The 144179-nt window shown below is 32.7% G+C and overlaps 10 protein-coding genes and 1 pseudogene across 14 annotated transcripts; 4 read left to right on the forward strand and 7 right to left on the reverse strand.

The window, feature by feature from the left end:
• Positions 1–11607: 11607 nt before the first annotated feature.
• On the reverse strand, positions 11608–18207 carry LOC114411417. 2 transcript variants are annotated; one of them, XM_028375110.1, is made up of 4 exons: positions 17967–18206; positions 16748–17335; positions 12777–12823; positions 11608–12671 (listed from the first exon to the last, which is right to left on the reverse strand). In XM_028375110.1, exons 2-4 carry the CDS (start codon positions 17067–17069, stop codon positions 11925–11927), a joined length of 1116 nt encoding a protein of 371 aa, XP_028230911.1. In that variant the 5' UTR covers positions 17070–17335; positions 17967–18206; the 3' UTR covers positions 11608–11924. The 2 variants fall into 2 exon arrangements, with proteins under 2 accessions (XP_028230911.1, XP_028230916.1); XM_028375115.1 differs by lacking the exon at positions 12777–12823 and having other exon boundaries at positions 17967–18207.
• A 10482-nt stretch (positions 18208–28689) lies between these two features.
• On the reverse strand, positions 28690–30012 carry LOC114417468. The gene is made up of 2 exons (XM_028386235.1): positions 29635–30012; positions 28690–29538 (listed from the first exon to the last, which is right to left on the reverse strand). Exons 1-2 carry the CDS (start codon positions 30010–30012, stop codon positions 28690–28692), a joined length of 1227 nt encoding a protein of 408 aa, XP_028242036.1.
• Positions 30013–35479: 5467 nt separating this feature from the next.
• On the reverse strand, positions 35480–41083 carry LOC114366814. Its single transcript, XM_028326898.1, has 5 exons — positions 41075–41083; positions 40361–40456; positions 40017–40246; positions 37748–37833; positions 35480–35577 (listed from the first exon to the last, which is right to left on the reverse strand). The coding sequence occupies exons 1-5, from the start codon at positions 41081–41083 to the stop codon at positions 35480–35482; spliced, it is 519 nt and encodes a 172-aa protein (XP_028182699.1).
• A 656-nt stretch (positions 41084–41739) lies between these two features.
• LOC114411434 lies at positions 41740–44530 on the reverse strand. Its single transcript, XM_028375125.1, has 7 exons — positions 44418–44530; positions 44033–44196; positions 43208–43270; positions 43030–43077; positions 42855–42908; positions 42291–42351; positions 41740–42207 (listed from the first exon to the last, which is right to left on the reverse strand). Exons 2-7 carry the CDS (start codon positions 44186–44188, stop codon positions 42107–42109), a joined length of 483 nt encoding a protein of 160 aa, XP_028230926.1. The 5' UTR covers positions 44189–44196; positions 44418–44530; the 3' UTR covers positions 41740–42106.
• A 3843-nt stretch (positions 44531–48373) lies between these two features.
• On the forward strand, positions 48374–48835 carry LOC114375306. Its single transcript, XM_028336619.1, has one exon. The coding sequence runs from the start codon at positions 48374–48376 to the stop codon at positions 48833–48835; it is 462 nt and encodes a 153-aa protein (XP_028192420.1).
• A 23647-nt stretch (positions 48836–72482) lies between these two features.
• LOC114411457 (CASP-like protein 7) lies at positions 72483–74651 on the forward strand. Its single transcript, XM_028375135.1, has 3 exons — positions 72483–72850; positions 73350–73473; positions 74235–74651. The coding sequence occupies exons 1-3, from the start codon at positions 72630–72632 to the stop codon at positions 74448–74450; spliced, it is 561 nt and encodes a 186-aa protein (XP_028230936.1). The 5' UTR covers positions 72483–72629; the 3' UTR covers positions 74451–74651.
• LOC114411446 (photosynthetic NDH subunit of lumenal location 2, chloroplastic) lies at positions 74628–76676 on the reverse strand. The gene is made up of 2 exons (XM_028375129.1): positions 76005–76676; positions 74628–74945 (listed from the first exon to the last, which is right to left on the reverse strand). The coding sequence occupies exons 1-2, from the start codon at positions 76641–76643 to the stop codon at positions 74847–74849; spliced, it is 738 nt and encodes a 245-aa protein (XP_028230930.1). The 5' UTR covers positions 76644–76676; the 3' UTR covers positions 74628–74846.
• Positions 76677–84224: 7548 nt separating this feature from the next.
• Positions 84225–86744, reverse strand: LOC114411468. The gene is made up of 3 exons (XM_028375142.1): positions 86190–86744; positions 85371–85562; positions 84225–84936 (listed from the first exon to the last, which is right to left on the reverse strand). Exons 1-3 carry the CDS (start codon positions 86364–86366, stop codon positions 84712–84714), a joined length of 594 nt encoding a protein of 197 aa, XP_028230943.1. The 5' UTR covers positions 86367–86744; the 3' UTR covers positions 84225–84711.
• An 8279-nt stretch (positions 86745–95023) lies between these two features.
• LOC114383487 lies at positions 95024–102142 on the forward strand (annotated as a pseudogene).
• Positions 102143–107174: 5032 nt separating this feature from the next.
• On the reverse strand, positions 107175–108877 carry LOC114411481 (NAC domain-containing protein 2-like). Of its 2 annotated transcripts, none has more exons than XM_028375149.1 (3): positions 108544–108877; positions 108040–108320; positions 107175–107793 (listed from the first exon to the last, which is right to left on the reverse strand). In XM_028375149.1, the coding sequence occupies exons 1-3, from the start codon at positions 108707–108709 to the stop codon at positions 107401–107403; spliced, it is 840 nt and encodes a 279-aa protein (XP_028230950.1). In that variant the 5' UTR covers positions 108710–108877; the 3' UTR covers positions 107175–107400. The 2 variants fall into 2 exon arrangements, with proteins under 2 accessions (XP_028230950.1, XP_028230954.1); XM_028375153.1 differs by having other exon boundaries at positions 107470–107770.
• Positions 108878–131077: 22200 nt separating this feature from the next.
• LOC114411497 (protein SHORT ROOT IN SALT MEDIUM 1-like) lies at positions 131078–141398 on the forward strand. 3 transcript variants are annotated; one of them, XM_028375169.1, is made up of 22 exons: positions 131078–131276; positions 131375–131465; positions 131789–131983; positions 132418–132711; positions 132874–132977; positions 133223–133809; positions 133852–133918; positions 134030–134075; positions 134755–134847; positions 135042–135097; positions 135533–135650; positions 137202–137413; positions 137496–137559; positions 137912–138085; positions 138258–138288; positions 138391–139673; positions 139759–139833; positions 139945–140019; positions 140118–140669; positions 140778–140819; positions 140884–140946; positions 141068–141398. In XM_028375169.1, the coding sequence occupies exons 2-22, from the start codon at positions 131400–131402 to the stop codon at positions 141155–141157; spliced, it is 4287 nt and encodes a 1428-aa protein (XP_028230970.1). In that variant the 5' UTR covers positions 131078–131276; positions 131375–131399; the 3' UTR covers positions 141158–141398. The 3 variants fall into 3 exon arrangements, with proteins under 3 accessions (XP_028230970.1, XP_028230965.1, XP_028230961.1); XM_028375164.1 differs by having other exon boundaries at positions 131078–131290; positions 133223–133918; XM_028375160.1 differs by having other exon boundaries at positions 133223–133918.
• Positions 141399–144179: the final 2781 nt, after the last annotated feature.

Below are 144179 nucleotides of genomic sequence, written 5' to 3' on the forward strand. Positions count from 1 at the left end.
AATCATAAAATGTTAAGATTAACGAAAAAAAATATTTGACATTTTTAAATGGTCAAGTAATTATTAAATAACTTTTAATCCCATCTATTTTGTATGGTTGTATGATTCAAATTTACTTTTTTTTTATCCTCTCATGTTCTCATCAAACACTTATCTCACTTGATACAATCTATGTTCCCATGTATAACTCTTTCTCAAATAAATTTTATACCTTTTGTTTGTACATATTTCTTTGGGGAAAAAATAGACAATATTCCACGATGATTGCATTGAATTGTTTTAATTAAAATCAAATTTTTAATTATTTAATCAATCTATCGACATATAAACTTTTTTTAAACAATTTTAATAGTAATGCAAGAGAGTGTTGTGTTACTTAATTATGTTTGTTCGAGTCTAAGTTCATGTAACCAAATCAAAGTTCAATCCACTTAATAGCGATGTAGTATTTGGTTAACAGCTGGTACACTTTTCAAAGCATCCAAACATTAACAGAAAAATAACGATGAGTTGACATTGATGTTGAAAACAAAGGTAGACACAAATACACACTAAATTGGCGAAATTCTATTATTTCCAAATTTTAACTATTGTTTTTTATCGGCAAATAATGTTATTTTTTTATTAAATATGTCAGTAGAAGGATTTATTTAAATTGTAATTTTTTTCTCTTTATCCTTAAGCATTTTTCTGAATCACTGGATCAATTTTATATTTTTAAATTCCAATCATGTATAGAAAATGTGACAGCCACTTCAGGAGTAGGTTTTTTTTTTTTTTTTTTACTGTTAGCAACATACTACTTTTAACATACTTTTTTTATTAGTTAAAATTTGTTAAAAATTATAAAATTATGAATAAAACTCATTAAAGCTGAAAAGTCTAAAAAAAATTGTAATTTTCAATAATTTTAACTAATAAAAAAGTATAGGAAAAATGCTAGAATATGTTACTATCATTTCTTTTTCTCTTTTAGTGAAAATATGTAACAATCAATCTAACGATGCACATTGCCAAAAGGGCATGCGCAGATAACATTACATTTTAGGTCATTATCGGTCAATAGTCTTCCACGATCAGAAACAATTGAACGGAAAATACAAAAATCGGTAACTGATAATTAACTGAGTAGAAAGGAAGGCAGCCTCACCTTAAGGACATTTTTATTAAATGTCAAAAGAGAATATTACTGCGAAGAAAAAGAAAATATAATATTATATTTATTATCTTCGTCCTTAAATATAACACTTTTTTTTCAAATTCATTTATCTTATTTTTATGTTGTCTTTTTATTAATTTTTTTTATTAAAATAGCCTTATTACTTTATAATAAATATATTTTCTCTCTTATAAGGATTGAAAGAAAAAAATAACACAGGTTAACTAATTAGATAAAAAAAATAATTAAGTAAAAAAAGAAACATGATGAGTCAGAATAATTTTAAGGATAATTTTTAAAAAAATAATATAAAATGTTAACAAATTTAATATTATTAATTAAATTAATTAACTTTGTGTGAATTAGTGAAAATAACCATATTCATTTACAAGTTTATCTTCCACTAGTATTAATAATAAATAAATGTTTTTGTTTCTACGCTTAGCAGCTTGAAATGTTTGATGCACATGGCATTAATTTTCTATTCTAGTAGTTTTTTTCCAAGTGGCAAATTGTTACTGACTCTAATTAATTAAGATCCGGAATCTATACGTCACCATATTCAAGCGCGACGACATTAACCCACATGAGTGGATAAATGTTGCTAATTAAAGAGAGAGATATAGGAAAACACCCTTTTCATGGTTAATTGGATACAGCTTTGAACCACAATAAGAACGGTATCATTAATGATCAAAAGGACCACATAGTGGAGGCAGGGATGCACGAGAAACTAGCTAGTTGAAAATATGAGACCTATAAGCACTAGCTGAATCCCACTTCCTTTCATAATCTCATGAGTAGTATTACAAAAAAGCTAAATGCTAGCCTCTTGATCAAGGAATTAGAAGCAATTTTTTCTTTATTAAAAATTGTTATTGATGTATTATTTTAGGATTCTCAATTTATTTGAATGTAATTTTAATAAGAAAAACTTATTAATTTCTTAACTAGTATCTTTGTGATGTACTATTAGTTAGCAATTAAGACTCTAACACAAAATAAATTTTTTGCATTTTGTAGTCTAAACTTCAAGGAATCACCACACCCATATGCCTATGGGAGATGGTTGGTTATACAATTTATAGGTAGGGAAAAATAACAAAGTAATTGTCATTGAACAAGTACCACAAGTAGACACAAACTTGTTTAAGGGCACGATGTGGTGTGGTGGGTTTGGATATACAAACCCTCTTTACAACTTAAAAGCAACTAATGATCATCTTCACATGGACCTCACATACTCTCCATGTATTTAATATAAGCACACTACATCAGACCGAGTTAGTTTTTCAAGCTGCACTCATTATTGTTGCTTTGTATCCTATGGGATAGGATTAGAGATTTTACTCATTTACACCCAGGCAGGATGGGAGTGGGAAGTGTCTCACCTGTTCCTGTCTTTGTCTCTTCATTTTACTAGATATTTTAGTCTTTAATTGAGTCATGATACATTGTATGATCAACATCACATTAATCCAAATGGAAATAAACTTTGATCACTTAGGATATGTTTAAATATAGGAGAATAGAGTGAAAAATGAGTAGAATGAACAGTAAATGATGTAGAACTTACATTTTTACCTTCTACTTTAATTTAAAATTTTCATCTTAATTTATTTATATTTTTTTTCTATTCTTGGGAACGGATCCTTAACTAAAATTTCGGATTCAAACCTTAAAGAAAAAGTGAACGGATATTTCTCACATAGTAGCAAAGAAAAAAGACTTTTAATTTTGTGATCCATATAATTGACTTAATATTGTGGATAGGGTTTTTTTTGTTGTTGTTACTCATTTCCTATTTTGTGTGTGTTTTTAATGGTTCAACCACCATTTAATTTGGTTCAGGATTAAAACTAATTAAACTTTGCTGTGTCAGTGGAATTAGCAAATCATCCCAATTAACAAACATCACACGAAGGTGGTGAAGCTTAAAGCAATTGGATACTTCAATCATCCACGTTTAGATAAGGTAAAAAAAATAAAACACATTTGGTGAAATGTGATGCAAGAGACACGTTCATTCTCACAATCCTCTAATGTTATATCCCTTTTACGTTCCCCCCCGCCCCCCCCCCCCCCCCCCCCCCCCTACTTATCTTAGAATCAAGTGCTAACAAGAGACACAAAGTCATTACTCATTAGAAAAACTGAAACATGAAGAACTTCAAGAGGAGTGTCTCTATCTCAGTATTATACCAATTTGCCACTTTAATTTTTTGTACGGTTTCGATTTCATGCTGTAGCAACTTGATGGAAAATGACACTGACTAGAACATAGCAGGTGGGAATGGGAATTCTTCTCACAATCAACACTAATAGCAATGTGTGGCCTTGATTGGACATAGCATATACACTAGGCAATTCAAGAACCCTATTTATGCATCACGTTTGTGTATACAATGTGCAATTGTCTAGAGCTAAGTGGACAGAAGCACATGAGAAAGCAAGAATTAAGAATGGTCCCTTTAAGTAGTTATTGAAAATTGAAAACTCTTGAAATTTGAATGGCTTGGGAAACTAGGCCATGGGGTCCTATTGCTACTAGGTTCGGGGGAATGCCAGGATACTGTGGTACACTAGTTGGTCCATGTGAGTGCTATGGGGTTGATAGCTACACATGTCATTAACCATTTTGGTGTAACATATTGGATGAGTAACCTTAAGCACAAGACCCATTTATGAAAAATAGAGAAGTAATGACTCCACCTTTTGCTCACTTTGTTTTGTGTTTGGACATCTCTCTTGCTAGGTAATCATAAAATTTAACCTTATGTTAAATAATGTGTATGAACTTGCTTAAGCCCCACGTTGTGTTGTTGAGTGAGATCTTTCTTCTGCATTGATGTACCATCTTCATCTGTGGCTAAGGACCTTAGTTACTATGGATGCATGAGTTATGTCCAGGAAGTACATTAGATATTTTGTGGTTTTTGTCTTTCTTATACTGTTAGATGCAAATATGCAGTCATGTGGTGTACCTTAGTGGCCTGTTTTTCTTTTATGCCAGGGTGACAATCATTCTTTGAAAGTAAAGAAATATGTGAAGTATAAAAGAAGAATGTACTTATGACTGATTTAATTAAAGTATCTTTTAAATTTTACTCACTTTAAATTAAAAAAAAAAACACTTTACATATCTTACTTTTTAGAGTTTAAACACTTCTTTTGGAGTTGATTTATAGGAATTGATTCTTTGGAGTGAACAATGGTCAAATAAGTAATCTCAATAATTAATGAGAAAATTAACAAGTGATATTCTAACGCATTCATGATTTATTATGCATATGCACGTAATATCCAATCATTAGCTTCGTTAGCATAATTGAAATTATTTACTTTACCTTTTAAAGTGTATTATTGTGACATTAGAAGAGTAGAATTTCATGATATATCAGTTAAATATAAATTCAATTCTTTTTCGTTAGTAAATTCTAATTCAGTTCTTAATAGTTGATAAGTAAGATTTACTTTATTTTTAAATTATAAGGTGGGTTGGATGAATAAGAGAGAAAAGAAAAGAAAAAAAAATCATGAGTTATATCTTTTCTACTAACAAAAACTAATATTCTAACATATTATCATTTGCTAATAAAAAAACAGATTTATTTTGTCTTGGTGGTAGCCTGGTAGGATAACTTATCTGCCTCCTATTTGTTTTTTTATATATAAAAAAAACTAGCAGCAAATTGATAATACTTTTTGTACTGTACAAAGTCATGCACAAATTATATTGTAATGTTCTCACTGAAACAAATTAGTTGAGCATTGTTAAAAAAGCAAAAAAAAAAAAAAACTATAAACTATTACTCTAGAAATTTTTTTGAAGAAAACCCCATTGAGAATTATCTTTTTCTTTTTGTTTCTGAGAAGATAAAGAAATTATTTTCTTATGATCTGAGTTTCTGAATGTAAATTTCAGCCGATAATGTAGGCCAGCGTAGTCCTTGTGCGTTCCACAAAGTTTTCCAGACACAAAATTTTATGCCACAAGATTAACTTTCGTCACAAAAAATTTAGGCCACAAGATTATTTTTCTTTTTGGAAGCGCGCTTTCAGACTCCAAGACGGAGTGAGCCAGAGTTGGGTATGGGCCATAACCCATTCAAATGTGGGTTTTTCTGCCTGCACCTAACCAATCTCAAATACACCATTCATTTTTTCTTTAATTCCAATTATTACCCTTTTGTAATTCTTCTTCTTCTTCCTTCCTTCCGTTTTCAGATTCTTCTTACACCATTCAGTTTCTTCTTCTTACTTCATTGAGCTCCTCCTTCCGTTGGCTCATGGTGGTTTTATTATCCGCATTGTGGTGGTGGTTTGTTACCTACATTGACTTCGTCATTGTCATGGTGGGTGTTACGGTGGCAACGACGGTTTGGAAAAAGTTTTTTACATCTGTGAAATATTAATTCGTATGGACCATATGCAAATACCACCACCCAACACCATCGTTGACAACAGTATGCAGGGAAGATGGTGCAAATGGAGAAAAAGAGGACACAAAGGTGTAAAACGTGCCTCCATTCTCGAATTGTGAATTTGTGACACACTAATTATTTTATCCTTCAAGAAAAACATTTCTGGAAGGTTACTAACATGCTTTCAAAAAAACTTCTTTGTAAGAATACTAACATGTTCTGGAAGCATGTTAGTATTCTTACAGAGAGGTTGTTCTAAAAGTATGTTAGTAACCTTTTGGGAACATTGTTTTGGAAGCATATTAGTAACCTTCCAAAAAGATTGTTTCGGAAGGATAAAGGAAATAGTGTGTTGCGGATTTGCAATACTAGAATGGAGGTACATTTTACACCTCTTGGTCTTCTTTTGCTCATTCTGTGCCATTTCTCTTAATAGAGTTGTCGTGATGGTGTTGGGTGGTGGTATTTGCATGGAGCAGGGGTGTTGGGTGGGGGTGGGACGCAGATGTATTGGGTGGTTGGGTAGTTTTTGTGTCTGTTTAGGTGTTTTAGGAGGTGCAGGAAACAAAGAAGAAGGTACTGGAAGTGAAAGCCATGGTTTGAGCAACCACATGGATGACTGGGTTCTGCTATAATTTGAGCCCACAACTTTAACGTTTATGTTAAAACTCAACCAAAAAATTAATTTTTGATCAAATTAATTTCAAACCGTTGAAAATTTAAGACGTGTCCAAATTTATTCCATGTTAGCCAAAAAAGAAAAAAGAATTGCAATCTCAAATACCCCTGTAAGCTAATCTTAATGAACTAATTTTATCTTATTTTAATGATTTTTTATTTGAAATTTTATTTTCAATAATGACTCTTTTATTTTCGATTGCAAGTTATATTTAATTTCAATTTGGTATGATAAAGACTGGCACTGGCCCTGAGGGTCATTCGGAGGTCTAACGACACTAGACACACAACTAAAAGGGATCCAAATTTTTTTAAAAAAAATTATAGTTTTGTAATAATTTTTGTATATTACTTTTAAAAATAAATTGAACTTACTATTTATTTTATGTCTCCCTTTTTATTCAAATTAAAATGTAACATATGATTAAAAAATGTTATTCATTTAATTAAATTTCCTAACGTGTTAGGATCCTAAATTCAAATTAAATTTCCTAACGTGTTATAATCATAAATTTATATTGATTGAATTTTTAATTCTATGATATATCAATATATTGAATAAATATAAACAAAAATTAAAATTATAAAGAAAATAAAACTAAATGTAGTATTTTTACAAAAAAATAAATTCTTGTAAGCTTTAATATGAAATAATATTTTGTTAATGACAGATGATAAAGATGGTGCTAGAATTATTTTTTTGGACCAAATATAAAAAATAAATTAAATCATATATATATAATTAGTATAATATCATCACTTTTAACACATTCTTATCTTTTGTGAGGTCGACGATCAACAGAGTTATATTCGTCTTCGGATTTATCCTTTATTATGTCTAGCTTATATATAAATATTTATATGTATATAATGTTTTTTAGAGACGTAAATTGAATAAAAGACAATAACATAAGAAAAAATTAAATAAAAAATATAATATATTTTTTTTAGATTTATTAAAATTATGTTATTTGTTTAGTAAAATAAAATATTTTTTTTTCTGATATTACATGTCTTTTTTTAAATACTTAAATATAAGAGGGTCACATTTTAATTTGAATAAAAAGGAAAACATAAATTATAGGCTAAATTGTAATTTTGGTTCTTCTATAATTTAAAATCCATGATTTTAGTCTCCTTATTTCTAAATCAAGACATTTTAGTTCCTTATTTTTTTAGAATAAGCAATTTTGGTCCTTCCAGTAAATCATCCAAACTCAAATGTTGACTTTGATTTGGCGCATTGATACTAACATGATGTTTATATAAACTATTGACATGACACTTATATGACAAGTGATTAAATAAAGTCTTGGTAACAATAGAACTCATGATCTTTTATTTAAATATTAGATAATATATCACCAAGATACTACCTTTATTTATTTAACTTTATAAACACTATTTATATGTATAATTAGTAAAAAATTATTAATTTTTTGAGTTTTAAAAATTTACAAACTAAAAAATATTTAATATTTAATTTTATTTTTCAGGAAACTTAAATGTTAATATTTCTTTTTAACTATAAAGAATTATTCAGTAAATAATTTTTTTAGTGCCAATTATATAAATTAAAAAAAAAATACATAAATTAATATATAAATTATTTTATGTATTTTATCAAAATTATAAAAAATTTATTTTTATATATAAATAATACAAATTTTTATTTTAATTATAAAAATTAATAAATTTTTAATTTTTTAGATATCTAAATATTGTTTTAAATTTACATAATTTGTAGAAATTACATAAGACAATTTTTTTAACTAATCTATGTATTAATTTGTGTAATATTTTAAAAAAGTTATAATAAAATAAAAACTTTATTATATATAATAATTTATTATTTATATTAAAATAAAATTTGTAATAAAAATGAATACAAGTAAAAGTAAATATTAAATTTATTTAAATATTAAATAGCTTATTTTAATTTATAAATTTTAATAATTTAAAAAAAATTAATAACTCTTGACTAATAATACATACAAAATTATTTATAAATTTAATTAAACAAAACAAATATCTTAATAATTTAATATTTCTCTTTAAATAAAATATCATGAATTTAAATCCTCACAAGATGCTTTTTGTTTTTTCCTTACCATATAAGCTCCATGTTAATGTTAATAGTCTACATACGTCACATCAAAATTAAAATGATGAATTGACAATTATATATCCTATTTTTTACCCGTGAACTTTGAAGATAGTCTCGATTTTACCTCAATATATAATCAAATTATTCAAATATGACAAACATAAAACAACTAATAGATATACTTTTGTAGCAATTTTAGAAGGAAAAAAAATCCTAATTAAAAGCCCCAATCAACTAGTACTTGATAAACTAGATAACAATATTCAAACGAAATAAATCCTAAATTGTCTAAAACTAGATGCTTGCATGAGTATGAGTCTCGCGCCATAGGAGGAACTTTTCATGGTCGTGCATTTGGTGGCCTATACCTTACACGATTGTGAAGCCTCATATGGCCACTTAATGCTTGTTGCGATTCAAATACATCTGTACATTCACCACATTTGAATTCCAATATATCAAATTGGATAGGCCTTTTGTGGATTCTTGAATGAGAATTTAAACCTTGTTCACTTTTGAAAAGTCGAGGAGGGTCGCACTTGTCACATATTATATGACTGGTTTGATAACTGGATGATGCAGTCTGCCACAAGTAACAAATGGTGGTTACACATTCATATTACTTTGGCATAAAATTTGAGCATTATAATATGATAGTAATATTGTAAACATAGCATGTGCATATGGGTAACATCAAAGGAACTAAGGCAAAGAGGGACATTATTTTCAATGATGTTAGTTGTGAATGATTTTCAGTACCTTTTGATTCATCTCTCTATGTTTGCTGAGTTAGTTGCTCATTGTAAACAATTCCCTGCATTCACATATGTACTCTAAATTCGGGGTTACATAGTGCAACTATGTATAATTTGTACTCTTGTGATTAGGTGGATGGAACTTCTTGTGACAACTCCTCTATTATACATATTTCTTTGAATTACGAAGCATATACTACCAGGGAACCTAAAGGTATATATATCAGCAAAGATAATAATGCTACTAGATAACCAATTGGAATCCATGTACAAGCCATAAACCATGTTAAAAATCGAAACTTTATTTTTGGGTAATTCTGTTTCTCAAATAAGCTTGTTGATTTTAACGTTAAGGATGAAATGGGAATTGAAAGGAAGACGCATAGCAAACAAACAAACAGATCTTTAATTATATAAGAGTAAAAAATCAAGAATATTTTTGAGTTGCTTCGGTTCCACATTGAGCAGTCTTTGCATAAGAGGGACAAATACAGCAAACTAGAAGCAACAAATAACGCATCACGTACCTTTTTCTGACTTGATCCCGGAGGAGTGCAAAGCAACGTCGGTGGTGCCGGTGCCGGAAGAGTGGAGGTGGCGTCCATAGTTGATGGTTGGAGTTAGAATGTTGGAATTACAACTGGAAAGAACCCAAGTGCAAGTAGAAGAAGAGTCTCAAAAGTCAAAACTCATTAATAAATAAAGCATCATCATTTGATGATCATTGCATTTGGCCTATATATTGTGATAACTCATGCTCATTTAAAGCACTTTCAGTTTTAGAAAGCTTACATTACATATATACGTGACTGCATTACGACACCACCAGTAATAAATAAAACAACTCAACAATTTAAAAGTGACTCCCACCATTAAAGCCTGAGGTTATTTCTTTTTCCCAGATTTATCCCTCACTGTCTCTTCTCTCATTCTCATGCTCATTTAAAATTGTTTGTTATCTAGTTTTAAGAAAGGGTAGTTAAGAAAAAATAATTTATTTTTAAATAAAATTAATACAATAAATGCCGGTACTAATTCATTTTCTTAATGTGTTTTTTTTTTGTTTATATTCGTCTATTCGAAACAAGAGTATAAATTTTATATCAATGTAAATCAAATTTAGAAAAATTGATTATAAGTAATTATCCTATAGGTACTCAATAACTACGTACATTTATTTTTATTGTGCTGTTGCTACTCACAGAACGCAGCATCAGAATTGGTAAAACTCACAGGACAAAGCAGAACTAAATACGCCAGAAATTTATGAACTGATGAGAATCATGAAACTGGCCTAATACAGGCTAAAGGCCCAAGTGGAGAAGGACGAAGGCCCAAGTGGAGAAGGACAAAGCCCCCGAGTGGAGAAGGATGAAGGCCCAAGTGGAGAAGGATGAAGGCCCAGAGGCAGAGACACTATTAAGACTATTAATTGTTGCTGAAGGCCCAAACTAATTTGAAGGCTCAAGTTAAATAAGTTTTTAGTTATAATTTATTTTTATTCTAATTTTGGCCCAAACTGTTTAGAAGGCCCATGTCTATTTTTATCTTTTTGTTCAGCTACACTATAAGTATTGGTTTTGGTTTTGAATAAAAAAAAAACTTATCAGAAGATAAGTCTGGGTAGACGCCACTTCCAATGAAGGAAGATAAGTCTGGGTAGACGCCACAAGGATTACCTTGATAAGTCTGATAATTGGTTCAACAAGGAACCCAGAGAGAAACTCTCACCCAATTTTATCAAATGTCCAAAAGTTTTTTTTTTATTCAAAACCAAAACCAATACTTATAGTGTAGCTGAACAAAAAGATAAAAATAGACATGGGCATTCTAAACAGTGTGGGCCAAAATTAGAATAAAAATAAATTATAACTAAAAACTTATTTAACTTGAGCCTTCAAATTAGTTTGGGCCTTCAGCAACAATTAATAGTCTTAATAGTGTCTCTGCCTCTGGGCCTTCATCCTTCTCCACTTGGGCCTTCATCCTTCTCCACTCGGGGGCTTTGTCCTTCTCCACTTGGGCCTTCGTCCTTCTCCACTTGGGCCTTTAGCCTGTATTAGGCCAGTTTCATGATTCTCATCATGAACTAAATAAGAACTAGAGCCATACACTTTTTGGTAATTTGGTCAGTGAGCTAATTTTTAACTTTTCAAGTATTTAACTCGTGAGCTAGCTCAATTAACTTGAGAGTGAACTGAAGTTCCAATGGAAAAAAAAATATATCCATTTCACGAAAACATTTTCTATTTTAATTTTGCTTTTAGAAACTCGAGAAAATAACAAAATCAGATTCCCAACTTCATTTTTCAAACCAAACGACCACTGTAATTTTGAGCATATATTCCTCTACAAGGCTCAACTTAGTTCATCATACATGCAAATTGCAGTATTAGTTGATATGGAAAATTTAATTAAAATTTTCCCTTGGTTATTTTTCAATCTGAACTCCACCAACAAAAGTAGATGATTTAAAACCCCGACTAAGGATAAAATTTCAAATGCATAAATCAAGCAAAATAAGAACAAGTTCCAAGCGTGAGTTCCGAAACACATACAACAAATCAATCTATACAAAATCTGGAACAAGTTACGAATCAGTGTCATAAAATTTTGCTCAACAAAGTGGGAGAGTCAGCTTCTGCACATCTCTAGGTGTAAGTTACAACTTAGAACTTACCAACATTGGCTATTACCTCCACACACTTGGACCTGCAGTTGCCTTAGAGCAACTAACTGCTTCCCCATCAGCTGAGCTTCCACTAAACAGATGTGAAGAAAATATCCCATTTTTCCTCACTTTACCTGGAAATTCCTTTCAAAGAAGGGTTCTTAATGCGGTTTCGATTAAGCAGCAACATTGTGTTGCCTGGTGGTGCATGCAGAGCCCCTTCAACACAATCACCTACCTGTACACATCCCCAAGGTCTTGACGGTCCATCGTCACGAGATGATTTAAGCCTTGGAAAACCAGTCCTCAATCTCAAATGGCTCCGTTGATCAGGGGAATTTTCCTCCAATTTGACACACACAGGGCAAGGAGGATCACTTTTCCGGGTCTTTGGCGTCGCTTGCTCCAAACACTCAGCATGAAAAGCATGACAACAAGGAAGAACCCCAATTGTAGGCATGTCTCCACTTCTCACAATACGACGGGAGCTCCAAGGTGATCGCTGTGAGAGAAATCTTTCACACAAGCCACATTTAAATCCATCTGACAGAAAATGTGAGCGACCAGGTGTTTCTAATTCAAATGACTCGGTAACGTCAGCAAACTCCTGACTACTGCTGGCACTACTCCAACGCTGGCCATCTCTGAGTGGAGTGGAAGTATCAAACTCTGTAAAATCTGTAACTGCAGGATCAAAGGCATCCCTAGTAGTTGTTAGGTCATTAAAGGACATAGGGTGAATAGGCTTAGACATGAATGAACGAAGATTAGCGAAATTCCTCTCAGAGGATAAATGTGATTTTGTAGTAGACTCTGATTCACTACTTTCCGATTGAGATGAAGTTGAACCCCCACAGTAGTGATTCACAGATGTTCCCTGTGAAAATATTTCATACCCGTTAGCCTATTTCGTAAGACAAACACATGTCAAACAAATGCCTAACAAACACTGTTTTTAGTAGTCCTTAACCAAAAACCTTACCTCCTTATTGGGAGTAAAAGATACCCGGCCCACAGAGGGATGAGAATCTATCAAAAGTACAAATAGGAAGGAGGCGGTTCAATAAGCAGAAGTAACAGAATACAAGTTTATAGTGGTGACAGAATAAAACAAAATTGAGAACAGTTTGATTGTTACAAATATCACAATGATTCATCTGCAACCATCAACCACTACCCCCACCATATACAGAGACACACATTAACAAACAGACAAATTATGATCCAAAGTCAAGGTCCTCAAGGAATCCAATGATATTACGAGAAAAGGAAAATTATTAAATGAGTCTCACTAATTAAAAAATATAAAAGTTAAAGCTATCTCATTTAGAGGCAACATTAGAAGAAATCATGATTTAATTCTGAACTGATGCCAGATTTATCAATGTATGGGCTTCATCTTGTGGTTAAAAGCAGATTGCAACTGTAGATACTACCACATGACTGTCAATTGGAAACGGCACAAAAACATGTTGAGGGGGATTTTTATTGGCGGTTGTTGGGTAGAGGAGTCGAATAGAGTAAGGGAGGAAGTCAAACAGTTCTTTTTGAGAAGTTTGAAGAATCATCATTTGAGAGACCAAGGCTGAATGGTGTAGAATTCAAGACCATTAATCATGAGGCAAATGCAAAATTGGTGGCCAGATTTGAGGAGGATGAGGTATGGGTAGTGGTGTGGGAATGTGGGAGCTCCAAGAGCCCAGGACCTGATGGACTAAATTTTAAGTTCATTAAGGAATTCTGGGACACAATGAAAATGGATGTCTTGCATTTCTTGGACGAATTTCATGCAAATGGACGCTTTCCAAAATGCAGTAATGCATCCTTCTAGGCTTTGATTCCAAAGATACAGGATCCACAAAATATAAACGAGTACATACCTATTTCTTTGATAGGTTGTATCTACAAGGCTGTGGCAAAAATCCTAACTAGAAGACACAAGAAGGTCATGGCTACCATCATTGATGAACGACAAAGTGCCTTTATAGAGGGGAGACATCTCTTGCACAACATGGTGATTGCTAATGAGGCTTTTGATGAAGCAAAAAGGGGAAGGAAAAGTTGTTTAGTCTTCAAAGTTAGCAATGAAAAAGCATACGATTCTGTATGCTGGGATTTCCTCCTCTACATGCTGGGACGGATGGGTTTCTACGAGAAATGGGTGATGTGGATTGATGGGTGTCTGAAGTTTTCTTTTGTCTCAGTCTTGGTGAATGGATGTCCCATTGACGAGTCCTCTCCTCAAAGAGGAATCAGGCAGGGGGACCCATTAGCCCCCTTCTTATTCAACATTGTTGCTAAAGGTCTGACGGGTCTGATGAGGGAGGCACAAAAGAAAAATTTGTTCAAAGGTTTCCTAGTAGGCAGAGATAAGGTGGAAATTAGCATTCTTCAATAGGCTAATGACACGGTATTTTTTGGTGAAGCGACCATGTCCAACGTTAAGGCAATCAAAGTAATGTTAAGGAGCTTTGAGTTGGTGTTGATATTGAAAATAAATTTCGCTAAGAGCAGTTTTGGGGCATTTAGGAGATTAGATCAATGGGTGGAGTCCGCCATGGGATACCTTAATTGTAGACTTTGGTCATTGCCTTTTTCTTACCTGGGAATCCCCATAGGGGCAAACCCAAGGCGTAGTGAGATATGGGATCTGAATATCTCTATGTGTGAGAGAAAACTTTCAAAGTGTAAACAAAGAAACTTATCTTTTGGGGGAAGGGTGACTTTGATAAAGTCAATCCTTAACCCAATACCTATTTTTTTCATTTCCTTTTTCAGGGTCCCTAAGAACGTGGTGGATAAGCTGGTGCGGTTGCAACGATCGTTTCTTTGGGGTGAAGGAGATGATCAAAACAAGTTGACATGGGTGAAGTGGAAGACAATATGTCTCCCTAAAGAGAAAGGTGGTCTAGGGGTGTGGGATCTTGCGTCTTTTAACTGAGCACTACTTGGTAAGTGGCATTGGAACCTATTTCATCATATTGGTGAATTATGGGCAAAGGTTTTGGAGTTGAAGTATGGGGGATGGAGAAACTTAGATGAGGTGAGGAGGAACCACAAGGGATTGATATGGTGGCGGGATTTGTGTTCTGTGCGCGGTTCAGCGGAGGTAGATGGGTGGCTCAATGAAGGTGTGAAGTGGAAAATGGAATGTGAGTCGCGGGTAAAATTTTGGGAAGATAGGTGGAGGGAGGAGGGGTTATCTTTGATGGAGAAGTATCCGAGATTATATTGTATATATCAACAAATACAACATCACACTATTCAACAGATGGGCTTTGAGGTGAGGGAATCGCGGGAATGGAATTTTGTGTGGCGAAGAATGATGTTGGAAGGGGAGATGGAAATTAGCAACTAGCTTTATGGAGGATATTGAGAAGTTCAGGGTTCAGCCTAATCAACAAGACTAGGATGTGAGTGGGTTGTACTCAATGGGAAGTGGATATCATTTGCTTAATGAAGTTGTGGCGAATGAGAATGAAGACAAGGCATTCACACCAATTTGGAAAATGGAAATTCCAAGCAAGGTAGCACACTTTGTTTAGAGGCTGGTTAGGGATAGACTACCAACAAGAGCAAACCTAAGGAGAAGGAATGTGCAGCTAGATGACTACCACTGCCCATTTTGTTTGAGTCATGAGGAGGAAGCGTCCCACATATTTTTGGCTGCCAAAGAATAATGCCTTTATGGTGGGAGAGCCTTGCATGGACAGAGGTTGTAACTGTATTTCCCGCATCACTAAGGAACACTTTCTACAACACTCATACTATAATTCATCAGGAATTGTCCAAAACAGATGGTGGATTTGGTGGGCTACCCTCACATGGTGCATTTGGAAACATAGAAATAGAAATAGAATTGTATTCTCAAATGAGGATTTTAATGGACAAAAATTGATGGAAGATGCAATTTTCTTCTGCTAGTCATGGCTTAGATATTTAGATAAGGATTTTGAGCTGCTGTTCCACTTTTGGTCCAGTAATATTAAATCTGGATTCTTGTATAGGGGAGGGATTAGACCATAGATTCTTTTTGTAATGGGTATTCCAGTGTGCTCAGAGATGTGGGGGTTAGGGTATTCTAATATCTCAAGCATATTCAATACCATAATCTTACATAGACAACATGTACACTGGGATGTACAGATATTAGTACTACTTGTACTGATTATATATATAAATATATATATATATATATATATATATATAAAATACATACATATTTTTGCCAAAAACATGACAAATTGTGAGAGATGCCATGTCAGCCAAAATTAACGTAGTTACTTAGTGCCAAAAACTGATGGGAAAACCATTTTGATCTAACATAGACACTTTAAGAGACCAAAATGAAACATTTTAAATTTAGAGGACCAAAATTATATTCTACCCTATTTTTATATGAAACAATTGTCAACAAGATACAATGCCTTAGTAATTAGAAACAGACAACCTTGATTAATATTTTAAAAACATACATTCCACTTCCATACCGCATTGTTAACCTAAACCCTAAATCATCAGTTTAGAATCTGCAAACTCAAGCCCTTTTTTCATATTTATTTTTAATTTTACGTTTAAATTTCTACTGTCTTCCTGTAACATTATCCAAATGGTTTTTTTATGTCATTTACCATTCCAATTAATTAAAAGCCAATATTTCTCAAACACTGCTGGCTGAAGGCTATCGTAAGAAGGAATAATTACACACTTCACCCTCAACACTACATTGCTGACTTGCAGTCCCCCCTCTATTTGAAAGTCCAGTTTTTCCAAATAGTAAATATGGTGAAAGGAAAATTTGCAAAAAGCTTCATGAAGGAAAAAAAAGAAGATAGAATATGTCCACTACATAGATCTTAGAGAATATATAGCATATCTTGGACAAAAAGTGCTGCAAGTGTTCTATAAATGTTTACAACATACTATTTGAAATATTCATATATAAGGATTTACCTTTCCTAGTCGAAGTTTCATAATTGTCAATACTGATTTCTTGTATTGCAGGAGGCGTCCACTGAGGACCCTGAGAAAGGTCAGATGGACTGCTAAGGAAAATCCCAGTACCATCTGAAGCAGAATAGTGAAGATCATATAGGTGGTTGCCTCTGACCCAACCCCTACTTTCTTTATCGTTTTCCGATGTAGAAGACCCATAGAGTTGAACACCATCATTCACACCATATGACAGACCTTCAGACTGAAATCTGAAATCCCACCTCGTCGGAGGAGGCGAAAAACTTGAATTTGTTCGCCAGTAGGGCTCATTTGGACCCATGGACCAGTCCCTACTGCCAGCATTTGATTCATGTGGCCTTGAAGCCACACAACAAAGCGACCCCGTTTTAGCTATTTTCTCAGAATACACAATAAACCTAATTCTGAATGCCTCCAATCCAACCTATTTTGGACACTAGTCAACTCAGTAATGACACGCACAAGATGAATACTTCCAAAAATAAGTTCCAACTCCTCAAGCTGAATAATTCGACATTCAATAATTTCCACCTTCAACCCACATCTCTAATGGAGACTAAACTCCACCTGCAATAATTGCTCCACCATGAAAAGTCCACAATCAGGAGAAAAAAGGAATGGCATTCACCATCTAAATAAAATAAAGTGAACATTACTATTCCAACCACCAAATAAAAAAAAGTAAAATACAGCAAACAAGTATAGCTACTTTCAGCAATCACCTTAAGCCATAAACATCCAATCAGTTAACAAAATGCAATAAATTCAAAAGGTGATATCTAAATCACAGAAACATCATACTAAGAAAATCACAAAAGCCAAAACCAAGCATAGTGATAATAAAAATCAAATTAGTTAATTAGTTAACAAATTGCAATAAATTCAAAAAGTGACATCTAAATCACAGAAACACAATATTAAAAAAATTGAAATACGGTCACTAAACCCAAACCCAAACATAGTGATAAAAGCCTCACATTCACGCAAAGAGTACCAACTATCATAACTGCACAGAAACCGCATCTAAAAAAAATCAAATGTTACTTTACCAAATTTACAGTAAATGCCACAAAAAAAAAAGCCATAGTTCAATTAATTTATTAAACCAAAAAAAAAGTAAAAAATAGAGGAAAAAGGGAAAATAAAATAGAATACAGCAAATAAAACAAGAAAAAACAGGGGAAAGAGAACCTCGTACCGCACACGTGACAGGAAAGTAAGGGCACGTGCGAGTTCTGTAGTGAGCGAAATTGTGTGTTTTTTTTTCAGTTTGTGGAGGAATTGCGTTGTTGTATTGTGTGATTGCAAGAAGTGAAGAAGAAAGTGAAGTTGTGGAAAGGAAAACCCTAACTAACCAAACGAAACTAAGGAAGAAGAAAGCAAAGTGGTTGAACAGCTGGCACCCGCATCTTCTGTTAGTGTTCTTTCTTCTAAATAAACTGTTTGAACTTTAAACGCGCCGTTTGCACTGGTCTTTTTTCTTTTCTTTTCTTTTCTTTTTTTTAATTAAATTGTTTTTCGTTGCAATCATTCACTTTGTGTATTTTTTTCTTTGATTAATTGGGGACGGTTTTGACGTTTTGTTGTGCTTTTTAATATGATGTCACTTGTTTTTAATGTTTCTCAACACGCCACTCAATAATTTTATATAGAATTATATATTATTCATTATTTCATTACATTATATAGCTCGCTACAATGTATGATCGGTGTTATATCATCCACGGCTAAATATTATTTATGAACATGTTTATGAAAAAAATATAAATATATAAATATTTATTAAAGTTGTAATACTAATTATTTGCAATTAAATTAAATTTTATTTATTTATTTTAACCATAGATGATAAAATATAATATTTTAATTCTTAATAATTGTTCATCATTATGGATATATAGTTGATTATGTACGTAGCAGCGACTAATGAAATTAAGAATTTTTTTGCAATTATAATATTTTAAAAATGACAATACTAATGAAATTAACATTCACTTTAAGGATTAAAATTTAATTTAAAGATATATAGAGAGAGAAAAATTATATATTGATTGTATAAAAAAATTTACCCTCTTAATTTATCATATTATAAGTTTGCTAATTTTTATGATAATTAATTTAAAAGTTATATTAATAATAAATTGAAATTGATGACATGTTGGTGCATGATTATTAATATAAAAAACATATATATATATATATATATATATATATATATATATATATATTTGATTATTAAAAATATTATTATTGATTTCAATTTCATATAACAAAATATTAATTGTCATCTGGTTCTCTTGAATATATAGTTCTACTTATTATAAATGTTATGCAATTAATTAATAGTCTTACGCATGGCCAATAGCTTCTTGATTCATTTTCTAATAAGTTTGTGATTCTTAGAGATTTGTTTTCTATGAACTAGTATTATTTGTAACTTATTATTTTATACTCTTATTAAATTAATGAATTTTAAAAAGTATGGTAAAAGAAAAAGAGAACATTACTAAAACCAATTACTAATTAAGTTTATTGAATTTTTAACTTTATGTAATAAAAAAAAGATCTAAGTTACATGCCAAGATAAAAAAAATAAAAATAAAAATAAAAATTGATGTTCTCTAATTTTATTTTATTTCTTTTGGTTTTCTTATGTCGATTAGTAATGTTTTTTTTTTACATATTTTGTTGTTTTTTTCTTTATTTTTATTGTGCCAAAGAGACATTAAAAAATATGATATTGTTAAATTATTTATAATATAATTTGATATTGGTCTTGGTATGAGAGTAATTATTTAAAACTCATTAATTACAAATTTGATCATTCATTGTCAAGAATGAAAAGTGGTTGATTCTATTTTCTCTTCCATAATTTTGATTAGAACTGTGCCTATACTTTTAATCTACACATTAAAGTGATAATTGATTTACGCTCCACTATCAACTCATAATTTATAAAATTGCTTTATACGTTTCGTTTTTTTTTTTTTTTTGAGTCTTAATTTATACATTCCTCTAATTATATGATAATCATATTATTAAAAATTAATTACAATGGAATTAATTATTCAATAGAATTAGCTGACTAATCAAGTAAATATTATTAAAAATTGACTATATTTATCTTTATAATACGTTCTTTTATACTAATGTATAGATTCATTTTTTGTTATAAATTAATTAAATAAATAAATCATCATTGAATTATTCTAATTATTTAGTCTAACAACTAGTGATTTTAATTGGAATAAATTAACTATAAAATATACTTTAAACAATTAATTATTATTTAATATTATAATTATATCAATTTGATTGCAATCAATTACTCATAACAATCAATATAATTATTACATTTCTATTCTGATGTTAAAAATGTAATGTGACATTTTGTTATTTTTTTAATTATAATTAAATTTATCCCTTAAAATTACTAAAAAATGTCATGTGTATAGATTCTTTTTATAAATCATTTTCGTATGTATATACTATAGATAGATAGACTATAGATATTAAATTGCAAGTACAAAGTGAGTATAAGAAATTGCAAAAGCCTAGAAAATAACAATTAGTGAGCAAATCCACATACACAACTAAATTAAAACTTAAAGAGTTGATTAAAATATTAAATAAATTAATAAGTAAATATCAAAAAAATGAGATAAAATAATCATCATTCCATAATGTATCTCTCTCAAAACTGCAAAAGGTTACTGAAGGCAAATATGAAGCATAGAAACCAATGAGTGAGCAAGCCCTAAAATTCAACAAAATTAAAAAAAGATGAATAAATTGTATCTCCAACAAAGTTTTCCTTATATGCAAATTTAACAATTACATCATAACCCCAATAGTTACTTCTTCATAAAGAAAAAAAAAACAGATCTTCATTCATAATGAAAAAAAAAGAAGGAGAAAATGGTGCAAGACACGATATATGCAGTCATGTGAGAGCAATGTTTTGGAATGAGAAGAATCTCTTCGATTAGTGACATTCTACTAAAAAAAAAACAACCAAAGTATGTTCCTGTTGAGACTTTGGCAAGTGTACCAAATCGCTTAAAACTCGAAAGTCCGAGTATCGTTTCCGCAGGGATTTTATTGCACTTTATTAAATATTTCTCAATTTGTAAGTATGAGTAAAGATAATAAAGACAGAAATAAATGCAGAAATAAGGGGTGGTTACCAAATCAAATAGTTTAAAAGGAAAGACAATTGATAAAGATGCCAAGACCGGACAAACCCAATTGGCCTACGATGCATGTAAATATGATATTCATTACCAATGCTGCACTGGTATTAGTTCTACCCACATCTGTTAATTACTTGCCCCTGATGCCTCACGTTGGCAAACCTATTTTAACTACTTATCTCCCAAATACCTTTGCGAAGATTCAATAATTAAAATGCATTAAGGTTAAGTTCTAGATGTTGCTTAAATGCATGGGCATTGGGTTATCATTCTATGCCTAGCAATGCTAACCCAAGGATTCTTTTCTTAAGATGTTCTGTTAGGTGTTACCCTTCCCCAAGTGTATAACCCTTAAAACTAATGCATGCATTAATTCTTAAATCCTTATTAGGAAATACCCTCTCCCGAGCGAATAAAACCCAAAAGAAATTTAAGAACAAATGCAAGATAACAAGAAAAGAATTAGAACAGAAAAACCTGGAATAAATTCCCTTTACATTGATAATTCTTGAAGCACACCGTACATCGTTGGCTTTTTAGGCCTGTCACGCCCTAGCTAGGGGATTAGCCACTCATGGCCATTGAGGGCTTACAACTGGGGGTGAAAGAAAGAATGGGGATAAAAACCAAGAATATAAAGAAAGAAGGGAGAGCTCAGGCTTGAAGTTCTGAGAACAGTGCTCTGAGACGAGGTGATGATTCCTTGGGACTGGCTCTCTATTTATAGTTGCTGAAGTGGGTTTTTGGGCCTTCATAGTCGCGCTCAGCATGACACCTCGCGCTTAGCGCGTTCAGATCGCGCGCTCAGCGCGCCCTGCAGGCTTAGCCTGTGCTTCTGTTGGATCGTGCGCTGGGCGCCTAGATGGGCTTAGCGCGCGTAACGGTTTCTGCTCCTTCGTGCTTAACGCCACGCTTAGCGCCTGCATTTGGTTGCTCGCTTAGCGCCACTGTTGGACTGGGCCTGCTTTAGAATTCCTTCTTTCTCTTCATTTCTGTTGTCCTTTTTGCTTAATGTAACCTCATTTTTCGTATCTGCAACCAGAAATTCAATTTAATTAATTTTTCAACTTTTAATTATAAATAACTGCTAAATAATTAATTTTAAGCCAAAATTTGACTATTTAACTACTATTAATTCACAATTATTTAGCAGTTATCAAAATCCCCCAAATTAAACTTTGCTTGTCCCCAAGCAAACCAAGAATAAAAATAAATTTTCAAACAAGTTCTGAGTGTTCCAACACTATCAATGGCTTCAGTTCCTCCTTCTTTCAGTGGTCCCTTCCGCATCTGTCAACATCTCAAAATGAAAGCATACAACACAAGAATGGAATTAATCAGTCCTCTGGAATCTTGATCAAATTTGGCTCGCCTTACTTTCCTCACAAGGCTGGTGTTTCCCTCTGCTCACAAGTGTCTGGTTTAGTGTTTGCAATTTTACTAACAACCTGCAAGTAAGACTCCAAAGTTTTGCATTTCATCTTAAGTACAGTTATCTTTAGTTACCTTTAGGTGGATCACTAAGGACTTTATTAGCTTGTATTGGGGCTTGGCTTACAAAAAATCATGATTTTTCTTGGAAATTCAAACTTAGGATTAAGAGAGCAAAAATTTCTAATTCTTCCGAAGCCTTTTTCTTAACCCTTTCATTTTCCCACAGCACTTTTCATTTGTCACCTCTCTTGCTCTTTTGTTTCTGCCCTTTATTACATTCATTTTTTTTTTATAATTGGGCTTCCAGTTTGTGAGAGGTGTCTTACTATGTGTTGTACTACTATCTTAGCTACCTATTTTCCAAAATCCCCCAAATTAAGACCTTTATAACCCATTTTTGCTCTCTTATCATCCTAAAGGGTAGGACTATCATTTTATTGGCTCAAGGGTTAATTCAAAATAATATATAGGCTCAATCATGGGTGCAAGGGGAAAAAAAATGATGTCGGGTTGGCTTTTTGGTTAAGTAGCTAAATATAACAAACATGGCCTTGATCATATCCACCTTAAGTAACTATTCTAACAATCCAAGACTGATGCAAAACCAGGAACTTAAAAACAAGCGTTTTCTCTCACAATTAAGTTCACACACTCACCGGAATTTAAGCAAGTATACGGCGTACCAGTTATGACCTTGTTCCATCAGACTAACCTTCCCACCTTATGCTATTCATGTTCCATTTTCTGGCCTGACTTGTGCTTCCAGAACCAGTGTTTCCAAAGATTAGTGGCATCTCAAGTGTTTGAACCTTCCAGAACAAGCTCAAAAATTATGACTGCTCAAGTTTATCATGCAATTATTACTCAGAAAACACATACTGAAATACTGATATTATTACTACTACTTCTTTTTACCCAAACAGACCACATAAACGAAACATAAGAAAGAAGAAAACACCAAACATAAAAGAAAACAACAAAACATAAAAGGAAACATCAACTGCCTCCACCCAAGTCTGCCCATGGGCCCCAGTCAGCGCTGGCTAAGTCAGCAATGAGGTCTTCATCGACCGCAGGATCCTCAGCGGCTCCAGAAGGCTCTTCCCCCCTGTCAGTGGAGGGCTGGTCTCCTGGCCAGGCAACCTGCTGACGATAAGCCTCTGGAGTGATGAGCGGTGGGTCCATCTGCAGGTGTAAGGATAGCCTATGCATGTTCTCCATGATGAGCTGTTGTCCAACGTGAATGGACCTCAGCATCTGACCATGCATGCCTAGGGATGCTGAGGTGGAGGCAGGTGAAGGTCGCGGTCTCTGAGAAGAAGGTTGAGACGGAGGCTGGGTAGAAAGAGGGGCCTCTGATGCTGATGTCGAAGCTCTGGTGCGTGTGCGGCGAGTCCCTGGAAAGGTGATCGATGGATCAGCGGGGTTCCAGCAGTTCTTCTTCACGTAGGCCAAGTTGATCGCAGGGCTGAGTGACTCAAATATCAGGGTATCAGAAACCACCCCCTGAATGTCACACAGCACTGTAATCAATGCTGGGAACCCGAGCCTCAAGGTGCTGGACTAGGCAATCTGACTGATCTGCTGAGATATAAAGCTGTCCACGTCCATATCCATGCGGCTCACCAAGCCATAGATCAAGCGTGCTCTGTCAAGATTAACATCAGATGTGTGAGAAGTGGGCGCGAGATCATAATAAGAGAGGACACTCCATGTCTGAGCGAGTGTCGTCATGTCCTTCCTCAGCAGCTTCCAGGGGAGACCATCGGCATTAAGAACAAAACGCCCCCCTGGAGTACATAATGTGGCAGCGATGGTGTCAGAATCGGGGTGAGTGCTGAGGTATTTGGTCCCCGTCCTCCAAGATGACTGGGGTGTCGAGGAAGTCGTTAATCGTGTCAGCGTCAAAGTGAACGACCTGTCCTCGCACCCTGCAAAATCTGGGACTGTGGTCCTCTGGATCATATAGGTTCGAATAAAACTCTTTCACCAGAGCCACATCGATCCTCTTCTCTGGTAGTTGAGTCAGCACCTGGTCCCATCTGCACCTCCTGAATTCCTGGAGGAACTCATCAAACATACCAGGCCCAAGTTCAACATTCCTCTTCGGAAGGATGTTCCGAAGCTGAATGTTGTCTTGGTACCTATGCCAAGCGATCTCGGATGTAAAGCGGGAAAAGTCCCAGTTGGACGCTTCCCCTGGTGTGGGCACGTCACGGCGCTTGCGAGAAGTCATCTGAAAAAAAAACAAAAACAACAAAAAACAGACTGCAGTTAGTAGACATGGGGGTGCAGAAAGCAGAAAGAGGGGATGCAGTTATGAAGAAGGGGGGTGCAGAAAGCAAGGCGCGAGGCTGATGGGCCCTGAGGCCCAGCCCCACGTTTGGCGCGCCTGTCTGCTGAAGGAGGCACACGCTTAGCGCCACTAGCACACGCTTAGCGCCACTAGCACGCGCTTAGCGCGTTCGCTGAAGTTGATGAGCGCGCTTAGCGCGACCGTGCTGGCTAAGCGCGTGCTTCGTGGTGGCTCCTGTGTCTTACAGCGGCTTAGCGCGCTCCTCGTTTTGTTCTTCACATTGTTTGTTCCCGCTAAGCCTATGTGCAAGGCTTAGCGTGATGATACCTACAAATGCTACAGCACAACCAGATTCAAATCTTACCTCGTTTTTCCTGTTAATCAGCGTGAAAATCACAAGGGAATGTGAAAGTGAGAAGAGGATGCAGAGAGGAAGTGTGGAAAGTGTAAAAGCGCAGAGAAAAGAAAAAGAAATGAAGTTCTGCACTTAAAAAGCCCCCCTAAAGGCAACTGAGGGGTTGGGGAGTTTCAAAAACTCCCCAGAATTTTTGACGTGCGCGCTTAGCGCGCATGTGGCCACTAAGCGCACCAGGGAAAACGTCCCTTGGTTGCCCTTCAGATTTAAAATTCAAAATTCAAAAACTAACCTGGGCGCTTAGCGCGAGGGGCGCGCGCTAAGCGCATGGCTTCGTGCAGCCCACTTCACTTCTGCTATGGGTACCCCTCCTTTTGCTGACTGCACCTGTTGGGCCTTTGCTTTTCATACCCCCTGTTTGCTGTTTGCACCTGTTGGGCTTTTTTTTTAAATGAAAGAACTACATTTTTACAATAAATGTTGGGTTGCCTCCCAACCAGCGCTTAGTTTATTGTCTTTAGCTAGACAGTAAGCTTTCTCAAGGATCATTCAAATAGATGATGGTCGTCAATCGCTCTAGTTGTCCTCCGTTATACGGCTTTAAGCGCTGGCCATTGACGATCCATTTCTTCTCGAAGTTCTCTTCTCTAGGGTCCACCAATTCCACTGCTCCATGAGGTCTAACTTCTTTTATGATAAACGGCCCTAACCACTTGGACTTCAGCTTACCTGGGAACAACCTTAGCCTTGAGTTAAAGAGCAATACCTGCTGCCCTGGCTGGAATTCTCTCCTCTGCAGCTTCTTATCATGATATGCCTTCGTTTTTTCCTTGTAAATTCTGGACGATTCATAGGCATTCAGTCTCATCTCCTCTAACTCCTAAAGCTGTAATTTCCTCTTTTCCCCGCATGCATTGTTGTCAAAGTTAAGCAACCGGAGAGCCCAATATGCTTTGTGCTCCAGCTCCACTGGTAAATGGCATGACTTCCCATACACTAGCTGAAATGGCGATAAGCCGATGGGGGTCTTGAACGCTGTCCTATAGGCCTAGAGAGTATCATCGAGCTTCAAGGCCCAATCCTTTCTGGATGATGGAATTGTCTTCTCCAGGATTCACTTGAGCTCCCTGTTAGAGATTTCTGCTTGGCCATTCGTCTGAGGATGATAAGGTGTGGCCACCTTATGTCGGACATTATAGTGCTCCAGGACTTTCTTCAACTGATTGTTGCAGAAGTGCGTTCCTCCATCACTAATCAAGGCTCGTGGGACTCCGTAGCGGGAGAAAATGTTCTTCTTTAGAAACTTGATTACTACCCTGGCATCGTCCTTCAGCGTAGCTATAGCCTCCACCCACTTGGAGACATAATCCACTGCTACCAGGATGTAGATATTTCCATATGACGAAGGCAGAGGTCCCATGAAGTCTATGCCCCAACAGTCAAAGATTTCCACTTCCATGATGTTCTGTAAAGGCATCTCATTTCTTCGCGATATCTCCCCTGTTCTCTGGCATCTATCACAACAACGCACAAACTCGTAAGCATCTTTAAAAAGAGAGGGCCAGAAAAAACCTGATTGTAGCACTTTTGCTGCTGTTCTGTCCCCGCTGTGATGTCCGCCGTATGGTGAACTGTGACAGTGCCAAAGAATGCTTCGTGCTTCTTCCTTTGTGACACATCTTCTCAATACATTATCTGCTCCTGCTTTGAACAAATGGGGGTCATCCCACACATAGAAGCGTGCATCGTGTAGAAATTTCTTCCTCTGACTCCAAGTATACTCCTCTGGAATGACTCTCGTGGCTTTGTAGTTTGCCATGTCTACAAACCAAGGTTTGGTGGTAACCTGCAAAAGAAACTCATCAGGAAATTCATCTCTTACCTTTGGCTCTTCCTAGGTGACTTCTTCATTCTTTAACCGAGATAAGTGATCGGCTACCACATTCTCAGATCCTCTCTTATCCTTGATGACGATGTCAAACTCTTGCAATAAGAGGACCCATCTAATCAACCTTGGCTTTGAGTCTGTTTTGGCAAGCAGGTGCTTGATGACAACATGATCTGTAAAAATGGTGACCTTCGATCCTATCAAGTATGACCTGAACTTCTCCAAGGCAAAGACAACAACTAGCATTTCCTTTTCTGTGGTGGCATAATTCAACTGTGCTTCATTTAGGACCCTGCTAGCATAATAGATGGCATGAAATACCTTGTCGTGTCTCTGTCCTAGAACTGCTCCTATGGCATAATCACTGGCATCACACATTAGCTCAAAGTCTTTATTCCAGTCAGGTGCAATCATCACAAGTGCAGTAGTGAGCTTGTCCTTCAGTGTCTGAAATGCTGCTGAACATTCTTCATCAAACTTGAAGGCCACATCTTTATTCAGCAGGTTGCTTAGGGGTCTGGCAATCTTCGAGAAATCCTTGATGAATCTCTTGTAGAATCCTGCATGCCCTAAGAAACTTCTGACACCTTTAATATTCAATGGTGGTGGCAGCTTCTCTATAACGTCTATCTTTGCTTGGTCAACCTCAATCCCTCTAGCTGAGATCTTGTGGCCCAGGACTATGCCCTCTCGAACCATAAAATGACACTTCTCCCAGTTCAACACTAAGTTAGTCTTTACGCACCTCTGAAGTACCATCTCTAGGTTCCTCAAACAACTGTCAAATGAGGGTCCAAAAACCAAGAAGTCATCCATGAATACCTCGATGCTTTTCTCCACCATGTCTGAAAAAATGGCCAGCATGCACCTCTGAAATGTGGCTGGTGCATTACATAACCCGAATGGCATCCTTCTGTAAGCAAAGACGCCAAAAGGGCATGTGAAGGCCGTCTTCTCTTGGTCTCTAGGGTCCACCGCAATCTGATTATATCCCGAGTATCCATCCAAGAAACAATAGTACGTCTGCCCTACAAGTCTCTCCAGCATCTGATCCATGAAAGGTAGAGGGAAGTGGTCCTTTCGGGTGGCCTCATTCAGCTTGCGATAATCGATGCACATTCGCCAACCAGTGACAGTTCGTGTTGGTATCAAGTCGTTCTTCTCATTCCGTACTACTGTCATTCCACCTTTCTTGGGAACCACCTGTACTGGGCTTACCCAAGCGCTATCAGAGATGGGATATATGAGCCCAGCCTCCAAGAGCTTGAGTACCTCCTTTCTGACCTCTTCCTTCATTGTTGGATTTAGCCGCCTCTGGGGTTGTCGGACTGGCTTGTAATCCTTTTCCATCATTATTCTGTGCATGCAATAAGCAGGGCTAATTCCCTTGAGATCCGATATATGCCATCCAATAGCTTCCCTGTGTTTCTTGAGGATATCTACTAACCTGTTTTCTTCCTCTGTTGTGAGTGCATTGCTGATTACTACAGGCTTATCTTCCTCCAAGAACACATACTTTAGATGATCGGGCAATATCTTCAACTCTATCTTCTTCTTCTCGGACGGAACTTTCTCTTCTAGCGTCTCAAATTTGGCTTCTCCCTCAGGAATACTGTCTTGTCGATCCAAGTCTTCCAAGCAAGCCTTCAGATCTTTCTCCTCTTCACTGGTTAGACAGTCCAAAGCATTTACCATTGCTTTCTCCAGTGAAGATTGTGGTATCTCGAGAATACTGGCATCTTCCTTATCAATCTCTTATACTCTGAAACACTTCCAACCTTCATGTGGATACTTCATTGCTTTGAATTGGTCGAAGGTGATCTTCTGATTGTCAATACTCAACTCCAAGTTCCCATTCCCCATATCCACCACACAGTTGGCAGTCAGCATGAATGGTCTGCCTAAGATGAGGGGAATGTATGTGTCTTCTTCGATATCCATTATGACAAAGTCCACCGGAAAAGTAAAGTGGCGTACCTTGACTAGGACATCTTCTACCACCCCGTACGGCCTTGTAATCGAGCGGTCTGCTAGCTGAAGCGTCATCTTGGTAGGATCTATCTTCAGATTCTCAATTCTTTTACACATTGACAAGGGCATCAGATTGATACTTGCTCCTAAGTCAATGAGGGCCTTGTTCACCGTCTCCTTCCCTATGGTGCACGGGATGGTAACACTTCCGTGGTCCTTAAACTTCTTGGGTAGCTTCCTTTGTATTATAGCGCTACAGTTACCCCCTACCACAATGTTCTCATTGTCAATGTACTTCCCCTTCTTGGTGAGGATGTCCTTCATAAATTTGGAGTATAAGGGCATCTGCTGTAAGGCTTCCCCGAATGGCATAGTGATCTCCAGCCCTTTGAATATTTCCAAGAAACGCTTGAAATAACATTCCTTGTTCTTCTTGGTGGGTATCACAGGATGTGGGAGATCTTGTGATAGGGCTGGTGGTTCTTCTTTCCTGGCTTCCCGCGCTTCCTGACTCTTGGTTGTAGGTGGTGATGCCACTTTCTCCTCTTCTTCTATCCTTTCTTCTGGTGTCTCTGTCCTGTCTTCCTCTGACCAGTCTTCTTCTTCAACCTTACCTTCCTCCTGTGCTTTCTTCTGCCCTCAAGTCAGCACGACCTTGCATTCTTCCTTTGGGTTCTTCTCCGTGTTAGCTCCGAAAGTTCTAGTGGGCCGTTTGGCTTTGTCTTGTGCCAATTGGCCCATTTGAACTTCCAGATTTCGAATAGCTGCATCCGTGCTCTTTTGATGGAATCGTGTTTCCTGGATGAATTGCAGCAACAGTTCTTCTATATTGGTGGGCTTTTCTTGCTTAATGGGGCCTGGCTGGGATGCTGGTATGGCGGTTGGTATGATTGTTGATTCCTTTGCTCCTTGTACTGGTTTCCCTGATTCCTCCACCCTGAACCTTGCGTGAAGTTTCTTCCTTGATTGAATCCCGGTGGTCCGTGATTGAATCCTGCTCCCCCTTAGTGGAATCCGGATAAGTTCCCTTGGTTGTAACCCTGGAATCCGCGATTTGGTATGCCCATATAGTTTGCTTCTCGAGAAGTATCCTGTTGGCTTACACATTGTCCAGGCTCATAGGTTCCTCCGCATGTGGGGCATCCTTCTACCTGCAAAATAGAAGAGTGGGAAGAACTTACCGCTTGTAATTGTTGAGGTAATTTGCTGAGGGTTTCGGTAAGGGCTTCTATCTGTCTCGTCAACAGCTTGTTCTGTGCCAATGTCGCGTCCTACGTGCCAAGTTCCAAAAGGCTTCTTTTTGTGGGCACATAGCTACGATCACGAAGGATTGCTTGATCACTGGCCGTCATGTTCTCAATGAGCTTCATCGCTTCTTCGGGAGTCTTCAGTTTGATTTTTCCCCCTGCGGATGCGTCTAGTAGCTGTTTCGATTGAGGCCGCAAGCCATCGATGAATATGTTCAGTTGTACCAGCTCGCTGTATCCGTGTGTCGGTGTCTTTCGTAACAGCCCGTGAAAACGGTCTAGTGCTTCGCTAAGGGACTCATCCGGGAATTGATGGAAAGAAGAAATCTCCATTTTCCCTTCAGCAGTCTTTGACTCTGGGAAGTACTTCTTTAATAACTTTTCCACTACTTCTTCCCAGGTTCTTAAGTTGTTGCCTTTGAAAGAGTGCAACCATCGTTTTGCCTCTCCTGCTAGAGAAAAGGAGAAGAGGTTAAGGCGTACCGCATCTTCTGGGACTCCAACGATTTTTACGGTGTTGCATATTTCTATGTACGAGGCAAGGTGAGCATATGGATCTTCGCTTAGAAGACCATGGAAGAGGTTCCCTTGGATTAGCTGAATAAGGGAATACGGGTAGGAAATATTGGCGGCTTGTACCTCTGGTCTTGCAATGCTCGTGAAGAACTGAGGAGTGGCGGTATTGGAGAAGTCCTCTAGGGTGACTCTTCGTGCCGGTTCCCCGTCCATTTCAGCGTGATGTGGAGAAAAAGGAGGTGAGGTGTAACTGCTTCCTTCTGTGTCTTGTTCCCTTCTTCTTGCAGCGTTGTTTCGCCGACAAGTAGCTTCAATTTCTAAGTTGATAGGGACAACATCTCCATATGCAGTCCTAAGTCGCATAAAAACAAAAAGGCACTACCCGTGCAATTATGAAAGAAAGAAAGAATAGAAGTAAAGAGAAAATACTAATAGAATAAGCCAAGAAAAGAAGAGTTGGGCTTACAAACTGATATAGTATGGTAATTAAGTGCGAAAATAAAATCCCCGGCAACGGCGCCAAAAACTTGTTGAGACTTTGGCAAGTGTACCAAATCGCTATTAAGTAGTAAAACTCGGAAGTCCGAGTATCGTTTCCGCAAGGATTTTATTGCACTTTATTAAATACTTCTCAATTTGTAAGTATGAGTAAAGATAATAAAGACAGAAATAAATGCAGAAATAAGGGGTGGTTACCAAATCAAATACTTTAAAAGGAAAGACAATTAATAAAGATGTCAAGACCGGACAAACCCAATTGGCCTACGATGCATGTAAATATGATATCCATTACCAATGCATTGGTATTAGTTCTACCCACATCTGTTAATTACTTGCCCCTGATGCCTCACGTTGGCAAGCCTATTTTAACTACCTATCTCCCAAATGCATTTGCGAAGATTCAATAATTAAAATGCATTAAGGTTAAGTTCTAGATGTTGCTTAAATGCATGGGCAGTGGGTTATCATTCTATGCCTAGCAATGCTAACCCAATGATTCTTTTCTTAAGATGTTCTGTTAGGTGTTACCCTTTCCCAAGTGTATAACCCCTAAAACTAATGCATGCATTAATTCTTAAATCCTTATTAGGAAATACCCTTTCCCGAGCGAATAAAACCCAAAAGAAATTTAAAAACAAATGCAAGATAACAAGGAAAGAATTAGAACAGAAAAACCTGGAATAAATTCCCTTTGCATTGATAATTCTTGAAGCACACCGTACATCGTTGGCTTTTTAGGCCTGCCAGACCCTAGTTAGGGAATTAGCCACTCATGGGCATTGAGGGCTTACAACTGGGGGTGAAAGAAAGAATGGGGATAAAAACCAAGAATATAAAAAAAGAAGGGAGAGCTCAGGCTTGAAGTGCTGAGAACAGTGCTCTTAGACAAGGTAATGATTCCTTGGGACTGGCTCTCTATTTATAGTTGCTGAAGTGGGCTTTTGGGCCTTCATAGTCGCGCTCAGCGTGACACCTCGCGCACCTCGCGCTTAGCGCGTTCAGATCGCGCGCTCAGCGCGCCCTACAGGCTTAGCCTGTGCTTCTGTTGGATCACGCGCTGGGCGCCTAGCTGGGCTTAGCGCGCGTAACGGTTTCTGCTCCTTCGTGCTTAACGCCACGCTTAGCGCCTGCATTTGGTTGCTCGCTTAGCGCCACTGTTGGGCTGGGCCTGCTTTAAAATTCCTTCTTTCTCTTCATTTCTGTTGCCCTTTTTGCTTAATGTAACCTCATTTTTTGTATCTGCAACCAGAAATTCAATTTAATTAATTTTTTAACTTTTAATTATAAATAACTGCTAAATAATTAATTTTAAGCCAAAATTTGACTATTTAACTACTATTAATTCACAATTATTTAGTAGTTATCAGTTCCACAAGTTAATGAGTTTTATTTTATAGTCAACGTGTAAATCAAAACATATCTCATAAACAATATTTATTTTATTAATTCTATATATAAATGACATGTTATATGATTTCAAAATGGAAACAATATATTTATAGACAAAAAGATTATTAATTACCTTTATAAAAAAAATACACTCAAAATGAATTATAAAATTTAAAATTCAAATGTCCATAGCAAAATTTATCTATTTAAAACATATTAATTGGATCGTCATCCTAAAAGTGTACATTAATTACTATTTTTTTAATAATATTAACATGAAAAGATTTAATTTAAAATAATATTCAGTTTTACAGAATGTGAATTAGAGTGTCTAATATATTTTTAATATGAAAAATAATATATTTCATTCTTAATTTAAGTATAATTAATTTTGAAAATATAGTCATCTAAAAATTTGGTAAATAAAATTTGTTTTTTTCCCTAAAAATTAAGTAATTATAATTGTTGAATGGGAATTGATTTGATCCTTAAAATTCACTACTATTAATATACGTTGTTGACGTATATAAATGGTTGTTAGCTATCACCATAAATAGTGATTGCATAACCTACAATCAATCAATTGTATTAAGTTAATTAATAATTAATATGAAATGAAAATTATTGATTGATTAAATAAAATTAATAATTATTTTATTCTATAACCATACTAATTATAAAGATTTAACAATTAATTTATTAAATAAATCACCATTGATTTATAAATCAATTGTTTGTGCTGAATTGAATTAGTTTAATTAGTCTAACAATTACTTATTTAAATTAGTAGTCATCTATTTAATGATAAATATAATAATAATAATAATAATAATAATAATAATAATAATAATAATAATAATAATAATAATAATGATAAATCTTAATAAGAAATTAATGAATGTTTGAATCAGTTTTTTAATTTAAATTTAAATGAACAAATAATTAATTGTTTATTACTCTAGAGGATGTGGCATGTCAACCTTCCTTTTAAAAAACATTCTTTCATGTATTTACTATAGACTATAGATTATAGGTTTTCCCTTCTAATTTATAGAAATGTTGTATAAAAATGAAATATAACTAACATTTGTTTATTTATAATATGAAAGAAATTTTCAATTTTGTATATTAATACTAAAGTTTGTTTGCGTTAAATATTTACCTGTGAAATGAAAATTCAAGAATTTGTTTACTTTGAAAAAGGTTTTTTTAATTATAAAGTATTATCTTTTTTTAATTATTTATATAAAAATATTGAAAATAATAATAATTTATTTTAATTAATATCTTTCCAAATTTATGAAAATTAAAAATAAAATAAAGTAAGGATGTGTTATGTAGTTATTAATTTCATTTATTTTATTCTAAAAAAAAGTTCATTTCATTTATTTAAATGAAACTTACATATATTATTTTTTAAATAAAAGTTAGGTGATGCCAATATAAACTATGGAGTGACCTCTTGAGTTTTAGCTAAAGCTTTAACTTTACCAAATGGATCTTATGCCTTTTACCATCATGTTTTTACATGTGAGCTACCATTATAGTTAAAGTTAATTGTTTTATTTACTGGTAATAATAAATTAACATAATAGAGGGTCATCAAACACTTAGATTAATTGACGGTTGGACGTGAAATTATTTTCTCTTAATTAGAGGTCTCACGTTTGAGCCTAGGCATATACTTGTGCTAAATACTTAAATGATATACACGTAGTCTTAAAAAAATTCTCATACTCTTTAAAGCCACCTTTTTTTTTTTAATTCTTCACTTTTCACAATATGTAATAAGTTTTATATTAAATATTCAACACAATTAAAAAAATATTTTTTTTATCTTTAGTTTAATGTGGTTTTGAAAAGCAAACACATTTTTACTCCACAATAAGAAATTACATATAAATGTATTGTATTTAACTTAGATGTACAAATTTGACAAAATATTAACACATAATTACCGGTTCATGCTTATAAGAGGAAGTGTTATATTCATTAATGTAACAATGGTGTGTGCCAATATCTTATTGGTTTTATGTCATTAGAGTCTATGCAAAAAAAGTCACTCTTTCAATAGGTTAATTCATGCAAATAATAGGTTAATTCACGCAATCACATGTAGCTCTCAACTACGTTATGGTTAATTAATCGATAGCTTAATTCATGCAAATTCAATTATTAACTATAAGAACTAAAAATGATAAGTTTAAAAGCCATAGAGACAAAATGAGTAATTAAACCTTTAAATAACTAGCATTGCACAATTATAAACTTTACAAACATATGGTAAGGGAACTTTGCAAATGTCAGGACAATGATAGTTGCCCTATAAGATTGCCAAATTTATTCAAGGCATTTTTCTCCCAGTAGATGCTCTAAGCAAAAGGTAAATGGCCTTTTCATGTTTGTTACATTAAACAAGGTAACCAACCAACATTTGGCTTTGTCGTTTTCTATCATTAGTCATAAATATTACACAATTATTCTAACAATTAGCTCATGATGAAATAGAACCTTCAACTAACATACCATATGGAAGGTCCAATGAGTGGATCAAACTATAGCAAAACCCCATTAGTTGGTTAACCATAGAACCTCATAGTAAATACATATTATAGATCTATGGATATATTGTTGAAATTTTAGAGGATCTTTATAAAATGCCAATATAACCACCAGGAACATATTATATTAGATTATCAAGAAGAGTTTTAGGAATACTTGGATCCACAATGATTGATCAAACAAACGCAGCGAAATCTGAATCCGTAGGTGATTTCTGATCTATGTACTCTTCTTAAAATCTATTACGAAATGGATAACCGGCTAACAACGTAACCGGTGCCTTCATGGTTCTTTCTCAACCGGAACCTCTTTATTCCTTAATAGAACCTTCGTAACTCTTCAGATGAGAAGAAAAGAAACTATATGTGACGGCTCGGTATATTGAGAACCATAGTCTTCTTATAGCGTATTAACTTAATAGGGTTCACATTATCCCCTAATGGGTCAACACTGATATCTGCTCATTTAAGTTCATATCCTTTGATTTAGTTGTCTAACGGGTTCACTTACTTTGATTACATAAAATAAAATCCACTAAAGATAAATAGCTAATATAATTGTCTTATAATATTAACCCACATTAATTATTAGAATAGAAAATTCCAAAATATATAGGTATGCAATTATTTGATTATAATGTTATTTGATATAAGTTGGTTTCATTTTTTCTCCTTAATTTCTTCTCCTATAAACACTTAGAAGAAGTTTATCTAAACATGACCTTGGTGATGACACAAATGTACATAGATAGACATTTGTACGTAGCAGAGCTTCACAGTTAGTCATAATTGTGTTGAAACCTGCACTCTAGTGAAGTACCTGAAAATGGCTACAATCATTTCCAAGTAACATAGTTGGCAGGCTAAGAGGATAAAAGATATGCTTTTGATACTACTTGTAAGCTATTCCATATGCATGGGGGTCTATAAATGTAGCACTAGACAAGAATGTTGAGCTCAATACTTGAAAATCCAGGCCTGGATATATCGTTTCTGATTTCCCTAGAAAGGTGGCACCCATCTACAAGTGTCTATCGCAGAGGATCAAGAACTCTTTGCATAAATTTGAGAAAAGTCCCATCTATGTAATGCATGAAAACACAAAAAAAAACCCAAAATTAAGCTATTTACTAAGATTATTGGTTTCAATTTCAACATTGAGTCAGTGAATTTTAAAGTTTTGTTTACACCTTTCGCAGCTACACAATTATTAAATACACATAATGCGCACACACACACAGTTTATTTTTATTACTCAAAATTAATCATTGTTTTGCCCATAGACCTTCATCTATTTTATATTTAGGACTAATTTTGAAAAATAAAAATAAATGAGAGACTAAAAGTGATGACAAAAAAGTAATGGAAGATTGAAAGTAGTTAAAAAAAATTTAAGACTAAAAATTGGAAGCTAAAAAACTTAAGGGATTAAAAACTTAATTAACCCAAGAAAGTACCATCATAAAAGAGTTGTACATATGAAATCTCTCTATATGTATGCATGATAGATAGGTGCAATGTGAAAATTAATATATCAGAAAATTATTAAGTAGACAAGAGCGATGTTCCAATCCCATGGCTGTTTATCGTAATGTCTAATTGTTCTATTTAGTAATTTATGTGGAGATAGTATATGATGAGTATTATATTATGTAATTAAAGTTTCCATAATATTTGTAATTATTATTTGCTTGATATACAAACACTCATGGTTCTTCACCTAATAGCACAAGCTTTTGAGTAGTTGGTTCATGACATGGTATTAGTCTACAACCAAATGCTTCTACAGTTTTGTTCCTTATTGTCCTCATTCTTCGAATAAAAAGTTGAATTTCACCACTAGGTGGGTGACCTTATGCATTGACCAAACTTCAAGCCTAAAGAGCGCTTATGTGATTGAGTGTGTTAATATAAAAAACCAATATGTACCAGCACCCATCACCTAATAGTTTAAGTTTTTGAAATAGTTGGTTCATGACACTATTAATATATTATTTATAAGAAAATGACAATCATATACATACTTTCTTAGTTGTCATCTATTGTGAAATATTTATTTCATTATTTAAATTAATATCTATTTAATTAGAAAGAGATAAACAATCAAATTATAGTTATTTGCATAGCATTAAAAGCTTGTTGTATTTTTTCTATTTTTTCTATATAGTGCTAATGTCTATCTATTATCAGTCGGCATAATTGTCATTTTCAAGGAATGATTATAGTCTAGAGAATGATAAATAAGTGTCTTCAAATGTGAACCAATGCTTATTATGATTCTGATCTCCTTTTTCATGTAAAAGCATCAAAGACTTCTTTCTACTTTTTAATGCTTCGTTACAGAGTTCAACAATAGAAATATCATGTAATACTATAAAATAAGTGCTATGTCCCAACATAGTTTTTATTTTTCAAACAATAAACTGTTTTGGGATGGGAACATACTAAACTGCAACTAAAGTATATAATAATTACTCAACCTAGCTGAGACAAACACAACTAAGTAAACTCATAAACACAACAATGGATTTAGTAAATGTTCCTCTTTGGTTTTAAAGTCCTGTACGCACCAAATCCCAAGAGAAGCAAACATATTTGAACAAAAACAGTCTCTAAAAGTTTCACTACCTTTCGATGTCATATCAACATCTTTGACATAACACAAGACAAGTATTCCAACGACTACATCAACAAAAGCATCACTTAATAGTATAGTAATAACAGTTAATTATGAGTATATTTTAGAATTAAATTATATAGAAATTTATAATTTTTCTCTTCTAATTTTTTCTTTTTGAGCAAATAATTGTTAAATTAACATAATTTAAGTTTTTGTGCAGAGAATATTAAAAGTGATGGATGTATGAAGCTTAGTGAATAAAATAAAGTCTAGAAATGCAGGAATAATTAAGGAAAGAAAGCTAATTGAAGAAAGAATGGCTAATTAAGGAAGAAAGGATAATTAAGAAAAGAATGATTAATTAAAAAAATCAGACTAATTCAGAAGCCTACTAATCTGCACCTATAAAAGAAGAAAAGAGAAAAAGGAGAAGACACACATAAATTACAACAGAATACAATTCCTTATAGAAGACAAAGGTTAGAAGAAGGAGAAACAAGCAGTTAGAGTTATTCCTTCCCTCCATTCCCTTTTTTTAATCTTTTCCCCCTTTACTAAATATTCCCCTCTTGTAATTGTAAAGTCTCCATGACAATGATAGGCTAAATCCCCTTTGTTGGGAACTTGACAATCAACTACTCTTGATGTAATTTGTCTTATTATCTATTTATGAATATTACTAGGGATAGGATGATATTTATTTAACCTATTATACATCTTTATTCTTAATGTAATTTACTATTTTAACTTTGCAAAGAGATTTGAGAGAGAAAATAGATAAATTAGACTCTTTCATGCGGGGGACCAAAGTTAGAGTATATTAGTAGATGCATGTGTAAATTGGAATAATTATAAATAGAGAAAAATCATTAACATTACATCACGGAGTAGCTCTGGTAGGCTAAATTTTCAACATTTTCATCTTCTCAATTTTCTTCTATAATATTATTGAATTTTCTCAACTTTTTTGTCTTTAATTAATTAATTTTAATTTATGTTTAATTCTTTTTCTTGTTTGATTTAATTTTCAGCAATTTATTTTAGTGTTTTCTATTACCTTTTTCCAAATTTTTTTCTTAATTAAATATTCATCTATCTAAGTACAAACAAAATTTTCGTGGATACGATATTCGAACTTTCATTTTAACTTTATTACTTGGGACACATTGGTACACTTGTCAATCCATCAACATATAACGTCCCCAACCTAAACAGAGAGAATTTTAAAATTTGAAGATCAATTAACACAAGCACAATCAGACAACATTAAATTGAACAAAACAACAATCTAGTGAAAGATGGTTCTTCTAAAAGAAACATCACAGTAGAAATGCTTGTTTCAAAAATGAAGAATAACTTCAAAATCTATTGGCAAAATACATGTTCTACTAATTATTATATTGGGCCTGTGATGCACAGATACAATATGCGTAGCCACCACTACAGAGATATATCCATCCTTAAAATATATAGGATACAATATGTGCATGATACATATTTAGATTTGTAAAAAAATCATAAAACATCATAAATATATAATTACAATTCTTCAAATCCAAATTAAGAACATATACTTCTTTAAAATTATAAATCATCGTCATCATAAATTACTGCATAATTCCTACAAACAAGAATAATATCAATCTCATTCCTTTCTTGAGCATCATCCATAAAGAGAATAGCTTCCATTTCTAGTTCATCAAGAGATAAGGCTTCTATATTTCTATCTTGCACTAGGCTTTTGAAATGTCATTATGCTGACATATAATAATGATAAATATGATGTATTGTCAATGATAATACATCATCCACATTTAGCTTTTATCCGATAGGCTACAATCACCACAAGCATTGAAAGCATCTATAAATATAAACATGATGTTTTGTAACCTATAGGTTAAATTACTCAATTGATCACTATACTATTTACGAGTTTCTCAAGTAGGTTCCTAAACTAATTTTTTTTAATTGGGTCCCTACACTAAATAAATAGTGTCCTAGGATTAGTTTATGGTGGTATTAAACAACCAAAAAATGACAATTTATGGCCATTTTAAAAATCCTAGGGATTCAATTAAAAAATAAAAAAATTACTTAATCAAAGAATCAACTAAAAAAATTAGTTTAAAGACCTACTTGAAAATTACCAGATAGTTCAGGGGCCAACTGAATAATTTAGCTTAATTTATACTACTAATTAAAGGTTTTCATTTGAATAACAAGTAATGAGTCATCATTTAGACCATAACTTCTCCATGGCATAGTTTCTATTCCCATATCATACATACAACTTGTATAAACTCAAAACTTGAAGGAGGCAATCCAGCCGACACAGCCGAGGACCGAGCATGCTTTTCTATCTTCTGGTTTGGATCAATGCCAACAACCTCTACATCAGAACCAATGGCATAATAACTGAGGTTGGGACCAGTTCCAATGCCAATCTCCAAGATTCTTAGACCCTTCCCCTTCAAGTTACTGAAGATTTGAGACTTATACATCGCAACCTGACTAGGAAACACCCCAAACTTGAACTCAATGCAATAACAAAAACAAATAACCATCCAAAACAAAATGACTTGAAAAAAAAAATCCATAAAAATGAAGAATGAACAAAAAACCTCAGCTTCATAATCCTTAGCAGCCGAGTTCATAACCGAAGCATAGAACTCCTCGTACCAATCAGGTCTTGGCGGGTGAAACTTTTTAAGCAAAGCCTACAAACACAAAAATAAAAATAAATAAAAAATGAAAATTTCCAAATTATGTCATCAAAAGCATCATTTTTTGGCACGAATTTGAACTCAAAATGCAAGCTTTTCTCTTTTCTGTTATCTGGATCAGTGGCAAAAAAGTAATTAACGTAAATTTTATAAATATTTAATGAATACATTGATAATTTAAAGCCTAATATTCATATTTTTGTTCATTTTGAAAGAAGACTTAGGATAGGTTTGACAAAATTAGTTAAAAAGATAATTAAAAGCTGAAAAGTTAATTGTAAACTAAAAAATTAATTAGTAGTTAAAAGCTGAAAAATCATTGAATACATATTTAAGAACATATATTGAAATAACTGAAAAATATAAAATTACACAAAAGATAAAATAATAATTTTTTTACTTTAAATAGAAAATATTAAAAATGAAATGTAATAAATATTTAAAGACAAAAATTGAATAAATAAATAGAAAATAAAAGCTAATGTTTTAAAAAATATTTCTTGAAATAGTCTCAAAAAATACTAAAAACTACTTTAAAAATTTCGGATAGCAAAGAGTTAAATAAACTTTTCAGTTAAAACAAAAAACTAAAAGTTAATTAAAATGTTTTACCAAATACATTCTTATTTTAGATAATCAACGGTCATCTTAGAATAATGCTATTTCACATTAAAATTGTCAAATATCTCAAATGTAATAGAAACAAATCAAAATACACAATGAATTAAAATAATCCAATTCCATTGCAAATTTTTTTTGGGGGGAAGGGGAGGGTCAGAAGTTAGAACAATTGCTGGATGGGAAAAAATTACGATGAAAATTGACACTTATTTTCAACGTTTAAACAGATTTGACAAAATGTAATTGATGTTATAAAAGAAACATGTGGCAGTCACTTGATCCGACCACACACGAGTTCAAAGTATAGGAGAGGAAATCCATATAAAAGAAAAGTCATATTAATCGAATAAAATTATGAAATACAGATGCAATGCTTTTATAAAATGCAGGTGCAGCTCACTTATTATAACTCATCCAGTAGTTACAACAGCATTGTCTCTTAACTACTTCTGACTACCTATCTCAGTGGCATTTGCAAGTTTGGAACAAGAGTGTGCCCGTGTGTGAAGATGGACTATTAAAAAAACGCAATGAGAAATTGAAGCATAATTGAATAAGTGGGAATTAGAACACAGGCAATAATTAGGGAGGGGGAGGTGTTATACAAATGACACTATTGTCTTTGGTTACCTTGTGAAACAAGCACAGGGAAACGATTTGTAGTTTACTCTTGATTTTATTATAACTTCACTAGACTGTTTTATCAGTTACTCATATGCCTTGACCATAATATTATATACTGATAGTTTACAAACAGATTATTGTCAAGTTTCACACCCAATCTTATTGTAGACGATTATATTTTGAGATGTCAAATGTTACAAATGCCACAATCGTGCCTTCGCAAATGAATGAGAGATCAAGGTCTCATAGTGCAATCTTAGCACGTCATATAATCCCATACTTGCGAAGAGTTATCTAATTCATGGTTACAACTGCTTCAAAACTCCAACTTCTAGTTTTTTTAGCACAAGCAACTCTAGTCACCGTCAAAATGCAAATTATAGGTCAAATCCATTGCTACTAATGGCAGCTTTGGTCCTGAGCAGTATCACTTTTATCACCACCAACTTCTTCAGTAGCACTCTGATGCTCTGCTGATGCATCACTGTTGCAGCCATCAACTGTCAAAACAGAAAGGTATCTCAAAACGTTATTGAACTTTAACACAGATTTGAACATTTTGGAACAAAAAGACTGTATGTACCTTCATTATCATCTGCTGGAGCATAAGCTGAGCGTCTTGAACGAGCGTGCTGTTGTGTTGGCTGATTACCAGTATGGGTAAGATGCCAAGGGGGACAGAAAACAAAAAAGCAATGTCAATGATACGCATGGGAATACATCTATTGCAATGTATCGTTTACCTTAGCCATGTAATGGATCAATGGTTACTTTGGACAAATGTCACAATTATGGTGATGGTTATTCAGCCCAAAATTTTCATTAAGAAACTTCATTGCAAAATACAAGGAAAGGGATTATGGCTTCACTAACTCCCATCAAAGTTAATTGCATCAAGTGCATAGCACATTTGCAGCATTGCAAAGATGTAATCCAAACAACAAACCCAGTCTTCATAATGGTTCTGCAATTTAATCTGGGTAAATTTGGGGGTTTGAACATTGGAAACACACTTAAAAGAGGCATGGATGAAGGGGGTTAAACGAAGGGGAAATTACCTCAGTTATGCAAACCACCCCAATGCAGAAAAATAAACTCACTAATTGTTCATATAAGTAGAGAAGAAAAAATCTGCAATGCATTTCACCTGCAACTTTGGGCGGAGTGCTTCAAGTGGTCCTTTAGGCTTTTGTGCTCCTTGCTGTTTGAAAAATCAAAAAGAAAAGGGCGCGATGTCAGGCATCTAAATAAAATATACTGAAGGTAAGCTAAAAGTTTTCATAATATAATGATAAACTAATGCTTCCAAGGTCAGAAAATACCTTCCCCAAAGCCCAATCAGCAGAGTCAAAGTAAGCACGTTCATGATCCTGCAATAAAAGAATGTTCATGAAGAAAAATCAGTTTCAAAAGAACATTTCACCCAAATGTACAGATGATTGGATGACAGCTGGAAGAGAAACATTGATGAAGCAGGATCGGCTAAGATAAGAAAGTAACCTTCGATATTAGTGGAGGCTTCTTTGGTAACATCCCTCCATACTTTTTCTTAACAGCTGCTTCCTGCAAGAACAAATTTACAGCAAATGATACCAGAACATAATACCATAAGCCCATAATATGGGGTTTATCGCCAAGAATAATAAAAAAAATTGAAATAATTTTAAGAAACCCTCTATCATTAAGGCATAATGTCTTCGAGGGCTTAAAAAGTGATTTAAATAACATCAAAACCTGATTAAAATCTAATATTTTTCCCATATAAATGAAAATATAATGAAATGATACGCAAACTCAAACTCTGATTGCTCTGATAATTTGATGTACATGTAACCTAATGAAAAGATGATGAGGCAAGGATAAGATTGAAGAATACAACTTTATACTTTTCACATCTATGAACATTTACGTGAATCAAAATACACAGCAGCAGGCATACAACTAAGATAAATTTTAGCCTTTTAGGCATTATTATGATATTTTGGCTGCCAAACCCAAATTAAGAAAAAATTGTTTCAAAATTTTTATGTTTTTTAGCATCTCCACACCAATTACCCAACCAACAACATTACGTTCATCCAAGTGAAACTGGATTCGTATTCCTTAAGCAAAGTCTTGGGTTTGAGATGGGAGACAAGATCCCACTAAAGGTGATCAAACATATTCTTCGGTAGAGATTAGTCACCAACAAAGTCATTATTGTGACATGATATCCAAAAATAACCAATTACCCAAAACTAACATTCCAAAACTAAAAACTGATTCTCTCAAATGCTACCTTGTTCTTACAAAATTCATTCCACTGAATAACAAACAAACAATTACCTCCTGCTGGGATGAGGGCATGGGGTTTCCATCGCTTTTATCGTTATCCGAATCTTTCAGATCATCCGCAGATTTTTCACTGTCAACTTCGTTCCTAGGAGAATCATCACCAACCTCCTCTTCCTTCTTCAAATCCTCAACCTTAGCATCTGACATTGCTCCCTCTGCACACCAAATAATTGCAAAATTATCACTGAAGCGAAGCAGCAACAATTTTCGAAAAAACTTAACACAAATTAATACGAAACCTATTGATTTCAATCTTAATTACATGGATCAATAATCACGGTTCCAAATTAGCAACGCATCAAACGAAATCAGCATGAAAAAGTATGAGATTATTGCGAAGAGTGTGCGACGAAAGGAACAAAATATCGTAGCGTACCGTATCGCGAGAAAATTTGGATCTGATGGATGCAGAGAAGAGAAGAGAAGAAGACGTTTAACCGCCAAACTGCAACTCGAATGAAAATACCGATAGCTGCACAAGCATCTCTATTGCGTTCCCACTTTTTATATATATACCTTCATAATTTTCATTAAATATTAAAGTTTTATTTTGGTTAAATTAATTTATTGTTTCTTTAATTTATTATTTAGGTTTAATTTGTTTATTTAATTTTTTTAGAATTTAATTTGATTTTTACTTTTTAAGACACTTTAATTTGTCACAAAACATACATTTAAATGATATGATCATAGAAGGATAATTTAAATTAATTTAAAGGACGGATCAAATTAAATATATTTTAAAAGTTAAAGAGCTACAGTAAAAACTAAATCGAATCAATTTTAAAAATTAAAAAATTAAATTGAATATAAAAAAAAATAATCAAATTGAAATAAAAAAATAGACAACTAATTTAATCTTTTATTTTTTTGAATGTGTAAAATAAAAAAGTAAAATTGTGAAGTGTGAACTAACCACCATTTGTTCTGTGGCTAATTGAAATCAGATCTCTTAGACAGTGTCTTACATTTCAGTTTCGTATATAGAAAATTATAATTGATAAAATTTTAATTAAAGTTTCCAAACGAATATTAGTTTTTTTACACCAAGAATATCATTTCCAAAAATCTATAAATTAATGAAATTATATATCATAAATTTTAATATTTTTAAATATAATTATTATAAAAATTAACATAGTACATATTAATTTCATAATTATATAATAATATAATATTTTTACATTGAATCCAGTATTTGATCTAAATATTACTTTTTGAGCATTAAGTTATCGAAATATAAACATGACTAGTTTTTTTTTTAAAAAAAAAATCTTACAATAAAGGCAATCTGGTAAAAACAGATTTTTTATTATTAATCGAAGTACAAATAATCAAGTTTTTGACAGATACTTGTTTGTACATATATATTCGCAGATTCGAAATGCACACTGTGGTAATAATGTATTCTGATTTATTATTTCACGTATATTAACACTGTCACGAAATGAATAGAATAAATTATTCAACGAATTTTGAATGAGATTCATCGAATTTGAGTTACGCTTAAGAGATGTATTCATATTTAATCTCCGATGGCCTTTCAAATAAATTTAATTATCATATACTGTTTTTTTTTATATATTATCAATTAATCTAAATTGTTCTATGTATAATTTTTGAAATAATTATTATAAGTAACATTTAATGATCGGATAAATTCACTTCAAAAAATATTATATATATATATATATATATATAAAGGAGAAATAAACACGTCGTGTTTAACTGTTTTTTCATATTTTTATTTTAATAAAAAGATAATAAAAGTTAGTGAGTGATTTATGAAGATAATTGCAAGAATAAAATAATGATGTATGAATGTAATTATAAAGATAAAATGGATATAAAAATGTGTACATAATTTTTTTTTTATTTTTTATATACTAGTTGAAAAAAAAGTACTTTGTTCCTTTATTTTTATTTTTTAAAAATAAGAAGAAAAAATAGTTAAAAAAGTAGTAATAGCAATTTTTTATAGAGAAAGTGACAATAATTATATCTATTAAATGATAATTTAGGAATAAAAAATGTATATACTAAAGGAAATAATTGTCTTTATTAATAGATAAAAATTAATGAAAGAAAAGGCTAGGTTAGAATTCTAGATTCAATGTTAATTTTTAGTTTTCTACATACATGCCGGCAACAAAAAGTTTTTCATCGTGACATTAGTCTTTCATTTATTGCCAACAATAATTTTAAGGAATTGGTTGAGTAGTGGGTAAGTGTGAATTGCTGGGGTAAACAATCAGATATTCTGATATTAACTATACTAATTCTTCGGGGCATTTAATTAATGACATTTATAAATCAAGAAAATCTGGTATATATTATAAAAACTCGATCAAAGAACTTAAAAATTCAGAAAAGATGATAAACTTAATGCCCAGTGCAGCGATGGAGAGAATGTGAGGTCCTAATTAATTAATATGGATTACATATTATGTTATAATATTTATATTAGTTATTTATATTTTGATTGATTCAATATAAAGTGATATAATTCAATGAGTTCATTAGACTGTCAACAGAAAAATTGATATGGGCTTAATGAGTGGAAACCAATTTGGCCCATTAAGAAATAATGGAAACCCTAATAGGTTTAAAACCTAAGGCATGATTGTGATCCCTAATACAACAAATCAAGAAACAGTTTTATCCTCTCCCCATCAGAAGAGAAAGCGAAGGTCCCATAAGGAAGAAAATGATTTGATTGAGGAATGTCATTAAACCAATTGTTCGTGATCGCTGTAAGATTCTACTGCGTGTTGATCAAACTCTATGGATGTAGGTATTCATTAAAACCTCTTCCTAATCTGACATAATGTATTTTGGTGCTCATTTGATATTTTATAAGATTTATTAAAAATTCCAACAAGTGGTATCAGAGCCTTCATTACTGTTAGATTATTGAGATTTAAAGTTGTTTGATATGTATAATATCTGGATCGTTTTAGTTATATGAACCCTAATTTTATTTTGGGGAGAAACTATTTCAATCAATAAAATTGTAAAATCCGTAAATTTTTGAGTTATGGTCATAAAGTTTTTTTCCTTTTTTTTTTCAAATGAATAAAAGACTTCTGCATTTGATTTATGAGTTTGTACACAATTTTTGTTTGTGTTGCATGTGGTTACGTATTATTCTATTTGGGATAAAAGTTTTACGTATCCGGCGTTGGTTTTCTAGAACAATATATATTTCGTGAGCAAGAAAGTTTTCTTTTTTGTTTTATACATATAAGGTTTTCGAAAACTCTTTACGTCAAATACAAAGCGATAGGGACTTATATTTTTATATAAAGTCATTGTGTGCGATTTGTGAATCTATATGTATGTCATTATCATGATGTTTTGTACGTGACACAATTTCATATATATATATATATATATATATATGAATCAATAATAAGGCAATGGTCTTTGTCTTATATGAATAATTTATTGTTTTTCTTTTTGTTTGCCAACTATTTTTCCTTCATGAATCGGTGATAGGCTGATAGTTTATGAAATTTTTTTGTTAGTATAAATTTGTGATAGTATCGTGGTATGTTCATTTCAGATGCGTAATTAGTTTACCATGATGTTGTTTTCAAATATTTACTGCTATCATACTTGGGTGCAAATTTAACCATTACGGATCCTTTTCCATTTATTTGCGTGTCCGGTAATTTTAATTAAATTGATTGAACCATTATGTTGTCAAAGTAACCTCTATTGTGTAAATTAATTTAATTAAATTTTATGGATGTTAGTATGGAATTGTTTATGCGAATTGTGCTCGGCCCAAAGGAAGACACAATTTGATCAAATAATAACATACCTGCGATGATAAATATGTGACAATTATAAAGTTTTTTTTTCGTGAGAATAATAGTTGATCCAAAGAAAGACTATTATTTGTCACAACTAATTGACAATATTTGATCATTGCGTTGAGAGTACCAATTACAAATTGATTTCTCTGTCCAAAGACTAGAATTAATATTGTGATGGGTATCTTGTGATTGATATGTTATGAAAAATATTTGCATGTCTTGTTATATATACTTTATATGACTTGCTTGATTATTTGTGAACATGTTATTAATTTTTGTTTTCTGTTTAGTTAATATTGTTAGTGTTGCAAATGTTACTGCCTAAGTGAATTCTATCCTAATGCTGAATAGGACAAATTTTAAGGTCTGGAAGGAAACCGTAGAAATTGTTTTTGGTTGTATGGATTTGGACTTGGCACTAAGGACAGAATGACCCATTTCCACTCCGGAAACCTCTAATGAGGTAAAAATTGAGAAGTGGGATCAATCCAATCGAATGTGCCTTATGATCATGAAACACTCTATTCCAGAGGCGTTTCGGGGCTCTATTTCTAAGGGTCAAAGTGCAAAGAAATTCCTTGAGGAAATTGAGCAATACTTTGCCAAAAATGAAAAAGCAGAGATGAGTAACCTTTTGGCTAAACTCATCTCCATGAAGTATAAAGGCAAAGGGAACATAAGGGAGTACATTATGGAGATGTCCAATCTCGCATCAAAACTCAAGTCACTTAAGTTAGAGCTTGGTGAAGACCTGCTCGTGCACTTGGTTTTGATCTCACTTCCTACACACTTTGGGCAATTCAAAGTGATCTATAATGCTCAGAAGGACAAATGGTCCCTCAATGAGCTTATATCTCATTGCGTGCAAGAGGAGAGGCTGCAGAGAGATAGGATTGAAAGTGTTCACTTGACTTCGACCTCTCAGAATAAGAAAAGGAAGAAGACTAAGGGTGTTGCGGAAGGGACTTCTTAGCAAAGGAAACAAAAGAAGGATGAGGAATTTACCTGTTACTTCTGCAAGAAGTCGGGATACATGAAGAAAGAGTGTCCCAAGTATGCCGCATGGCGTGTGAAGAAAGGTAAATTTCTTACTCTAGTTTGTTCTGAAGTTAATTTGGCTTTTGTACCTAAAGATACTTGGTGGATAGATTCTGGTGCTACTACTCACATAAGTATGACTATGCAGGGTTGCCTGTGGAGCCAGTCGCCAAGTGATGATGAAAGGTTCATCTTTGTGGGTGATGGCAAGAAGGTTGCAGTGGAAGATATTGGAACTTTTAGATTGTAGTTAAAAACTGGATTTTATTTGGATTTATTTAAGACCTTTGTTTTACCGTCTTTTAGACGGAATTTGATTTCTATTTCTAGTTTGGACAAATTTGGATTTTCTTGTTCATTTGGAAATAATAAAGTTAGTCTCTACCAAAATTCAAATATGGTTGGTTCTGGTTCTTTAATTGATAATCTTTACATGCTTGATGTTGTTAGTTCCTATAATGAAATACTGCAAATAAGTTCACGTGGTACAAAACAAAAGTTGAATGAGGATTTAACCACCTTATGGTATAAGCGTTTAGGCCATATCTCTAAAAAGAGAATTCAGAGACTTGTGTTGGATGAAATTCTTGACCCTTTGGATTTATCAGACTTTGAGGTCTATGTTGAATGGATAAAGGGAAAATGAACAAACATAAGGAAATTAGGTGCCGAAAGAGCTAAAGACGTCTTAGAACTAGTGCATACAAACATTTGTGGTCCTTTTCCTACAACTTCTTGGAATGGACAATATTTCATTACGTTCATAAATGACTACTCTAGATACGGCTACCTATATTTGATACATGAGAAGTCCCAATCCCTAGACCTTTTTAAGACTTTCAAGGCTAAGGCTGAACTTCAACTTGGAAAGAAAATTAAGGCTGTCAAATCTGACCGTGGTGGTGAGTACTATGGCAGATATGATGGATCAGGAGAACAACGTCCAGGACCTTTTGTGCTTTTCCTCAAAGAGTGTGTAATTGTTCCTCAATACACTTTGCCAGAAAAACCTAGCATGAATGGTGTAGCAGAACGAAGAAACTGAACTCTTAAGGATATGGTGAGAAGTGTGATTAGTCATTCTTCTTTGCTAGAGTCACTTTGGGGAGAAGCCTTAGAGATTGCAGTTTACATCTTTAATAGGGTGTCAAGTAAAGCAGTTAACAAAACCCTTATGAACTTTGGACTGGTAAAAGGACAAGCATTAAACATTTGTAGATTTGGGGTTGTTCGGCTGAGGCACACCTTATAGGCCACATGAAAGAAAGTTGGACTCAAGAACAATTAGCTGTTATTTTGTTGGCTATGTTGAACGCTCTCAGGGCTATAAATTTTACAATCCTACCTTAAGATCCTTTTTTGAGACGGGAAATGCAAGATTTCTTGAGGAAGTTGAGTTTAAGAAGGAAGAGAACATAAGGAATGTTGTCTTTGAGGAAGAACCTGTTATTTACAGTGATCAAGTCCTCGTACCTATTACTGTTCAAGACACAACTCCAGTAATAGAAGACAATGTTCAAACTATTTACATTGTTCCAGAACAAGACAAAAATGAGGTTCTCCCTCAAATACCTTTAGAGCAACCTCAACAACCTCAAGAAGTGTCATTAAGGAGATCCATTAGAGAGAGGAGAAGTGTAATCTCAAATGATTATATTATATTTCTCCAAGAACATGAGGATGACGTTAGTTTAACAGAGGATGATCCAATCAACTTCTGTCAAGCTATGTGCAGTTCTATCTCTCAAAAAATGGATTGATGCCATGAAAGATGAGATGAAGTCTATGAAAGACAATGAAGTTTGAGATCTAGTCGAATTGCCTGAAGGTGTGAAACCTATTGGTTGTAAATGGATATTTAAAACCAAGAAGGATTCAAAGGGTAATATCGAGAGATATAAGGCTCGTCTAGTTGCTAAAGGCTTTACGCAGAAGGAAGCCATTGACTATAAAGAAAACTTTTCTCCAGTATCTTCAAAGGATTCTTTTAGAACTATAATGGTACTGGTAGCTCATTTTGACTTAGAGCTACATCAGATGGATGTTAAGACTGCGTTTCTAAATGGTGACATTAAAGAAACAATTTATATGGTGCAACCAGAAAACTTTGTGTTAGGTGACTCAAAGTCCATGGTATGCAAACTAAAGAAATCCATCTATAGTCTCAAACAGGCTTCCCGTCAATGGTATTACAAGTTCCATCAAGTCATTACTTCATATGGTTTCGAGACAAATGTAGTTGATGATTGTGTATATCATAAGTTCAGTGGGAGTAAATACATATTCTTGGTATTATATGTCGATGATATACTGCTTGCTAGCAGAGATATAGGCTTCTTACAGGAGACCAAGAGATTTCTAACAAAAAATTTTGAAATGAAAGATCTTAGGAAAGCTTTTTTTGTGTTAGGTATTAAGATACTACGAGATTGCTCTCAAGGTATCCAAGGGTGTCACAAGAGAGCTATATCGATAAAGTACTTGATAGATTCGGCATGAAAAATAGCAAACCAGGAGATACCCCAATAGTTAAAGGAGACAAATTCAGTCTCAAACAATGCCCCAATAATGACCTTGAAAGAACTGAGATGCAGAAGATTCCCTATGCGTCAGCAGTAGGAAGTCTGATGTATGCTCAAGTTTGTACTCGTCCCGACATAGCATTTGTCGTAGGAGTTCTCGACAGATACTTGAGTAATCCTGGATTGTAGCATTGGAAGGCAGTGAAACGCGTAATGCGTTACTTGAAGAGAACTAAAGGCTACATGCTTACATATCAGAAGTCAAACAATTTGGAGATCATCAAGTACTCAGACTCTGATTTTGCTGGATGTCAAGACATCAAATACTCCATTTCTGGATACATATATATGTTGGTTGGAGGAGCTATCTCTTGGAAGTCTGCTAAACAGACTCTTGTAACTTCTTCAACCATGGCTGCGGAGTTCATTGCTTGTTTTGAGGCATCTAATCACGGGATATGGTTGCGAAACTTTGTCATTAGTTTGCGTGAGGTCGATGGCATTGAAAGACCTTTGAAAATTTATTGTGACAATAACTCTGCAGTTCTTTACTCCAACAACAATAGGAGTACAACCAAGTCAAAATTCATTGACATCAAGTTTCTGGTTGTGAAGGAAAGAGTTCAAAATAGGCAGATTTTCATAGAACATATAAGGATTGATTCCATGCTAGTTGACCCACTTACTAAAGATTTGGTACCTAGAGTTTTTCATGAGCACACTGCTCATATGGGTGTAGTTCCTAACAGTACCTTAGTTTAGTAGGAATCCTATTTATGTTTTATATCTTATGTTTTCTAGATATTTGTATTGTTTGGATTTTCTGTAGAAATAAAGTTGATGTTTATCATTCTATTCTGAGCTTGTTTTGTGTGCAATATTTGTATTGCAGTTTGGATTGATCTCTATAAAGAATAAAGTTTGGACTAGTTGGAAACAAACATGATTAAGATCATATTGTATGTAATTTCCGTGCCGTTTATCCATATTTGATCTATATCATTGAGCATGAGTAACAGTGGTGATCATTGTGGCTTAGTCATGTTGAATTATGATGAAAACTGCAGTGGTTTCCTGTTGCTATATGAGATGAATCAGATTGTATAAAAGGAGTCTAAAAGTAAATAACATATGGTTCCGCGCCTAAAGAATTTTGTGATATAAATGTCTAAGGTTAATATGAAGTCCAAGTGGGAGATTGTTAGAAATTTTATAATTCCTAATTAATTAATATGGGCTACATATTATATTATAACATTTATATTAATTATTTACATTTAGATGGGTTCAATATAAAGTGATCTAATTCAATGAGCCCATTGGACTGCTAACAGAAAATTGATATGGGCTTAATGAGCGGAAACCAGTTTGGCCCATTAGGGGATAATGGGAACCTTAATAGGTTTAAAACCTAAGGCATGGTTGTGGTCCCTAATACACCAAATCAAGAAATAGTTTTCTCCTTTCCCCTTTTGAAGAGAAAACGAAGGTCCCATAAGGAAGAAGGTGATTTGGTTGAGGAATGTTATTAAACCAATTGTTCGTGACCGCTGTAAGATTCCATTGCGTGTTGATCAAGCTCTATGGATCCAGGTATTCCTTAAAGTCTCTTGATAATCTGACGTAATGTATTTTGGTGCTTATTTGGTATTTTATAAGGTTTATTAAAAATTCCAATAGAGAAAATAATTAAAGAAAATTGTCTAATGTTTACAATCTTGAGGGAATATTTAGTGAGCTTTTTAAATTAAAAAATTAGATCGAATAATTTTTGTTAAGGATGAATAGGGTATATATTGTAAAATAAAATTTAACAGATACTAAGTTTATATGGAATTAAGATATTTAATAACGATGCTGGCAAAACACAAAAAAATCATAAGTTAATAACAAATTATTTTTCTATTGTAAAAAAAAAGATATTTCTCCCCTTTTCACGAATTTACATAATTGGCTTATAGAAGTTACACGTTTGGCCATTTGATTTGCAATATAAAGCTAGGTGGATGCATGTTGTATGTCCCAAAGAGAGATGTAGGAAACATGAAGTGACTAGGTCCTAGTTTCAAACAACAGGAGATTTTTGTTTTTGTCAGCATAAAATTTGGTACACATGAGCATTATCATCTAATGGCATCCCATGCCATGACCAAATCCATGAAAATGCCACCCCAACATTCCATCATGTCACGTGAAGTGTTCTATTCCTCCTTCCCACTCTACTAATAAGTCATAGTTTGAATGCACTTATTTTTTCTTTTTGTGTATGTTTGTTATGTAATAATAGTACTAAATGATATCTCTGGAGGACTCATGTCAAAATATCATGTGATATGATTGAAGGGTTAATCTTATTTTTTTACTCTTAAACACGTGGTTATCGTTCAATGTTTATATTTGTGTGTATGAAAAAATATCTATTATAAGATATTAGTCTCTTAAATGAATTTTAGTACTTTAAAGAATTAGTCATTGCCTCCCAAACACATGAGAAGTCAATTGTGGGGGAATTTATCAAGTGAGCTGAGAAAAAAAAAGTTTGATTGGTCTCAACCAATTCATGATCATGTGACAGAAATGGATAATCTAGCAGCAAAGTTGAATGCCATAAGGATGAAAGTATGTGAGTCCTTTCTAGTACAATTTATTTTGAACTCTCTTCCTGCTGAATTTGGCCAATTTCAAGTGAACTATTACATTCTTAAGGAAAAATGGAATTTTCAAGAAATTAAGGCCATGTTAATTCAAGAGGAATGGAGATTAAAGAAAATGAAGGACAACTCAATTCATCTCATGGCTCATGATAGAGCCAGTACTAGCAAGAGCAAGCCAAGTAAGAAGGGCAAAGGAAAATTCAACTTAAAGGTTAAAGATGGAGGAGTCTGTAAGGAAAAGAAGTGCTACTTTTATAGAGAGAGTGGTCACTTCAAGAAGGACTTCTCGAAAAGAAAGAAACAGTTTGAAAAGGAAGGTATATTTTACATATCTGTAAATTTTGAATCAAATCTTGTTGAGGTGCCTAGTGGCTTGATTTTAGAGCAACTACTCATGTGTCACATATTATGCAGGGATTCCTTTCAATCCAAACGATAAAAGGAACTGAAAAGTTTCTCTACATGGGAAACAAAATGAAGGCAAGAATAGAGGCCATTGGAACATACAAATTAATCTTGGACATTGGGTGTCATGTAGATTTGGAAGGATGTCTCTATGTACCTGGATGTGCTAGAAATTTAGTATATGTAGCAAAGTTGGACCGATTAGGATTTAGTTTCAAGATTGAAAACAAAGCATTTTCTATGTTTAAGAATATGTACTATAATGGACCTGGTACTTTAGTAGATGGCTTGTATTATTTCAATCTTGATATAAAGTTTAAAGAATTCTTGTTTAATGTTGAATGTGATGTTAGTAGCAAGTGTAATGTGCATAATGATAGTTCTACTTATTTGTGGCATGAAAGATTAGGTCATATTTCTAAAGAAAGGGCAATGAGGTTAATGAAAAAAATGAAATTTTACCTCAATTGGATTTTAGTGATTGGGATATATGTTTAGATTGTATTGAAGGAAAACAAACTAAACAAATATCAAAGGATTATGCTATAAGAAGTAATGAACTTTTAGAATTGATACACACTGATATTTGTGGACCTTTTGACGTTCCATCTTGGGGTGGTGAAAAGTATTTCATTGCCTTTATTGATGACTTTTCATGTTATTGTTATTTATATCTTCTGCATGAAAGGTCTCAATCAGTGGATGTCTTAATGGTATTCATTGATGAGGTGGAAAGACAGTTAGATAGAAAAGTGAAAGTTGTAACGTTTGATAGAGGTGGTGAATTTTATGGCAAATTTAATGAAAGTGGACAATGTCTAGGTCCATTTGCATAGTTCCTTGAAAGTATATGCATATGTGCACAATATACTATGCCTAGCACACTACAACAAAATGGTGTGGCTGAAAGGTGGAATCGTACTCTAATGGATATGGTTAGGTCTATGCTGAGTTATAGTACTATACCTTTATCTTTGTGGATGCATGCATTAAAGACCATTGTGTATCTACATAATAGGGTTCGTAGTAAGGTAGTTCCTAAGACCCCTTATGAACTATGGACAGGAAGGAAACCTAGTTTAAGGCATCTCCATGTTTGGGGTTGTCTAGCAGAAGTAAAGGTGTATAATCCACATGAAAAGAAGTTTGGTGCAAGAACCATTAGTGGTTTCTTCATTGGGTATCCTGAAAAGTCTAAAGATTATAGATTCTATTGTCCTAACCATAGCACAAGAATAGTTGAGTCTGGTAATGCTAGGTTCATTGAGAATGGTCAATTCAATGGGAGTGAGAAATCACAAAAGGTGGATATTGTAGAGACTCATGGTGAATCTTCTTCACCTATAGTTTCTCATGAAAATGTTTTTCCTTTGGTTGTATTACAGTCAAACAACACCCATAGGCAACGTAATAACGTTAATAACCCACAAGATGAACACATAGGTAATGAACCAAAAGACAATGTGCAAGTCACAAATGAACAAGTGATAGAAGAGTGATAATTTCTATTCAAGAGCACAAAATGCATCAAAAAGTAGATGAAAAGTAGCAATGTGCCTCCAATTTTATGGTTTCTTGTGTGAGATTTGTTAAATAACTGATTTCTTGTGAGTTTTATATAGTGGAGGCTTCACCTTGATGATTAATAGTGTTTTCAATTGAATTTTTTAGGTTTTAAGCAAGGAAGATTGGAAGTGCATCTTGAAAGGTTGCGCTCAGCGCGCAATGTTCACTAAGTGGGGGGAATCCACTCAACACCAAGGCAACTCGCCCAGTGCGATGAAGAACCCTAGAGAATACAAAGTCAGAGAGCATCGCGCAAATAGCTCGCCTAGTGAAGCTTTTGTCGCTTCTCGCGCTTAGCACGTCCACGTTCGCTCAGTGCCCAGTCACTAACTCTCACTCAATGAGATATTGCTCGCTGAGCGCACATTCGTAAATTGAGAAGCCCAAAAGTCTTTAAAGTAGGAAGAAAGGGGGAGAGGAAATGACACATGCAGAGTGAGTGACGAAAAACAAAGTGCTAAGGCTGAAAGAAGACAAGCTACCTGCTTTCCTCCCATTTTTGCTTGAGTACTCCATTTCCTCCTTGTATTTCCATTGTAGTTGAGCTCTTTATGTTAATGGAAGGCTAAACACTCCATTGTTGGGGAGTTTTCCACTGAGGACTCTTAATGTAAAAATTCTAACTATCTATTTAATATTATTGCTAGTGTCTTTGCTTCTATCTGTGGTTATTTTCATATTTGTGGCCTGATCATCCATTTATATGTTTTGTTAGGATTTAAGTGTTGGAAAAAGCTATCAATCCTTATAACTTGGTACAACAGCTAAAATTCTTCATTTCTAGGAATAGTGTGAAGTAATTTAGTACAGTTTGCATCTAATTTGTCATGCGACCCGCTTAGACTGAATTCGTTGAGGAATCAAGGATGAAACTAGGAGGGTTAGGCTCTTTCATGTGAGGAATTGCAGTTAGAGTAAATTTATAGGTGCAAGTAACATTAGGATAATATTAAATAGAGAAAAACTTTTATAATCACGTCAAGAGAGGGTTCAGTAGAATACTCCCCGACATATTCAACTTGGTATTTGTTTCGTTCACTAAACTCATCATTTATTTATAGTATTCATTCTTAATTTAGAAAATTGTTATAGTTTACTTTATGACATGAATGAATTGCTGAATTTCACATTACTCCAACTATAAATTGTTTACAAACTGAATATGTGTCATTGATGTACAAGAAATTTCTTATGGATATGATACTCAGTCTTACCATTTTAATTACTACTCGGACGAATTAGTGCACTTGCCAATGAGTGAACAAAGAGGCGCAAGAAATAGCACTAAAGAGGTCTAAAAGGCAAAAGATGTCAGCTATTTCAAGCGATTATGTTGTGTATTCACTTGAGCATGAATGTGAATTGAGCATTGATGAAGATTCAGTCTCATTTAGACAAGCCATGGAAAGTGACTATTCTAAAAAGTGGCTCAATGAGATGAAAGAAGAGTTGAAATCAATGGATGACAATAAAGTATGGAATCTAGTTGAATTGCCTGAAGGTTCTAAATGAGTTGGTTGTAAATGGGTCTTTAAGACCAAACATGACTTAAAAGGAAATATTGAAAGGTATAAAGCAAGACTCGTCGCAAAGATTTCACTCAAAAAGATGGCATTCACTACAAAGAAATCTTTTCTCCAGTTTCTAAGAAGGACTCTTTGAGTAATGTGTTGGCTTTGGTGGCTCATTATGATTTAGAGATTCACCAAATGGATGTAAAAACTACCTTTTTAAATGGTGACCTAGAATAAGAGGTTTATATGAACCAACCTGAAGGGTTTGTTTCTATTGGAAAGGAAAATATGGTGTGTAAATTAAAGAAATCAATATATGGACTAAAACAGGATTTCAGATATGGTATCTTAAGTTTAATGATACTATTACGTTGTATGGTTATGTAGAGAACACTGTTGATCGGTGTACCTACATGAAGGGCAGCGGGAACAAATTTGTAATTTTAGTCTTATATGTTGATGATATTTTGCTTGCTACTAATGATATTGCTATGCTACATGATGTAAAGAAGTATCTCTCTAATAACTTTGAAATAAAAGATATAGGTGAGACATCTTATGTGATAGGAATAGAAATATTTCGTGATAGATCACAAGAATTGTTGGGATTGTTTCAGAAAGGATATATCAATAAAGTTTTAGAGATATTCAGAATTGAAAAATACTTTACAGGATTATTCCAATACAAAAAGGGGACAAGTTTAGTCAAATGCAATGTCCCAGAAATGAATTAGAACGAAAGGAAATGAAACATATCCCTTATGCATTAGTTGTTGGGAGCTTGATGTATACTTAAACATGTACACGACGAATATTAGCTTTGCCATATGAATGTTGGGCCGATATCAAAGCAATCCTAGAATAGATCACTGGAAAGCTACAAAGAAAGTTCTTAGGTACTTACAAGGCACAAAGGATTACATGCTCACATAAAGGAGGTCAGATCACTTTGAAGTGATTGGCTACTCAGATTCAGATTATGCTAAATGCGTGGACTCAAGGAAGTCTACATTTGGGTACATCTTCCTTTTGGCTGGAGGAGCAGTGTCATGGAAAAGTGCAAAATAATCATTGATTGTCACTTCTACCATGGAGGTTGATTGGCCTATTAAGTTGTTAGACCCTTTTTATAGTTTAACCATGATGCTTGCAAGTGCCATCTCAAGGTAGTTCAATCCATTGACAAAAAGGTATGCAAGAGCAATGATGACACAGGACAATGTCACTCTTACAGCAAATCAAACATTGTAATCTGAGAAAAGACACTATTAAAAAAACAATTTTTTAAGACACACATTTTAAGGTAGTTTTTAAAAATTGTTTTAGAATATCATGTGGTAAATAACAAAAAATTTATGACAACGATTTTATAATGTCACTCTTATAACAAATCAAACATTGTAATTTGAGAAAAGACACTATTAAAAAAATAATTTTTTAAGACACATTTTAAGATAGTTTTTGAAAATTGTTTTTGAATATCATGTGCTAAATAACAAAAAATTTATGACAACGATTTTATAAAAATTGTAGTGTTGAAAAGATGATTTTGTTAAAACCGTCCATGAAATTATTCTCCTCCATCCTTCTTAAAAATCTTCAAAGATGGCAAAGGGAGAGTCATCAAATTGAAATGTCAATTAGGGTTAAGAGCGCATTCTGCTTCTCCTTCGCCGCCACATTCGCCTTCAATTTATTGTACTCTGACATCACATTCAATATCTCGTCGACAATCTCCCCGGACCGTTTCCACAGTGTCGGTAGAGCCTCCCATTAGTCTCTTTCCGCAGCCCTTCCTTCTTCGATTTCACAGCCTCCAGCGTTGCCTCCGCCTCGCTCACGTCGCCATTCCCGTTCTGAACCTCGTCAATGGTTTTCAACAGAAACGACATCGTCTCAAGCAGCCTATCGGTGTAGTCTGAGTATCGGTGACTCTTGGCTCTCTCTTTCTCCACGGTGCCTCTCTTTGCCCAATAAGTCCATGGAGCTGCAATTGCAAATGCAGGAGGAGGAGCGTGGAATGCAGCGAGTGCGGAGAAACCAACGACGAAGCAGAATAATGCGTGAATGAGGTCTTTAGAGACAATGTTGTCGTTCGAGGAGGGTGAGGGTGTGGGTGTGGACCTTGAGGCGAAGGTGAGTGATGGAGTGAGGGTGATGGGAGCGAGTGAGAGTGTGGTTCGTGGTGTTCGGTGAGGGTTGTTGGAGATGAATGTTTGGTTTGGAATGGGGCGAATGGAAGTGAAAAGTGGACGCTCGGGGAAATGAAGTGGTGAGCGAAGTGGAGAAAAAGCCATGGTTGAGTTTAGAGAAGAGGAGTGAGGGAGAAAGAGATAGACATTGAAATTGAAGTGGAGTAGGTTTTCCTACCATAATTTTCCACAGCTATTTTCTTTTTTGTTTCTTCTGTGATAAATTCTAATAACAAGCATCAGATCTAACTGAAATGAGTGTTGCATAGATAAAGTGGTTGGATAATGGCCTCCCAGCTAAACTTTTGGGAAAAATTGACTTTGACATTCCATGATCAAAGTGTTTTTTATTTTTTGTGCATTGAAAAATTAGTTTTTCTAAAATGTGATCTAATGAGGACGATGTTGTATTATTTTATTCTCTAAAATGGTAATGTGATATAATTTGACACTTGTTTTTTAAGTAATTTTCTCACAATTATGTGGTCCTATTTGCAATGGCAGCAACTTTTGTCTTTCCAGCAAGCTCTTTGCCTCAGCTTGGTTAACAACAATCAACACAGTAAGAAATGGAGCAATCTTTGCATTTCTATTTTGACATGCCTTTTCTATTTTACTCCCAAAAAGAAACAATAGCATCCTTTTATTACTGCTAACTAGGTAGTGTTATTTATAGTTTTTCTGAATTAACCCAAATTACCAAAAAAAAAGTTTCAATAGATACCAGACAGCAAAAGAAGAACACAGGATAAGGTCCCCTCACAGAGAGTAACTTCTCTCAATACACAATACACTGGCCTCTCAATCACACCGAAAATACAATACTCAATGCAGAAACTGACACACCATATGCATAAGAGAGACACATGCATAACTGTGGAAATGTTACCAAACACATAGCTGCACTATAGATAACATTAATCATAGTACATGTTAACTGTAAAAGGTAACATATTGCATATAATTAGGTATCAGCCTCCATTACCAACTGACCAGGTGAAGGCTGCTACAGATTTTGATTATGAAGGAGTTAGGTATACATGTAAGGTGCTTTTTTCCCCATTTGATAGTTATACTTTGTTCTCATATCATGAAACATAATGAATCATCTTCTACTCTCCTATCTAAGCTAACCACCCAAATAATTATTCAAATAACTTCTCTTAACCAGCTCAAACAGGTGGAGGCACTGGTATGCAAGAGAACTCTGATTTCTTTTTTTGTTTCTGTTTAGTACTAGAAACTATGCTAAGTTAGTCTTGTTTGGAATATTTTTTGTGTCTATGGTTTTGCATTGGCAATTCAAATTGCTTGACTATCATGTAGGATCATTTGCTGGTACTTGATTTAGTTTGAATTATAATTTTTGAATTTGTTGAACATTATAATGTGATTAGGTTTCCTCTTGTACTTGTTCTTTGCATTTGTGATCAGCTGGAACCATTGCACTATTACCATGTTTTATGGTTGACATTTGGCAGCATGTGAAGTAGCAAGTTTTGATTGCATACAAAATGTATCTTAGGATTTAGCTGTAGTCACTTGCATTTATGATTTGGATTAAGTAATAAAAGGAAATGAGTGTTCTCTAATTGTTATATCCCAAGATAGTTCCCTCTGGCATTCAAGACTCATAAACTTGAAGTTCTCAACATCTAGTTTATGCCAACTGAATATCAGCTGAGCATTGCTCCCAATGGAGGACATGAACATTAGATGATCCAGCAGTTGTCCCGTGTACGCTCTATTATAAAATTTATTTTATTATTCAAAATATTTTGTGATTAAACTTATTTATGCTTTGAAGAATAAGGATACTGTGAATGCTAGTTATGAAAGAACAAGGAACAGTGCACCGTTAATAGCTAATGATTTACGGGCTGATTTTTTTCCAGCTACTGGTCTTAAGATAGAAGAATATAAGGTAAGTTATGATACTGAATAATGCGGAAATAATTTGGGTATTATTAAAATAATACTTAATTCTTTATGTTTAAAATTAAGTATTAATAATTTGTTATTTTTTAGATTTCAATTCTAGTGATTATCTCCGGGAAGCTTTGACCGTGTTCATATCTTAAATATATCATCCAGCAGGCCTTGATCACACCTTTCATCTCTTTTTGGTTTTGGTTTTGATGTTTTTTAGCTAGTTTAAGTCATGTGCATGGACATGGATTTGTGCTTACATGTGTGCATGGTTTCAGCCTACAGCCTTTGGATATTGGCAATTTGGACTTATGGTATATGCTACTGAGAATGAAAGCAAGTCCTCATCATACGAAGGTTATGATGATTCAAAAATAACTGAAAAGCAAACATGGTAATGCTAACTTATTATTTGTTTTGTTGATTATTTTATGAATTTAAATTTACTTTCTAAGTTTCTAGTGCTAGCTATAATAGGGCATTTATAGTACAACAAATACTAATCAGATAGAGAACCTTTATGGGGAGGGGATAGGATTCCCTTAAGTGTGTGCTAGCTAGCTTGCTTGTTTCTCTCTGCGTAGCTGTACCTGAAAGGCTGAAACACATCAAATACCTGACAAACATGCAAAGACGGTTCATGTAAATCTGCTATTTTCTTTTATCTCTCTACATCACTAATCTGGATTGTTCAGGGCTGGCCGTTTGATGTTTTTATATCAATTCAATTAGGGTTTTGCTTTGGTTCAGAACTATCTTTACTCCTTTTTATTTAAATATTTTGCCTCGGGATAGTGTTATCATGAATAGGTGAATTTAGCATACTGTCGAATCTATAATTATGTCGGTCTCTTGTATAAGTATAACTGTTATGCATTATAAGAAATAAAAAAGGAGCTTTTCTATCCTAGAAGTGTAATGTTAGTTATATGCTTTGAGGTTTATTGTTGTAAGTTTCATTTCCTCCTTGATATTTTTTATATGCTGTGTTGATCTTCTTATTTCAGGAATTAGAGAAGTTTTTAGATGTCTTAAAACATTCACATGAATTGCTAGAGATCTTTCTGTAGACTCTTTTAGTCTCATGTTGAATGAGATGCAAGAGAACATTCCCTTGTATCATTTTCTAGTCGACTAGCCTCACAGTTTTGTCCCTTTGAACTCTAAAGATGTACTTTAATTTAGATGTCTCCTTGTTATTTTTTTAATATTGAATCCTCATATTGAAAGTTTGAAACCACTATTTGAATGGTAAGAATAATTTCATGACTTGATCTGTTTCCTGCAATTTCATTGATCTATTTCTTCATGTATGCTAGATTTGGTCTGAGATGCAAAGTGATTTTTTGCCAAATTTCATTCTCTGCAATACTACTCAACGTTTTATCAGATCATCAAGGGTTGTTCTTGTTCAAAAGCCATTTGTCCAGCCATTTCTACCCTCTGCGAAGCCTAGTTTCTATTGTGGTACTCAAGTAAGCATTCCTCTTACTGCCTTTAATGGTACAAACCTTATTTATAGATTGGCACACATACATATTGGATGCTTATAGTTTGCATATGTCTATATTCATTGATATTATAAAATTAAGGCGTGGCTCACTAACTACGTAAATGGGTGCTATTGCTAGATTACTTTGCTTGAACCAATGATTACAACATTACAAGACTCTTTGCCAAAATCATTTGTATAGTCTGGTGCCAAATCACTCGGTATAATTATCATGAATCTTTCATCTCTAAATTTTGATTGTAAAAATGTTGTGTTCCTTTAATTAATGTTATTATTATTAGTATTTTTTGCACGTCAAAATATATCATAAATGTTATTGACTGTTTATTTATGTTTCTTGTTAATATTATGTTATAGACTTTATATTTTCATATATCTTATTTAAGCCCATTAGGTTTTTAGTCTAGACTTTATATTTTCATATAGGTCTTTATTTCTTTACTTTATTTACTTTGGTTCATTCTTTTTGCTTCTCTTGTCTACAAAATTGTTTTAAAATGTGTCAACACCAGAGACAAATCATAACCACAATACTAAAGCTTTTAAAATCAGAAATAGAGGGCCCGACAAAGACAAGGTGGTCCAAAACAATGAAAGTGTGGCTAATTGACCTCAAAGGGTTATATTTATAAACTTATTACCTAATAGGGTCTGTTTCAAAACTTATTCACTAGGGGATCCCTTTTTATAAGTATTTTGCCATCCGAATTGGCGAAACAACATGAACAGTGGTGTTTCTTCATTGTGGCTGGCGAAATAGGGGTACGATGGGGGTGTTTCACCATTGTGGCTAGCGAAATAGGGGTAGGGGTTGGGTTTTGCCATTGTAGCTGGCGAAACCAATAAAGGAAAGCGCAATTTTTATTAATCCATTTGGCATGAAAGGCACGTGGGCATGATGGGAAAGGAAACTCAAAAATGGAATAAAACAACAAAAAAGCAGAAATTGCGTGGACAACATTCTCATGTGAATACAACATCTAGTGTAAACTTTTACAAATAATAAAATATGAATTTATTTATTTTTCTCTAAAAGAAGTTTATTTTTTATGAATTTTATTTTCAATAAATTAATTTAATGTATCTTATCTTTTTTTAAAAAAAACTGTAAATTTTATCTTTTTTAGTTTAACTAATGTCACACTCTAAAAGTTATGAATAAAATTTAATAAAAAGTAAAAAAGTTAAGTGAAAAAATCATTATAAAATAAAAAAGTTAAGATAAAAATTCAAAATAATTTCACTTTTTATCTTTAACTTTTTTTATTTTATAATGAATTTTTCAAACTTTTTTACTTTTTATTAAATTTTATTCTTAACTTTTAGATTGTGACATTAGCTAAACTAAAAAATATAAAATTTACAGTTTTTTTAAAAAAGATAAGTTTCTTTTAGAGAAAAATAAATAAATTCATATTTTATTATTGGTAAAAGTTTACACTAAATGTTATATTCACGTAAGAATATTGTTCACTCAATTTTTGCTTTTTTGTTGTTTTATGTCATTTTTTAGTTTTTTTTCCCATCACGCCCACGTGCCTTTCATGTCAAATGGATTAACAAAAATTGTGTTTTCCATTCCTACTGCCATGGTTTAGCCAGCCACAATGGCGAAACCCAACCCCTATCCCTATTTCGTCAGCCACACTGGCGAAACACCCCATCATATCCCTATTTCGCCAGCCACAATGACGAAACACCACTGTTCACATTGTTTCGCTAGTTCGGACGGCGAAATGCTTAAAAAGGGACCCATCGCGAATAAGTTTTGAAACAGACCCTATTAGGTAATAAGTTTATAAATATAACTCCTTGAGGTCAATTAGCCATGAAAGTGTCTTCCGAAATTGGCCTTTAATGTCATCTATCATTGTTTATTGTATTTTTTCACTTCATGACAATGCTTATTCAGAGGTAATATTCCTACTTAAAGATGTTGCTATTTAAAGGTCGTTTATTTTGAGAAAAAATTTTATGTTTTTATTTTTCTTGTTAATTATGAATTTTTCACTTTTTTCAATTTATTTTTTATTTACAAAGATTTGTATAACAAAAAGAGAATATAAAAAAATTGTTGTTAGTGTTTATGAGATAAATTAATCTTTAAAACAGGGAATAGATTTAATGTGACAGTCAAAATAGAAAATAAAAAGAAAAAAATATTTTTCAAAGTAAATATTTCATAACTTTCTCATTCTTTTTGCTATACGTCAAAATGTGCTTCCATTATTAGTGCAATATGTTTTTCTTAATAGTTATATTATTATTATTTTAGCATTTATGAAACTTAGTAATGTGAAATGAATGACCATAAGAATATATGAAATTGAAATAGCATTGTATTATACTCAAATTTATTATTTTTTTAAAAATAATTTATTAAAAAAAAGACATTTTAAGACGATTTTCTGAAACAGAATCCTTAATTTTTTCAATTTTTTTTGAAAAAATTCTAAGATAGTTTTTCCAAAAACTGTCTTAGAAACTAAAATGGTTTTTGGAAAAACGGTTTGAGAATTCTTAATTTTTATTTTTTATTTTAAAAAACATTTTAAGACGGTTTCGAGACCAAATCGTCTTAGAAAATGTATCCTTCTAAGATGGTTTTTGTCTGAAAATCATCTTCGAATCATTTTTTTGTGTTTTTTTAAAAAACTAATTCTAAGACCCTACGAAGACACTCACAAAATCATCGTGGAAAGAATGAACTTTTCATGATACTAGCTTCGAAGATGATTTTAAACCGTATTTAAAAGTCTTCCAGAATCATCTTTAAAAGACATATTTTTAGCAGTGAGAATCATTTGTAATAAGTTGAGGCTGCCCAAGACATGAGTGATATCATATGGTAATCGATGCCCATACTATGATTAGTCACCAATCTAATGAAATTGACCTTATTGGACATATATATATATATATATATATATATATATATATATATATATATATATATATATATATATATATATATATAGAGAGAGAGAGAGAGAGAGAGAGAGAGAGAGAGAGAGAGAGAGAGAGAGAGAGAGAGAGCTTCGTAAATACTCATAAAAGGTTTTGATACATAAATTAAGAAATCTAATTAATATTTTAGATTTTATAACAATTATTATACAATTTCTGAATCTTATATTAATTTTATTTCATTTTATTTATCTTTCTCTTTTATTTCTTCACTTCAAAATAAATGTTTAGCGATATAATAGGAAAAAAACATTTATTGCTTCATTAATAATTTAAATGACAATTAAAATGGAACAAATTATTTCAACTAAACTGTTAAACAATATGAGAGAAAGGCAATACTATATGTACGGTACAAAAAAATCGATAATTTGTGACGGTTAAAAAAATCATTTATGACGGCTAAAAAACGCCACAAAAGACATTTCTGACGGTTAGGACTAACGACGTCAGAAAAAACTTGTGACAATTTTTAGATGAATGCTAGTAAATCCACCAAAAAATTTGTGGCGGTTAAAAACTACCATAAAGTTCATTTTTTGCTTTTTTTTATTTATTTTCTTCTTTGTTTGGCGGTTGAAAAACCGTCACAAAGTGAAATTTTGCATTTTTTTGCCAAAACTGTATTTTTTTAATAAAAAAACTCATATTAATCTTTCTCTAGTTTTAATCACTTCCATTAGTTCTATAATTATTTTCATTCCTATTTGATTAAGCATAAAAATTAAGATAATGTATTAAATTTCTATTCTCTCCATTTTTAATACTATCATAATTATTGTAATTATTAATATTATCTTGTTGTATAATTTTTCTTTATTATTTATCCTTATTCACATCACAATCTTCAAAATGATTCATTCTATTCTATAATTATACTTTGCACCAATAAGTCAATTACATATTTGATAGAATTTGAATTGCAATTAAAAATATCAAACATAATTTCAACTTGCATAAAACTTCAGTGTAATAACAAACTCCAAGTTGAAACGTTGTGCATGAATAATGTGTTCAAGTAGGGAAATCTAATTAGTCAAACCATTGAAAGTTTAAAACATATATTATACCCAAAAAAGTATATATCAAAAGTAATTAAGCAACATATGTCAAGTTGCATAGAAATTACTATCTAATGATGATCCTCCTCTTGGTGTTGGTCCATCTTTGTCCACTTCCTTTATCCTATGAAATAAAAATTATATCATGTCAAATGTTAATAATATATTAAATTTAACACAAGAATAAGAGAAGTACTTACAACTACATTACTAGTGTTATGACCAAACATAGCACCCAACTCAAAAGGAATATGCCCTTCCTTCATTTGGATGTATGCAAGCATGACATTTTTTAATGTCTTGACATTCTCTTCAGAAGTTGTCAATTTGTCCCTTTAACACATGACATTTTTTAATGTCTTGTGTCATCTTGTCCTATAAATTAGAAAAAAAATTCAGCATATTCATAAAAAACAAGTGCAAGCAGTGAATGAAAACCATGATGGGAAAAAGGCATATGCAAGCAATATCTATGCACATTGTAAGATGCAACAACAACAACCAAAGGGCTTAAAAATATAGCAACAACCCTCCCTTCAATATCCAAAACCCCACCAATACCAATAGCAAGAGCATGACTTTCAGTACATCCCCAAAACAGCCCAAACACCCCTTGCATAGCAATTTTCTACCTCACACCAATATCCATACTACACACTAACACACAACATAAGAGGATAAAATTAAATGCCAAATTAAGCACAAAAATTTAGAAACATATGGAATTAAGAAATAGAAAGGAATCTCATAAAGTCCAGGGAAATCACTGGTTGTCCACATGAGAGTCGCTCGTATTCTAAACACTTCTTTCAAAGAAGAATCATAAGTTTCCACACCTTCTGTCCATAGCTCATTCAAGTCCTTGATTAGAGGTTGTAGGAACACATCTATCTTATTCCCTGGCATTTCTTTTACCTGGAATGACCATAGAAAGAATCAAAGAAGATTGTTTCATGCACTCCTAAGGAGGTCGATTGTATGGAATTAGAAGCACCGACCATATAGTATGCTTATTATTCATGGTTCGGCATGTGCTGAAGCCATCACTTGCAAGGCCAAGGCGAACATTTCTAGGTTCTAAAGCAAATTCAGGTTGAATTTGATCAAAACTTTTCCATGCATTAGCAACTCTTGGATGCCTCAACAATCCATTTGGGTTGCTATTTAAAAAATGTCATCTCATGGACTTTGCTATTTTGGAACACACAAATAACCTCTGCAACCTTGGTTTCAAAGGAAAGTATCTGCTAGTACATTCTTTTTACCATTATTACCTTTTGCTTTCCATCTAGATTTTCTGCAATGTTTGCAAATCTGCAAATTTTCATCTTCTTCCCAATACAACATGCAACTCTTTGGGCAAACATCTATCTTGGTATAATTAAGACCAAGCTTGTAGATCACCTTCTTTGCCTCATAAAATGAAGTAGGAATCTTTGCATTTTCAAATGCATCTTTCAATAACTCCAAAACCATCGTCATTGCTTTATCAGTCATATCGCACAAACATTTTATATGATACAACCTTAATAGAAAAGACAACTTTGAGTACTTTCGACACCCTTCATACAACTCTTCGATACCATCTTTAAGCAAATCAACAATTTCTTCATTTACTTCATTAGGCACAGTGTCTACAAACTCATATGCTTCTTCATACATATCAGGTTCTACATCATGGTGTTTATTGTTCCCAAATGCATCATTTATCATATCTATCACTGGATTTTCGTCTTGTAATGGTTCATCTATTGCTTCAGTGTCCCTTAATTCCATCGTTTTATACGTTTCGCCATGCCATATCCAGACTTTGTAATTTTTTGGGAATTGCTTACAAATTAAGTGGTTAAACACCACATCTCTAGTTTCCCATCTATCGCAGTGACATTTAGGACACAAACACCTTATTGCACCATTGACAGAGCGGTTCTCATATGCAAAATCTAGGAACTTATTTAACCCCTCTAGATATTCAGTTGTATTTCAGGGCATATCAATCCATGATTTATCCATTATTCAGTTGTTCTAGTAAAATCAATAATCAGTTTATAAATTAGAACATAGCCATAAAATGAAAAAGCTTAAGAGATCAAAGAAGCAACAATACATGAAATGCAATTTTTGAAACAAAGCAATAATTTTTAAGAGAAAAAGAGAAACAAACATATTGGTGCAAAGGTTTAGACTTTAAAGAACTATGAAAATGAAATTCTTGTAACAAAGAAACACAATGTTCCACCAAGAGTCCTTTATTATTCCTACAAGTAAATCTATAGTATCCTAATTATTTGCTCCTTTAGAAATTCTGGATATGTTCTTGAACATTTGAAATTTTTTTATCAAGTTGATTTCAACTAAATCATTCTCCAACGCAAACTGAGTTCAAATTAACAAATGAATATTGTACCTAAAATGAATAATTTTAGAACACCATATACTTGATTTTTTTTTTGAATTTAAGAAAAATAACAAAACTTTCATGTCTCATGGCCTGTGTACTTATGCCCGCTCTTTCAATTTTAGAATTTATGTCACCAAGGAACATCTTAATTAATTTCAGAATTTATACCACCAAGGAAAAGAATCCTAAGTAAATTTTTAAAAATTTATTTTATATAGTTAAGTAAATAAAACAATAACATTACCAGACCCTTAAATTTCTTATGAAACCATATATTTTTTCCTTCCAAATCAATTGTAAACATCAGTAATAGCTAGAGGCATTTTCCTTCCAAATTCAAGTCCACATTGTCTTCCTAGTCCTCTTATTCACTATTTAACCATTTCATAAAATAATCTATTTTTCTAATTATACTATTTTTATATTTTCAAAAACTAACAGTAGCATCATTTTTAAGCAAAAGGGTTAATCCAATAGGGGAGAGTGATTTGGATCATAAAAAATTCTTTAAAAATTAACCCACTCCTTTTTGAAAATCATTTGAAATTCAAATTTCAAAATAAATATAAAAATTCCTATTCTAACTCCATGAAAATTAAAAAGAACTTGCAAATCGAACATGTACTTACATCATCTAGCAAAATGTTGTTGCAGAAGTTGTTATGCATTTCCAGTTAACATCACTACAATTTATATTACAGTCAATTTACGTATCAAGCACAAGCCAAAGCTTCCCATCATATATTCTTTGGTCTCCTTGTGAATTATGACAACAAAAAGTCCCATCTTACGACTAAAGTAAAGCACCAAAGGCATGGGTATGCCTAAACATATCCTGATTTTGAAAAGTTCACCTATTCCTCTTCAATTACTTTTGTTTGGTACTATTACACAGCACACATAATTCAACTAAAAAATACTCCAAATTCATGGTCATGGAGAGTAAAAGTACATGTATACAAACAACTTCAATGAAACTGATTATGGACACATTCAGCCAAAGAAGTTATTCATCTAGGGAAAAAAAGGAAAACTTAGTTTTTAGTGTATTCCTTTTTTATTTGATCAATAGCTTGTTGGGGCAATAAGCTCAGGAATAGAACTTGTACGGTGCAACAATTTGTATTCTAACTCCATGAAAATTAAAAGAACTTGCAAATCAAACGTGTACTTACACCATCTAGCAGCATATTGTTGTAGTAAGAACCAAAGTAAGGTAAAATCTGCAACAAAGTAATAAGATATTAGTTCATATAGAGAAGAGTAATTTTGTGAGAGGAGACAACAAAATTGAAGGAAGTCATTATTATATTAGGACAAATTACATAATCTTAGAAACCTACATTGCCACTAACTAAAATATAAATACATCAAATTGTAAAACTCTGAAAATTCATAACAAAATCAGATATTAATTAAATAGATGTTTAAGTATATCTAAATTATGCAAAGCAAGCATTCTTACAGCCTCTAAGAAAAAAAACATATCATAATTCCCTCAATAACATATTAGATCTATGAGCTATGCGAGATTATGATTTTTTTATAAGTTTAACAACAACAATTATTTAGGATAATTAACTAGCCATGTAAAGGACGATCTCATCTATAGCAGGAAATCTGCTCCTTAATTTCTAGTAACAACTTATTTATTGTTCCCTTAAGCTTGAGCAAGTAATTTTTCCTTAAGCTTGAGCAGTGTAATTTTTTCACAAACAACATTCAAGAAACCCCTCTATTTCCTCCACTATGCTTGAATCCCATGGTTTATAGCTCTATTTATTAATACAAACATGAAAGCATATCTTAATAAAACAGAGTTGCATGAACAGTATCTGATCCGCAAGAGAGAGAGAGTTGCACGAACACTTCTAGACCCGTGAGAAAAAGTATTGCGTCAACGATTCTAGATCTACGAGAAAGAGAATATAAGCATTTTGGACACAAAACTATATTAGAGTTTGTAAATTACATTGAGAATAGAAAAAAACGCTATGAAGAACCCTAAACCAAAAATGAGAGTTGGAGTTTGGGTGCTGGTATTTTGGCATAGCAAAGGAGTTGAAATTTTTTAAATAATAATAATAATATATTGTAAAGCCTGTTGAAATAAAATTAAAAAATTATACTTAAATTTTTTAAATTTTTGATTGGTAAAATTATCATTCTATTACTCTTAAGTGACACGTGTAATATAAGTTGGTCTTAAGTGACACGTGTAATATAAGTTGGTGGTGATTGTTAGTTTTTTTTAAAAAAAATTATAATATTTGTAATGGTTTATTGAGACTGAAAAAAAACTGCCAAAAAGACATTATTTTTTTTATGGTGGTAAAATTCACATGCCACTAATTATGACCTAGAATAAGTAGAGTTGAGGTTAGCAATATTTATAAATATGCTACATGTGTTTTTTTACGAGCACATATGCTAATTGTTATTCTATTAATTTTATAGAAATACATAATTTTTCAAATATTTTATCTTAAAATAAATAACGCTCTTTCAACCAAATTAAAAAAAAATATATTTAGGTATTGTTGCATATCATGAGGATATTATCCTCACCCTGTACATGTCACCAAACAATGATAACTAATCAAATTAAGGCCGTACTTGTGCTTATGATCAATGAATGCTTAATTATGCTTCTATTGGAGCAGGTCACTTTTTAGCTTTTAAAAATATGAACATGGTTGAACAAGTACGAGCAGTTGAATGAATAGTGGATAGTTTTATTAATTCCACTGCACGTAAGCAAATTCAATAACTAACTTCCAGGTGGCATGCTTTTGACAACCAAAATACAAAGTCACTTGGTGCTTGGTAAACCTGATTCAAATTGGCCAATGGTCCGAAAACCCGAATTTGACATGCCATTCCACAACTATATATAAATGCATGTTTTAGATACATGTAGTTAAGAAGCACCATCATAATAATACCCTAGAGATTTTGAGCCAAGTGTGTTGTTTCTGAGAGAGAAAGTTTTAAGTTGGAAGAGAATGAAGGGGGTTTCAATTGAAGTTGGAGAAGTCTCCAAGGATGCATCCCAAAGAAAAGGGGTGGCAAGAGGGTTGTCTATAATGGACTTTATTTTGAGAATTATTACAGCTGTTGCAACACTGGGTAGTGCATTGGCGATGGGAACAACCAATGAGACCCTTCCATTTGCCACTCAATTTATAAAATTCAGGGCTGAATTTGATGACCTTCCCTCTCTTGTGTAAGTGTGTGTTATGTTTCAAAAGTTATTTTAAATCAAGTTGAAATATCACCAAACATAATTTTAGGTAAATATTTACATACGTATTTGATTTCACATTTTAGAAGTTAATATCCATGCTTTGGATGTGATTTTCAGATTATAGCTACCGTATCCCAAGCATGTTTTTTTTTTTTTTTTTATATTTTCAACAAGTTTTCAAACACATTATTAGTCTCACGTTGAAAATTTTATGTTGGTTTCATAATTAATTTTTGAATTAAAGTAATTTTAAGTAACTTTTATATTAGATAAACAAAATTATACTATTTTTTACTATTAACTTGTTATTAATTAAGATAAAAATACCTAAATATAAATTTATTTAATTCAAAATTAATTTTAGAAATGTTGAACTTCAATAGTGATTTTGATGTATCTGAAATCATGTGATTGGCTTGAAATGTTTTTAGCAAAAGTGTAGCTAACACATTGGATGTGTGTGAACATGGAAACCCAGGTTTTTTGTGATGGGGAATGCTGTTGTTTGTGGTTATCTTGTGCTTTCACTTATAATATCTGTCTTCCACATAGTCAGAAGCGCTGCAGTGAAAAGTAGAATTCTCCTTGTTGCTCTTGACACGGTAAGCATACAGATTCTCCTTATCACTAAGGCAATTTTTTGAATGTGAAGCAAGGGATAAGGTTTTTCATTAGTAATACATATAGGATGTTTAGTTTGGTTTTCACCTTTTCATTTCAAGTGAAATATTTTCATTACAATTATAAAAATGATATTATTTTTTATTTTATTTCCTGTTTTTTAAAAAATCTGCACAAGAAAAAGATGAAAAACAAAAACTTAAAGTACAAGAATTTAATTTAAATGTATTACCGGTACAAAGAATTTTTTATGTGGTCATCTAACATTAAAATGTATGATAAATTTGTTTGTGATATCTAACATATATTTTTAGTGATTTAAAATGTAAGAATCTTTATACGCGAATATATATATATATATATATATATATATATATATATATATATATATATATATATATATATAACAATTGAACTCGATAAAAACGTGACTGTATAGTTATACCAACTAACTTTAAAATTAACTAATATTTAAAATTTTAAATTGACGACTGCATCACAATCACAACCGTAACTTCAACTCAAGTGTCATTATTTTCCATTTCATGAGTATTAATATATGTTAAAAAATAGTATATAATTTTAACGACATACGTACTTCAATAAGATTCCAATTACTCTAAATGCTACAAGTAGAAATCCACCATTTAACCTACAAGAACCTTTTCTTAATGTTTATGTTAACCCGTTATTTTTAACATTGCTAAAACTTTCTGATGAAGTTTGAGTTAATGTTGTTAAGGTAATGCTGGGTCTGGTCACAGCTTCAGCCTCTGCAGCAACATCCATAGTGTACATTGCACACAATGGAAACACAGGTGCCAATTGGTTTGCAATCTGCCTACAATACAACAACTTCTGTGAACGTATTTCGGGTTCCCTCATTGGCTCTTACATTGCTGCTGCTCTCTTCATAATACTAATCATGCTATCCGTAGTAGCAATCTCTCGAAACTGATGTGATGTGTGCTCATCCAAGTGTTTTAATTTTACCCTTTAATTTCTTCATCATAGTGTGCATGAAAATTTCCCTAGTTTGCATTTCTCATTTGGTGTCAAAGTGTGTACAAATTTGGAATGTTGAATTTGTGGTTTCTAGGTGTACATGTAATCAATGTGTTATAGCAGAGCATGATTGAGATTGAAGCTTCTCATTTTAGAACCTTCTTTGTGTTCATGAATTTGAAGTTGCATACAAACATGTACATAATATATGCTTGAACTTCGTGCTATAATACCTTCTATTTCAATTCGGAATTAAAATGGAAGGAAAAAAAACGTAACAAGAGGCTTTATACCACAAAAATAAGAATTGCAAATTAAGACCGTTATACCCTGCAGCTTCCTCCTTGTGCTATGCTAGTATGGCCACAAGTTGATCTATTGACTTCAATGTCTTCTCGTAGTATAGGTATGATTCATATACCTTTGGCGTCCGAATATGCCTATCAAACTGAAAAGAAAAAAAATGTAACCAAAAATCACTTTGTAAAACACATAATTTATTAAAGGAAAAAGTTGACTAGCACTAACTAACTTTCATAGTCACGGTCATATCCATGTTCCATCTTATTTAGCTAAACAAGCATAAGGATATGACTAAATTCGGTTCATATAAATTATAACATGTAATCAGATAAATAATAAGAGTAATGATAACCAGCCATGAAAGTGATAATAATAATAATAATAATAATAATAATAATAATAATAATAATAATAATAATAATAATAATAATAATAATAATAATAATAATAATAATAATAATAATAATAAAATAAAAATTAAATGAATGGATAATAAGCATTGCATGTTGGTTCATTAGCTGAAGCACAAAATTTACATGTAATTCCTAAGTTATTTTCCTAGAAGATAAAAATTAGATATAGTTTCATGTGTTTATATGTTCTTCTTCGCCAGTTTTAGAGTTTTATATCAGTGATTTACATTAATATTAAAGAAAACTGTTACTACACGAATTAGTGAAGTAAAGCTCTAATTTTGAATGAAAAACATTACTAAAAGTATTTATACAATGAAAAAAAAAATTATAATCAATGATATAAAATAATTTTATATTGTCATTATATTTCATAATTTATCAATTTTTATAATTATTACCGATAGGTCAACATTGATTGATTGACAATTTTACATTAAGTGAATAGCCATTAAAATTAAAGTTATTATTATTATTGTTTTTGTTTTTAATTACAATTGAAGTTTAAGATAAGATAACATATGTTGACAATCTTTATCATGACCTAATGAATATATTTCAATTGAAACATATACTGAGTTTCTGGGATAAAACTTGGTTTGATTTCACAAAATGCATTCTGAAGAAAGAACAAGAAACTTTAAGGGTAACTTAATCATTTAACCCAAAGAACATAGTGGAGTCAAAAGTTCATTACGGCGATTGAAACAAACAAAAATCTTTATCATGTGAATTACTAGGACAAAAAGTGAGCAAAGAAATTTCATCTAATTCGGTGGAAATCCCAATACCTCACCAAAGTTAGACACCAACTCATTAGCAGTTTTGACATACTCCTTGCGTCTACTCTCAGGCAAGGTGGTGAAGGCAGTCCTCAAGTCCTGGTCAAGATAGGCCTGCTTGATGCGTATGTAGAACATGATATACCTCCAAGACATGGTCTCCAGCGCCTCCCGAATGCTGTGCAGCCCCTCCGCAGTCTGCTTTATCCTCGCCACCGCGTCTTCCGGGGAGAGCCCCGGCTCGAAGAAGTGCTCCTTGATGAAGGAGTGCGTGCCCCAGCTCTGGGCCAGTGCTTGTGGGGTGCTGGTGACTCCATGCACTAGTAGTGCTGCTGTTGAAGTGGCTAGAAAGGTTGAAATCAGCTTCCTTCTGTTGGGGGAATGGTTATGGGGTAATGGGGTGGTGGTGGTGGTGGTGGTGGAGGGTTTTTTGTGCTTGGTTTTGATGTGGGCATGGAGGAGTGTGGTGGCATGAGTGAAGCTGGACATGGTTTTGGATAATTTTGGTTTAGGAGGTGTGTGTGGTAAGTAAGTGAGCCTTGAGTGGTGAGGTGGGAATTTGGACTCTTTGAGTTTTCGGGCAGGACCAGTTTGGCTGACCGTGCTGCCCGGTATGGAAGACCTTACTATTATGCCATGTGGAACCATTATCTTCTTGGGTAGCCTTTTCTTTTTTTCAGGTTGCACATTATCACTTTGGTCCTTCATATATATATATATATATATATATATATATATATATATATATATATATATATATATATATAAAGAAAGATAAAAAGTATTTTTAATTTGATCTCTATGTGTAAAACACATTCTTGATTTGATTCTATTTGTAGGGAATAAAGATTAAATTAAGAATTCACTATACATATATAAGGACTATATTAAAAATGCCTAAGAAAGTTAAAGGTCAAAGTATAATATGACACGGTTCAAAGGATCAAATCAGTATTTTTTTATAAATATAGGAATCGATTTAATAATTTTTTATTTATAAGGATCAGATCGAGAATCCACAACACATATATAATAAGGAGTAAATTATAAGTTTAACCTTCTTTTATAAGATTGAGTGTTTTTATTTATTTATTAAAGGCTGACTATTTTAAATGACAAAATTATTTTTAAATATTTAAAGTTGTATGTCAGGATTTAAATTCAAGACCACTTATAAAAAAAAATTGCATCCACCAACTTTAACCGCAAAAAATATGGTTGACGTTAATAAAAAATAGTCTTAGTTATCCTTAGTAAAAAAAACATACCCCCAAATCTTCAACTATTAAGTTGGATTAATTTTGATCCATTAAATATTCATTGAAAAATCCGTTGGATTTAGAAAAATAATGGATGAATTCCTAACCATTCATAAAGTAAAGATTTAATTACTATTTAATTTGGTTTTCTAATTTATTTTTGAGGTTTAATTTCATCCTTTTTTAAAAAAAATTAATTTGATCTCTTAATTTATTTATTAAGTTCAATTTGATCTCTTTGTTTTTTAAAGTTTTGATTAGATCCTTTATTTTTTAAGATGAGTTCAATTTGGTCTTATTTAAAACCAAATTTTGGTCTCACTTTTTGAAAATATTTGAAGTTGATGATAGAAAATGGGACTAAATTAAATTCATTTTTTTTATAAAAAAATTGAACCTTATAAAAATAAAGGAACCAAATTGAATCTAATAAATAAATTAAAAAATCAAATTGAATCTTTTAAGAATAGGAAATCCAAATTAAACCTAAAAAATAAATTAGAAGCTCAAAATTAGAATGTTTATGGTTTTTTAATTTAATTTTTGAAGAAAAACACGTGTTAGATTTTAAAAATTTATTAGGTTGAGATATAATTTTTAATCTTTATAGATGGTATTGTTTTTAAGAATTTTTTTTTAAATGGCAGAACCGAAATTTGAAGTTGAATTTCATGAAGGTTAGTTGGTGTTGGGAAAAAATTGGCAATGACTATATAGGTGGTAGGCGTAGAGCATGGCATCAGGTTTAAGCTTTTATGAATAAACTGTAGTCAAAAGAAATCTCACTAAAGATATTCAGTTTTTTTTTTTATAAAAATTAGTTATATGCAAAATTTGTGGGAAGAAAATATCATATCACATACCATCTTAAAATAGTTATTGATATAGCATAATAATTAAAAAAAATTAGATTATGCACTAATTAACAGTATAAAATTATTTTTCAAGATATTCAATCACAATCTATCATATATAATAAATTTTAAATTTATTGACTTTTTTCATAAATAGTAGGTTGTAACTGAATAATTATGTAAAAAAAGTTACATTGTAATTACATTTTCTTCTAATTAAATATATGATATGTCATCACCGAATATAATAGGAATTATTTTAACAAAATCAATTTTGAAGATATCAATTAACAAATTCAAAACTGTAACCAAGTTTAGTTAGACAAAAATTATTTTATTTTATTTGGCAAATTAAATTGTATCATTCATTATTAAACCTATTAATTTTTCATCTTGTTGTAGATTAGGTTGTTAACTTCATCATCTTAGTTAGGAGTTTTGTCAATTTGATATTCATATTTAAGGGTCAACCCTGATAGATTGCACCTATTGACTTGCTCATTGCTCAGTACCCTATATTATATAGATTTCCTCCGTGTTCAATCTTTGTCTTCAGAACCAAAAGATACTACTAAAAAAACACATTCAATGACGGTTCTTGAATACATTCAAAGATGGTTTTGAATCATCTTTGAAATTAACGTCGTGAAAAATCAAGACTTTTCACAATGGTTTCTAAAAAATCATCTTAGAAAATGTACCATTATAAGACGGTTTTTAAGTAAATAACTGTCTTAGAATGATACCCTTCTAAGACGATTTTATGTTGAAAACTGTCTTAGAATATTTTTTCTAATAAAAAAACGAGAATTCTAAAACAGTTTTCAGAGAATCGTCTTAAAATCTCGTTTTTCTAAAAATAAAAAATAAAAAAATTGAGGATTCTAATCAAATAACCGTCTTAGAATGTATACTTTCTAATATGGTTTTTCAAATAACCATCTTAGAAAGTCTTTCCAAAAAAATTAAAAATTCTAATAAAATAATAATAATAGTAAAAAATATTCTAATAAAATAATAAAATTCTAATAAAAAGTTTGATGCTAAAATTATAGTCCCAATCATTTTATCTACATAATTATATGATAAGAAAATTGTGCAAATGATATAGTGTTGTTGTCTCTTGTGAATTTAGATAGAGGCTAATGACACATTAGGCTAAGCATTTAGCTTGATGTTGTTTTTAAAGAAAACTCTTCTTACAACAATACGTTTGCCTTTGTTCTTAGGCAGCTGACCCAATATGAGTGTTGCAACTGTGTTAGCTCCAGATTATATCCCTACCTGGAAAAATTAGAAAGAAAAATAATTGTAAATTCAGAATTTGATTACCAATTTATGAATTGTCCTTGTCAGTTACTAAGGAATCATATGTGAATCCTAGGGTGAAACCCATGGTTAAATTAATGAAGCTTGAAATTTCTCATGCATTTATTATTTAAGTTTACAAAATTGAATTTTGAAGATTACCATGAGTCCTTCCTTCAATGCCAACACCTTAGCCATGTTAACTGCATCTTCACTGCTAGTCTACCAAATAAGTTTCCACAGAAAGTTAGGAGAAATAGAAAAATGAATTTTTTTCACGATAAATATCTATTTAGAATAATTAATATTTTGTACTTCAAGAATTTTTTCCATAACATCCATGTCTAATATGTCTGGTTTGAATCCAACTCCATTTCCTATATATAAGATGACAACATCAGAGTTTACAATATGTAAAAAGAAGAAAGGGCCTCCAAATATTGTAGACCATAGTGATTATTTTGGTTACTCAAGTTAATATCAAAAGTCAAAATTATTTGATTGAATAATATATATAAATTATTATAAATTTTTGGTATCTAGTTCGATTTCAAATAAAAAAATATATATATCTCGAGTTTATAATATACACATTCTAAAAAAATCATAATATAATATATGTGTGCGGCACACAATTATGTATATTATTATAAAAGTATTTAAATTTAAATAAAATTAAAAATAATAATATTTGAGAAAATGTTCAAAAAATATACGAATTAATTCATGAAGAATTTTTAAAACATATGTTAAATAGAAAATATTTAATATTAGAAATAAATATATACACTATTAATTTAAAAGAAATAATTAATAATTATGTGTGATTTTTGTTAAAAAGAGCACACTGGAAGATTCAATCACTCTCATAATAGTATATTCTAAATCAATATGCAAAGGTGGAGTTAATTAAAAATAATTATCATTCAAAAATTGGAGAGTAAGAAGATAAATTTTAACAAAAAAAATTAAAGTGATTAATTTAAAAGTATAAGTAGCTGAAATTTAAAAATAAAAAATTAATATAGAAATAAATTTTCTGTAAAATAAAATATTTTTAAATGATAAAGTCGTGCATTAAAAAAAGATGTAAATATGATATCTTATTCTCAAGAAGAATTATATATTTTTCATACGGATGTGAATTAGAGAGAATTTAAAAATGTAAGAAAAATATGTTAAATAATAATAATAATAATAATAATAATAATAATTAATGATTATTTTGGTTATTTTAGATCCATAATTTAAGCCCCTTTTATATTTATATTATTTTATCACTTCACCAATGCTAGAAAAGTAAACATTTTAGAAACCGGTATGCTCATCCTTTTAATTGTACCTTAGGCTGCTTGGAAGGCTGAAAACAAAATATTTAAGATGAAACTATGTACAAAATTATCATATAAAAAAATCAAAAAAAATAAATTATCCTTACCAGATTTACCACCATTCAACATAAATTACTATAAAAATGGTTTTTTAAGTCGGTTCTATGGGATATTTAACAATGGTTTTTAATCATCGTAAAACGTAGTGTTGTAAAATGACATGTTATCTTTTACAACGGTTGTAGAATCGTCGTCATATAGTCCGATTTTTAAGACAGTTATTCGAATAATCGTCTTAGAATGTGTCGTTTATCAAAGGCGATTTTCTTATTATATCTGACTTAGTATACATGACTTTTTAAGATGGTTATTAGAAAAATCGTCTTAAAAAGCTAGACATACTAAGATGATTTTTGGAATAACCGTCTTAGTATGTCTTTCTTTCTAAGACAGTTTTTTCAATAATCATCTTAGATTCTTAAGTCACATGAGACATATTACGACGGTTATTCCAAGAACCGTCTTAGTATGTCTCGCTTTTTAAAATGGCTTTTCTTATAACTGTCTTAGAAAGTTCAGTATTTTTTTTATAATTTTTTTTTGCAATGATTTTATTTTTTGTAATATTTTTTGCTGCTATTTTGTTTGTTGTAATTTCTTTAACTAATACAACACTAAACATTGATTTGAAGCAAAAATATACTCATTATTTTTAACAATTGAAAAATCATTGTATTACATAATACAAAAAATTTACATAATTAATTAGAGTCTACAATTTTGTAAAAATTTACATTACTATACAATAGAAGTTTCAACTGATTTGAAGCTAATTAACATACAAGTTCGTGGCCAAGAAGACATCCTTGAATGAATCTAACTTTCTAAAAGAGGGAGTAGAATCTTTCCGGTCAATCGAAGATAAACACCTGCAATTAAATGACACAAATCCAATCAACCTGGAAAGCATAATTAGTTCTATAGATGTTAGCACGTTCAAAATGCGGGTCACATCTCATAGGAATTTCTAAGTGGGAAAAAATAACAAGGTTGTAACATTACTATCAGACATTCTCATGGTAGAACCATTGATCTGTAACAAAACAAGAGAGCATATTTAACAATACTACATTTCAGTGAAAGCTGGATAGTGGATGTTTATCATCCGCCTCTTTTTGTTAAGCTAAACTATACCAAGAATATTTAGAGGGAAAAGGGATATAAGAAATATGCCATTGCCGGTTGGACATTTATAGGCTATAGAATAAGTTTAATTTCTCCAATGCTAAGAAAGAATTTCAAGAAATTTGATGGGTTATAAACTTTTCAAAGTACTACATAATTATTAAATTGTTTTGGTTCAGAATTAAAATCAGTATATAAAAAGATAGAGAAACACTCTGAAAGAGAGAGAGAGATTAAAACAGAACTGCATACTAGAGTTTTTTAATCAATTATTTTGATTAGTTCCATCTATTTTATTTTTGGTACATATATTCAATCATTGTATTCCACTGCCATAATAACAAATGTAATTTCTTAAAAAATATATTCAGAATAACTATGGTTTGAATCCACACCTTAAGTAGAACAGGGACTAAAGAGTAAAACATAAGCATGACCCCTACAAATCCCACAAAAGGAAGCACCTGAAACCAACATTGAAAGAAATGAATATGAATGATGATGCTTACAGGTCTTACATCATTGTTGAGAGCATGTTATGACAACATATATAACATTATAACTTGATATCAGACATCCTAGTTAAAGTGAAATTGTATCGTTTACTCAACCATAGAGAGAGAGTGATAAATAAAGCTTAACGCCTCTACCGACCAATGAATAGATTTAAGTTCATTGTGCTCAAGTATGCTTCTCTAATAATAATTAAGGATACAACAGGAAAAAGATGCAATAATTTTAGTCAATGGACATAAATTTTTATTTTCAATGATAGAGGGACAACCATTAAAAGCTGTCATTGTATTAAAACATAATTTCTAGTTTTAGACTCAAGTCACAGTGAAGTTATATTCTGGCCTACAAACTAGTTAAGAATTATCATTGCTATGGAATAAAGTTATCAGATAGGAGATTATGCAGAACAAAAGAAACATTAGATTATCCAAGCTTAGATTAGACCCTTTTGGGATTAAAAAAACAATAGTGTGATTTTCCATCATATGATTCCTCAGGTTTAGAGATAACATTAGCAATGTATTAATAGCATTCAAGATAGAAAATTTTATGTACTACATATAATGAAATGACAGACGTTATTTCTGAATTCAGCTAGCACTACAATTCATCCGTACGTTAACTAATATCTTAATTAATATCACACAGGCAAGGCACAATAATCTTTTATATCTTAATTAATATTTATTTATTCTGAAAGATTTTTTTAGTTGGATATAAAAAAATGATTTTTTTAGTACAATGAAACAAACAAGCACAAATTGAAAAAAAAAAACCTCCCATATATAATTATAATAATATTATATTAAATTAGAGCGTTTTAGGAGCTACTATTTAATTTAACAATAACATTTGAAATATTTTTTTAGAGAAATTTCCGAAAATTTTCTTAACTTTCTATATGTATCCATCTATCATTCTTTTATCTTTATTTTAAAGTTAATTTTTAATATATATATTTTTAAAAAATACCGCTAGTTAAAAGTAACCTGATATTATAATATGTTTCTTATAAATCTAAAATACATTCCAATTTATGTTAAAAATATTTATTTGTAATAAATTTTAATTATAATATAATTTATATATTTAAATGCATTTATTTATTATAAATTTTAGTTATATAAAATAATTATTTATTTTGTGTAATGCACAAACTAAAATACTCATTACTAAAATAAGTTCTAATTTTGAATTTATAAAGTTAAATAATGGAATCAAACTTTGCTAATCCCCTATCCCCTTCCCGTACTTGTTTCCAATCAATTCTTTAAAACTTTAGCAGGACGTATGGTAAGATTGAAACTTTTGTAGTAATCAATGCAATTATTATAGTTTATTTATTTTTTACTAGTACAGGGTTTATTTATAATTTGTGAACAATTAATTAATAATGAGCAAGTGGTAGTTACTACTCCCTACCCTACACAAAGACGAAGCCACTACGTGCCAAGAGTTTGAAAATTTTGTCTTGTTAGAGGAAATTATATATATATATATATATATATATATATATATATATATATATATATATATATATATATATGAGCCATTAGCATGGAGAAAATTGAAATGAAATCCACTGATTTCAACAGCCCAACTCCAAGTAATATGCAGAAAAAAAAAAGTTATAAATAAAGCAGCCCATACCAGAACTTCTATTTGAACAGTAGAAGGTTGTTTTTTATGAATGACTTCGGGATCTAAGCCTTTGTCTGCGTAATACATTGACAATGAGCAAGTATAGAACCTGCCACAAAGTGTAGAACTGTGGTATGCATCATGTAACAAGTCATCAAAGTCAATACCCCAAAGTATTCATAATAACTGAAGTCAGTGTTTTCTTTTAAAAAAATTAATTATAAATATGTATATAAAAATTTAGTGAGGTCTATATCCAAACTCATCACACTCAAACAGAAGAACCTAGAGAATTTACTAATAATATTTTATAATCCAAGAGAGCAGCAAATGCAATGCATGCCTCACGCCTTGAAAGAAACTAACACATCTCTAATATTTCTTCTAGTTGTTTGTCATATTGTTCAACTAATCATGAATCATGCTTCTAGTTCTAGAGTTCTATTATTCAATCACTATCCATGAGTGCGTGCCAAGTGTCCCAATTTTATTATTTTAAGAAAATGATGCCTCTAGTCTAGTCCATTTTCCTTTTCATTGAAAGTCATATATATTACCTAACCGCTTGCCTCTTAAAAAAAAGAAAGAAAAACCTGACACGGTCATAAAAGCCCAAAATGAATTAAAGAGCATTTATAGCAATAGTGAAGGCAAGCAAAAGCAAGTGCAAAAAAGGGAGATAGATAAAAGCATTTATACCACAGCAGCAAAAGCAAATGCAGGTGGGAATGCGCAAGAAAACATCAAAATCATTCCAAACTGCAATGCCAATTCTAAGAAATCGAGTATTGTGAATTCGATCTAATGCCATGCTACCAAAGTTTGTGAGCATCCCCAGGATAAATTTCTGCCATGAAGCTACACCAGTTAGATATCTTTAATCATATGCATTTCACACTCCCTTGTATTTAAATACCTCAAGATGCATTAATGAATAAATTGTACAGCCCAAAACCATCATCGTTTGCAAGAAAACGATTTGTGCATATTGGCAAAACTAGGAATAACAGGCTGATGAAGACAAAGAACTGCATTTATTTACTCAGGGAACATTCATTCTCTATAGTGTTCCTTCATTAAATAGATTTCCCAGCCCCCATGTGAATGAAAGCCATCAAGAATTGCTACAAGATATATTACCCATCAAAGATTAAAATTTTAAATAACATACATTGCAAGAATTCTCAAGTCTTGGAAGTTATTTTTTTTATTAGTATTGATTAACTAAAAATATGAAAGCAAGTCACAAGTATCAATTAACCATTACTTTATCTCACATACCTCATATACAGTCATTTCCTTACGAAGTTGATTTTCCACCGATACCACAGATTTCTCTTCCTCCTCTTCACCTCCTAGAAGTTCCTGAGCACAACCAGTACTGGCTCCATTCTTACTTGTCTCAGCCATGTTTTCCACAATGGTGTATACATGGTCCGAGGAATCTGCCCCTTGCGACTCTGCAATGATTCCCTGTGTATAAAAAAACAGTGAGTAGTTACTTTCAACTTCACTTCTAAACTATAGACTTCTGCAGTTTTAAACAAGAAAATTCACAGCCATGAAAATTATACTCAATTGAACATTCCAAGAAAAGTAAAATAAATTGCAATCTGCAGATTATTCATTCTTTCATTGGATAAGGAGAATGGAATACATCATTTTCATATAATGTTATAAAGCTCAGAGTCATGGTCAAACAAACCTTTGCCCCATAATATGAATAAAACTCAAATTTTGCAAACAAATTCACCCAGTGGTTCAAAAATTAAAGAAAAGAATAAGTTTGTTATGAAAGATCAAATTAGAATAATAAAAACTTCCATAAGGGATATAGTCCTGTTATGTTATCATAAAACGAAACCAAAGATCCCATGCATCTTCATACAAAGTAACATCGAGCTGCTATATTGATTGATCTTCTTACAAACTATGAACACCAACAAATTTCAGAGTACTACATTCATCACAAAATCAACCCTAATCAATAAATCCCCAACCCTAAACTACGAAAAAAAAAAAACCAATTAACCTCACCAGAATTAACAAATTCACTCACACAATAACCAAAAGCGATAAGAAGAAGATGATGATCATCACCGCGATATGAAGACTCCCAGAAGCAACCGAGGAGCACGAGAAATCGACGCAGTGGTACTTTGCAGTTCTGTTAGGGAAGAGAACCCCCCAGCTCCTCCCTGTTGTTCCTTCCTCCTTATCAAACATCTCGTAAACAAAAACCTCTGTCACACCGTCTTTCAGCAATTGCGTTCCCATTCCAGATTTAAGATGCTTCACGAGCCCCTTGAGGTATATCTCGGCATACCATAAATTTGCGTTGAACTTGTTAGCGGCGGCGCTGGAGCTCGGCCAGCCAGTTTCAGTCACAATAATCGGCACGGTCTCATGTAGGAATTGGAGGAGTGGACCTAAAAGGGTTGCACCGTTGGGTTCTTGAAACTGTGCGTTTGAGGGAGGGAAAGGGGAGGTGAGTGCGGTGACGAATGAGAAGGAGGTGGAGACCTTGATGTTCTCGAAATGAGAAGGTTCAAGAACTAGGGTTGGCGAAATGAGAAGGTGGGAGGACGCGTTTTGTATTTTATTTTATTTTTAACTACGATGGTTTTTTACTAAAACCTGTCGTAAACTTTATTGCATATAACATTCTAAGGCGATTTTTAATAACCGTCTTAGAATGTGCGTCGTAAAATGCAATTTTTTTATGATAATTACAAAAATGCCACCGCACCACCTTTTAAATCGGGTCTACAATAACCGTCGTAGATCACACGTCGTAAAAAATACTTTTTTTAGTAGTGATATTGCTTTCACTTGGCTCCACTTCATATATCTAATATAATCAAAAGCAATTCAAGGGTTTTAATAAGTGTATCTAATAGAACATTTGTCCAGTTTGTACTTTGAATTGTGATATAACATCACCTTAACATTAGGATTTTTGGATTTAAGATATTGCCCAACCCCAAAGACTGTGCCATCACTACCTATTCCCATAACAAATATGTCAACTTGTCCATTTGTATCCTCCCATATCTCAGGCCATGTTGTTTCAAAATGCACCTGCATTCCCATTTGAAGTCAATATATAAATAAATGCACCATTGTAAAAGCCAAGAATGTTAGAACTATATCTAGTATTAAACTTAGGTACAATCAAGCATCACAAAAGAATAGTACAAACATAGTTCTACAGATTTTTATTTTAGTAAAATATTTGAAACAATAGTAATTTAGGTTCAGGTAACTAGAGTATTGGCAGGGTTTGAAAATTGTTGTAGCATGTGGGCATTTGGTGTGTTTTCCAAAAGTTCATAAGCCTTCTTTATTGTTCCTCATATTCATTTGGCTGGATCAATGAGGATTAATTCAGCTCCAAACGCTCTCATGGTCACCCTTTTTTCCAAGCTTGTGTAAGAGGGCATGACCAAGGTGTCAGCCTCTAGTTTCTTCACAACACTAACATATTACATTCTTGGCATGTTCTACACCAACCACTCTCTCCATATGGATTTGCAAAATCCTAATTAATTTCAAAGGATGAAAAATAGAAAGGGAAAAGAAAAATATATAAACCCGAAAATGAAAAAGGGAAAGATATATAAAGTAGCATTACATTACATTAGTAGTGCTCAAGTCTCTGCAAGCAACTTCAGTTCTTTCCATGATTGAATTAGCCAAGTGCATATTGTACTTTTCCATAGCATCAACAATGATGTAAGCTCCATGTGGAGCTTGTAGGCCTTGGATCTTCTTCATCAATGAATTCCTTTACTTCTTGGAAGATGAAAGACAACAGAATGGAGAAGGAAGAGAGAGAGGAAACGCCACTTCAAGGAGAAGATGAGTCTAGAAGAAGCTCACCACCATAGGAGGTTATGGATAAGAGGTTGGAGGAAAAGGAGATGAATGAAGGGAGAAAAAGAGAAGAGCACGAAATTTAGTGCCTCAAAAGAGGTCTGAACTTTGAAGTTTAATTTTTAAATGATCAAAGTTGAAAAAATGCACACACATGGCCTCTATTTATAGCCTAAGTGGCACATAAAATTGGAGGGAAATTTGAATTTCTATTCAAATTTCTCTTGAATTTGAAATTGAATTTGTGGAGTCAAATTTTGGAGCCAAAATTTCACTAATTATGATTAGTGAATTTTAGCTATGGTTTAGCCCACTAATCTAAGATCAAGTCCAAGATTCTTCACTAAGTGTGCTTAGGTGTCATGAGGCATGTAAAGTATGAAGGACATGCACAAAGTGTGACTATATGATGTGACAATGAGGTGTAGTAAGCAAATGCTCACCTCCCCCTCTAAAATTTAATTGGATTGGGCTTCTCCCAATTCAATTAAATTTATTTCCAACTACACATTAAATATTCACTTAATGCATGTGAAATTACAAAACTACCCCTAATACAAAAACTAGTCTAGGTGCCCTAAAATACAAGGGCTGAAAAATCCTACATTTCTAGGGTACCTTACCTATATTATAGAACCCTAAATATAAGGTCCAAAAATAATGAAACCTTAATCTAATAAGTACAAAGATAAGCGGGCTCATACTTAGCCCATGAGCCCGAAATCTACCCTAAGGCTCATGAGAACCTTAAGGCCTTCTCTTGCATCTTTGGCTCAATCTTCTTGGAGTCTTCTATCCAATGCCCTTGTGGGGTAGGATTGCATCATTCCCTTCCCCCTTGAAAAGGATTTGACCTCAAATCCCGAGGTTTTTGAAACTCTAAGCTTTTTTCTTCAACACCTGTAAAAAGAACAAAAACATATGTATTAGTGGTGTTTGGTATGTTGAAGTAAGGTAAGGTCTGAAAATCCATTTCCTGGGCATCTTCCCATGAAGGAACATGGTTCCTCACCAACTGAATGAGTGGTGCTACAAGTATAGAAAAATATGGGACAAACCTTTTGTAAAAGTTTGTTAAGTCATGGAAGCCCCAAATTTTTCTTATACTTGGTGGAGTGGGCCACTCAAGAATGACATTTATTCTCTTAGGGTTCATGGGAACCCCTTTATCACTATTTAAAAAAATTAAGAAAAGTAATGCAATAAAACATACATTTTTTTGTATTTTCATGTTGATTATTCCTACCAAAAAGTTTGACAAACCTAAGGTGTCCCATATAAGTACCTAAGTTTGTATTGAAACTAAAAATAAGAACAAACCTACCTAATAAGTCCTTATGTACACAAATCATGAAGATGTTGGGTGCACAAGTGATTTTACAAAAGAGGGTTGCACTACTCAAAACATTCATCATACCACCTATTTTAGGGATTTGATGTCTAATAATACCTATTTTGGGCACCAACAAAGCACAAGGATTTAAGCTCTTGCGAACCAAACCCCCATCCAACAAATCCTTTACTTGAGGAATAAACTCAAGCCTAAGAGGTGTGGCAATGCTAACAAGTGTCTTTTCACAAAGAAGAAAATGTGGAGGTTGTCTAAGAGGGGAAATAACTTTAATATTTGTCTTTATTTCAAAATGTCTTTCCTTCTTAGCTAACCTCTTGGAGGAGACACTTACCTCCTTACACTCCTCCTTAATCATTAAAGGTTGTTCTTCTTCTTGGGGTAGATTTCTTTACTAGATTTTTCCCCTTTTGCTTCTTCACTTTCACTAGAAGAAGGTGAAGTAGTAGCCTCATCTTGGCTACTATAAATGTCTTGGCCCCTCATAATCATGGTTTTCTTGGTGGGGCATTGAGAAGTAATGTGTCCTCTTCCAAGACATTTAAAGTACTTCATGGAGCTAGTCTTCTCTTGCATACTAGCCTTAAGGGGTTGCTTTTCTATTGTCTTCCCCTTATCATCTTTGGGCTTAGAAAGAGTCACCCCTAAGATGCCTTGACCTTGGTCTTTCTTTGGATAAGAGTGAAAGCCATAAGATTTTGAAGTAGACTTCCTTTTAAGTTATTGCTCTACCCTTATTTCCTAATCTAAGTTAGCCTCTACATTGTCCTTCCTATGGAAGTATGGGAGGTTAATGTTATCCTCTTGAGGCTTTCTTTCCTTTTCTCTCATATGGGAGTGAGGTCTAAGATGTGACTGATGCCTTCCTTCATAATAGTCACGAAGTTCTTCACTTAGGCTTTTGCAAGAGTTATGACTACTATAGGAGGCATGTTTTTCTTTTCTTAACTCTTTTAGTATTTTCCTTCTTTCTTCTTCCCTTATTTTCTCTTTTTTTTCATTTTTCTTTTCTCTCTTGTTTTTCTTTCTACAACTTAAGGGATCTCAGCTCATCTAATATTTTATACAAGGGGTCCTTAGGAGTAGAACCCTCACCATTAATACTAGATGAAGAATGAAGACTCATGGTGGTTTCTAAGTTATGGTTTTTTCTTGTTGGGGATTTGAAAACAAAAGGTAAAAGAAACTATAGTTGAAACTAGCCAAAATAAACACTAAAAGAGGTGTGAAAGATAAGGTAAAAACTAATTGGTAAAAGGCAAGCTATCTAGGTGGTTTAACAATGGAAGGTAAAGGAAATAAGCTATGAAAGTAAGCAAGAAATGTAAACTAGGCGAATCTTAAGAGTGTTTGGATGACCACATTTAAGGTTTCCAACAAAACACTCACAATCCTAAGGGAAAATTGTCTAAAATTATTACACACAAATAGAAGTAGGGTGACCTATTGGAGGCTCCCAACTTACTTCCAATGGGAGGCCTTTTTGTTACAAAATTTGAAAGCAATGAAAGTAAGTAAATTGTCAATTACAAAATTACAAAAAGGTCCTCAATTTTGGTGGTTATTCTCTCTTTGGTGATTCACTCAATTTGGAGTGCTTCTTAGTCCAATAGCTCTTAAGGTGGTTTTCCCTTGCTTCTTGACTCAAATTCTTCAAGGGATGACACCAATCCTCCTTTCTAATTCCCTATATGGCAACTCACAAACAAAGAAACAAAGAGACAAACAATAACCAAAGACCAAAAAAATGAAATGAAAGCTAAACCAATAGAGTTTTAACAAGACAAATTTTCAAGGATTATTCAACAATTAAAGCAATGAAAAGCACATAAAAGCAAGCTAGGACTCAAAGAGAAACTTAGAATGGCTCAGGAGTAGAGTAAAAAAAACTAAAAAAAAAAGACTCAAGAAACCTCTAGTTTTGGAACTTGTATTCACAGTAATTTTCAATTGAAATTTCAGAACTAGGATTGGTATAAAATAGGCACCAATTATAGAACAAATTTTGAGCCAAAACAACAAGCACACTTCCCTTTCACTTTTTTTTTCTTGGATACTGATTTTTCTGCCAACTTGTGTGATTTTTCTTATTTTTTCCTTTAATCCAAATCGCTTGGTTCCTTTTTCATAATTTTTTTCCATATGTCTAGAAAATTCAGTAAAAATTTCAGCTTAAAAAACATAGTGACCAATTCCCAGTAATTTATATAAATTCGTATGTTCAAGCTGCCAACACCAGCGATTTCAACCTAGAAATCAAGAGTAGTGTTTATGTTGCTTAAGGCTTGGATGGTTACAATTTGTGTTTGCTTATGCTCAATTATCTTGAATAACACAATTCAAGAGAGCTTAAGACTTATTTTGATTCACAAATCCAGCCACAACTCAGCACCACAACTCAACTTCATCATAGGCATCATGTAGGAAACTTAGAAAACAAAAAAAAAGAGTTAAACAACAAGACTACTTCTAGGAATTGATTTGAAACATGTTATGAACTAAATAACATGCATGAATTAGACTCAAAATTAAAAAGATAGGCTATTAATGATAAGAATACATGAACAAATGTATCTAGAATTCAATCAACAAAATAAAAATTCAACACAAACTTAGAACATAATGTGACAATTACTATGACTAAACATGACTCTAAGACAACATGGATTAAGTGATTTACACTTAGATTTTTGTGTTTTTTTTTCTAATCAATATTTTGGAAGAAAATTTAAATCTAAAGGTTCAGCACAAGAATATTATGAATGAAAAAAGATAGAACCTAAAATCAACACAAAAACATGATTCAAGAGTAGATCTATAAAATTTGAACCATAGAAATGCAAGAACAGGTGTAGATCTAAGATTTAATCGGTTTATTTTTTTTAAATATACTCTAAACAGAACAAAACCACAAGACAATGAAGGATATACATGGAGAATAAGATGAAGAACAAGGAATTAAAGGGAATTCACCGAACAAAAAGATAGAGGAAGCAAAAGAACATCACCTAGATGAAGATGCTCTTTATACCACATGATGTAAGCTCCATGTGGAGCTTGTAGGCCTTGGATCTTCTTCATCAATGGATTCCTTTGTTTCTTGGAAGATGAATGGCAGCGGAATGGAGAAGGAAAAGAGAGAGGAAATGCCACTTCAAGGAGAAGATGAGTCTAGAAGAAGTTCACCACCATAGAAGGCCATGGATAAGAGCTTGGAGGAAGAAGGAGATGAATGAAGGGAGAGGAAGAGAAGAGCACGGAATTTAGTGCCTCAAAAGAGGTTTGAACTTTGAAATTTAATTTTCAAATGATCAAAGTTGAAAAAATGCACACACATGGCCTCTATTTATAGCCTAAGTGTCACACAAAATTGGAGGGAAATTTGAATTTCTATTCAAATTTCACTTGAATTTGAAATTGAATTTGTGGAGCCAAATTTTGGAGTCAAAATTTCACTAATTATGATTAGTGAATTTTAGCTATGGTTCAGCCCACTAATCCAAGATCAAGTCCAAGATTCTCCACTAAGTGTGTTTAGGTGTCATGAGACATGTAAAGCATAAAGGACGTGCACAAAGTGTGACTATATGATGTGGCAATGGGGTGTAGCAAGCAAATGCTCACCTCCCCCTCTAAAATTTAATTGGATTGGGCTTCTCCCAATTCAATTAAATTTATTTCCAACCACACACATCAAATATTCACTTAATGCATGTGAAATTACAAAACTACCCCTAATACAAAAACTAGTCTAGGTGCTCTAAAATACAAGGGCTGAAAAATCCTACATTTCTAGGATACCTTACCTATATTATGGAATCGTAAATACAAGGCCCAAAAATAATGAAACCTTAATCTAATAAGTACAAAGATAAGCGGGCTCATACTTAGCCCATGAGCCCAAAATCTACCCTAAGGCTCATGAGAATCCTAAGGCCTTCTCTTGCATCTCTGGCTCAATCTTCTTAGAGTCTTCTGTCCAATGCCCTTGCGGGGTAGGATTGCATCAAACAACATCAGAGGAAAATTTATACCCTGTAAAAGATCGTAAAGTAAGCAATTAGTAAGTTAGTCCATCATAATCTCCTCAATAAGGTTGCAATGCCCAAGCTTAACAAAATAGTTGATACCATGACCTATTATCTTCTGCACCTTTTCTCTCATTTTCTCTTTCTCAATTGTTTCAATCTGAGCAACTCTAGCCATATAATCAACATGAACACGTGCACCATATATCTTCACTTTGTCTGTGTCCATGGCGTGTTTGCCACCAGTATCTTCGCATTCTCTATTTGTTTAGGTTGTCCAATACCAATTTTTTTTTAAGGATGAATCTAACCAAAAAAAAATTAAAACAGGCAAAAATATTTCTTTTTACCCAGAGTAATGCAAGGATAAGCAATGCTTGGAAAATAAATAACAAGGATACTAATGCAAATTATTCATTATGTAGGTAAGTGTAGAAGTTAATAATTTTTATAAGCATTTGACTTTATTTAAATGGCTTGAAAGCTGCCTATGCAACTCAATATGTAAAAGATACACCAATATTCAATAAACAGGTTGAAGCATTCCTTTTTGCAAACTTCAAAATAATCCAACTTTCAGCAATATTACCCTTCGTCTAAGAATGAATCCATTATTGAGCCTTCAGGTTTCTTTTTAATCTGGATAGATTCTAAATTGGTGCTTCCTTGCATTTGAAATACATCATTAATAAGCTAAATACAAGAAATGAAAACATGAAAAGACATAGTTAACTTAATCACAATATAGCTCAAACTAATAAAAAAGTTCTTTAAGGAATAATCACATCTGTTTGCATAGTCTACAAAATAAAAAAATTGAATAACTATATTACAAGTTAACAAGTCAACTAAAGAGCACTTCCTACTTTAGATCATTTAAAAAAGGAAAAAATCACTTCTCCAAATGAAAAACTGCCATAATTCAGAAAAAATTACCAAATTCAACCAATTATTTCCGAGTCTTCACAAAGTATTCCAAACTCACTATTACAAAATCATCTTAAAAATTGAAAACTGGTATCTGAAGGTGAAAACTTGGTAAACAACACAGACACTACTAACTAAATCTACCAAAATTGAAAATAGGCATTTAGTTGGATATGCACAGTTCACCTTTAGTCTCATTACAACATCCACAACTAATTTTGCAAAATGCTCCTTGTCTTGTGAGAGAATCTTGAAGCTCAAAGTATTCATTGCAATGTTCAATAAGTCAGGCCTAAATTTCTCTGGACATTAAAGTAAATTAATGTATTAAATAATAATTATAACAATGTATTAAAAGGTTTCAAAGACAATGATACAACCCTAAAATATTCCTATCCAAAGGGGGATGAAACAACAATACTAGAATATGCTTTATTGTCCACAACCTTCTCCAACAAAGCATTACGAGCACACTCTACTGTCATTCGAAAACCTAAAAAAAATGGGGAAAAAAAAAGGAAGTATAGATGAGGAAGCATTGGAAGTTGGAAAGAAAACAATTCAAAATGGACATGATTTCATTGATTACTTCATGAAGTTCGCATGGAAGTACTCCGGTGCACCGATGACGCATAAGTCCAGACTCTTGCTTCATAGTTTCGCACGTGGATTCAACTAGGGTTTGGAGGTTGGTTTTAGAGATGAGGAAATGGAAGAAGATGTTCTTCAGAAAAAAAAAAAAAAAAAGAGTTATGAAGGATGGAGTGCACGACGACAATTACGTCACGGAGGTAGTTGACGTCGAGGGTTATAGCCACGTGGACCAAGGAAGGGGCACAGACGGTGGTGGTTTCGTCGGTTTTTTTCTGGTGCATTTTGAGTGTGAATCAGAGTAAGGATGCAGTGGGGGCGAAGCGAATTGGGGGAGAGGAATTCATGGGGTTCTCTCTTCCATCATTAGATATACGCACGAGGTGAGGGAGGCTAAGGGACAGGGTCATCTAGTAGGGAAAAGTCATAACGGTGACAATTTTGTAAATAGAGTGAATAGAAACTAAGATGGTTTTACAAAAAATTGTCGTTGTTTTGAGGTTTCAATGATGGCTTCATCAAAACTGTCTTTGAAATGTTGATAATATTTACGAAAATGCCACCGCCACCCAAACAACTGTAGAAGCAAGCTTCATGATGATGAACTAATCAATTTTGATGATGCCAAAAGCCCAAGAGATTGATTCAAGATTGATTCAAGGCTTCAAGATCAAGCATCAAGAATCCAATCCAAGATTCAAGATTCAAGAGAAGAAATCAAGAAGCAACAAGTCAAGACTTCATATAGGATAAGTATTAAAAGAATTTTTTCAAAAACCAAATAGCACAGTTTTGTTTAAAAAAAGAATTTTCTCAAAATTTTCTAAGTTACCAGAGTGATTACTCTCTGGTAATCGATTACCAGTTAGCAGTAATTAATTACTAGTTGGCAATAATTGATTATCAGTTACCAGATTGGTTTTCAAAATATTTTCAAATGATTTGTAACATTCCAAAATGATTTTCAAATAGTGTAATCGATTACACTATATTAGTAATCGATTACAAGTGAATCTGAACGTTGGAATTCAAATCCAATTGTGAAGAGTCATAACTTTTCATAAAATACATTGTGTAATCGATTACACCATTGTGGTAATCGATTACCAGTGAATAGTTTTGAAGAAAAAGTTAAGAGTTATAACTCTTAACATGATTTTCTCAAAAGTCATAACTCTTCCAATGGTTTTTTGACCATACATGAAGAGTCTATAAAAGCAAGACCTTGACATGCATTTTACAAGCATCAAAAAACACATATCTCTTTCAAATCTTTTTTATCATTGCCCATTGTCTTTCTTTGCAAAAACTCTTGTCAAAAAGCTTTCTAAACTTCGGTTTCAAAACTTTGTTTTTTTGCAAGTGGAAATTCTGCAAAAAAACAAAAGTGTGCTATCTTTTCTTTCTTCTCCCTCTTGCCAAAAGATTCAAAGGACTAACCACCTGAGAATTCTTTTGATTATTCCTTCTTCCTCTTGCCAAAAGATTCAAAGGACTAACCGTATGAGAATTCTTTTGATTCTTCCTCTTCCCTCTGAACAAAAGATTTCAAAGGACTAACCGCCTGAGATATCTTTTGTTTCCCCTTACAAAGATTCAAGGGACTAACCGCCTAAGAATTCTTTGTCTTAACACATTGGAGCATACATCCTTTGTGGTACAAGTAGAGCGTACATCTACTTGGGTTGTAATACTGAGAACAAGAGAAGGGACATCTCTTATGGATCAGTTCAAGTGGAGCGTACATCCACTTGGTTGTTCAAAGAGAATAAGGGAGGGTACATCCCTTGTGGATCTTTGCTTGTAAAGGATTTTACAAGGTTATTGGAAATCTCAAGAACCGGTGGTTGCTTGAGGATTGGGCGTAGACATGGGTTGTGGCCGAACCAGTATAAATCTTGTGTTTGCTTTCTTTTTCCCTACACTCTTTATTTTTCCGCTGTGCACTTTTTTATTTCCGCTTTACTTTTGTCTAAGTTATTGTTTTTTTTTTTACTTTCTCATAACTTAATAGTAAAGCCTAATTGAATCTAGTAACATTAAGAAGGATAAATTTTTAATTAGTCAAGACACGTTCATAATTAATTCAACCCCCCTTCTTAATTATTCCGAGGCTACTTGATCCAACAACAACGACGATTTTTTGACAACTGAATTTAAATGCGCGTCATAAAAAGTACTTTTTTTAGTAGTGAAGATTGAGTTTTCGTATTATAGTCCAATCATTTTCCCAATCCCTGTTCTTTGGTTTTACATCTTATCACTCATAATTTATTCCAATGTCTAGCTACCTTATATCCTCATGTTCATGTAACGCCCATCAAAATAACAGCTTTCTTTTATGTATTAAAGTTCATGTTTTCATTATAAAAAAATTAAATAAAAACTTTTATTTGTTTCTCTTTTCTTGTATTAGCCTTTTGTTGTAGATGGCATTGGGGGGGAAGGAGTGGGGCCTTTGATCTTGAAAAGCATTTTGCTTTCTATGGAGCTTACCACAACAACAAAGTTAACATAGCAATCCACGTGTTGTTTGTTTGGCCAATTTTTTCTCGGCCCTTCTCATTCTCTACTTTGTCCCCTTCCCTCCCATATTCAATCTTCAAAACTTGGAGTTTTCCCTGCGGGGGAACCATGTGATCTTGGTCTGGAAAGTTTGGGTTTTGATTGCTTTGGTCTACTCAGTTTTGTATGTCTCTTTGGATCTGAAAGTTGGCAGGTTTGCTTTGTGTTCTTTGTTGGGATGGTAATAGCTTTGTTGCAAGCCAACTTGGGTTGTCTCTAGCTTGGAAGGTAAACCATGTTGTTGTGTTTTGTTGATACGAACATGGTAGTATATCATCATATGTTCTACTTTTGTGAATTCATGGTGAGAGCCATGTTTATTTTTCATTTATGATTAACCAAGTTGTTGGGTTTTTATTGATATGAACATAGTAGTATATGATATATATGTTCTATTATTTTTTAGCCACATGTTTGTTTTTTTATCTATCATTATACATTTTTTTGTTTTCTCTAGATTGGAAGTAATTAAACCATGTTGATGGGTTTTGTTTTATATGAACATGGTATTATATCCAGGGGCGAAGCCAAGATTTTTATATAAGAGGGGCCAATATAAAAAAATCATGACTTAAAAAAATATTTAAAATTTTACATGCATGACATTTATAAGAAATTTATCATATAACTAATATTTTCTTATGAACAAAAAAAAAATTTCTAATTGTGTTGAGCATAAAGATGATATTAATCAACAAGTGCAGCCAACACATAAATGTCCAAAGATGGGTAACAAAAGGAGAATAAAGTAGAAAATTTTCATTTAAATTAAGTGAAAAGAAAATTTCATTATAGTCAAAACATATTATTTGAAATATTTCAAAAATAGATACTTGAGTCACATAGGAAAAATTCTTAGAAAATATTTGGTTAAATGAATTACACATGATGAATGCTTAGCTAGGTTAACTAAGTATAAATGCATCATTAACAAAAAATAACTTACATTTGGGATGCAATGGAAAAGCCAATAATTATATCTAGATGTTTAGACAATAAAAAATCATAGGGATGAAAAATGCAAGATGAAAAATGTTATAAGCATAATAAAAGAAATGCAAAGCACAAAGTAGAAAGAACTAGCAACAACAATGAAAAAACTTGTGATTTTGTGAAAGCCAAAAGAGTGTATAAGAAATTAAATAAAATTATCAAATAAAGGAAAGTAAAAAATGAAGAAATTTATTTTCACTATAGATAAAATATGTTAATAAAGAATTATTAAAGAGAATTAAGAACAGGGAGAGCAAAAAAATAATTTTATATATGATATTAGGAAGGTTTAAAAACCTTTGGGGGACCATGGCCCCTATAGGCCCCCCTTCCTCCACCTCTGAGTATATCATATGTTTTATTTTTATGAATTCCATTGTGTCTATCAGTCTATAGGAGCTATGTTTTATTTTTCATATATTATTACATGTATTGGATAAGGAAACTTGTTTTTTATGTACTTTTGTCTTTTTTGTATCTCTTACTTGACCACAAAGCAAGTAACTTCTGGCCATGGAAATGGAAATTAAAACAACCTTCAATGTTTGAGATAGGGATGGAAATGTGTATTAGCCTATGTGTGTGTTTTGACCTTTTTTTTGAAGTTATTATAAATCATAAAATAAAATAAAAAATAGAAACAGATGGTATGAGAAAGAGCAGGGAGATAATGAGATAAGAGATAGAGGGAGAGAAGAGAGCCCAGAGTGGGATCAGAGAGATAAAGGGAGAGGGTATGGAAAGAGCATGGAGAAAAGGAAATGGGGAGGAGAAAGAGAGTGGGAGAGAGAGAAGAGAAGCCTACCTCCTTTTAAAAATTCTTTTATCCAATGTTTTTGTTTAAAAAAACTTTTTTCACAAAAATTAAGCTATTGATTTTTTTAAAAGTGTGTTTAACTAAATTTTTATTTTTAAGAGCATTTTCAGTTATAATTCTTACCAAATTTTTAAATACAAGAACAGGATTTTATCAAAGTTCATTGTTGGAACTTGGAACAAACTAAGTTGAAAGTCATGGCGTAACAACAATTCTTATATAAGAATAATCAATTTTAATTTTAAAATATTTTTTAGTGTCAGTCAAGTTAATGTTTTTTTTTAATGTACTTGCCTACTTGGTCAAGTTAATGTTGTATATATAATAAGACTTATATTAAAAGTGAATTGAAAAAAAAAAACAAAAGAGGATGGAGCATTGAAGATGCTATAAAGAAGATAAACTAAAAGCAAGTTATGGCAACACTACCTAAGAATACATGCTTTTTTTGTTTTAACTAAAAATTTCAAAGTTATGCAGAGAAACTAGAACTTAATGAAAGAGGAATATAATGCAAAAGCCTAATTTAGATACAATAAGTAATATGCATTATTCGATTAGGTGGAGTTAGTCATGCGGTCGTATTATATTAAAAGGCAAATTTTAATGTATAAAATCTTTTTGGGTAAAGCTTTTGTTTTTAATGACTTCTCGTTATGTTTTACTTTGTCTTGTATAACCTTTATTAGTTATCCTCTAATTGATTAACTTTTCTCACATCGTTCTTCTATTCACATGAGAAAACAACCTTAGGTAAGATTCTAGTATCTTCTTAATAGATACTACTCTTAATTTTCCCAGATACATTGGTATATCATCTTGTCTTTTCTTGTGTATTGGTTATCCATTCATTCATCTCAACATTTTCATCTCCACTACACTTGAGCATCATTCGACGTGCAGTTGTTTGGTAGAATTTTCCTTTGAGAGTATAGCAGGCACTTTAAGGTCATAAATTATGTTTGAAGCATTCCCCTACTTCATCCAACTTGCTTGAATCACATGTATGACAGACATCCAAGGTCAATTTATAAGATGAATCCTTTTAGAATTGATTCTGAGTTCAAAACTGATCATAGATAAATTTTTCAATGTTTGGCTTCATATTGGAGAAGATTTCGAAATTGATTCTAGATTGAAGTAATTTTAAGTATTTTTTTTGCATTAAATCAAACAAATTATATTGAATTCTACTTCTAACTTGATTTTATAATAAAAACATTAAAACATATATCACATTACTTCAAAATGAATTTTAATCAAAATTAATTTTATTCAAAATCAGTTTTATCAATACTCATCCAAACACACATGTAATTAATGGCATGAATGATCTCAAATTTTCATTTTAAAACATTTCGATTTCACATCTAACTGAAGTTATAGTTAAGTTAACCAAAAAGGATTTCAAAGCATTTTAATTTCTCTCAACTAAAGACTCAAGTTTATAATTTACTTTATTTTAAGCCTATCAAGACTCAAAACAAAATACTTTAATCGGATTACATATGAGTTCTTTACTTAACAGGTACATGAGACACATTTAGTTCTTTGGATTTTCAATTTGAAACTATGTATAGTGGAGGATAAACTCTAGTTCCACAATCTATAAATGTTGCAATAACGATATATAGTATTTAGAACCTTGTATCTTTAGGTTGTTATTGTAAAATTGTATTGCTTAGATATTTTGGTAATCGTAAATATAGGAACTTATTTTTGTTTCTATGTATTATGCTTGTAATTATATGATGATATCATATAAAATGTAAACAAAATTTTCTATTTTACACAGTGTATTTCAGTTATATAATTTTGTAGTTTGTTTGTTCGTCAACCATATTTATGTTTTGTTCCTATTCTCACTTTCATTCTTCATTTCTTATTTGGGTTCTTATTTGTTCTTTTCCCCTACTTGCATTCTTGATGTTAGGAAATTTCTTACTATTGCAATTGAGGTTGCAATTCCATTGATTGCTCCCTTTTCTTCTGTTATAATAAATAGTATGTTACTAGCATTTCTTACTATTGCAATTTGATTCTTCCTTCCCCTCATTCTTGCAACAAAGAAAAAGAATTTGATCCTCGGCTTATATAGTAGAATCATGGCTTGGAGGCAACTACCTCCAACACTTAGCATAGCTGAATAATCCATGTTTGGTATAACAACGATTTTACATTAGTTGTCGTCTGACGAGAGTCTAATACAACCCTCCTCCTTAACCCGGGCTTGGGACCGGCTATGAAGAAATATAGGCGGAGTAAACACCTAGCATAGCCATGCTAGTTAATTTTGTTAGCTAGATACAATCATGCTAAACGCCATGTTGTTACATGCAAAATAGGAAAAATATTTGCTTCCTGCATAGATAAACATCAACATAACATTTCTCACTTTTTGCTCTTTGATTATGTTTAGGTTGTATTTGTTGTTCAGTTAGTATGTTGGGCAGGGCAGTTCATTGGTCATGGAGTATTTGAGGTTAGCTATTGTTATAATAACTAAATCTTTGACTTAAACACTTATTATATTAATGTGCCTAAGATTATACATTTATAGAAATGAGCTCCTACTCTTTTGGATAACCTCATTCAGGCTTTTGTAATGGGTCCTTTCTTTGTATTGATAGGGGTATTGCACCTATAAATTTCATATTTTAAATTCCTATTACTATTTTCCCTTTTGCATGGTTTTCTACCTTTCCTTAATATTAATTAGTTTATTGCTTGAATATGTATTATTCATTTATGTTTGGCTATAACTATAAAGGCTACTTGTTTAATGCAAGTTCTCCAGACTTTATTTGGTTATGAGCCATATCCAAGATTTAATTCAACAGTGAAAGCAAAAATTGAAGCTAACATCAATGAGTGGCAAGAAAGTAAGCAAAAACTAATATCTTAATTAGCTTCTGCTTAGGTTCATGTATCTTTGAAAAGTTAAATGATCTCCCACAGAGAAAGAGTAAAAGATACAAATGATCATATATGTATGTATTGTGCTGGTATATGTGGTTTTCAGAATAATCCTTACCGGCAATATATAAGGATTCTTGGATTATACTAGTGTATGAGTATATGCCTTGTATACTTGTTGAGAAGATTGTTGGGAATAAATATGTATGTCCAAGATCCAATCGATCATGTTATCAATTTTAGTAAAGAATTGTTCTTTATTTTATTATCATATTTATTATTTTATTAAATTGTTAATTTGACAAGTTCTTAATTAAAATTAGAGATTTGTTATTATGATAAAGATTATGATAATGAGAAGCAAGTCCTTTATAATTTTGGTCTAAATTGTTCTCAATCGTATGATTAATGTGAATAGGACATCAATAATCTAGATAGATCAATATATATATGTAATGATCTTTATTAGATAAAGATTAATAGATCTCATTTATTAAATTGCATATCTAGATAATGTATATATGGATGTCATTATTAAACTGACTTAATTCAGAATTTCTAATAGTTAAATTACCTTGATATGTCAATAGGAAGTTTTCAAAAAGAAATATAATAGTTTTCCTTTGACATGAGATTATCATAGTAATTAACAAGTTATTTGTTATATTTTAATTTCGAACACTTAATGCCTTAGGGCATTAGTTGAATGAATATTAGATATGATTAAATACTTTTAGAATTAATGATTGATCAAGAAGGAATTCATCAACTCTAGGTAATCAGTTTGAGCTCTATGATATAATTAAGACCTTGGCTAGGACAACTGAATGAAAGAAGAAAAGAGTTTTTTAAGTCATTCATTGATTAAAAGTGTTAACTTATTAAGTTTGACAATAATACTATAGTCTAGAGTTAACCTTAAGGTGTAAATGATGGAAGAAAATATTACATTATTCTTCTATTACTTCTTGAAGGTAAAAGATGTTACTACATGTTATCCAGATGCAAAGGACACGACTACCTTGATTAGTAAATTAATATGATTAATTTACTGTCAGTTTAGTATTAAACATGCGGGGTCACACACAAACAGACATTCCAATTTTTGCAAAAGAAAATAATTTATTTGATAATTAAATTAGAGAAATTAATTTAATCAAATAAATATTTTAGTGGAATATTATTATATTCTTTGCTAGCACCAAGAATATAATTAATATAAAAAAGTATTATTTTATAAATGTGGAAGTTGTCCATAAATAAGAATAATAGTCTATTGTTACATATCACGATCAGACCATATGATTAATCATTAGTCATGTGATTAATTGTGAATTATCTTTGTCTTATCACAAGGAAACTTCTTAAAATAAAAGATATGAGATAGTTTTTTACAAAGGTAAAGAAATGTGAAATTATTTTAAATAAAAAATTTTCATTTTTTCTTTGAAAAAGATCCAAATCCATATCTCTTTAACATTATAAATAAAAGCATCTACCTAGGAAAATTGTACAAAAAAACAAACTAGAAAAGAGTTTGTTATCTAGAGTTCCTGTTATGACTGAAATAAACCAGCAACAATACATACAGCAGAATACTAGTGACACAAGGCTACAAGCAGACAAGGAGCTAGATTCGAATCAAAAGCCTAAAAGGAAAATTACCAAGCCTCAAAACATCTCAAGGATTTTGTATGAAAAAGGGTGCTAAGTTGGCAACTTCTTAGTGGCTATAGAATTAGTGGTTGTCTGTCATTTATATCTTTATGTTATAATTTGCTCCTTGTTATTCCTTTTATGTCATTCCTCTAAGGCCAGTGGTGTCATTCTTGTTAGAAGTAGAAATAAAACTCACTTTTCCCTCACCTTTCTTCTTTGGAGGATCCTAGGCCTCGAATGCTAGGAAATTACTGAGCGATTTTTCAGCTCATAATAGTTTCACTCATCAAAGAGCTGATAACAAAGATTGGACTCGGGGTGTGGATACACTTAAAGTATTCACATTATTGAAGAAAAATTGTGTTGTTTCAAGAGCTCATCAACAAGTACGCATTCAATATGTTGTCCGATTCAATAAAATTTAAATGCAACATAGATCCTAATTTTCTATTGTGCATGTTTTGAACACCCATTTTTCCTTCAAAGATAGCATAGCATGGTTATGCTAAATTGCTAATATGCTTTGTGATAAAAGCATATGCCCTGTGTTTTGTTCATATGATTTGAATTATGTGTTATGACATGACAATATATGAGTAGATGATTGTGTAAAAATGTTTACACTCACATTTGATTGCTCAAAATTAAACTGATGTCGTAGACTAGTAAGGACTTTCAGTAATTGGTATAGGAAATACTTCCTCTGTTTCATTTTATATGGTATTAAGGTTTTGGCACAGATATTAAAAATAAAATCAATATCTTGAATTTCATACCAAAAAAACATTATGTAAATTCTTAATATACAACTTATCTCTCTAATTAATTACCTAATGACAGTTAGGCTTAAATATGTTATTGATTCTTAATAAATATCTAATTTTTGTGTTTCTCCTAATAAATTTTTGTTTTACATTAAGTTTTTAATAAAACAATAATTTTGCTTTTGATTCTTCATATTTTGTTTTAATATTTGATTAATTTTGTATTTACTTCATGATAAATTAGTGATTTTTTTAGTCACGACTAATAACAATAAATTTTTTTATCAAAAATCAAATACAAAATTCGCTAATGTATTAGGGACTAAAAAAATAACAAGCACCAAAAATAAAATTATGATTTTATTAGAAACTCAAAACAAAATAAAAATTTGTTAAAGAACAAATACAAAAATTAGATATTTATTATGGATAAAAACATATTTTATCCTAATAACTATTTCCACAAGAGTATTCCGTGGGAAGAAAAAATATTTAATTCCTTCATTAATTTTGTATAATGGTAGTTAATTTGAAACAATTTTTTTTACTAAAACGTCGTATAAAATGCGGAGGGGGTAACATTCATCGTGGTCCTATATCCTCGTTTTGTTGCCCTCTTTTTTCAAGATCTCTCTACTTCTATCGTTAAGAAATGTCATGAATGATTGATACTTGTGAAGTCCTGCCATTTAAAACAACCTTTCCTTTGAAAAAAAATAAATCAAACTCTTCTTTCAACTCTAACTTTTTTTTTCCACGTGAGACTTAAATTTAAAACTTTATTTAAAAGATGGAAACTTAATGCAGACAAGGTGTTGTGAAAAAATGGTTCAGGGATGTATTTAGTTAAAATAGAGTATGATTTTGTCTCGTTTAACTATGTTTCCGTTGAAAACCTTTTCTATAGGCAGTGGCGGACCTTCAACAAAAAATTTGGGAGAACCAAAATTAATTAAAATATAACTTTAATTACTTATTTATATATTTTAGGTTTTAAATGACAATCTTCTTCCAAGAGAATTTGAAGTACATTAGCAGGGATCTCTATCATGCTCATTTTGTCATGAATTAAATGAGAATTTGGAACATCTTTTCTTCAGATGCAAATTTGTAATAAAAGTTTGGAATCAATGTTATTCTTGGTTGGGGATTGGTACTGTGCAACATATAGAAACAATCAAACACTTTTTCTCAACATGATTGCCACTGTAAGAAGTGCCTACACGCTCTTGCATGACCAACATATTTCAATGCAGGTCAAATTTCACTGCATGGGAGCCTTTAATTGTATAATTTCATGATCATGTACTTAACTTTGTACCCCTGGTACCCTATAAATAATACTCTTTTTTTGGCTGACAAAAATTAAAAGATCCGAACTAAACATCACTCATTCCATTATAATGTTGGTTCTTGTCAACAAGCTTTATGGATAAGTAAACAAGGTTTGCAAGTGTTAAATTTATTATAGGATGAACTGAATGCATGCTAAAGTGATTGATCATAATTCTGATTTCTGAAGACGTGTTACTAAAGAGAAATTTATAGTTCTAGCTTGCCCCATAATATTCTTTTAAGAAACGTGGAATGAAAAGGTATTTAATTTTAAATTCGACTTTGCTGACCATTACGTACCAAATGGATATTTAGCAATCATTGAGGAAAACTTTTATTAAAAAATAAAAAGATGGAATATTTAATGTTGTTATTAATAGTGTCTCCATTTTAATTTTAAAAATAATATATATATAATATTAACTTTATTTGTTTACTGGCAATATTATGTCACAAAACCTTGAAGTGCTTATGGATTTACAAGTTCAAAGAAAATGCTTTCATTTCATCCGTTTCGTGTCCTAGACCAAAAATCCCTAGAATGCTAGCTAGCACTGAACCAAATTAAATACAAGCAAATTAAACTAATATATACGACTATGAAAATGAAATTAAATACATATAACAAACATACACGACTCATTCAAATGATTAGTTTATCTAACTTCTACTTAATCTATCATTAACTAGCAATTTTCTGACGAAACAAACACAAGGATTTGTACTTTTATAAAAGGGTGATCCTCAGCCACAATCTTATTAAATACATGCGCGTGCACATGCCAACCTTCTGAACACGTCATTTCCAATTCTATCGATCAACACCGCCGTTATCATTTTGGATAAGCAACACAAGGTGCCACCAATCACGAATTAAATTAATAATAATTGATTTGAAAACTCGTTTCTGCTTCAATTATTGACTCGCATGCAGTCATCATTTGCCAATTGTATATCCTTTTGGTCAAAATAAATAATCATCGGGATGATGTGCACGATGGAAACTGGTGGCTTAACCTTATTTGGCTTCAAATGATACCCAAGCATGATCTAAGCCTCTAGTTTGAATTTGAACTGTATAAGAATAAGGAATGTAATTCCATGTTTTTGAATTTAAATTGGGAGCTAATACTTGTACGTTTACATAAAGATAAATGTTAACAATAAGGCTTTTTTTTTTATTCCATAAAGTTTTATATTGGTCCCACAAAATAACTTGAGCGTAATTCATTAATGGGACTCATGTACAATTTCACTCAATAATATAAAAAGTCTTGAGAAAAGTGTGTTATTACTTAATGGTATTTCTAATTTCTTACAACAAGTATATATACACAATTTCTGTGGGAGCTATCTGATTGGAAACCACTGAAAGTTCATTGGGTGATGTAATATATATATCTACAAAGAATCTTCAGGATTATTTAATTGGTGACGCTTATCGTCATGTCCAAATAATTCAATTTCATTTTTATTTTATTTTTTGGTATTATCCTCTTTGATCATACACTTGGTTCACAAATATGGTGGGGTTGATGGTGCTATTCTGTTTCACCTGGTACTTCCCTGAATCTGTTGCATAAGGGATTTCAACCAGCTGTGGTTTTACGAACGGGTCTATTCCACCATTGGCAGTGTTAATTTGAAAATCAAAGGTTGAATTGTATGAGGCATCAGGTAATATATGTGATATTGGACCCAAGTAATCCATTTCCAAAAGATGAGTAAGGGAACTAGTCCTTGGAAATTTCACCAATTCTTGTTCACTGTTATTGTTTGCTGGTGTAAGGTTGATTTGGGCTATTGGGTAGTCCTCTTTTGCCTCCATTGATTTTCCAATATTCTTCTTCTTGTAAATCCTACACAAGACCCAGTCATCTAGCTGATGACATATATCCAAGTACAGGGCAAGGTCAAATAATAAAAATAAATAAATAAATAGCAAACTATAGAGTAATTTCAAACCGTTAAAATATAAAATATATAATAACTAAAGAGTTTTGTCTACCTGATAAAAAAAAAATTTCGTTGCAATAGTCTTACCTAATTTGAAGATAATTATTTCTATTAGAAAATATATGTGATTTCGTACCCAAAATATATAGCAATTAATAAGGCAAAGGCTTACCCTCATGGATCCAACTTGTCTATTGGCTTGTCTTCTTGATCCAATTAATCTATACTCATGCATAATCCAATCTGTCTTGAGACCCTTTGGTGGCTTACCCTTGTAAAAAACCAAAGCCTTCTTCACCCCTACATGCTTAGACCCACTATAGATTGCTTTATCTGTCCCAGTGGCCTTCCAATACCCAGACACGGTTGCTCTATTAGGCCTCACCCCATTTGGATACTTCCTCTCTCGTGGGCTAAAGAAGTACCACTCCTTTTCTCCAAAGTCTGTTTTATCTGTATTTCATGAGCAATCAACATGTAAGAACAAGTGAAACATGCACATGAAACATATTATAAGGTTCAACATATTCAAATATAGACAATATTCACACAGGTTTTATTTTTTTTTTTATCTGTCAAAAATAAAAGAACTGTGTCACGGTATTTGCAATATAACTCACGCATTCTAGTCAACCAAGTGAGTTAAATTTCTTTATAAGCACAAAGGTTTGATTACCAGGTAATTCCCATGGATCAAACTTATAGATATCCACTTCTGGAATGATTGATGCAGGGCATGGCCTTGATGAGGCTTGGTTGCAAAGGTAGTACACAATTAGTTCCTCATCAGTGGGGTGAAACCTGAAGCCAGGTGGGAGTACAGAGCTTGTTCTATTCTCCATTGAGTTAAAATGAAAATCAAAACAAGTTTGAATGGGAAACTATATGGAACAGTTTTCTATTGGCTTCTTTTGCTAGTTATGGGGACTAGAGAAGGGAAAGGATTTTTTTGTAAGGAGAAAATTGAAAGCAAGGCTTACAGAGAAATCAAGGTGTTTGAAATGTTTACAATGAAGTGGATGCCCCTTTTATCTTGGATGTTTCTTGTCGTTTGTGTGGAGTAGTTGCATGGCTTTCATTGGTTTCTAAGATGACTTTTCTAAACCCTAGTATATGCGTCATCTGACCCATAATGCACGAGATTCCTTATCTATAACAATATCATATAATATCGGTATAACGGTAAGAAATCATAATAATATTTTAGATAAATAATCATTTTTAATATTTAAATGTGTAAAACATTGAAAAATTTATCTCTAAAAATAAAATTTTAAATTTTAGTTCTCGATACACAAATCTATTTATCCTAATATTTTTCAAGAATTTATATTTAATTTTCATTGTATATGTAAAATATTTATTAATAGATAATATATAAATATTTCTACAAGTATTTTCTTGAACCTTTGAGATTTACTTATAACTCACCTAAATTTTTATTAATAAAAAAATATATTTATGTATATATATCATATAACATTTTTACGTGAATAATATATATATATATATATGATTATTTTAAAAAATTATTAAGAATGATTTATATTTGATTGATGATATAAATTTTTTTACCATTAAGCATTTAGATAATTAATTGAGACGAAATCACACAAACTTCTCCTTTTTTTTTATCATTTACAGGAATTAAGTTGATATTTTTAAAATAATTAAGGAGTGTAAGTGTAATATATTAAGAGTATCAGTATAATATTTTTCAAATCATTAATAAAGTTAGTATAAGGATAAAAAATCAAAAAGAATTTGTGTAATTTAAAAATTTTTAGGAGTTATTAGTGTAATTACTATAAGAATAATAATTCAAGATTATATACTAATAGTATATAACTTATTAAACTTGCAAACATTTTTTTCTTTTATATTCTATTTTATGTATAATTTTTATACAAAATTTTATATGAATACAATTTCTCATCATACACCAATGAGGGTCCATAACTCCACCTATATATCTGTTCACTGACTTTTTCCTTTTTTTTTTTAATTAGATATGATACAACACAAGCACTTCTTTATCTACGCTGGATTGCACTCCATATTCTGTGTACGGATATTATTGGAATATATTCCAGATATACAAAGTTTCACATAACCATGATGTCTGCAGCCAGTTTTCTAAATTTTAGGATCACTAACATGTCACTATTTGATATGGAGTGATGTTCAAAGAAGCAAATAAAGAAGTGGAAAAATCACTAAACTTTATTTTTCCTTTAAATTGACTCCTTCCTATTGCTTATTATTTGCTTTTGGGTCCAACTTCGAAGCAAGTGACTACAAAAGATTTGTTCTTTTAAGGAATTTCCCTGTTGCATTAACTGCATTTTGTACAAGTTTTATTTACTACGCAACAATGAAAAATAAACGCTATTTATGATGCACCTTTCTTGAAGAAAAATGACTGCTTTAATTTTCATCATACATCAAGTTACCATAGCACTAAACTAAAACAACCTATTTCTCAATATTGTGTATAAAAAAAACTTGGAAATATGCTCGAACATACAAAATTTGAGTTCATTGACCAAAACTGCAGTCGAAAGCAACGCTTAATTTAGCCAAATCTGTTTTATTTTGTAATTTTTATTTAATTTTTGTCAAACAGAATAAAATCACTTGTTTGGTACAATAATTCGTACAGGAATTCATCGTAGAAATTGGATAGTACACTAGTTATACGACCCTGAAAACTATAATTATCCAAAGAAATCAAATTTGATTTTATAATTTTTACATTCAAAATGTAAGATAAAAGGTGTTCAAAAACACATATTACAATCTATTTTATATTTAAATTATATTATAAACAGATGGCATATTAAAAAAGTGTACATGTTGATGAGTTTTTGAAGTAAAAAAAAATTCTTTAATAGTGTGAAGACTCTACGTGTATATACATATTGAGACTGACCTCTGTTCGTCAATAACTTTGACAAGTCAAAAAATAAGAATAGAGAAGTGATATTGAGATTATTTCAACGAGCAGCCTAAGACTTTATTTATAACACGCTAAGGATATTAAATTTCTGATGAAATCAAAATTATTATTGATAGTATCCTTTTTTTAAGCTATATTATTTTTTGTTACCTTTTATTGCTAACCATTTAACAATTAAAATTGAAATAATAATTGATCAAGTCAAACTTGTATCTAGCCGTCTTTTCAACCATAATTCCAAATACAAAATCATACATGTTTGTTTTTCTTCTTTTACCAAATCTTTATTCATATTATTTATATTTTCAGTACTAGCAAAAATATAATAATATTCCACCTTTTTGAAATCAATTAATCATTTGATCATATTAAATTCTCTAATTTAATTAATCATCAAATATTTAAATAATTTCTTTAACAGAGATTAGAACACTCGTTTGTGTGTGACCTCGTAGGTTTAATACTAAGTCGGTAATATATTAATCAAATTAATATACTAATCAAGGTAGGCGTCTAACAACACTCCTTAACGTCCGGATAGCATTAAGTAGCATTTTACTTTCAAGAACCAGTAGAAGAGTAGTGTAATAATTTCTTCCATCTTTACAACTCTGGGTTAACTCTAGAATATGGTATTATTGTCAAACCTTTTTGAGTTAACTCATAATGACTTAAGAAACTCATTTCTTCTCTCATTTAATTTTTTGGCCAGGATATAATTTTATTCATAAAACTCAAACTCATTACCAAGAGTTGATGGATTCCTTCTTGATTAATCATTAATTCTACAGGTATTTAATCATATCCAATATCCATTCAACAAATGCTCTAAAGCATTAGGTGTCCGGAATCAAAATACAACAAATAACATGTTAACTACTATGACAATCTCAGGTCAAAGAAAACTATTATATTTCTTCTTGAGAATTTTTTATTGACAGTTTATGATAAATTTTAATCATTAGAAAATTTTAATTGAGTTAGTTCAATGATTACATCAAGCAGAAGCAAATCGGAGTATATGGAATGTAAGTTCAACAAAAGAAGGAGGGTTTCTAACTCAGAGGTGAAAATAGGAGACCATATTATCCCTCAAGTCACACGGTTTAAATATCTTGGGTCTGTAATACAGGATGATGGGGAAATTGAAGGGGATGTGAATCATCGCATTCAAGCAGGATGGATGAAATGGAGAAAAGCATCGGGGGTGTTATGTGATGCAAAGGTACCGATCAAGCTAAAGGGAAAGTTTTATCGGACTGCGGTAAGACCGGCGATTTTGTACGGAACAGAATGTTGGGCGGTCAAGAGCCAACATGAGAATAAAGTAGGTGTAGCGGAGATGAGGATGTTGCGGTGGATGTGTGGTAAGACTCGATAGGATAAAATTAGAAACGAAGCTATTAGAGAGAGGGTTGGAGTAGCGCCTATTGTAGAGAAGATGGTGGAAAATAGACTTAGGTGGTTTGGGCATGTAGAGAGAAGACCGGTAGACTCTGTAGTGAGGAGAGTAGACCAGATGGAGAGAAGACAAACAATTCGAGGCAGAGGAAGACCCAAAAAGACTATAAGAGAGGTTATCAAAAAGGATCTCGAAATGAATGGTTTGGATAGAAGTATGGTACTTGATAGAACATTATGGCGGAAGTTGATCCATGTAGCCGACCCCACCTAGTGGGATAAGGCGTTGTTGTTGTTGTTGTTGTAGTTCAATGATTACATCAACATGTGACTCATCTATATATGCAAAATTTTCAATAATCTTATGATCAAGAACTGTTTAGATTAAAATTAGAACATACTTGTTTCTCATTATCATAATCTCTATTATAATAACAAGTCTTTAATTTTAATCAATGACATTATCAAATGGACCATTTAATCAAATAGTGAAATATGACAATGAAAATAAAATAATATTTTATTATTAAAATTAGAATTGATTACATGATGACTTGGATCATGGACATACAAATTTATTCCCAACAATCTCCCACTTGCCTAGAGCCAATCATTCACGAACTTCATTCCTAATTCTCATTTGTGCTTGTCAAACTATTTTATGTCAAGCGCCTTGGTGAAGGGATCTGTTGCATTCTCCTTTCCATCTACCTTTCCAATCTTAACGTCACCACGTTCTATTATCTCTTTAATCAAGTGATACCTTCGCAAAATATGTTTAGACTTCTGGTGTGATCTTGGTTCCTTTACTTCAGCAATAGCCCCATTATTGTCGCACAATAATGGGACTGACTCTTCTATTGAAGGAACCACACCAAGTTCAAATATGAACTTTTTTATCCAAACAGCTTCTTTAGCGGCTTCACTTGCCGCTATATATTCTACTTCAATAGTTGAATCTGCTATCATAACTTGCTTGGAACTTTTCCAACTTACTGCACCACTATTTAAAGTGAAAACATATCCTGAAATGGATTTGCTATCATCTTTTTCTGATGCAAAGTTTGCATCAATATAACCCTTCAGTTTCAATTCAGAGTCTCCATAAATGAGGAATTGGTCTTTAGTTCTTCTTAAGTACTTAAGTATGGTCTTAACCATTTTCCAATGTTCCTCACCAGGGTTTGCTTGATATCGACTAGTTACACCTAGTGCATAAGCGACATCAGGACGTGTACAAGTCATGGTGTACATGATAGCTCCTACTGCACTAGCATATGGTACTTTACTCATGCGTTCTCTTTCTTCAGGAGTTGTTGGACAATTCTCCCCACTAAGAGTAATTCCAACACCTACAGGCAAATAGCCTCGTTTGGAATTATCCATGTTATATCTCTTTAAGATAGTATCAATGTACATAGATTGGGAGAGTCCAAGCAACCTTTTAGATCTATCTCTATAAATCTTTATACCTAGAATATAGACTGCTTCTCCCAAATCCTTCATGGAGAATTGTTCTGATAGCCAAATCTTTGTGCCTTGCAAATTGCAATGTTGGTATGTCATTTCCAATTAGTAATATGTCATCTACATATAACACTAAGAAAATAATTGCACTCCCACTGACCTTTTGGTAAACACATGGCTCTTCCTCACATTTAACAAACTCGAACTTTTCGATTGTCTTATTAAGAATGTTCCAACTTCTAGAAGCTTGTTTCAATCCATATATAGATCGTTGCAACTTGCAAACTTCATTACAACCAGCCAATAATGTGAATCCTTCAGGTTGTGTCATGTATACTTCCTCTTTCAACTCACCATTAAGGAAAGTTTTTTTCACATCCACTTGTCATATCTCATAATCATAGTATGCTGCTATGGCAAGTAGAATCCGAATTGACTTGAGCATTGCCACAGGAGAAAATGTTTCGTCATAATCTATTCCTTCCTGTTGACGATATCCTTTAGCAACAAGGCGAGCTTTATAGGTCTCGACCTTTCCATCTGCTTCAATCTTTTTTCTTGTAAACCCATTTACAACAATTGGTTTTATATCCTTTGAAGCTTCAACTAAAGTCCATACTTTGTTGATCTTCATTGATTCTATTTCAGATTCCATGGTTTTTTGCCATTTATTGCAATCTAAGCTTCTCATGGCCTCTTTATAGCTCTTAGGGTCATCATCATTATGATAAACCTCATTTGACATGTCATCTTTCACCATTAAATTTAATTTATCAGGTGCATGATGCATTCGAGTAGATCTTCTAAGAGGTTCTTGTGTTGGGTTCAAAGGTTGCTGCAATTGTTCTAAGATTGGTTCATTAACTTCTTCTTGAACAACGACTTGTTCTTAAACAATAGCTGGTTCTTGAGCCATAATCGTTTGAGTTGAAGAGCTATGTCCTAATTTCAAAACATCAAAGAAAGGCTTCTCAGTTTCCATCTCTTGTTCTTGAGTTATGCTATATCATTGGTGACTTGAGTCTCATCAAGCTCAATTTCTTTACCATGGTTTCCTTCTACAAGAAACTCTCTTTCCAAAAAGGTTGCTCCTCTTGCCACAAACACTTTATGGTTAGAAGGTTGGTAGAAATAATATCCCATTGTTTCTTTAGGATAACCAATGAATCTACACTTATCAGACCTTGCCTCAAGTTTATCTATTTGCAATCTTTTAACATAAGCAGGGCAACCCTAGACCTTGATGTGTTTAAGACTTGGTTTCTTTCCTTTCCATATCTCATATGGAGTTGTAGAGACTGCTTTTGTAGGAACTTTATTTAGCAAGTAGGCTGCTGCTTCTAAAGCATATCCCCATAAGTTTAATGGAAGATCGATGAACCCCATCATGGATCTAACCATATCTAGTAAGGTTCAATTTCTTCTTTCAGATACATCATTGCGTTGTGGTGTTCCCGGAGGTTTCCACTGAGAGAAAATCCCATTCTCCTTTAGATAGTCAATAAAGTTATCACTGAGATATTCTCCTCTTCTATCAGATCTAAGCATTTTGATGCTTTTACTAGTTTGCTTTTCTACTTCACTATGAAATCTTTTAAACATTTCAAATGATTCAGATTTATGTTTCATAAGATACAAAAATTCATATCTAGACATATCATCAGAGAAGGTGATAAAATAAGAATATCCTCCTTTGGCTTGAATCTTCATGGGCCCATAAACATCTGCATGAATTAGTTCTAATAACTCATAAGCTCTTTCTCCACTTCCAATAAATGGAGATTTAGTCATTTTTCCTTTGAGATAAGATTCACAAGTTTCATATGATTCATAATCATAATTATCAAGGTAACCTTCCTTGTGAAACTTGTTAATTCTTTTCTCGCCAATGTGACCTAGCCTACAATGCCAAAGATATGTTTTATTTACTTGATTATCTCTTTTTCTTTTGAAACTAGAAGAAACATGCATAATCGAGTTATGATTCACATCGAGTAAGACATAGATGCCGCATTGGAGATAACCATTCACATATAAATCATCATCGTGATAAATTGAACAAATGTTATTATTAAAGATAATGCGAAAACCTCGCTTGTCCAACATGGAAATTGAAATAATTTTGAAATAAATTTCAGAACATAATAACAATCTTCTAATACTAGTACTTTGCCAGTAGACATTATAAAAGAAATTGATCCTAAAGCTAAGGCGGCAACATTTGCTCCATTCCCTACTTGTAGATTTATTTCTCCTTTCTTCAATCATCTAGTTATTTGTAGTCCCTGCAACGTATTGCAAATATTAAAACTACTGCCTGTATCTAATACCCACATTGAAGAATCAGTGACAGTTAAAGAAATCATGAAAACATTTTTTATTAATGTCTTACCTTGTTTCTTGTTTTTCAAAGAATCAAGATACTTCTTGCAATTTCTCTTCCAGTGACCTTTCTCCTTACAGAAGAAACATTCAACATCAGTTTGGTCAATCTTGTTCCTTTTGTTCTTGGGTTTGGTCATACCACCCTTAGGTCCAAGATCTTCCTTTTTGGTACTTTGTCTTTCTTCTTGGAGCTCTTGCCAACTACCATGACAGTTCCTTTCTTCTCAGAAGCAATTTGATTCTCATAATCAATTAGCAGATTAAGCATCTCATGCAAGTCACAACTCATCTTATTCATGTTGAAATTCACAATAAATTGTGAAAATGAATCAAAAAGTGATTGCATAATCAAATCTTGAGAAAGATCTTTCCCAAGAGTGCATCCCAACTTCTCAAGTTGTTCTATGAGATCAATCATCTTAAGAACATGGGGTCCAACCTTTTCATTTGCAACAAGTGAGGATCTAAACAGGGCCTTAGATAATTGAAATCTAGTCGTCCTGCTTTGACCACCATACATCTTCTTAAGATGTTCGACGATCTCATATGGGTCTATGTCTTGATGTTGCCTCTGGAGTTCTGAACTCATTGATGCCAAGATAATGCACTTAGTAGTAAGGCACTCAACTAGGTATTTTTGAAAAACCTTGGTTGCTTCAACATCACTCAGATCAGGTGCTTCCATGGGAGGCTTATCAATAGTGTCAATAAGCTTCTCATGCACGAGAACAATTCTCAAGTTGCGATACCAATCATCAAGTCGTTCCTTATGATTAAACAATTTATTATGTAAGATAAATCAGATGAGAAACCTATTTATCATTTAGATATATAACAATTATATAATTACGCACATAGCATATATAAAAAAAAATTCTCTCAAATAATTGAACAAGATACAGTGCTTGAAGCGCATACCTCTTTTATATCACATATCCTAATGGCTGTCTTTCCATTAAATTAATATCCAGCAATTTGAAAATAAAAGAATTAATAACAAATTGCTCAAAATTGAAGGAAAGGTTTAATCTTTTAAAAGGAATCCAAATAAAATAAAAAAATCTTTATTCTCCTTTATATAAAAATACCAACGTATATGATATGGAACACCTCCAGCAAATCAAGCACCGTATTAACAAACCAATTGCAAACATTCCACAGATTCAAAACAACATCCATGTAACAAGATTACAAATTGCACAAAAAAATTTAATTTGATTTGATAATGTAATCATGCAATCATAACAAGCAACATTACGTGTAAGTAAATAAAAATTGAAACTTTTTTCAAATTTTTGTTAAATATAATTTAAATACAAAAGATCCATGGCTCTAACATCAATTGTAAGATAAAAGGTGTTCAAAAACACACATTGCGGAATAAAAGGATCTATTTTATATTTAAATTATATTATAAACATATGACATATTAAAAAGCGTACCTGTTGATGAGCTCTTGAAGCAAAAAAAATTATTCAATAATGTGAAGACTCTACGTGTATCCACACTGAAACTAATCTCTATTCATCAACAACTTTGACAAGTGAAAAAATAAGAATAGAGAAGTGATATTGTGATTATTTCAACGTGCAGCCTAAGACTATTTATATCACGCTAAAGATACCAAATTTCTAATCAAATCAAAATCATTATTGATAGTATCCTTTTTTTAAGCTATATTATTTCTTGTTACCTTTTATTGGTAACCATTTAACAATTAAAATTAAAATAATAATTGACCAAGTCAAACTTGTTCTAGCCGTCTTTTCAACCCAAATTCCAAATACAAAATCATACATATTTGTTTATCTTCTTTCATCAAATCTTTCATATTATTTATATTTTCAGTACTAGCAAAAATATAATAATATTCTACCTTTTTGAAATCAATTAATCATTTGATCATATTAAATTCTCTAATTTAATTAATCATCAAATATTAAAATAATTTCTTTAACAGAGATTAGAACACTCATTTTTGTGTGACCCTGTAGGTTCAATACTAAGTCGATAATATATTAATCAAATTAATATATTAATCAAGGTAGGCGTCTAGTAACACTTCTTAACGTCCGGATAGCATGAAGTAACATTTTACTTTCAAGAACCATTAGAAAAGTAGTGTAATAATTTCTTCCACTTTTATAACTCTGGGTTAATTCTAGAGTATGATATTACTGTTAAATCCTTTTGAGTTAACTCATAATGACTTAAGAAATTCATTTTTTCTTTCATTTAATTTTCTAGCCAGGATATAATTTTATTCATAGAACTCAAACTCATTACCAAGAGTTGATTCTTGATTAATCATTAATTCTACATGTATTTAATCATATCCAATGTCCATTCAACAAGTGCTCTAAAGCATTAGGTGTCCAAAATCAAAATACAACAAATAACATGTTAATTACTATGACAATCTCAGGTCAAAAAAAACTATTATACATCTTCATGAGAATTTTCTATTGATAGTTTATCATAAATTTTAACCATTAGAAAATTTCAATTGAGTCAGTTCAATGATCATATCAACATGTGACTCATCTATATATGCAAATTAATAAATGATATCTATTAATATTTATTCAATAAATACTATCACATATATATTAATCTATCCAGATTATTGATATCTTATTTACAATAATCTTATGATAAAAAATGTTTTAGATTAAAATTAGAACAAACTTGTTTCTCATTATTATAATCTCTATTATAATAACAAGTCTTTAATTTTAATTAATGACATTATCAAATGGATCATTTAATCAAATAGTGAAATATGACATTAAAAATAAAATAATACTTTATTATTAAAATTAGAATTGATTACATGATGACTTGGATCGTGAGCATATAAATTTATTTCAAACCGCCTATTTCTCAATATTGTGTATAAAAAAAAATTGGAAATATGCTCGAACATACAAAATTTGTCTTACAAGTTCATTGACCAAAACTGCAGTCGAAAGCAACGCTTGATTTAACCAAATCTGTTTTATTTTGTAATTTTTATTTAATTTTTTTCAAACTGAATAAAATCACTTGTTTGGTACAATAATTCGTACTGGAATTCATCCTAGAAATTGGATAGTACACTAGTTATATACGATCCTGAAAACTTTAATTATCCAAAGAAGTCAAATTTGATTTAGTAATTTTTACGTTCAAAAGAGATCTAATTTTTTGTCAATTGATTGGAAATAATTTTGATGGGAAAATATAAAACAATTGAATTCATCCTAGAAATTGGATAGTACACTAGTTATATACGATCCTGAAAACTTTAATTATCCAAAGAAGTCAAATTTGATTTAGTAATTTTTACGTTCAAAAGTGATCTAATTTTTTGTCAATTGATTGGAAATAATTTTGATGGGAAAATATAAAACAATTGAAACAAATATAAATTCATAGTATATTTGAAAATGATTAAATGTGGATGCATGAATAGCCATTTTAAAAATTATTTAAATATTATTAAAAAAAAAGAGAGTAGATAAACGCGTATTAAACTTGTATGGAAAAGCATATGATAGTCACTTCTATTATGAATGAAATTCGGCAAATCAGCAATTATGCAATTTCTTTTCAAAAGATGTTTGGGATATGAGAATGACTGAATGAGACATGAGCCTCATACGTGTTCACCACCTTGCATGTAAAAAAAACAACAAATAAGTCAGAGAGAGCAATAATTTGTTCACTCAATACTATATAATTTCTTTACGTTGGTTTGGCATGAATGAAGGTGGAGAAAGTATGGAGTCTTCCAATGGAGCTTTTCCAAAACCATAATAAGAAAATATCTACAATGCTAGAATTCTTTGTGTTTTTAAGATAAACTTGGAACTCATATTCGTTGTGTTGCGTGTTTCATTGAATTTTGTAAATTATTCCCTAGTGTTTGAAGTCTTCGTTTTAGAAGTTAGACCATGCTATGCTTGAATGTGATAAATAATGATTGAAGAAAAAAAAAGTCAAAATTATTTTAACTTTAATTTGAAAGATATATTTCTTACATATCATTTTTTTATATTATTTGAACCATTTGTTTTAAGCCAAAATAAATATTAAAATATATATTTCTTCTTGTAATGCCTCAAAAAGATGTAATAGAAATAATATTATTGTTTATTTTTCTTGAATGATATAGGATGAATGAAAAATTGCTTTTGTGGTGCATTTGAACGTTGAAATGAAGGTTTTTCTATTTAAATAATATTTTTAATTCAAAAACAAATAACAGAAATATATATATATATATATATATATATATATATATATATATATATATATATATATGAGAATGATCTTTTAATTCTACACACGAAATATACAGGTTGAAAGAGTTAAAAACAAAATATATTATTAGGATAAAAATTCATTTCATTATAACACAAAAAACATTAATTACATTAGAAACATTTTTTTTCTTTTCTTAACAAGTACGATTTATAACATGATAGCAAACAATTTATATTTATTTATATAATAACTGTATTTCCTATAAATTTTGTATTTACTTTCCTGTTATTATATAAATAAATATAAATAAAATATTAAATATATTTAGTGTTTAAAAAATATTTAAAATGGTTTCACCTACTGAGGAATAGATTCAAAATTATTGTAAATATTATATTATTAATGTGGCAAGTGCCCAAAATTCTTCGTGAAGTAGTTAGCCAAGGTAGCTATCACTATCAGTGTCACTTACCAAGGTGATGCGTGTCCTGCCAAAAGGGTAGGTTTGAACTTTGAAAGTGAGAAGATAAGGACTAACTTATAAAAGAGAATAACTTAACAGAAATAATAAGCTTAAATAATCACTTTTTATCTCTAAATGTGTAATTCATTAATAAATATATTCTTGAAAGATGAAAATATAAAATTTAGTTTTTGAAAGTGTAAAAAGTGTGACAAATATATTCGGTCGTTAACTTTTGTCCGTCAGTGTTAATAAAATAACCTATATGACACAGAAAGACAAATTTATCATTAAAATGATTGTTAACATGATCATGTTAGATTAGACAAAAATGTTAATAAGATATCATTTTTTGACATAAATGTCAGTAATTTTTATTGAAAAAGAATGTAAGTGATTTTGTTTTGACTTAAATGTTAGTATGTTTTATTAGACCAAAATATCAATAAGTTATTATTATTGGACGAAAATATCAATAATTTTTTATTAGACCTAAATATCAGTATATTTCTATTGGACTAATTTCTTAGACCCAAAATTTTATTTCATTTAAGGGTAAAACATAATTTTATGATAAATTTTCGCAATTTTTTATCATTACAAGCATAACATTACAATAATCACTTAAAAAATATATTGGCAAATATAATTTAAAACAAACATAATAATAATGATAATATTAATTTTCAACCATAATTTGTCTGTCACAATAAAAATTATCCAAAATAAACATTATAACAATGTACCAATCATTGCAAATTCTTTCAAATTATATTAATTAGTCAAAATCTACTATAAATAAAAGATAAATACATCTCATATTTTATTTCTTCAAATCTTGGCTATTTTATTAATATTGATGAACGAAAGTTAACGGCCGAATATATTTGTTGCACTTTTTACACTTTTAGGAACTAAATTTTGTATTTTCATCTTTTAGGGACACATTTGTCAACGAATTACATATTCAGGAACAAAAGTGACTATTTATCCTATTCTTACTACTAAAGAGGGGGAAGACAAAAAGTCAATAAAATATTTTATAACAAATATGTCTCTTTTGTTTTCATCCTTTTCTTGTCTTCTCTTCACCTCCCGCACACAAGAGGGTTTGAGGGCCAAGTGTGAGAGAAAGACTAGGAGAGAAGTGAGGTTTGAGAGTTGGAGGAAGATGGTGGTGGTGGCGGCTAGCAATGGCGCGAGCAGAGCAAGGGTTTGCAGAAAGAGCTCGCGACAAATATGTCTCTATATTGACAATTGGAGATGACCACGTTAACAATCATTTAAGTGATAAATTCGTCCATTTGTGTTACGTAAGTTATTTTATTAACAGTGATAGACGGAAGTTAACAGCCAGATATATTTGTCGTACTTTTTATACTTTCGGGAACTAAATTTTTTTGTATTTTCATCTTTTAGGGATGTATTTATCAGTGAATTACACATTCAGAGACAAAAATAACTATTAAAAAAAAACAATAATCTTTGTGCTCGTGCTATGGTTATTAACTGGACAAGTCATCAACTACACCTAAACAATAGAATATCTTATTATGACATAATATAAGTTTAGTATTTTATGTTACGATTACGAACAGTGTTTTATTTTATAATTTTTTTAATAAAAGATATAGATAATTTCAATTTGATAAAGTGTTTATGTAAATAACGCAAATACATTTATAATTTTAATTTAATAATTTATGGTTTATGTGTTACATAAAATTATTGTTAAAATATAAATCTTATGTAAATGGTTAGACGTATAAAATGAAAAAAAAATCATATAAATCAGTGAGAAAAATAAGTCAAAAATTTTAAATAATTATAAAGATAGATATTTTGTTTCACCACTTCTACAGTCTATTTGCTGCTAGGTAGACAAGTATGAAGCATCGTTTTTGAAATCAATGCAAACCCAACCCATGGCAATTCTAATTAATTGGCCAGCAATTCTAATCTATCGTGTAAAAGAAATTATCCAATTATTTTTCTCGTTTATCGAACATTAAAAACGAATGTTTCTCGAAAAATTATTATTGAAAGTAATTCCATATGTACTCATCATCCAACTATTCTCATGCTTTTATAACGTTTTCTGTTGAGAAAATGTTTCTGATCATTTTATAATTCTTAAGTCAAATTTTATTAGATGAAATTAAAAAATAATCACTTAAGTCAAATTCTTATAAAGTTGTTGTATACTTATACAAAAATAACATTCATTTATAAATTATACGCACACATGAATTTAAATTTTACGTATAAAGATAACATTTATTTGGATAAGAAGTTTAAGCTTTATTAATATGAAGTATATATATTGATTTTTCTTTTGTGTTATAAAAACATATCTATGCAAAGCCAAAGATGACTATGGAAACCAGAAGAATAGAGAGAAGAAGAAAATAGAGGAAAAAGAGAGTTTTGTGCTTATCTAATGTGTCACCTAATTCAGTTACATTCTCTTATAAGGTTATAATAGAAACTACACTAAGCTAATTCCCTAAACCTTAAAGTTCTAAGCCAACTATTAATAATTTCTTCACCTTGGTTTGACTTTAATTATCTTTCACAACCTACAAAATCTTCAAGCAATGTTTGAACTTAGGCCCCAACACTGCCTTGGTTAACATGTCAATAGGATTGTCTTCAGTGTTGATCTTCTTCAAATTCATCTCCTCTTTTGCAATTATTTTCCTCACAAAATGGAGTTTAACGTCTATATGTTTTGTTCTTTCATGGTACACTTGATTTCTGGCCAAGTGTATACCACTTTAATTGTTATAAAACACCTTAGGGGCTACATGCTTTCCTCTCAAACTTATGGTCATTCCTTTCATCCATAATGCTTTCTTAATTGCTTTAGTGACAACTTTAAATTCAGCTTGTGTAGTGGATAAGGACACCACATGTTGAAGATTACACTTCCAACTCACAGTTTTATCATAGAACTTAAAAGCATCATATTAAAGATCTTCTAGTGTCCAAATAGCCAACATAATCCAAATCAACAAACTCAGTCACTCCAACATCACTGTCTTCGTGCTTGAAATACAGTAAACCAACTTCAGATATTCCTTTCACATATCTAAAAATCCATTTCACCACTTCCCAATGCAGTTTTCTTGGCTTTCCCATGTACCTGTTGACCAAACTCATGGCATATCCCAAATCTGGTTGATTACAAATCATTGCATACATGAGGCTTCCTACTGCATTTGCATATGGAACTTTTTTCATATAAGAAACTTCCTTTTTAAGCCTTTGATGAATCCTAATGTGAGAGCTTAAATTGTTGAGCCATAAGAGTTGACATTGCCTTAGACATATCTATGTTGAACCTCTTCAAAATGTTAGCTATATAGCTTTTTTGAGTGATGAATAAGGTTCCCTTGGTTATGTCCCTTAAGATTTGCATGCCCAAAATCTTACTAGTAGCCCCCATATCCTTCATTTCAAATTCACTCTCAAGCATCACCTTTACCTTTTTAATTTCTTCCTTGCTGCTGCAAGCAATTAGCATATCATCTACATATAGGAGTAAGTAGACAATAACATCATGCTCAATTTTCCTCAAGTAAACATAACCATCATACTCGCACCTTTTAAAGCCATTATTAAAAATGAAAGTATCAAACCTTTTGTACCACTAGCGAGGTGATTGCTTAAGGCCATAAAGTGACATTTTTAGCAAGCATACCTTGCCTTCTTCACCTTTTTGGAGAAAACTTTCTGCATGAGTCATATGGATTTCTTCTTCAAGCTTACCATGTAAGAAAGTTATCCTCACATCAAGTTGTTCCAATTCCATATCTTGTGCAACTAAGGCCAAAACCATTTTGATTGAAGTGTGTTTTACAATAGGTGAAAACATTTCATTGTAGTCAATTCCCTCATGCTATGTGAAACTTCTTGAACCAATCTTGCTTTGAATATGGCTTGTTCCACCCCTGGAATTCCTTCCTTAAGCTTGAATATCACTTGCAAGTAACAAGTTTCTTGCCTTTAGGTCAGTCAACCAACACCAAAGTACCATTCTTATATAAAGAACTCAATTCATCATTCATGGCTGTAATCTAATTTTGAGATTTTTGTTTTTTACAGCTTCATCATAGCTCTTAGGTTCATCTCCTTCGAGTTCCTCTACTGTAGTAAGAGCAAAGGCAACCATATTAGCATATCCAAATCTATTTGGTGCCTTAATGGTTATTTGGTCTCTATCTTAGGCCAAGAGATAGTCTTATTAATCCCAAGTAAGATCTTCAATCTATTCCTCTTGATCAATTTCAGAATTTGTACTAGTCTCTTGGACTGTTGAGTTTAACAAAGGTTCCACCTCTAGTTGAACCCTCTCATCACATACCAACATTTGATGTTGATGACTGGAGTCCTCATTGGAGAATACATTTTTGATTCCCTAAACACAACATCCCTATTGATCAGTACCCTAGGTTGCCCCATTTTCATGCACCACAATCTGAACCCTTTTACACCTTGAGGGTATCCCATAAACATGAACTTTAGAGCCCTTGGTTCAAGTTTTCCCTTATTTACATAAGCATAGGCCACACACCCAAACACTCTCAGATTTTCTAAGCCTGGAGGATGACCAGACCACATCTCCTCTGTGTCTTCATACCAATAGTAGTAAAGAGGCTTCTATTGATCTAATAAGCAACTGGCACTATTGCTTCAGCCCAAAAAATGTTAAGAACAATTGGCATTAGACAACAAGAACCTAACTCTCTCTATGATTGTCCTATTCATCCTTTCACCAAGCCTATTTTGTTGAGGAATTCCTCTAATTGTCTTGTGCCTAGCAATCACATTCTCCTTACAAAATTGATAAAAATCTTCAGAGAAAAACTCCAACCCATTATCAGTTCTAAGTCTCTTAATTTTTCTACCAGTTTGGGTTTCAATTAGATTCTTCCATTCCTTAAATTTTGCAAATGACTCATCCTTGATCTTAAGAATATAGACCCATACCTTTATAGAGAAATCATCAATGAAAGATAGGAAGTACCTTGCTCCACTATGTGAAGGAACTCTTAATGGCCCCCATAAGTCACTATGAATGTAATCAAGGGTACCTTTAGTATGATGAACAATAGTGGCGAATTTCAGTCTCTTTACTTTCCCAAAGATACAGTGTTCACAAAAACCCAATGCTTTAATGTTGTTTTTTCGCAACAACTTTCACTTACTCAACTCCCTTAAACCTCCTTCACTAATATGGCTAAGCCTTTTGTGCCAAAGGCTAGCTTGGGATTGATTTTCTTCAGAAACTGTAGCAATTGTACCCACTAGAGTATTTCCTTAGAACAAGTACAACCCATTTACCAATTTTCCCTTCATCATCACCATGGAACACTTCTTGACTTTCAAAACTCCACCTTCTGCCTTATACTCATAGCCTTGTGCATTAAGCATTCCAAGAGAAATCAAATTTCCCTTCAATTCAAGTACATGTCTTACCCTTTGCAAGATCCAAGTTACCCCATTTGCAAGTTTCAATTTTATGGAACCAATTCCAGTCACTCTACCTAACTTTTTTATTTCCCAACAACTCTTATCCTCCATGGTTTTCAGTGTTAGAGACAAACCATTCCTTGTTAGGATACATGTGGAATGAACATCTAAAGTCAAGAACCCATTCATGATAAGTCTTTTCTCCTGAAACACATATAAATTCAACACTTTCAATGGCAGTGTATCTCTGTCATATATGAGTGTGTCTGAAAGGTTATCAAATTCACTTGGCAGTGACCTGAGTAGAAGGAATGCCTAATCTTCATCATCAATCTTGATTTCAATATTCTCTAGATCAAGAATGATCTTATTGAAATCATCCAAGTGATCCTCCAATGCTCTTCCTATTGGCATCTTGAAGGTGTACAATTTTTGCTTCATATAGAACTTGTTGGCCAAGGATTTGGTCATGTATAGGTTCTCCAATTTGAGCCAAATTGCAACACCATTTTTCTCCTTTGAAACTTCCCTTAGAACCTTGACTCCAAGAGACAAAATCAAGGCACTATCGGCTTTATCAAGAATATCCTTCTTCTCTTGTCTAACAGTGTGGTGGGCAATTTCTTTTCTCCTTCCAGAGCATCCTCTAATCCTTGTTGAGCCAAAAGCGCTCTCATCTTCATTCTCTGTAAGCCAAAATCATTCTTGCTCATGAACTTCTCAATATCATACTTTGTAGAACTCATTCTTGATGAAAGAATGATTTCCCTAGAAACCTGACCTAAGATATTGATACCAATATGTTCTAAAAACAAATCTCTATCATGCCAAAGATGGTTATGGAAACCAGAAGAATAGAGAGTAAAAGAGAAGAATAAAGTTTTGTGGGGGAGTAGTAGCTTTCTCATTAGCATTTCAATTAGAACAAATACAAGCTTTATAGAGCTTTGACAACTTATCTAATCTGTCAACTAATTCAGTTACATTTTGTTATAAGGTTATAACAGAAACTACACTAAGCTAACTCCCTAAGCCTTCAAGACTTATGCCAAATATTAACATTATGAATAATGAAAATTAAATTTAATATTATACTTGATAGTTGGCCGTCGACATTCTTTCTAAAAGAATATCCTATGAATCTTCACTTGGATTAGACCTTTCAAGTTTCGGCTATTTTTTATTAGCATGCACAAGGGTTGCTTGGATTTTATCTTAACATTTTTCATTTCTCATACGTTCAGAAAATTCATAGAATATTCTTAGCATTTTTGTAGGTACATGTGAATTATTGAGCCTATCATATAATCTAAAATAACTTATGAGAATGAAGTCTATATCATTTGATATCTTTTTACTTACATTTAAGACTTTGATTACTTATGTTATGGATAGTCATTCAATGCTTAATTATTGTTCACAACTTATTAATATCAATAGAAATTATATTGTATCTATTAGAGTACAAGAGTGAGGTGAAGTCCCACATCGGGTAGGAATGAGAAGGTTGAGCACCATATAAGTGAGGATAAGACTCATAAACCCGAGCCTTAAGATTTTGGGTTAAAGTGTGGTGTCAATTTCACTTATGTGATTGTTCATGGCCTATTGGTGTAAATCTCCTTGGCGTTTACCTCCTCAGTCGCATAACAATTGGTATTAGAGTCGATGGTTCGACTTGGTGACTGGCTCTGACAAGTAAGATGGCGTTGGTGGATTCTTGGACTGGGGATCCCTTATATTGAAAGTCTTCCTGACGGTGAGTTTAGGTGATGTCCCACATCGGGTAGGAATGAAAAGGTTGAGCATCATATAAGTGAGGGTAAGACCCATAAATCTGAACCTTAAGGTTTTTGGTTAAGGTGTGGTGTCAAGTTCACTTATGTAGTTGCTTATGGTCTATTGGTGTAAATCTCCCCAGTGAACAATATCAAATACATTGCTCCTATGAATACCATCTATCCATGCATATAACAAAAGACCAAAAAACAACTAGCAACATCACTACATGATGAGAAAAAAAAAATCATATTACTCCTTTTGATTCATTTTTGTCATGTAGGGTGTAAAATAAGATAACTTATAAGTCTTCTTAATTTTAATAATAATACTTTAAATAAACTCATATTTAATTAAAATCACTAACCTCTAGTCATAGCTTAAAATTTAGAGATAGAAGTTTTCAACACACAAAATACTTTCAACCTTAGAACAAAAGACAAGTTATGTTCAATGGTTACAACTAGTCAGATGCCTAGTTGTGATAGTGTGTAGAGGCTATTGAATATGTTGGGTTATGCATAATTCTGTTTAGATCTATAATATCAATAGTTCATTTTCTGAATAAAAGCTAGGCAGAGGACGCCAATTGAACCAGTGGGGTTATGGGATAATAAGTTATTGGAGCATTGAACGTGGTTTAATTTATTATCTAGTTAGGTGTGACAATTGTCTTTTGGTAATAGTAGCAATACATGTTGTTCTAGATAGGCCAAATCACGAATCATGATCTTACAAACACATAAACTTTGATGAACACGAAGCTCGACCCAATATCTTACTCATAAAGTTCAACAACACGTACCTTGAGATGTGTGTCAGACACTATTCTCAAGGATTTGTCCACGCAAAGCACAAATCCCCCAAGATTTAACATGCCTATCCTAAATTGATAGGAGAATGAGAACTAGCAAGTAAGAAAAGAACAAAGGACACAAATAAAGAGTAGAGAGAATAATGGGGATTTTTTTAAGGATGTACAAACAATAGGAAGAGCATCCCATTTATAGATAAAAAATGGTTCTAACAATGATCGTATTAATTTTATTTTTGGTAATAAATAAAAAACAATAAATATGATTAATTAAAAAATATGTAATTAATATGATTCAAAGGAATATTAAAAAGATTTTAATACAATTATTAAGTCACTTAAATTTGCTTCATAAAATCCTTTAAAATGGAAATTGTTCCACATTTAAAAACAAGTAAAAGTCTTTTGAAATACTAAAAAAAAATACAACAATATGTAGCAGTAGTAAAAAATGGTGATGATGTACTTGACTGTGTGGTATCCTATTAGTGTAATAGTATTTGGAGGATATCTCTTGTACCCATTATTAATATATGTCATTAAAAAAAACTTTCAACCTTAGAATACTTTCCCAAAGGCAAAATTACACTTTTAGTCTCCCACTTTTGCTTCAATTTCGCATTTGGTCCCCTTATAATTTAATTCACAAATTTCATCCCCTGTTTTTAAAATCTTGCAAAATTAATCCCTGACACGTTGACCGTTATAACGGTGACGTTGACTGCACTTGACATGCGCATCTCTCTCATGTGCCTTGCACGTGTGTTTGAAGAAATACACAAACCAAATTGCCATTGTCTAAAAGCTCGGTTGCGTGGATTCATGGAGCCTTGTGGGAAAAAAAATTGCTGCTAACAAATAATTTTAAGAGAACAATAACTAATTTAATTTAGCTAGACTAATTCTAAAATTATTTACAAGCCAATTCAATCAATTTAAAAATTAACATGGCAGTTACAAATTGGGAATGAATCACCAAGCCAAATACAAAAAATCTCCCAGCAAACATTGTTCTTCAAAATGAAACAACAACATACCCTTGTTCCCAAACTCCGTTGCAGACTTAGGCTTCATCGTCAATGTCCTCAACACCATGCACTTGCAGACTGGTGACACTGCTAATGTTGAGGTGCATCTTCGTGACGGCGTTGTAGGGGAACCACTGCATGTGACAGTCCTTAAGCACGATGAGATTTGGGTGGTGAGGTGGTGAGATCTGGCGGCATGGACGATGTAAAGGCGGTGAAGGATGGTGGCTGTGGAAGGGGTGTGGCAGTGGGGGTGGCGGTGAAGGATGGTGGCCGTGGAAGGGATATGGAATTTGACGTCGAGGCGCATGTCAAATTTGACGGCGACGAAGCCGGTGGCGGTGGGGAGGCCGAGGGGGTCGGAGAGGGAGAGAGTGGTGTTGGGGGAGAGAAAGAAGGCCAGGCCGTCGCCGGATGAGGTGGGGTTGAGGTTGTTGATGAAGAAGGAGAAGGTGGTGGAGAATGAGGCGTGGAGGATGGAAGATTGGTGGGAGAAAAGAGAGAGGTGCGTGTAAGTTCTAGAAGAGTGACGGTCAACGTCACCATTTTAACGGTCAACGCGTCCTGGACCAATTTTGCAGAATTTTAAAAACAGGGGGATTAAATTTGTGAATTAAATTATAGGGGGATCAAATGCGAAATTGGAGCAAAAGTGGGGGGGGACCAAAAGTGTAATTTTGCCCTTTCCCAAATAATGGAATGAGTATTAATTTTTTAGGAGAGATCCATTTACTCGTAGAGTTATTAATCATAACCTTTTATTTTCTTTAATCATAACCTTTTAGTGGAAAGGTATGGAAACCAAAAAACAAGGGAGGTGCAGTGTACTGCTGAAATATACTTGGTGTGGAGAGTTGGAAAAGGATAGTACTGGAACCTTTGTCGTCGTTGGAAGAACACTTTAGTTGGAACTTTGGCACTTGAACGCGGGTGTGCTGCGAGAAGAAGAGAAGAAGGAATGGAAGGGTTTGCCGGAGGAAGAAGAGAAATAAAAAGAAGATACAAGGAATAAGGATAGGTTGGATTTTTTACAAAATGAGAGGTACAAGATACGATTAGGGAGGTGTAGAATATAAGTGACTAATATCAAATTTGGGTCCATATATCCTCACAAACCCATAATACATAGCCCATTAAGTTAACCCCTCGAAAAAGCATAAAGCAAAAACCCCCATCTTTTTGTCTTCTCTCTATTGTAAAACTTGGGTTATTTCATATGCCTTCAGAATCGAGATAAAGCACCACACACCGTTTCACTCCATTTCCCACTCTTTCTAGGGTTTCCCTGCTATCTTCCTCAATTCGAACCCTTCGCCTTTCCACCCTTCGATTTCTTATCTTCCAATTCGTCAAGCGTATCCGCGAGTCTCGATTTCCTTCTCTGCAAGCGGTGCGTGAAAAGTGGTCTGAACAAAAATGTCCAATTTGTTTCTTTGTCGTTGCTGTTGTTGTTTTGATGAATGAGTTTTCGATTTTCGTTGGTTTCAGGATTGGTCGCTTGTGAAGGAGGAACATGTATTCAAGAGGGAGCGGCGGTTACGGCCAATCGTACACTGGTCAATCCGCATATGGCCAGAACGTAAGTGTTTCAATTGTGTTGTTTTTGAAAAATTTCAACACTTTTCTAATTGCTTTGCAATTTCTTATAATTTAAGATTTGCATTTCCCTTGAAAAAGCACTTTTGTTTTTCCTGTTCTTAACATATATATTTTTATTTTTAAGCATGGGATTTGAATATTTGCAATTTCTGGTGGCATTGGAATTTCTCATCTTTCAATATTTGCATCCCCTCCATAAAAAGAGTTTTTCTTTTTGAATGTGTTTCATAAGTTCGTGATTTTCAAGCATTGAATTTAATAGCTTTGTAGACTATGGTGTTGCTTTGGATTTTGTGGTTGTAGCTGGGTGGCAATTATTCTGGGAGTTCTGTTGGAGGGCATGATGTGGGTCAGCATTCTGTGGCTTCTAGGCATTCAACAATTTTAGGTGGTTCTCAGGACGTTGATGTTGGTGGGTATAGGCCTTCGGCTGCGACCCAGTATGGGGGACAGTATAGTTCTGTTTATGGCTCTGCTGCATTGAGCAGTGCACAGCAGGTCAGTGTGTTAAGTATTGTTGGTGAATATATTTTATTTGGAATATAAAAATGTGTTGTTGGTTATCAGGAAGTTTGCTAATAGTTTGATGTGAAAGTGGTCGGATTTAAGTATTCGTTTTCTTGGATTAGACTTGTGATTATTGTGTACCATGTTAATTAACTATTCCCAGCATTAGGGAAACTTGTGCCCATGTTATGATTAATGTACTGATATTTTTTTATTCAAGGGCTTGAAAGTTGGGAGGGGCAATTACGTTACGTGTGTCTTGTAAAGTGGTGTGTCAGCACTGCTCAACTTCACACTATCTCTGTTTCTGCCAGAACTTCTTGTTCTTTTAACCTGTCTTCTTGACCTTGATGCCCCATATAATCTTCTCTTTACAGTGCTACATGCGGTAAATTGATTGTTTTATTTTTTGAACTTTTGTATAGGTCCCTTCATTGAGTACCAAGGGTTCTGCATCATCAGCTTTAGATGGTCGTGGAGGCTATGCTTTGGGTGTCTCTGATTCACCTAAGTTTGCATCTGGAGATTATGTCTCGTCCTCAAGCCATGGATATGGTCACAAATCTGATCAATTGTATGGTGACAAAGGTTTGGAATATTCTGGAATAGATAGGAGACAATATGGTGAACGGCAGAGTGGTTACCTTGGTAGGGACTTAACAAGTGATCCAGCTGGAAGATATGCTGCTGATCCTGTTGGATTTAGTCATCAGCGTCAGGTTTATACTTGCTCCTAGAAAATATTGTGGCAGCTTTCTTAGTTTTTCTGAGTATCTGTTTGCAAAACAAAATGAAGAAAATTACCAGTTTACCACTCTTGCATGCTTTATTTTTGTTTTTATTTTTATAATGTAATATCAATGCTTTTTTTTAATGTTCAGCAATCAGAAATTTATGATCGCATTGATCAGGCAGCTTTGCTTCGACAAGAGCAATTGCTGAAAGCTCAGTCTCTGCAAGCTGCATCACTTGATGGGGGTGCTAGGTATTTTATTTTATTTCTGAAAGAATGTACAGTATATGTTTTCGCCTAGTGCTTTTTTGCCAATCCTAACAAACTTTTTTTAATGAATATAGTATATCTATCCATTGTGGTAATAATATGTAAAACACTTTGAGTTGTCTTTTGAATTTCTGATGAAACTTGGCAGAAGTTGATCAACAGTGCCTAGCTATATTAAATGGTAATAATATTTCTCTCTACACTAAGTAGCAACACGTTTCTGGCAGACAAGCTGATTATCTTGCAGCAAGGGCTGCTGCTACTCGTCACCCCACCCAAGATCTTGTGTCTTATGGAGGAAGGATGGATTCCGATCCCCGTGCTTCATCCATGCTAAGTGCTACTTCATATAGTGGACAACATGCGCCATCAATATTAGGAGCAGCTCCAAGGAGAAACGTGGATGATCTCTTGTATTCTCAGAATGCTTCAAATCCTGGTTATGGAGTGAGCCTTCCTCCTGGTAGGGACTATGCCAGTGGAAAAGGTCTTCATGGGAATGCCATGGAGTTGGACTATCCTGGAAATGTGCTGCCACATGGTGGGCATACTGATCGCAAAGATGACCGGGCAAGTTATCTACGAGAATTTGAGCTAAGGGAAGAAGAGCGTCGCCGGGAGCGCTTGCGTGAGAGAGAGAGGGACAGAGAAAAAGAGAAAGAACGGGAACGATTGCGAGAGCGAGAACGAGAAAGGGAACGTGAAAGGGATCGCATTATGGAGCGGCGCGAGAAGGAAAGGGAGCGAGAGCGCAAACGTGCACTTGAAACTAAGCCTGAACGAACTCCTGCGAGATCCTCCAAGGATCCCCGTGGTACTTCAAAAGATCCCCGTGGTACTTCAAAAGATCCCCGTGGGTCGTCTTTGACAAAGGAGGGGAGATCTACACGACGGGACTCCCCACATCATGGAGCATTACATAGGTGGATCTTAATGATTTTTCTATTTCTGCGTCCTGCTCTGGTTCTGAATATCTAGCTGCCTGTATATCTTGCAGCCTTTTTTAACTAACTTAATGTTCTGTTATGCTGAAGGCACCATTCACCTGTTAAAGAAAAACGGAGAGAATATGTCTGCAAGGTAAAAGGAAATAAAAACTTAGTATTAGTTCCTCCATCATTATAAGAATGTTCCTCGTCAAGGAGCTAGTTGTGCTGCTGTTTTTCCTCTGGAGATCTAGCGATAGTGGGTTGATTGTATTTCCTGTAAATATTACACTATATCCTTTTGTTGGTTTTGTTTTATCTTAATATTCCACTCCTGATCTCAACCTGTTAATGTAAAATTCAATTCAATGATGATGGGACATTTCAGTTGCCCTTGTTCCTTTTGTCTTTACAGTTGGTCCTTTTTGGGTTTGCATCCTCAGGGTACTTGTTTTCTCTCGGGTCGTAATTATTCTTTCCTGTTCCTTTTTGTCCCAATCCATATGGTTGCTTTGCAGTTCTTCCATCTGGTAGTTTATGCTTCCTTTTTGTTCCTTCTATTGTTACCCATTTATCCCTATTTCTTATTTTGGGGATGTTTTTCTAGTAGCAGATCAGGAGATGAATCAAATACACAGGGGAAAAATAGTTTTTCTAGAACATTCTTATTCTTATTGATGCTGCTTTGCAATTATAGTCCACTTCTTCTGCAATGAACGTGAACTAGTTTCTTGAAATTGAGACCTGATTCATGGTTTGATACTGTTTATATTGTTGCATGATTTCTGAAATCAGATTAATTGAATTTTACATTTTCTGAACTGCATGGACAGATATTCCCATCCCGCTTGGTAGATATTGAGAGGGATTACCTCTTATTAGATAAGCGATACCCCCGACTCTTTGTCTCTCCTGAATTCTCCAAGGTATATTGATACTATTACCATGTTAGTTTATTTGGCGAAATATTTACTTTATTATTTGTTCTACGAAAGCTCTCTCAGAAGCTTGAGTAAAATCTTTAAAATTTAAATACCAAATTAGCTAATCCAAATTATTTTTCTTCTTCGATGACAAGGCCTTGATATTGATTTGAAATTATTTTGTAAAATTTTCTTAGGCTGTTGTGAACTGGCCAAAGGAAAACCATAAACTGTCTATTCATACTCCTGTCAGGTACCTCTATATTCATTTGTGTCACATCAGTTACATGATTACAAAATATAATCCCATGCTTCTAAAGGTTTATTGTATCTTGAGATTTTTCATTTTTATTTTTTTTCTACCCTATCCATAATAAGAATTTAATTATTTGACACTATTTTTTCCGTTGTGTAGTCCGAGTATCTTGAACACTTCTTGGCAATACTAGCTGGGTGTTGTTGATTTTGATTTTGAGAGGAAAACATATTTTTGGGTGGGACGGCTGTGGTTACATTCAAAAAATGAGTTTTGTTTTCTTGACAGTTTAAAGTGATCTCATTTTTAAAACTATTTTCTCATATTTTGAGCGTGTCTTAATTATTTCTGCATTTCCTGGCGTATGGCTGTAATGAGGTAACTTATTGCTTTTGAGAAATTAAAAGGAAAAGCAACCATGATTTTGAGCAGTTTTGAGCATGACTTTGTTGAAGAAGAAAGTGCCACTGAGCCTAGAGACTCCTCCAACAAGCTTTTGGTGGGACAACCTCCAAATTCATTACAAGGAAATACAGTTTGGAATGCTAAAGTAGGTTCACTTTTGAAGTTTGTGATCTATGTTTTTCTCTCTATTTGTATCATGTTTTGCACTGAATTGAATTAAATGCTATTTATTATGGTTTTGTTATTATATGGATCATCTAATTGTTTTTTCTTATTTTTGTACTTCATTTTGAAGCGTTTGTTTGATATCAGCAGTAGGTTTTGACATGCTGAATTTGTTGTAGTTACTTAGACTTAGAGGACTCTTAAGTGTTATAGAAAGAATTGTTTTTGAGTTAGAGGATCAATTTCAACTCTGCTAAAATTTTATCAAGATGTTCACATATAAAATGGGTTTGTATTCTTGCTTAGCCTTTTGTCAATAACCTTGTGTTTTGACCATGTTAAGTTGGGCAATTGGCGGTATAGTTTTTAGAGAAAAGTTGGATATTGTTAGGTTTCAACTTAAAACCAGTTGGCATTAAGTGAAGTTTTTCAACAGATATATAAGTTGCACCCCGAGAGTTGAGGCAGGTGGCGATGTGGGACTTCCCAACATCCTTTCTCCATAGATGCCTGTCAGAACATATGAGCCTACTACTAGAGTAGGCGAGATTTACCAAGATAGGCTATAGGCTTTGATTCCATGTTACATTTCAACTTAAAACCAATTTGACAATATAAGTGAAGTTGTCCAACAGATATATAAGTTGCACTCTGAGAGTTGAGGTAGGCGATGTGGGACTTCCTAACAGATATGATGATATGAAGGCCATATGATATTTTGTTTAAACATGTGTATGTTCTTATAGCACTTGTTGGGGTTAAGAATCATGCCCTAATTGGTTATGCTGACTAAAGTTCTAACTTTTTTTTATTAGATTTGGAATGCCATATAAGGTAGTTGTTTTTTATTACCTAAAATTGCTAGAAGTGAATTATTATACATTGCAAGCAAAAATGGCATATATGTAGAGACACGAGGTGGTTCTGTTTTTGTTAACATCCTTAACCTCCTTCATTTAACCCCTCAGCTCTATTAATGGACTCACGAATTTAGGTTTTGAAATATCCTGATCTGTGGTAACTGTGTAATAGTTTATTGTCTGTTGTTTCAACGTCCATGATAACATCAAAATCTTCACTAGTGAAAATATAAAAGACTCCAGTGACCTTTGTACACGAGGCTCCATTTTTAAAATTCACTTTGTTAGATAGTTTTACAGAAAGTTGTGTCTGAAATGGTCCAAGACACTACTGCCTAAAGCCTTGTCTCACTAGTTGTCGGCTCCATGGATCACACAACACCATTCGTCTTGGTTAAAGACCAAATCTTCTGAGATATTACTTACCATGAGATGTCTCTTAACAACTTGCCCCAATGTTCTTCTTAGTCCCCCTCTCCCATTTTTCACATGACTAATAACCACACAATCTACTCTCCTCACTGGTGCCTCCAGTGACCTTTGTACTGGTTATTGCTGCTGTATATTTGTTCCAGCATATGATGTAATCTTTCTATATGAAGTTTATATTCTAGCGAAGGATTTGGTGCTTCTACTGTTTGATAAATATTTTTTTGGTCTCCTTGTTTCAGATAATCTTGATGAATGGACTTAGTAGGTCTGCGTTGGAGGAGCTGTCATCTGATAAAATTGTAGATGATCGCATTCCTCATTTTTGCAATTTCCTTAGATTTGCGGTTCTTAAGAAGGATCATTCTTTCATGGCAGTTGGTGGTCCATGGGAACCTGTTGATGGGGGTGATCCATCTATTGACAATAACTCTTTAATCAAAACTGCCCTCAGGTTCATGCTTATGATGTGATTATTGTTGTTATATATTTATGCTTTCCACTTCAGGACTTGTGAATATTTCCCCTTTTTACAGATATGCAAAGGATGTTATTCAACTTGACTTGCAGAATTGTCAACATTGGAATCCTTTTCTTGAGGTATCAGTTATTTTTTAATACTATTTATTTGTTTTTCAGCTAACTTATTTTTTTCCTTTATCTTTTTGTTGAAACTGCCTCCAAGAACCTTTTAAAATACTCATGTTAAGTATTCATTTTTCGTATGCCTGTTTTTTAAAAATTGCATCAAAGCAAGTCTCATCTTTTGTTTTTATGAGCAACAGGCTTTTTACATTCTTTTGGTTTAATCTGTTTGTTATATGTAGTTGTTATGTTCCTTTTTTTTTGTTAATATTTCCATTATCTAAGATTTTGGTTATATCTTTTGGTTGCTTTTAAAAAACTTGTTTTTCTCTTAAAAGTTTAGTTACTGAAAGCTGTAAAATTTCAGTTACATTATGATAGAATTGGCAAAGATGGTTTCTTTAGCCACAAGGAAATCACTGTTCTTTATGTTCCTGATTTGTCTGACTGCCTCCCTTCGTTGGATGAATGGCGTGACAAGTGGCTTGCCCACAAGAAAGCTGTGGCTGAAAAAGAGCGTCAACTTTCTTTGAAAAAAGAGGTCTGTATTTATTGGTTGGGGTTTTGCTATGTTCATGATTTATTAGTTGGATGGTTTTGTAGAGGTAAATTGTTTTCCATATTTTCTCTCATTATATATTATTATTATTATAATTATTATAATTATTATTATTATTATTATTATTATTATTATTATTTTGTTTATGTTTCAGAAATCAAGAGATAACAAGGAAGTATCTAAAGGTGAGTGAACTACTCTCTAATTTTCCTATGCATGAAATCTGATATTTTTCATCTCACCCCATTATTAACTAGTTGTGATTGGTTTTTCTTTTTAATTAATAGATAAATCAGATAAAAGGAAGGATTCTACTCCATCAGGAAAGTCAGATGTAAAGAAAAAAGAGAAAGATAATAATACTGTTAAGGAAGAAATTGAAGGAAAGACTGGAGTGAATAACAATAAAATCACTAAAAATGAAGGTTCTGACATGGGTGAAGAAGGCAAGAGTGCTGAGAAAAAGACGGGGGTAACTGTCACTGGTCAAACCACAGGTGGTGTGAAGTCTGTGAAAAAGAAGATTATAAAGAGGGTTGTGAAACAGAAAGTTGCCACTAAGGCAAAGGCTACTGCCATCAAACAAACAGACAAATCAGGTGAAAAGGATGTTGCTGAGAAAGTGACATCCAATGTTACTGATCAGGATGGAAAATCTCCTACTGGGGTTGAAACTCCTGTAAAAAACTTAGTTGCTGAGGATATGTCTATTGGGAAAATTGATAGTGAAGAGGGCAAAGATAAAGAAATAAATAGTTCTGAAGATAAACCTCAAAACAAGCCAAATCCAACAGTAAATGCAGTTGTGAGTGATCCTTCTGTGAAAACAACAAAGAAGAAGAAAATTATTAAGCGGGTACCTAAAAAGAAGGTGGTGGGTGAGGCTTCTAAATCTCTTGTATCTGAACCTAAAAAGGATGAGAATCAAGGACAAGATAGTACCCAGAGCTCTGGAAAGCAGACTGCAGATGCAAATACCATAGTGACCGAGGAGAAGAAACCTGGGAAGGTAGTTCCGAAGAAAAAGATAAAAACACCTGTCTCTAAGAAGAAAGATGAAACTGCTGATTCCAATAAAACAGAAACACTGTCTGACAAAAAGGATGAAGGGAACGTTGTGGCAGTTCAAGCACAAGATGACACACAGAGCACTGGCAAGCAGACTGCCAATGCAGATACCACAGTGACACCAGAGGTGAAGAAAACTGGGAAGGTTGTCCCTAAAAAACAATCAAAGACCCCCACGTCTGAAAAGCGAGACAATACAGCTGATTCCAGTAAAACAGAAACAAAGTCTGACAAAGATGACAAAAAGGAAGAAAGAGTTACTGGTGAAAAAAGTGGGGCAAAGACAGACAAGCTGAAAGCCTCTGATAAAGATGTTACCAATGTAAAGGGGAAAGTGAAAGATGGGGACAAGTCAAAAGATGAGAAAGTAACCCAAGAGAGGGATGGAAAGGACGAGTCCAAAAGCAAATCTAGTAAGGAAGTGAAAGACAAGAGGAAGTCTAATGAACCTCCTCGACACCCTGGATTTATTCTTCAAACAAAATGGACCAAAGATTCTAAAGTATGGTATCCTTAATTTGACTGTAAAAAGTATTTGTACATTTACTATATTATGTACTCAGTTTAATTTGTAATTTCTGGTACAGATACGTTCTTTGTCATTGTCACTGGATTCATTGCTGGATTATACAGATAAAGATGTTGAAGAATCAAATCTTGAGGTATGCTCATCTGGTTTTTATTTGCTCTCCATTGCAACAGTACTTTCTGTCACTGAATTATTTACTTATGGACTGTTATTGTTGTATGTTTCTGGATTATTGGTTTTGCAGCTTTCATTGTTTGCTGAATCATTTTATGAAATGCTTCAGTTTCAAATGGGTTCTAGAATTTTGACATTTCTTCAGGTTGGTTAACCCTTTTTTTTTTTTTTTATTATAGTTGATATTTATCTTGATTCTTCATAGGCAGCCTATTTACAATTTGGTTTACCATTTTTCTCCAGAAACTGCGCATAAAATTTGTGATCAAAAGAAATCAGAAAAAGAGGCAGAGGGAAGATGAGCAAGAGAAGGATGATGTAAAAAAATCTCCTGTTAAGCGTCAAAAGGGAAATGATCCTTCAGTGAAGAATGAGCCCACAAATATGGACACGTTAAATCCAACCCTACTAGATGATGAGAAAGCTGTTGCTAGGAATGATAACTCTAGTAATAAGGAGGATGATGTGAAGATGGAAGATGGATCAGACGAGGAAGAAGAAGATCCAGAAGAGGATCCTGAAGAGTACGAGGAAATGGAAAATGGTAGTCCCCAGCATGAGGCATCCAATGATAAAAATGCTGAGCAAGAGGCGAATGCAGATACTAAATCTGAAAATATTACTACCAATGATAAAACAGCAGATGAAACTTCTAAAGAGGAGATTAAGGTTAAAGATGAGGTGCAAGAATCCAAGGCCGATCTACAGGTAAAAGAAGAAAAGGAAGGAAAGGATGAGATTAAGAAAGAAACTCCTACTGCTAAGGAGGTTGTTGTGGACAGAGAATTGTTGCAGGTATTTTCTTGTAGATTATGTAACACTTTATTATATTTCTTCTATTTGGTATAATCTGTCTACAATTGGCTTTGGATGAAGAATTAATTCTTTGATCATTTATGACAGGCTTTCCGGTTTTTTGATCGCAATCGTGTTGGGTACATCAGGGTAAGCACTTCTGTATGTTTCAAGCCTTCCTCAAGAATGATGACTAATATTTGTTTCTTTTCAGGTTGAAGATATGAGAATAATTATCCATAATCTGGGGATGTTCTTTTCGCACAGGGATGTCAAGGTGAGAAAATCTCTGAAGCTTGTTGATGCCATGTTATTGCCTCAAGATATTTGTTAAGCATATAGCATAATCTTCTGCCTTGTGATATTTCATTGACCTGCATTCTATTCTATAAAAACAGGAACTAGTACAGAGTGCATTATTGGAGAGCAACACTGGGAGAGACGACAGAATTCTTTATAATAAGCTAGTGCGGATGAGTGATATTTGATGCCCCTTGTGTCTATTTCATTGTTTACGAAACACTGGAATTGCCTGTGTTGGGACTTGGGATTAATGAAAGTTGCTTTTGTAAAATTACAGTTGGACTTTATTTGATTGTTGAGAGGGCTGGTAGTCTTTCGTTTTAGCGAAAGGGTAAAACCTTTCTTGGCATTTACAATAGGAAACCAAGTATTTTATTTACATGTTTTGAATTTTTTTAATCTCATCTTTTCGTGAAACTTCTGTTATTTTATTCGTGGCCCGAGTTTTCAAATTTTGCGTATTTTCTAAATATAACTTTCGAGGAATTGGGATGGCTTGGATTTTTTAAAGAACTAAATCAACTTCAAACCAAACCATTAGACTGTTTTGGTTTTCCAAAATGAAATCATTTTTTTACGAAATCAATTTGGAGTTTACCTTGTTACTGATGCAGCCAAAATGAGTGTTAGTGTTTTGGTAGCATTTTTTTCTATGGAAGTTGAGACTGATGTTCGACCTCGCATGAAAACATCTCGAGCCTCAATTATAGCATGATCCTGATCCCTATTGAACGCCCAATTATTATATGTGATGGATTCGTGGAAGGGATTAGGAAGAAAAAGGAGAGACGGTGATAGTGTAAAGGACTTTTACGTGCTCCCATCATCACAAATTGTCATGACTGCTTAGAAACTTACATTGTGCACTTCATTTTTTTTGTAATGCCTTTGTGCAAATGATAACTCTGTTATTGTGTAGTGGCCTGCTGCCATGCACTTAACAGTTGTCCTCTAACAGCATATTTTCAATCATGGTTTCACTTTAATTGTTTCACATAATTCATAATTAAATCTATTATATATAATAATACAATTATAAATAAATGTATAATTATATTAGGCTAAGGTTCTTGATAAATGATCAAATTTTATTTTGGGTTCTTAATACATTTTTTTATTATTTTGAGTTCCCGATATATTGAAACTTTTGTTGAGTCTCTGCTATCAATTAAGTGATGGTGTCATCTTACAAACTTATCTTTTCAACAATATCAATGGTTGTGATGATGTTATGTCATCACTTAATTGATGACGAAGACTCAATTTTTTTTAATATATTTGGGACTTAAAACAACGAAAAAATTATTATGGACCAAAAATAAAATTTGGTCATTTATCATGGACTTTAAATATATTTAAGATATTATGTTATTAATAATTATAAATATATAGATAGCGGGGCGGGTATGGGGGTAGGGCAAGGAGTGACACACTCTAACCCAAACTCAATTTGTTTTCTTAAGTTGGAGGAAGTCAAAGCAGATTTTTTTCATCAAGATCGGGACAAGATTGGAAGGGTACCTAGGACTTCGGTTTTATTGCCATGCCTAGTGGTGGATTAGTAAAACGTTAGCGTATACAACTTAATAGTCATCTCAACTTTTACTCATGTCTATTATAATGGGTAGGATAGAAAGGATGCTTTACGTAACGTTGCAATCATAAAGAACAAAAATAAAACTTAAAAAAAAAGAAAGAATCAAAACAAATTTTATTAAAAAGATAAGCAACCAAAAATATATTTTAGCCTAATTATCTGTTTTAATAATAGATTTTCCTTTTATGTCCCTTTTTGTAAGACCATTTTCAAGAAATTGTTTGGCCACTACCAAGTGCGTAAATCAATTGACATGGGGTTGTTCCAGCTTAACTAGTGGTCTTGGATTCTGGTCTTGAGTAGGGTGGAAAAATAGGTCCAACCTGACGAGCCAACCTGTTTTACCATGCTTTTTTGGTAGGCCGGGTGATATTTAGAACTCGCCAACCTGATGTGACTCGCCATGCTTGGCCCACAAAAAAAGGATTGAGGTGTAGGCCGGGGTGGGTTAACTCGCTATCCTTTTAATTGACATAGCTGACAACAACACAAACATAGAGTCACTTACATTAGGGAATAAGGAGTTAGGGTTTCTTTTGTAACCTCTCTTAGACTCAATTTTCACCAAGCACAAATCAAATACTCTTGATAGTGCAACCTCTCTCTCACCACAAAGTTATGAACAATGGCAGCGACAATAGGAGCATGGGGAACGAGACGATGCAATAGGAGCACAATGGACGACGGACGAAACTCTTGTTGGCTTGTCAAAGTCACGCAACAGAGCACTCTATTCACTCATCTCGACTTCTCATGCTTCCAGTTTCCTGTTGGTGCATTGTGCACTATGATGGTTTAGTTTAATTGAACAATTTGTTACATATAAAATCACTAGCTTGTTTTTTGCTTTAAAAATTAATGGGTCAACCTGCCAACCTATACCCATTTTCTAATAGTTTTGGTTTTGGCACACCAACCCACCACCCTAACGAAAAAAAGGGCGGGTGGCACTTTCAACCCTTTTCTAAAATACAGGGTGGGTCAACTCGGCTTGTTTTTGGAGGATTGGTGGCGGGGTGGGGCGGGCCAACCCATTTTGTCGCCCCTAGTCTTGAGGATGCAACAACATTAAATATTTGGAGGGAAAACTTTACCGCTCATAATGATCTTATGAGCTAAAACATGATTGAATCAAATGGAGGATACCAATAGTGATATGCACAAAAAAAATTATTTCTCTTTATTTGATCCTTTTCGAATTGTTTGTTGTATTAATTTCTTTCTCTAAAATAACCTTAATTAGTTAACAAATATTTTAGTAAAAAATAATAAATGCTGAAAATTAATGAAATAAACTCTTTCTCTGTCATTAGGATTAAAAAAGATGAGTAAGAATTATGTGAAAAACATAACTAAGTGAAAAGTGAAAGATGATATATTTCAATAAAATTAAAGGTAATTTTGAAAGAACATTATAAATTATTGACAAATTACTTGAAAAGATTCTATAAAAAGGGACCAAACGCGTAATTGAGTATGTTAAAAAAACTGATTACAAAAATTGAACTAAAAATATTACAAAAGAATCAAATTTTTTAAAGTTACTGGATAATTCTATATTAAGAAAATTCTTATTTAAATAAACAACTTCAATCTAAATTGTTTTTGAG

This window comes from Glycine soja, chromosome 1 (assembly GCF_004193775.1).
Source record: "Glycine soja cultivar W05 chromosome 1, ASM419377v2, whole genome shotgun sequence".
In the NCBI taxonomy this organism is placed as follows: domain Eukaryota; kingdom Viridiplantae; phylum Streptophyta; class Magnoliopsida; order Fabales; family Fabaceae; genus Glycine; species Glycine soja.

Coding starts and splice junctions, on each gene's coding strand:
- LOC114375306 (XM_028336619.1), top strand. CDS start 48,374: ATGAAACACTCTATTCCAGAGGCGTTTCGGGGCTCTATTTCTAAGGGT.
- LOC114411457 (XM_028375135.1), top strand. CDS start 72,630: ATGAAGGGGGTTTCAATTGAAGTTGGAGAAGTCTCCAAGGATGCATCC. Junction 72,851..73,349: donor GATGACCTTCCCTCTCTTGT/GTAAGTGTGTGT, acceptor ATGGAAACCCAG/GTTTTTTGTGATGGGGAATG. Junction 73,474..74,234: donor TCCTTGTTGCTCTTGACACG/GTAAGCATACAG, acceptor AATGTTGTTAAG/GTAATGCTGGGTCTGGTCAC.
- LOC114411468 (XM_028375142.1), bottom strand. CDS start 86,366: ATGGGAACGCAATTGCTGAAAGACGGTGTGACAGAGGTTTTTGTTTAC. Junction 85,563..86,189: donor CTGGGAGTCTTCATATCGCG/GTGATGATCATC, acceptor TTTTATACACAG/GGAATCATTGCAGAGTCGCA. Junction 84,937..85,370: donor AGGAAATGACTGTATATGAG/GTATGTGAGATA, acceptor GCTTCATGGCAG/AAATTTATCCTGGGGATGCT.
- LOC114411481 (XM_028375149.1), bottom strand. CDS start 108,709: ATGGAGAATAGAACAAGCTCTGTACTCCCACCTGGCTTCAGGTTTCAC. Junction 108,321..108,543: donor TGATCCATGGGAATTACCTG/GTAATCAAACCT, acceptor CATGAAATACAG/ATAAAACAGACTTTGGAGAA. Junction 107,794..108,039: donor GACAAGTTGGATCCATGAGG/GTAAGCCTTTGC, acceptor ATATGTCATCAG/CTAGATGACTGGGTCTTGTG.
- LOC114411417 (XM_028375110.1), bottom strand. CDS start 17,069: ATGGGTCCAAATGAGCCCTACTGGCGAACAAATTCAAGTTTTTCGCCT. Junction 12,824..16,747: donor TGAAACTTCGACTAGGAAAG/GTAAATCCTTAT, acceptor TACTTTTGATAG/ATTCTCATCCCTCTGTGGGC. Junction 12,672..12,776: donor CTTTTACTCCCAATAAGGAG/GTAAGGTTTTTG, acceptor ATATTTTCACAG/GGAACATCTGTGAATCACTA.
- LOC114411434 (XM_028375125.1), bottom strand. CDS start 44,188: ATGTCAGATGCTAAGGTTGAGGATTTGAAGAAGGAAGAGGAGGTTGGT. Junction 42,909..43,029: donor CTGATTGGGCTTTGGGGAAG/GTATTTTCTGAC, acceptor TTTTTCAAACAG/CAAGGAGCACAAAAGCCTAA. Junction 42,352..42,854: donor CACTCCGCCCAAAGTTGCAG/GTGAAATGCATT, acceptor ACTGGTAATCAG/CCAACACAACAGCACGCTCG.
- LOC114411446 (XM_028375129.1), bottom strand. CDS start 76,643: ATGGTTCCACATGGCATAATAGTAAGGTCTTCCATACCGGGCAGCACG. Junction 74,946..76,004: donor TGGTGTCTAACTTTGGTGAG/GTATTGGGATTT, acceptor TTTTCTTTTCAG/TTTGATAGGCATATTCGGAC.
- LOC114366814 (XM_028326898.1), bottom strand. Junction 40,247..40,360: donor CTAAGGATTATGAAGCTGAG/GTTTTTTGTTCA, acceptor TTTCCTAGTCAG/GTTGCGATGTATAAGTCTCA. Junction 35,578..37,747: donor TGTTGATATGACATCGAAAG/GTAGTGAAACTT, acceptor TTAAATGAGCAG/ATATCAGTGTTGACCCATTA.
- LOC114411497 (XM_028375164.1), top strand. CDS start 131,400: ATGTATTCAAGAGGGAGCGGCGGTTACGGCCAATCGTACACTGGTCAA. Junction 134,076..134,754: donor GGAGAGAATATGTCTGCAAG/GTAAAAGGAAAT, acceptor CTGCATGGACAG/ATATTCCCATCCCGCTTGGT. Junction 139,834..139,944: donor TTGAAGAATCAAATCTTGAG/GTATGCTCATCT, acceptor TTGGTTTTGCAG/CTTTCATTGTTTGCTGAATC.
- LOC114417468 (XM_028386235.1), bottom strand. CDS start 30,012: ATGTGTAAGCCAACAGGATACTTCTCGAGAAGCAAACTATATGGGCAT. Junction 29,539..29,634: donor AAGTTCAAATGGGCCAATTG/GCACAAGACAAA, acceptor ACTTGAGGGCAG/AAGAAAGCACAGGAGGAAGG.